Source organism: Lissotriton helveticus, chromosome 7 (genome assembly GCF_964261635.1).
Source record: "Lissotriton helveticus chromosome 7, aLisHel1.1, whole genome shotgun sequence".
NCBI lineage: Eukaryota > Metazoa > Chordata > Amphibia > Caudata > Salamandridae > Lissotriton > Lissotriton helveticus.
In genome coordinates, this window is record NC_136068.1 from 1,602,654,308 (window position 1) to 1,602,798,486 (window position 144,179).

At 45.6% G+C, this 144,179-nt stretch overlaps 1 protein-coding gene across 2 annotated transcripts; it reads right to left on the bottom strand.

The window, feature by feature from the left end:
• Positions 1-35,948: 35,948 nt before the first annotated feature.
• LOC144770577 (uncharacterized) lies at positions 35,949-92,588 on the bottom strand. Of its 2 annotated transcripts, none has more exons than XM_078655224.1 (4): positions 92,323-92,588; positions 71,496-71,600; positions 45,364-45,474; positions 35,949-45,128 (listed from the first exon to the last, which is right to left on the bottom strand). In XM_078655224.1, the coding sequence occupies exons 2-4, from the start codon at positions 71,582-71,584 to the stop codon at positions 44,954-44,956; spliced, it is 375 nt and encodes a 124-aa protein (XP_078511350.1). In that variant the 5' UTR covers positions 71,585-71,600; positions 92,323-92,588; the 3' UTR covers positions 35,949-44,953. The 2 variants fall into 2 exon arrangements, with proteins under 2 accessions (XP_078511350.1, XP_078511349.1); XM_078655223.1 differs by lacking the exon at positions 92,323-92,588 and adding an exon at positions 89,034-89,130.
• Between the last annotated feature and the right edge of the window lie 51,591 nt (positions 92,589-144,179).

Consider the following 144,179-nt stretch of genomic DNA (forward strand, 5'->3'; position numbering starts at 1 on the left):
AGACGCCCTTTAAATGTACAATTGAACTATGAGCACCCGTGCTACGAAGGATACCATTAAAGACCTATGTTCCGTGGTCATAGATGTGGGAATGTATACCTATCTTTCGCACCTCTCTATTCTTACAATACATCGTAATGTTGCGGACGGCCCCAAGGGTTGTAGGCTACGCTATGTGTACTGCTCGGTTGATTACTAATAAACGTCTTACAAAAAAAAATAAAAAATTTAAAGTTATTGGTCTATAGGATGACATTTCCAGTGGAGATTTGTCTTTTTTAGCAAAGATTACAATTTTTGCAAGGGACCATGAAGGGGGGGGCAACAACCAAGATTGAGATGACCACTTTAATTTGTGGTACAAAGGCTTTGTAGACTTCTGCAGGGATGCAGTCCATGCCGGTTGCCTTGCCGTCCGGCAGTCTCTTAAGTGTACTGTCTATCTCTTCCCATGTGGGAAGGTGCTCCATCTGTTCTTGCATTTCTGGGCTGAGCTTAGCCATAGGTATAGGATCTAAATACTCCGCAATGTCTATGCTCCTGGCCTCAAAGGGTCTAACATCTTCCTCGGCATAGAGATCCCTGTAAAACCCTTCGAAGGCTTTATGTATTTTCCCCGGATCATTTGTAACCCCCTCCGAGTTGGTATGAATTGTGGTTATTGTGTTTATTGTGGACTGCTGCCTAATTGTTAACGCTAGGTGATTCCCTATTTGCTCCCCACATTCATAGATTTTCCCTCGGGTCGCAGACCACTTCGCGGCCGTTCTTTCTAAAAAGACCGATCCTATCTCTGCCTTAACCGCCGCTACCACGTGTTGGATTGCCTCTACGTCCCCTCCTGCTTTTATTGTCTGTGCTAGTCTCGTTTCTTCTGCTGTCAATTTATCCTGCAGCTTCTGCACCTGTTCTTTGTCAGTTTTATTTCTCCTTTTTGAAAAGCGAAGGGTCTCGCGCCTAACCCCGGCCTTAAACGTATCCCACACTATCATAAGAGGAGCCGAGACCAGGTTTGCCTTAAAAAATTCCTGAATCCACCCCTGCTTGTATACTTTAAATTTGACATCATACAAAAGGGCTTTTTCAAAAGTCCAGGTTATATTTGGGCTTTCGGCCCTTAAACCATCCAGGGTTAACATCAATGGGTTGTGATCCGACATAAACCGGGGTGATATTTCAATGTGAGAGGAACTGATCAGGGAAGAAGAAATGAAAAATAATCTAGTCTTGTGAGTGACACATGAGGCGCTGAAAAGAAAGTAAAACCTTCTTGATTAGGTCTCAATTCTGCCCAGACGTCGATTAAACCATGTGTCTCAATCAGGTATAGCATGGCTTGAAACACCCTTGGCTTTCTACCAGTGTATCTCCAGTTACTTTCTGACTGCCAACAGCTTGGTAAATTTAAATTCAGATCTCCACATAGTACAATGGTAGTTTGCCAATGTACCAGTTCCTCTGCTACCCAGTTAATTGCTCCTGGATCACTTTGGTTGCTCCCATAAATAGAACATAATGTAAAAGTGCAATTTGGTGTCAGAGAGAAGCTCACAAGACTATCGGACTTGACCCTATCTATTTTTAAAGGAAGCCCGTGATTTGCTAACACCCCTACCCCTTTCACTCTTGCGCCTTGTGTTGTAGTTCCAATTACTTCATACCCTAGTGCGTTAAAAAGATGCTTTTGGGCTCCTTCGACATGTGTCTCTTGGAGACAGATCAAATCCGGACCCAGTGTCCGCAACCCTTGTGCCACTTTCTGTCTTTTTGCCAAATCATTAAGTCCACAGATATTCACAGATACTATTTTAATTTTATTTGTACCACTCATTTTAAGTTAATGAATCTCTCATCTATCCTGCATTCCTGCTTGCTACTCTCCCTATCTCGGCTTTTTCAAAAAAAGTCATCTTGTAGTCTGTAACCTATTTCAAACTGGCCCTCTGTGTCCACCCCCCTACAACCTTTAGGTGTCCCCTCCCCCACGCCCCACCCCCCACCCTTATTGAGCAGTCAAGATGACCTTGTATGATGGATGTCAAGTGTGAGTTCCAGCCACCAAACCACCCTAAAAGAAAAAAAAAACACAACAGAGGTCCGGTTATCTTGATTTCTAAATCATTAGTCTAAATCATTATTCAATTCATCCGCTTCCGTTCCGTGATTTCCTTTAAGTACTCTCCTGCTTTGACTTCTGAGAGGAAGACTCGCATTTTTCCCTCATGCAGAACCTTCAATCTGGCCGGGTTCATTAAATAAACTTGTGCCCCTTGCTGTTGGAATGGGAAAATTAACTGACGCAGCCTCCATCTCTGTTCAACGGTTGCGTGGCAAAAATCCAGTTTTGCAAAAAATGTAACCCCATTCGCCTCTTTCTGTGAGTTTGGTCTTGCCTTATCGTAGATCATCTGCCTCAGTAGGAAGTTCCCGAAAAATACCAAAAAGACCCTGGGCTTTTCACTGGTGTGGTTCTCTCCCCGTCTAGCCTTGATGTTAAAAGGAAATCTGTGGGCCCTTTGTACTTCCAACTCCCAATTCCAATTAGTCTCTGCAGGGAACGCGGCTCGCAAAAGTTTGACTATGTACCCTCTGGGGTCTTCTCCTTCAACCCCCTCTGGGATACCCAGTAGTCACAGATTATTACGGCGATGTCTATTCTCCTGGTCCTCTAGTTTGGTCATTAGGTCCACTAGGCATGCCTCATGCGTGCTCCCCTGTTCTATAGCCTTTGCAGCCTCCTCTTCCAGTATCTCAGTCCTAGCCTCCACCATCGCTACCCGGTCTCCAATATCTGTACAAGCCTTATTAAGCTTCCTCATGCCACTTTGCAATTTCTTAGCGGCAGCTTTGGTGGAGAGGTTATCTGAGCGCACTTCCTCTTGAAACTGCTTAATGGAATTCAGAATTGAAGCCAAAGTAGGCACCTCCACATCGCCCCCATTCCTTTCAGGGACTGATGAGGCTGTCTCAGATTGTGGTGCATGGGAGTGTTTTCGAGTGAAAGTACACTTGGGGAGTCAGAATAGTCCCACTTTAGCTGATTCCAATTCCGCCTGGACTGTCTCTTCCTCAAGACTGTGTCAAACGTTTTTACTTTGAGCTATCTCATCCTCGTTGCGATCCTCCTCTGACAGAGAGTCTTCAGTTGAAGAGGAAGCTTCCTTGCCAGTATCTGATAAGGACCCATCTGACACAGAGTAAAAGTTTTCAGCACTAGGATCTGGTGTCTGAGGCGGCAGTACCCCGGAATTGGTTAAAGCTTTCGGGTTCTCTCCCTGTTCTTCGCTGCCCGCCATGGCCTCCCTAGACGGAGTTATCTGATGCTCATTACCCCCTGCCACATAATTTTGCCATGCCTCTAGGCCCGCTTCTTGTGAGTCGAGCGGTATTTGGGACGCCACATCTGCAGGGGGAACTTGGGGGCTAATATTGGGATGTCTTTTACTGCCCGTACTACCCTCATTAGCTGTTGTTGATACCGATCTTAATACGGGAAAGTTCTTGCTAATTGAGGGGGAGCGACCTGTATTGTCCAAGACAGCCTCCTTTGTAAGGTTAGATTTGGTAACAGTTTTTTAATAGCCCCCAAGTCCCTTTTACCTTTCACTGGCTGATCTGGCTTCTCTCCTTCCATCTGGACCGAGATCAGCTTTATTTTCTGTCCTCTAGTCGTCATCCTCCTCTCCGCAAGCTGCCTGCTCCCGTTTGTCTGCCAAGCTTGCTGCCTCGCGGTCACTGCCCTTTGTATACAGAAAGCCGCAGATATCGCCGCTGTTACCTCGATCTGTTTGTTAGACGCGGTACGGATGACCAGGCTTAGCACGGCACAGAATTCCGCTCGCCTCCGCGAGGTCGCTGCCGCTTTGCTTGTGGACATGGGTCTGGGCCGGTTTAAAAATCACAGCTCCCCGCATCCACGGCTGTCTGGCTGTCAGGCTGTCTGCTCAGTGCGATGATTGCCGAGCCTCAAGATTCTCCCGGCATGCAGCAGTGGCGAGGTGGCTGGATCGAGGCTCCTCCTCACACAGGCTCCATCACTGCTCCCTCCCAGCGTATTCCAATCCTGATGTTGGCATTCTTAGAGCAACCATGGGAGGCTTCAGCTCCCGTTGGCATGGACACCAGCTCTGCACCAGACTTACAGGCATCAAGTGCTTATTCAGCAACAGCTGTCGAACCATTGACCTGATCCAAGAGGTGTGATAGGGATTTCATCTGTAAACGCAGGCAACAGTGATGTTGTGTCTCCCACACAGGACACATAAACATTTGCCTCTCCGTGTGCTGGGAACAATTCAGCCTATTTCAAAAACAACTTAAATTGCAATTCGAAAACATAATTTGTGTTTTATTCTTTTCACTTCTGCTCTCACTGAGCATTATGGCTTTCGGCATGTTCAGTTGGTCTTACAGTATACTGACTTTTTAGAGGACTTATAGAGCTTTTTTTTACGGCTACACATTTTTACATATTCCTTGCTTTTAGATTTTTTTAAACGCATATTTGAGCAATGTTTTTAGGCTTTTTAAACAGGCATATTTTAGCATTTATTGTTATGTCATCCAGTCGGACGAGGAGTGGGTGTTATGAACCCCAATATACCCCCAATAAAGGCCCAGTTAGTTGCCCGACCCTTTACCTACATTGGTCCTACCATTGTTCTACATAACAGGTCAGGCTCTGTCCTTGTCCTAGGTAGGTGCTTCATAAATGTTGTGGTTTTCGCAGAAAACTAGCCGCTTTTTTTATGCATGAGGATTCTCAGTATCACAGCAGGATTACCATCTTCTGCATAATAGCTCTGTATAAGGGTCACCTCTATCGTCATCCTTGCCCAACATGCTCATAGCACACTTCTAGGTAGAATCCTAAGGGTACCTTTCGGGTATATATGCACTACATCTTCGCTGGGAAAACCAGAGAAGAAAAGACTTCCATGCTGACGAATGATGCTGCGGTTCCTGCAAGCAGTCACTTCGGCACGCTGTGGTTAGACATCCATCGCGACATGTCCATCTCGATACCAAGACAGGGTCCTTCACTCTCCGACATCAGGTAATGGGGTTGGCTCTATCCTAAGGGGATTCTTGGCTATACACTTACATACATGCTAGGTACATTTAGGTACATCTAGTTAGGATTTGCATCGTAGGAGTACGCATCATTACTGTTATGTATCTATATGCCTGCATATATTCATTGTTTTAGCACTACAGTAGAATTCTACCTTTTCTTTACTCTGCTAGTGCTTATAACCATATATATCTGTTTCTGTCTCATGGCTGTTGCAGCACATGTATTTTATACTAGAATGACGCTGATTCAATAAATGCTTATTAAAAACGACCCCACCGTTTATTCTGTGTATATCTCTGAGACAAAGTGAGCACGAGTGACTGAGCGAAAAGTACTGTTATGTTTCAACTATCTCTAAGAGGTCAGGGTTGTTATGTTCGATAGATGCCAGAAACTATTCGCTCCTTGGTAATAGAGGCTCATAGTGGCACTGTGAGCTAGCTGGTCTGCAGACTAACATATCCTCTGGGGGTGTCTGGAATCAGTTTGGACACCAATCCCTTAGTTTATGTTACCTAAAACGTGCAGATCCTGTGTAGATTTGTAGGAACTACACAACACCCCTTTGTAGCTTGGCAGAGCAGTGAGGCTTATGTCAGAGGCAATGTGTAAAGCGTTTGTGCAACACACACACACACACCAGTGACACAGTAAATACACCACAAAAGAGATTCCACACAGTAGCATATAAAAATATCTGATATATTGTATATAAAACACATAGACCAGAATCACATCCATCACCATCAGTTTGCCAACTAGGCAATTGTCATAATCATAACAGTTAGAGCATTACTGTTATTACTTTTAGGATGCAAATGTCATAAACAACACCTTCACCGTGCACACCATGCAGTTCTTCAAATTATATTCCCTATCATCCCATTGCAAGGTAAAATTACATTTATCACAATAGCAGGGCATGCATTATGTCACACATAGATCACAAATGTTCACTATACAGGAATCACCATACAAAAAAGTAATTGGTAATGGATAAGTGCAGCAAGTATGTCAATCACTGTAAAACCATGGGGCACAGGGCATCTGCTCTCCTATACTACGTGATGCTGGACTCCAACCGAAACTGTAGGTTGCAGCAGCACCTGCGTAACTATTAAGTGCATTATGGTAACTTACACATGATCCCGGGTGCAGCAGCACCTGCGTGCCTATAATGGAAAATGTGGTAAATCCTCATAGGGAATCAGGGGCTTCTGTCTAGGTTCCACCAGTCTTGACAACCAAGCCACAGTGCCCCAGGTATGCCCAATAATAGGAAGGAGCAGGGGGCATTCACCCCAGGCCCGGTTCTAGTGGGTGGGCCAGGCCCACCCAAACAGGAGCCTTGGCCCTGGCAGTGAGGGCTTGCAGGCAGGAGTGCAAGGCACAGGTCGTGTGTGTCAGCACGGGCCGAGACAGCTTCCCGGGCGCATACACACACACAGACAGGTTTAGAGATTATCGCAGCCGCACCCAAGTACTTCACAGGTCTTTAAAAGACCATATACATGTTAACGACGCTTTGTTTATTTTTCACCCCTTCATCTCTGCATGGCAAAAGGCGACAAATCCTTTCTTTGACAATGGTAACCTCTGCCTACTGTCCTGCTGCATTGATATATCTTTTTCTATGCAGCGCAGGAGAAAATAAGTTTGTTTATTCCTAGTCACCTTTCCTGACCCCTGCAGCGGGCTGTGACACAAAGTTTGACTTATGGAGTAGGTAAGAGAATGTGTTACTACATTTTTTTCTTTTTAAAATCTGCACAGGCCCAGCAGAACACATACTTGGTGAGTGCTTAATTTAAACAGTTTTTTATCATTATCATGGCCGACGCAGGATAACAACACAATACAAAATGCCCACATAACACTGGTGATTAATGATCCTGCTGGACAGCAATCATTTGTCTGTTAGTAGTTTTTAAATGCAGATGAACTGTATTTTATGTGGATAGCTCAGTGGGTCCCTGCCTTTGTCACAGAGATCCTTGTGTTACTTGCAGTTTAGAAGTTACAATCCTAACATAGGACAGTGACCAATGAATTGTCACCAAAGAGCTGCATACGAACATGAATGGTATAATTAGAACTTCGCTTTTTTTGTTTTGTGATATAGTTAGAACTTCCCCAGTCTTTCATTATTCTAATGTTGCTAAAATGAGTATGATTGGGCAGATATACATTTTTATCAGTAAAGCTGACCCCATGGAATACTCTTTAAATCCCAAGGTTGTGTTTCCGCAGACAAAACCCTCTTAAAATATACTGCCTACCAGTATGGATGACATGGGATTCCTAAACCTTGTAATCCTCATTGGCTTATGTGACATTCCCTGTAGACTGATTTACATACTTGTATGATTCACTGTCTCTGTATAATGTGTGCGTGGTATCAAGTACTGACACACACTACACTGATATGAGTAGCACTATACAACAAATGAAATGCATATGAGAGAGGGGCTACGTAAAGAGGAGAGGCGCTGGTGGATGGTGGCAGTGAGAGAATCCAAGGAGGAGATAGTGGTAGGGGCTATGGAGCGATGAGGGGCACTGTTGGAGGGTGCCAGTGAGGGAATCCGAGGAAGAGGTCAAGGGGTGGAGGGAGGAGCTAGGGAGGAGGGGCACTGATGGAGGGGGGTAGTGACGGAGTCTGAGGAGGAGGTCATGAGGGGGAGGGGCTACAGAGAGATGAGGGGCACTGGTGGAGGGTGGAAGTGAGGGAATCCGATGAGGTGGTCAACAGGGGTCTATGGAGAGATGAGGGGCACTGGCGGCGGGTGGTAGTGAGGGAGTCTCATGAAGAGTTCCATTGGGGGGGCTACGGAGAGATAAGGGACACTGTTGGAGGGTGGTAGTGAGGGAGTCTGAGGAGGAGGTCATGAGGGATAGGGGCTACAGAGAGATTAGGGGCACTGGTGGAGGAAGAGGTCAATAGGGGGGCCATGGAGGGATGAGGGGCACTGTTGGAAGGTGGTAGTAAAGGTATTTACGGAGAAAAAGGTTATTGGTGCTGTGCCAAAAAAGACTTTTGCATCAGCGCTGTCATGGCCTTTCTGTTTTGTTCATTTAATGTGTTTATTTAATTAGCAGTCAGGCCATAAGGGCTAATGTGGAACATACTTTAAGGTGAGTGCTAATTATATTTACTGCTATATTCAATGTTTTAAGTATGAAGGTGATTTTACTAATGTATTTACCGGGAAAAATGAAAGTGGAGTCCGATTGTGCCTGATATAGGGCTGGGGCCCAAGGTCACCTGTGAGATAAGGTGCACTGGAGAGGAATAGTGGCTAATCAAGCCTGTAAGGGAGAGCATTGCAGAGTCCGTGGTCAGGTTGAGGTAGTAATGAGAAGTGTCACTTGCCTGATACTCCCATATTAGAAACCTCCTCTTCCCATCAAAGTAACATTACATGGAAAAAACACTTTTTGAGAGTGATAACATTAAAAAGAGATTTGGAAAAGAGTGAGTTTTACTGGGCCTTGTCAGACTAAGAAGAGATAAAGGAGGGCCCTGAAGCAGGCCTGCCTAGACATATATGCGACAAATCGAGCCCGCATTGGCCCACCCAAATGCACGCTTGGCCCACCCAAATAAAAATTCCTGGAGCCGGGCCGGATGCACCACCACAGTCAGTAGGGAGACCTCACAGGGGACCCTCCAGCATTTGGAGAGAAAAAGGCAGCTGCCCGCATTCGTGCAGTGCTGCTGCAAAAACAAGCCCCCTGCTCTGGGTGTGAAAAGGATGCTGCCCACATCACTCACTAGCAGCCCTGACCTTCCCGGCTGCCAGGGAGGGCTGCTGCACTGGATGCAGCCTCACTTTCTGCTTTCTGGACAAGGAGCAATGTCTCCGTTTGTCCTGATTCTTTTACCACGGCCTTCCGCACCTGTTGGGCCCCACCTACTGTGACTCCAGGCCAGGATTCCCTTCTTCTCGGGCAGCTCCCTCAGTAGGTTCGATAATGGCTCTCAGCGCTGCGCTGCCTCGAGGAGAGCCAGAATAGTGTGTGGTGCCTGCAGGGTGACCTACCTTTGGGGCTGTAATCCTCCACAGAAAGGGGTCATTTAAGCAAAGCCCATGCTGTAAATCATCTTGGCAACATGGCACACACACCGGCTACCAGGGAGAGGGAGAGCACTCCCTCCACTACAGGCTCTCCCCTGCCTCTGCTCACCAGGAGGGACAGTGCAGCATTGCACATGCTGTGATAAACAACCACTAGGACCTGAAAACAGGGCTCACCACACACTGATAAGAGGGCAGAAACATAGAGCTCCTCACACGCTTTGCTTTAACCCCTTCCATGCTCATGACGAGCTCAGCTCGTCATGCAGTACACTGCTTGTGTGCTCATCACGAGTTGAGCTCGTCATGAACAATGGAATTCAAGGATCTGCAGCACAGGAGAGGAATCTCTCAAGCAGCGATGGAGTTAAAAAGTGAAGAACCGTCTAGTCTTTCCCCTGCCCCAGACAGGAACAGCAACTGCAGGCCGTCCCACCTCACACACAGTAAGGCAGCACACCTCACACAGCTCTTCAGCTCTCTGTCCAGGATCTTTGAGATCTTTGAGATCCAGCAAGGATCTTTCCTAAAGTATTTGATTTACCTGAGACTTCCAACAGGAGGCAAGTAAGCACAAGTCATTGGAGATTCTTCAGGATCACAATCACAGCAAGGCAAAAAGAGTCAGTCCTTTTCCTCGCCCCAGATGAAAGCAGCAACTGCAGGCCAACCCGCCCTCACACAGAAAAGGCAGCTCTCCTCACACACCTTTTCAGCTCTTCTTCTTGGGAGGGTCTTCTTGTTTTTAAAAGTATTCTAATGTTCCAGGATTTAAGGTCTCACTTATATTCAATTTTGTCATTGTTCTTTTTGTTGCAAGAGTCTCTGAGCCCAGTCCAGACCAGTACTGGCTTCTTTGGTCCAGATTGACCACAGGGGGTGGAGGTAGTATTGTGCAAAGGAGACACAGCCTTTTGAGGTGCCAGCAAAAGTCATCCACCACTCTAAATGCAGACCAGGTCTATTCAGCTTAGCGACGAGTCGCCAGGGCAAGGCAGGACACACCTCAACCCCCGTTGTGACTGCCTAGAGTGTATGCACTTCTCCAGCTTTTGTCACTCCCCCTCACACACAGTCAGCCATACACTAGATGAAATTTTCTCTGGTAACCCTGCATTGGCCTTCTCTGAGTCGTAACCATAAACCTGGTCAGATCACATCGCACTTATGTTCCATCTGAACATCGCCTCAAAGTCTGTCATCAAACTCAACTCCAGCTTGGATAAATCCTATTGCCCCTGGAATAAAATTGAGGCTGCTCAATTGGAAAGTAAACTGAAATCCTCCATCCTGAAGATCTCAAGTAATCTAGACCAGCATATTTCTGACTACAATGATTGGCTTACTTCAGCCACAGATCAATTAGCCTAGATTCGACCCCTCCTTAATAGGACATTAACCCCCTCTCAACCATGGTTCTCCCAGAATCTCAGAGATAATGTGGAAAAGTAAATTTTGCCATGTTCTGTGTCCCTACGCCTCATCCATCATATGTTATGTGTGCATGACCAATATGCATATGTTATTCCCCATGTCTGATTAATGACGCAATTACAGTTGTGTCCACCTCTAGTATGCCAGTTTCCAGTCCTCGTGAATAATACGAATATCAGGCCTATGTAAAGTTACGTTGCCACGTTTCTCAGTGTGCACGTTATTCCATTATAAAGTTCCCGTTTCCAGGCCTCAAAAGGGCCTGGACATCAGATTCAGCTCCTGTCTCCTGAAGCCTCGCTGAGGAGCGATACAGCCCCCACCTGTATCCTCGACCCTTCACTTACTTCCTGCCTCGCAGTGCCCGGTGCAGCTTGGCTCTGCCTCTGAGTCTGCCAAATGTGTGTTATAGTTCCAGTTATCAGTTCAGTCCTCCTTCTCTGCATTCCTAAGCTACTGAACTGCATCAATAGTTTCCGTCATTGTCTAGCCTTCACGTCTCCACGTTAGAGAAATACTGCATTTAATGGTCATTTAATATTCTTCATCACGCACTACATGTAGAATAATGCATGGTCCAGTCTTAGAATCAAGTTAGCCTCTCTCCTCATGACTTCTAGTTTATATCAACATGTTCTCTAAACATCAGATACTAGATAGGGTTTAGGTACATGTCGCTCCGACCCTCCAGACTTTAGTCTCTACTCCTAGCACAGAGTTCATAGCCCCCAGCTTCTCCTAGTGATACGTCATTGCCAGTTTACGCGCACCACCAGGTTAGAGGTCCCGGCTCCTTAGGTAGCCCCCTCCTATGTTTCCGCCCCATTCATGACATATTCTGTTACGTTTGCTCCACATGTCTATGTATACGCCCAGTTACACCTACTTTTACTGTTATCTTTCGCGACTGCTACGCGTCACGCCTTCTGCTCCACCCACTGTTACGCCTACTGCAATGTAATGCTATGTGTTTGCGTTTTGTATATAAGTTCATGTATTGTTATTAAACGTTAGCGCGCTCATCCCAGACCCAGCCCCGGCAGCTGCCGGGCCCTGTCATCCTGTTCCTATGCAGGTCGTCCTGTTCCTGTCCTTATGCTGTATTAAACCTGCAAAAACTCCTACTACCTCGAATCTTGACTCTTATTTATTGAGCTATCTGTTATGATATATGCCTAGTCAAAAATAGGGTATTATTTATTTATTTACCACATAATGGCGCCCGAATAGGGACTTGCCCTTTCCCCACGCGTCGGTGAAGCCACGCCGACCCCCTGACCCTCTGCAGCCGTGACGGAACTCTTCCGTGCACCGGCAGATATTTCTGCTTCAAGTATCCCTCAGGCCCACGGAGGAGACGGAGGAGGCGGTCCAGCATCCAAACGAGACGGTGGAGGAACGCGGCGAGTCCCGACCAGAGCCCAAGCCAAGAGTCCAAGGTCCGAGGTATCCGGAGGCCCACCCGTAACTGAAGTCCGAAGTTCGTCGTCCGTCCAGTCCAGTCCGAGGCCTCCCGTTCTTGCTGCCCGGTGAGTACCATTACTGGGGTAGTATCTAGACAGGGTCAGTCTAAATTGACTCCTGGTCCGTGGGTTGGTGGTACCCAGGCCCACTAACGAAGTGTTCACCTAGGTGGATACGGGTCTTGATGCGTCCCTTTATGGGACCGGTATGTTCCGTACTGTTTCAGCAGTGCATCCAGTAACTCTAGTCTGTTCCGTTCTCGAGAAATTCTGTTCTGTTTCTGTTCTTAGTATTCCAGGTAAATATTCTGCCCGAACTGTTATGTTCTGATGTTGTTCAATGTATTTCCAATGTCGTGGTATGCCTGAATTGTTTTCCCAATTGTTATTGTTTTTCGTGTATTGTATTGTGTTCCGATTCAAGTTTACAATGTCTCTCTTTTCGAGATTACGTCAGTTAAAAACTAGAAAGGGTTTGTTAGAAGAAGCAGTTCCTGTCCCGCCTAGGGACAGTCCAGGTCATTTTATGTATCAGAAACATGGCATAAGCGCCATATTATATCTAGATTTATGGGTAGATTATACCAAACAGTTAGAAGAAAAGTATAGATGGCCCGTATCGGGTACATGGGATCCCGAATGCATCATGCGAGTAGAAGAAGCATTATGGAAAAAGAAAGCCAGACAGTCACAGAAAGATGCCATCGAGTTATGGCGTAAGGAAGCTCATAAAAGAACCGAAAAAGAAATCAGAAAGTCAGAGTTAAGTAGAGAATCCCAAGAACGAGCCCAAGAAAGAGAATTAATCGAGATAGGTGAACGAGTCAAAGCCGAACAGTCAGATAGACAGAGGCATGCCCTCATTAAGGGTATGTATCCTCTTCTTGCCGAAGGCTTGCCAAAAGCGACCCCAGAGGCATCCAGTAATTTCCCGCCACCATTAGTTCCGACCAAGTTACGTCACAAACCGACCGCAGCTGATATTTTTATTTCGTCCTATCTGGACGGCACAGTCCCCGAATATGCAAATCCTGTTCGCGCTCCGCCAGTCCCTGTGAATCAGGTAATTCCTGCTCCTCCAGACACCGGGGTGCCCTTAACAGCTCCCCCGGGTCAGCCCGCCATACAAGTCCAGCCCACGTTACAATTACCGACCCTGCCAGGTCGGAAAGCATCAGTTGATGATTCTAGTTTAGGGGCCGCAGGAGGAGGTCTTCCTCAAACCCCACCGCCACACAAGCGTTTATCAGCACTCGAATTACATGCTCAAGCATCACAGCGTACTCCTAAAAGTAATAAGTCTGTTACAGAAATCAGGCAAACCCTTGGCGAATGTGCCTATGACCCAGTTCCAGGCGAGTTTAATATGGTTTTATATTCCGTACGCATAAGGAGAGTGACCGAGTATCTAGTCACCCTACCAAATATGAAAGAAGATCTAGACAGAATATACCGTTTCATCCGTACAGGGGATGATCCAGAAAGTATTAGTGATGCCATGTCTCAAAGGAAAGCCGAGATTCAGCGTATGATATTAAAGTTCTTAATTAATTGTCTAATAAGAGAACAAGATTACCCGTCTAAAGATCCAGCCGAAATGAAAACTCTGACAAAGTGGAGTGATAATATAGCCGAAGGAAAGCACAATACCATTAGTGCCATGGAAAGTATGTACAAGAAAATCCGTAGAGAAATAATAAAGATACACGAACAGCGTAAAGCAGCACAAGTAAGCGAGAAAGAAAGTATCTCTGATCCTGAAGAGGAAGACGACGAGAATACCGCCAGAATAGCGTATGTAGGAAAACCTAGATTTCCAGATCGCCATTTACGTCTAGAACCCAAGTCTATTTTCCATCATCCAGCACCAGAACAAGGTTCTCTAGAACAAGTATTTCAAGCTACCGATCACATTCTGAAATCACGAATCGGTTATAGTGAATTAAGTACTATGCATGAACAAGAAATAGTCCGATCAGCAGTCCGATGGATTACTGATTCTACCACTTTTCCAGACGAAATAGTGGCACAAATGTTTCTGAAAATGCCCCCAGCCGAGCAGCGACTGGTGGGTATGTATATGATTCAACACCTCATTACTCTGTATGAGGGTCAGCACTCTGATCCAGGTCCGTTACATGATATCCTGAACGAATTACTCCAGTACAAATGGAGAGGTCTAGGTACCGATTTAATTAGTGTCATTCTAGAACAACGTCACAAATATAGAACATTCTTGAACCCGCATTTTGTTCATGTCTCACCCCCAGAAAGTAAATCATTCTACATAGACAGACAGAATCCGTTACGAGAAGTCCACCCAGTTAAAGGAACGGGTGGCGAAATGCAACGAGTGTTTGTATACACTCCAATCACAAAGATGGAACTTCTTGAAATGAAGAAATTAATTCCCTGTCATGACAAGGATCCAGCAGGGTTCCATCGAGAATTAAAAGACATGCTCCGTATGGGAGAATACACTTACCCAGACATCATTAAAATGTTAAAGGTCCTGTTGCCCGCAGGGGTGTATGAAAAGCTAAAGGAAAAAGAATGGGAGGTGGGAGAGAAAAAGATCGATTGGACAGCTCTAGAAGCTGAAGACAAGGCACGAGTACCAGGTACCGGTCTTGGAGATAAATGTAAAGAATTACCAGAATTATTGATTCAAGTTTTACCCAGATTATTGACAACTAGAAAGGAAGACTGGGATGCAATCTCAGCCTGTAAACAGAAACAAGACGAAGATATTAGTGATTTTTATTCTAGATTTGAAAAATGTTTCAGTATCAACAGTGGTCTCAAGACAAGTAGTGAGTCATACCCTCACCTTTTTGTTACTAAATTAGTCGAGAATTCAAGTCCACAAATTAAAAACCGAGTTTTGAAAGTCGAAAGCACCTGGCAAGCTAATACTCCGTCCCAGATGCTCCAGATGCTCCAGTACCACCAGAATAGAATCAGGGAAGAGCAAGAACACGAGAGAAAACGTATGAAAGACACGAAAATGAAAGTGCTAGTTGCACAATCTGTTCCTCAAGACAGTCAGAAGAGGGGTCCGAATCAAGCCAGTCATCCTGCAGCACCCGTTAAAGGGAACTGCAATTATTGTAAACAGCCAGGTCATTTTATAAATGAGTGTGCAGTCCTGAAACACAACATAGCTACTGGTAAGACTAAAGAAAGACCACGTCCGCCTAGACAGGAACAAGTTTCACAGACTTCTCAGCCACAAAATGCACCACAGACAGTTACAGTACCGCAGCCTATCGCTGCAACACAGCACGTTACATCGCAGATGTACCAGTATGCACAGTCTGAGTATCCAGAGTACCAGCCATATTCATGAAACAGCCTAGAGAGGGAGGTAGGCTTGCCTCTCATCGAGATACCTGTAGATCAAGAAGGTCCCTATGTTCACAGTCAAGTATTAGGGAAAGACAGAAAGTTTTTGATTGATACAGGGGCAAGTAGGACCACAATTAGTCATGCCGAAGTTCCAGGGGCTCCGCTCTCAGGCTCAAGAAATGTTTCCCTTGGATTTTCAGGAAAGCCAATAGTTAACGAGATTTCAAAGCCAGTTACTCTAGAAGTAGGTCCATTGTCCCGTACTACTGATCTGTTACTTACTAAGTCATGCCCAGAAAATCTATTAGGCATTAAGACACTGAAAGAATTAGGTGCAGTTATTTGCTGTTCCCGAGAGGGAATACGTCTGTTCCTACGTGACTTTAAGGGTCACTATGTATTACGAGATTTTGATTCAAGACTGTCTCAAGTTCCGCAGCATTTATGGGCGCAAGGTCCAACTGATGTAGGTTACATGCAAATCACACCCTATCGTGTGACTCTCAAGCCAGGTGTAGTGTTACCCCGAATCAGACAGTACAGATTGCCACCCGAGGCTGTAACAGCCTTATCCAAAATTATTGACGAGCTCATCGCTCAAGGAGTAGTTGTAGAAACTGACTCCAATGTATGTAATTCTCCGATCATTCCAGTCATGAAACGTACTGATCCTAATGCACCCCCAGTATATCGATTAGTGATTGATTTACGAGAGCTTAATAAATGTATTATTCCGCAGTACCCAGTTGTCCCAGACATCTCTTCCCTATTGACAGCCATTGATTCCGAAGCCATGTTCTTCACTGTCATAGACCTCAAAAATGCATTTTTTAGTGTTCCAATTCATCCAGACAGCCAGTTTCTTTTCGGATTTTGTTTAAATGGAAGGAGCTATATGTTCACACGCGCTCCTCAAGGTTTCACAGAAAGCCCTAGTATTTACAGTCAAGCCCTTAAGAGACAACTAGACAATATTCACATGCCAACTGACACTGCCCTGCTCCAGTATGTCGATGATCTCCTGATCACAGCCCGTTCTGAACGTGATTGCGAGCGAGCGTCACTTACAGTTCTGTATTTCCTTGCCGAGATGGGGCACAAGGTGTCCCCTTCGAAGCTTCAATTCTGTGTCCAGCAAGTGGTATACTTAGGACACTTGCTGTCCAAGAGGGGTAGGCAGTTGACACCAGACCGTATCCAGTTAATAGCGAGTCTTCCCCAGCCCAGAACCCAGAAGGAGGTACGTGCCTTTATCGGCCTTACTTCTTATTGTAGACAATGGATTCCCCAGTATGCATTTCTAGCCAAGCCACTGATACAGTTAACGACACAGGAGGCAGCCGTATCGACTGTTCTCCCTTGGACATCTGAACATACACTTAGTTTCAACGAGTTAAAGAAAGCCCTATGTCAAGCTCCAGTTCTAGCTACACCGAACTACAGTAAGCCTTTTACTCTTTTCGTTACTGAACGCGAAGGTACAGCATTATCTGTTCTCACACAAGATCAAGCAGGACAATACAAGCCCTGTGCTTATTTTTCGAGCACACTAGATCCAGTCGCCCAGGCGTTGCCTGCGTGCCTCAAGTCAGTTGCAGCCACAGCACTAGCTATCAGACAAAGTGATTCCATAGTCTTAGGACACTCCTTGACAGTACAAGTCCCACATTCAGTAGAAGTTCTCTTAAACCGAACACAAACTCAGCACTTGACAATTGCACGTTTAACAGGTTATGAATTGACACTGTTTCAGCCACACGTAGAAATTAGACGCTGCAACGTCCTGAATCCTGCTACACTGTTACCATCAGTTAGTTCAAATCCTGACCCACATGACTGTGTGGAAGTAGTTAACATTACGACAAAGCCAAGACAAGACCTGACAGACATTCCGTTACCAGATCCCGACCTGACACTTTATGTGGATGGTTCATGTATGAGAACTAGTACAGGAGAACTAGTCGCCGCGTATGCAGTGACTACTGACACCGAAGTTATTGAAACACACCGTATTGATACCCTGTCCGCCCAAGCAGCAGAGCTAGTCGCTCTGACACAAGCCTGTATACACGCCAAGAACCTGAAAGTTAATGTTTACACAGATTCACGTTACGCATTTGGAGTTGTACACGACTTCGGAGTGCTCTGGCAGGAGAGGGGTTTCATGACTTCTCATGGAACCAAGATTCAGCATGGTCTCCTTATTCAAGCTCTGTTAGATGCAATACATTTACCGACATCTATCGCTATCATGAAGTGCAAAGCACATACGAAAGTCACTGACATTATTTCCCAGGGTAACGATCTAGCAGACCGCACAGCCAAGCTTATAGCACAGACTCCAGACATTCCAGTTAACATGACACATACTCCAGATCCGACTACATGCATGACAGTTAAGGACCCTACACAAGATGTCATAGATATCCAGTTACATGCTACTCCCGATGAAATCAAGAAATGGTCTGAACAAGGAGGGGTCCAGACAGATCAAGGATGGTTAACGAAGGGTAGAGCCACATGGTTTCTCCCCGACTCTATGGTTCAAGTCATTATTAATACCGCACATAGTCCAGCACATTTAGGAGAAAAAGCTATGTTAGACAGTATCCAGAACATTTGGTTCAACAAGCATTTACGAACTGCAGCTAAGCAGAAAGTCCGTACCTGTATGATATGTTGTCAGTTTAATCCAGGTAAAAGTGTCCCGGTGGAACAAGGGGGTTTCCAGCCTCCTGACCACCCTTTTGAAGTCCTCCAGATGGATTATATTCAGATGGAGCGATGTCGAGGTTTCAAGTATGTCCTTGTAGTTGTATGCGCTTTGTCCAGATGGACAGAAGCATATCCAGTCCCAGATTACACAGCCGCGACCACTGCCAAGCAGTTGGTTCGTGAATTCTTCCCTCGATATGGACTCCCTAGAGTCGTATATTCTGATAACGGTCAGCCATTCTCATCTGAACTCATGAAGCACGTTTCCCTGTTGTTAGGGTACCAGTGGAAGTTTCATTGTGTACGCCATCCTGAAGCAGCCGGTCTAGTCGAGAGACATAATCAGACTCTGAAAATCCGTATTGCAAAAGTGTGTAAAGATAAGGGTGTGGACTGGCTAGTAGCTCTGCCAGTTGCTTTGTTTTATATGCGCATGGTCGCACATTCCAGATCAGGTCTGTCCCCGTATGAGGTCGTATTCGGCCGCCCCCCTAACATGTGGGGTACTCCTAGACCCCGAAGTATTACCGATGTTTCATGTAATATGCTGACAGATTACCTAGCTTCCTTGATGTCTGCCCTCAACTCATGTCGTTCACAGGTTGCTGCCGCATTTCCAGACAATACCGAGGTGGCACCGCATGAAATCGTTCCAGGTTCCCTGGTGATGGTCCGAAATTTTGACAGATCAAGTCCGCTGGAGCCACGTTGGAAGGAGCCCCGTCAGGTCCTCCTCACCACCCGTACAGCCGTGAAGTTGGAAGGCCGAAAAGGATGGATACACCTTTCTCACGTTAAACTTTTTAAAGGACTGAAACCCGTTTTCAAAAACATTTCCCAGGATTTTAAGGACTGTCCCGCAAAAGACATTGATACAACCCCTCCCTTGGTAGAGAAAACTCCGCAGCAGGAGTATAAGTTAAAACTACGGTCTAGTAAAATAAGTCAGTCAGTTTGATTGTATAAGTCCTCCCCTAGGTGAAACGGTTAGACTGTTTCTGACATGTATAAAATAGACCCCCATAGTGAGAGAGTTAGCAAGAACTCGATCAGATGTATCGTTTTTCTAAGTTTCATATTATTCATCAGCATTATGATTTCCTGCACCAGCTATGCATTTTTCCTATATTTCCCAGTTCTTCATGTAAATAAGTCTGCTAATGCTACAGTAGAGCACACGTTTAGTGATCTGCCTCCTCATGAACTCTCATACCGCCTCGCTATGCGTAATAATTCATTTATCCGTATGTTACATTATTCACACCAGACCAGCAATGCCACTAATTGTTGGGTGTGTGGTCGACTCCCCCCTTTCCAGACACCGAAGGGAGTTCTGCCACTTTTTCCTTATCCATTCTCACATAATGGTTCGTGTGGAGCATGGTCCACGTTAACGTCATCCTCAACAGATATGTCTTTTCTTAACAGTACATGTTTTCCAGACAAGCAAGGTCTTCCCCACAGAACAGGTTTAGATCTAGAAAATGAAGTATATAATTTAGGTAATTATTCGTCGAATTTTATGGTCCTGAATGTTCAGTCTGATACTACTCCAGACTTACCTGCTATTTCAGTACTGCCAGTTAAAGGCGAATTATGTGTCCGAAATTATGGTTCCATACACGTAGGACATAGTGAATGTACTACTGTTGTCAAGTATAGTGACAGTAGGAAATTTATTTTCAAAGCTTCACGTCATTCTTATTTTGTTTGTGGTCAAACCGCATATGTTCGTCTGCCCCTCGATTGGGAGGGAACCTGTTACATTGCCTTCCTACTGCCACCAGTTTTTCTAGCCCCACCTGACTACCATAGGAATTCCTTCCTAGTACATACTAGACACAAGAGAAATCTCCCGATTGTCGATTATACTGAAACCGCCGCAGAGCAATTCATTGATATTGATAAAGGTGTGTTCCCTTATTTAGGCACAGTTGTAAATAGTAAGCTAATCCGTAGATTAACCAGAACCCTTGAAGCAGTAGTAGATGAGACTGCCTTCGCTCTAGGTAACTTAACTGAAGAGCAATCCTTTATGAGAATTGTCGTTTTACAGAATCGTCTCGTCCTTGACGTCATACTGGCCGATAGGGGCGGGGCCTGTAGAGTCATCGGATCTAGTTGCTGCATTTTCATTCCAAATAACGCGCCGTCTGTTTATTCAGCTATAACCAGACTTCATAAAATTGCTCATCTGTTACACCAAGATCCAGGCACCTGGACATGGTCCGGTTGGTTCTGGAATATAATTTCCGCATGGGGATGGAAAGTCCTGTCCTTTCTAGGTATTGCAGTAGCGATCATATTCAGCTGCTGCCTCTGTATACAATGTGGCCCTGCGATTTGCGGCATGTGTGCTACCTCTTGTATTCCTAGTCCCAAGCCCCGTTCTAAATCCCGTTCCAGGATAATTCAAGACGACCAAATGGTACTGTATGAAATGATAGATGGTATCATGAAAATTGATGTTTCCTGATGGACACGTAGTGACAAGGAGGGAATGTGGAAAAGTAAATTTTGCCATGTTCTGTGTCCCTACGCCTCATCCATCATATGTTATGTGTGCATGACCAATATGCATATGTTATTCCCCATGTCTGATTAATGACGCAATTACAGTTGTGTCCACCTCTAGTATGCCAGTTTCCAGTCCTCGTGAATAATACGAATATCAGGCCTATGTAAAGTTACGTTGCCACGTTTCTCAGTGTGCACGTTATTCCATTATAAAGTTCCCGTTTCCAGGCCTCAAAAGGGCCTGGACATCAGATTCAGCTCCTGTCTCCTGAAGCCTCGCTGAGGAGCGATACAGCCCCCACCTGTATCCTCGACCCTTCACTTACTTCCTGCCTCGCAGTGCCCGGTGCAGCTTGGCTCTGCCTCTGAGTCTGCCAAATGTGTGTTATAGTTCCAGTTATCAGTTCAGTCCTCCTTCTCTGCATTCCTAAGCTACTGAACTGCATCAATAGTTTCCGTCATTGTCTAGCCTTCACGTCTCCACGTTAGAGAAATACTGCATTTAATGGTCATTTAATATTCTTCATCACGCACTACATGTAGAATAATGCATGGTCCAGTCTTAGAATCAAGTTAGCCTCTCTCCTCATGACTTCTAGTTTATATCAACATGTTCTCTAAACATCAGATACTAGATAGGGTTTAGGTACATGTCGCTCCGACCCTCCAGACTTTAGTCTCTACTCCTAGCACAGAGTTCATAGCCCCCAGCTTCTCCTAGTGATACGTCATTGCCAGTTTACGCGCACCACCAGGTTAGAGGTCCCGGCTCCTTAGGTAGCCCCCTCCTATGTTTCCGCCCCATTCATGACATATTCTGTTACGTTTGCTCCACATGTCTATGTATACGCCCAGTTACACCTACTTTTACTGTTATCTTTCGCGACTGCTACGCGTCACGCCTTCTGCTCCACCCACTGTTACGCCTACTGCAATGTAATGCTATGTGTTTGCGTTTTGTATATAAGTTCATGTATTGTTATTAAACGTTAGCGCGCTCATCCCAGACCCAGCCCCGGCAGCTGCCGGGCCCTGTCATCCTGTTCCTATGCAGGTCGTCCTGTTCCTGTCCTTATGCTGTATTAAACCTGCAAAAACTCCTACTACCTCGAATCTTGACTCTTATTTATTGAGCTATCTGTTATGATATATGCCTAGTCAAAAATAGGGTATGCCTAGTCAAAAATAGGGTATTATTTATGTAGATGCCAGGAGCATCTCTGTATACTCAATTCTGACCTCTTTGGGAAAAATAAAATATAAACTAAAAAAACTCTGCTTATTTCTCACATAAAATTATTTCAGCAAACAATTCCAACAAAGAATTGTTTGCCAAGATCAAAAAACTGGCTAATTTTAGTGATCTAGAAAAAACTGAAAGGCGTCAGTCCCTTTGCGTCAACATCACATTAGCTTTTCAGGATAAAGTACTTGACATATTCAAAACATTTTCAAGCTCTCTAGGTGAGGCCTCATCTGCCATGCAGGGTACAAGGAGCCTTGACTCTAGGTTGAAGCCCTCTGAGATCTCTTTGAAGAGCCCACCTGCTGCTAATCCACTGTTCTTCTCTTTTTTGTCTTCACTATCGGTGGACCACGTGCAGGACCTAATTCTTGCTACTCGGTCCAGGTCTCTGTTGGACCCCAACTACCCAGCCATTCTTCATATGGAGCCTGCCACTTTAGCCAGTTTATTAACACCAATCTTTAATGACCTGATTCTACCTGATCTCTCTGCCGCTTTTGACCTGGCAAGTGGGTGCACCTGCCACGTCAACATGGCAGTTTAAAACTGCAGATGCAGACACTACAGTGGCAGGCATGAGACACATTTACAGGGCTACTCGTGTGGGTGGCACAACCAGTGCTGCAAGAGCACTAGTAGCATTTGATTTACAGGCCCTGGCACACTCAGTTCACTTCACTAGGGACTTGCCAGTAAATCAAATATTCCCTTTAGCACTGATCAGCAGTGGTAAAGTGCCCAGAATCCTATAGCCAACGAAAACAGGGTCAGAAAAATAGGTGGCAAAAGGCAAAATGTTTGGGGATAAACCTACAAAAAGGGCTAGGTCTTACACTGTAAATCTATATGTTTCAGTTCTGTAGAATAGATTGTAGAGATTTGCTTCCTCCAGAGGGGTATTACTCTCTCACCTCATGCTATTGGCTAGTTGGAAGATAGGAATACTTGCATTGCAAATCATGAGGGCCTATTTTACAACTACCACCCTCTCCTTGTATCAGCTCCTTGGTGCTTGTTCCTACTCTTTCCACTTTTTGCTTGTGTCTGCTCTTTATTCGTCGTGGCTGCCCCTTAATCTGCGCCTTAATCTCTTTACTCACTCCCACTCCCCCACCCAGTGGTCGAAGTGGGGGGAAAAAAGTAGGGTAACTGTGGACGGAGAATCAGAGGGCGGGAATAACCCGTGGATTGGGTCAGTGGGCAGAGTCAGAGGTGTGGCAAAGAGAGCAAAATATCCAAATTTTTAGTATTTGTTTCCCATTTCATTAACTGGTTACAGCTTATTACGTTATTTAATTTAACCAATGGATATACATGTTTATTTAAGGTTTTATATGAGTTATTGACATTAAAATACATCCACAAAGTGGGACATATTTCCAATCACAGAATGTCCCAAATATCCTTTAAAAGTGGAATCACAAGCCATTTGTGTCCCAGCCATGGAGTTTCGGTCATCAGCACTTCGCCCTTTTACCACAAGAGCAGTTTAAACTTGAATGTCAAAATATCCTAGTTTGCAAATATTTTCCACATAATTATGGCTCTGTCATATTTGCCACATAATACATCATCTGCTGCATAATCTGACAATGTTAACTAGTAAATTGTTTATAGCTCAAACGGATCAAAAGTTCCTAAAAAATGTGACTTGTGCTGCTGTGCAGTGGAGGGCCCTTTGCAAAGGTGGAATGGTCACCTTTCTCACTGCTGCAGTAGTATGTTCCACTGGTACTAATAAGGAAAAATCTTTGCAGAGACTGTTAGTATGTGTAAAAATGGCAAAATAATAAAGTATCAGAAAATGTACAGCACCACTAATACCAGTGTCGGGTGTCAGAGCACTTTACATCACACATAATACACAGAGACAGTCAATCCTACACGTGTACATCACTGTATAGGAAATGTTACATACGACAAAGAACTACAAGGTGTAGGAGTAGCATGACAACCATACTAATAGGCAGCATAGTTCAATAGTGATTGGGCTGGAGAGGCACAAACTCAGAATTTAAAATGTAATACCATGGTTGGTGGTTCTCTTTAATGATCAGAATAGATTTCTACTCAAAATAATAAAGTATCAGAAAATGTACGGCACCACTAATACCAGTGTCGGGTGTCAGAGCACTTTACATCACACATAATACACAGAGACAGTCAATCCTACACGTGTATATCACTGTATAGGAAATGTTACATAAGACAAAGGACTACAAGGTGTAGGAGTCGCATGACAACCATACTAATAGGCAGCACAGTTCAATAGTGATTGGGCTGGAGAAACTCAGAATTTAAAATGTAATACCATGGTTGGTGGTTCTCTTTAATAATCAGAATAGATTTCTACCCAAAGTAACCCTTTTTCTACAAATTCTATTTTTTTTTTTAACTTTGTTTATTATGTCTGGTCATCATCTACAAAGCACATGCACAGTAGAGCTAGCTGTTTACAGTGTAAAAATCACATCATCCTTGTACATCAATATACAACAGTGTGTACCTTTTTTTAAAACACAGGGAGGCAAGTATATTGATCATCACATCTCGAAACCTCGACATCCCCCAGGAATTCCAAAAGCCTACAACATAACAAATACTGTTTAATACATATCTAGCCACAAGTTGAGTTTTTTCCATCTCTTTTCTCTCCGCTTGAACAGGAAAAATGACACAAGTATCACATAGTCTTTTGTCCCACCAATTATCATATATTCAGCCGTCCCCCTGCATAGACTGGAGGTATTGCTTCAGGGGTTCCCAGAAATCACGAGGCCTTGATGCCTGCAGTAATTACTCCGCGTAAACCTCCATGGTTTCTCTACAATAGGACATTTCCGTAAGCCAGTCTTTGAACCTAGGGGGGTGTTTGCGGCCCCATCTAATAGCAACACGACGTTTTGCTAACAGATGTTCTACAGTCAGAAATTTCCGTCGTTTTGCAGGATTGAGTTTGCATATTCCCAGTAAACACAATAGGGGAGTATTCGGTATCAGTTCCGATAACATTGTTGTAAGTGCTCTCATGATATTTTGCCAGGACCTATGTATCTGCGGACACGCCCATGCCATGTGGAAGAAGTCTGCATTCAGTGCCTTGCATCTATAACACTTGTCATGTGATCAAAGGCCAAATCTGTATAATTGAATCGAGGTATAGTAAAATTGATGTAGGAATTTCAAATGTATTATTTGCAAATAACAGTTTGATGTCATCAATTGTAGCGGCGTGCAACTATATTCCCAATCCCGTTAATCAATGCTGTCTCCTATTAACGCTTCCCACTTATTGAGTGACCTGTTTGCGATCCCGCTATGTTCTGACTGTGCCTCGTTGTATAAGCGCGTGTATAATTTTTTGCGAGTAGGTGCTATCAGTAGTGTCTGCAATGCCTGCAATGTCAGTGGTTCTTCCGGAAAGGAGGTGTATAGCTCCCTGATCGCTAACCGCAAATGGGCAAACATCTTCATGGGTGTGTTATGTATGCTTAATGACGGGTTCTCCCGTTGGATGAATCTACTGTGTGGGAAGATATCTTTCATTGTGAATAGCTTCATTTCCCCCAACAATTGTAAAAAACAATTCTGACTGATATTTCCGGATGGTTCATGATAGGGAGTGATGGAGCGTAAATGGAGAGTTTTTCGCTCAGTATGCTAGCGTATACCATGCTCTTGAAGTGCAGTGTACAGTTTGAACCGTGTCTCTGTTTGTGAAGGACTTCGGGTCTGACAAATAGGCTATCAGTGGGGTGGGTTGTACGCTATCCCTTTCCACTGCCACGTGTGGTATGTACGCATGCGGTTGTAGCCAATAATGAGCGTGTTGCACCTGTGCACAGATAAAATATAATTATAAATCTGGTGCCCCAAAACCATCCTTGTGGTATGGTTTCGTTAATATTCTGCCCTGTTTACCCGCCCATATTAGACTCTGCATAGCCGATCGTAGTTTAGAGAACATCGCCTGCGTTAGCCAGATAGAAATATTAATAATAGGTATAAAAATTTAGGCAGGACTATCATTTTTTGCAGAGCTATCCTATCTACTAATGAAAGGGGCATCTGTATCCATCTATATGCTCTTGAAGTTTGGTCATCGCCCTTACATAATTTTCTCTTATTACCAGTTCCCAGTTCCTATGTATCCATTTGCCCAGGTATTTTACCGGGTCACTTTGCCATTTCAGGGGATAATTTAAATTCGGGTGGGTTGTTGCCAATGTAAAGTGTGTCTTGTAAAGCGCACTGCTACCCGCACCGCAGGCCTCGTAGCGCTATAGACCGCTGGGGAACCCGTCCTGGCTTTCCCTGTGAGATAGTCCCTCCTGGGGGTCTCCAAGGTGAAACCAGATTATAAGGGGTATAATCACCGACTTGTCCCAATTTATTTGCAAACCCGAATATTGCTCAAAGTGGACATGTTCTCTTATGAGATTATTTAAATGTATGTCGGGGTGGCGAGTGAAGAGCACCATATCGTCATCATATAGTGATATGCTAAGGGGGCAAAGATTAAACTGTAAAGCAGCTTCTGAGTGTCGCTGACAAATTTTACAAGCTAATGGCTCCAAGATCAGCGTGAACAAGATTGGTGAAAGTGGGCAGACCTGTCTTGTCTCTCTACTTAGGCTGATAGGGTCAGATGTTTGCCCGTTTATTCTGATTCTAGCAGTGGGACCATTGTATAGGAGTTCTATCCACCTCAGAAACGGCTCCGGAAGCCCATTCTGCGTAATACTGTGAACATGTATCTCCATTCCACTGAATCAAAAGCTTTTGCAGCGTCCAACAGGGCCGCAGCTGCTGGTAGCTCTGGATCCAGGTGGTGGTACAGTGCAAATACGGTGCAAATGTTTTGGGTGGTAAATCTAGTTGGTATGAATTCAGCTTGATCAGACAATACTAGCTTCTCCTGCAGGAGCTGTATCTTGGTAGCAATGACCTTTCCTAGGATCTTAACATGAATATTGATTAACTATAACGGGCGGTAAGAGTCACATCTGGTTAAGTCCTAGTCTGGTTTGAGGAGCGCCACTGGAAGTACTTCCCATAGTGAGGCAGGAAGTTTACCTTCTTCCTATGCCTCTTCATACATTTTGGCTAGGTGTGGTATCAGCAAGTCCTGATATGCTTTGTAGAACTCGCTGGGGAGCATGTCCAGTCCGGAGCTTTGTTATTTGTCAAGGAATTTATCGCGTCTTTAAGTTCGTCTTTAGTGATGTGCCGCTAATAAGGTGGGATTTTGCGTTTGTGTATGTTCTCCCTCAAATTGGTTAATATCTCTTTCTATCATTTTTAATTTTGGCTGCATGTCCTTCAAAATCCCAGCATGTTTGCTAATGCAGTGGCCCCTAATTGTAACTTTAAATGCCTCCCATAATGTCCCTGCACTATCCACTGGTCCTGAGTTTAAATCAAAATAGTCCCCCATGGCTTGTCTTAGCTTGCTGTCAAACACCTGGTCTAAAAGGGCGCTCCCTTGCATCCTCCACGTGAATTGCCTAGTTCTGTATGTAGGGACCTCTAGTGTGAGGTGGACAGGTGAGTGGTCTGATAGCGTCTTGGGTAGGTGTTTGATTGTTTTTGTCCACGACATGCATCTTGTGTGAGCAACTAATAGTCTATCCTTGACCATGTGTTATGTTTCGTTGATGTGCATGTTCCGTCCTTGCGCCCTCTATATCTCAGCCTCTATATGCCAGTCATCCTCCACGTCTCCATGCATTCTTTTAGTACTTTGGCTGCTTGTTTGCCATACCTTTTGTTACCAGTTGACCTATCAAGGGCCGGGTCCAGGCATGTATTGAAATCTCCACCCCATATTATTGTCGCGCTCGGTAATTCCCTAAGTTTAGACCATATATCTGCATAAAAACAGGGGTCGTCGGTGTTTGGACCGTAGGAAGTGATTATCGTCAGTACGGTACCTCCAAAATTCCCCTGTACTATAACATAACGGCCTTGGTCGGCTTTAATACTGTGAATAAGTTGGATCGGGGTGCTGCACCTAATTAACAGTAGTACACCTCTAGCATTCGTTAAATATGAGGACGCCATGAGGTACGATGCCCATCTTGTGCCCACCCATGTTCTATTGATGGATGTAAGGTGTGTCTTGTATACATGCCACTAAGCATGGGCGGATTTTGCGAATTGGCAATCCGCGAAATTGCGTATTTACGGATTCGCAATCCGCAAAATCCGCGAACTCTCGCGAATTTTGCGGATTCCTTTTTTTTTGTGCTCGCAAGTGTTTCTGCCATTTCGCGAGGGTTTTTTACCAGTTCGCAAACGCGAACTGACTTGTCGGGTAGCAACGGTCGCGACCATGTTGTTTCTACGTCTGGTTCATCACAGCACCCTCTGTTTCACCACTGCCACCCTCTGTTTCACCACTGCCACCCTCTGGCTCACCCATGCCACCCTCTGGCTCACCCATGCCACCCTCTAGTTCATCACTAGATTATGGGGGGAAAAGCACACCTGCCCTGCCTCAACTGACATGAATGAATTAGGGGCTGATGATTAATGTGTCACTGAATTTGAACTTCCAGGCTGGCAGGTGCTTCCTTATCTGTAATTGCTTTCTGTTGCAGTGTAATTTTTTTAACAGGACCTTTGTTGTATACTTGTAGCTATTCTCTGAGCCTGCTGTGAGGGTCAGAGGAGGGTCATAGAATAGTTGCAAGTAGGCAACTGAACTCTGAAGGGGCCCCTCAGGAAGCACTACAGGGAATGGTTACTAATGATAAGATTGAACTTTTGCACCTGCTGAGTGCTTTCAGTTTTGCAAAAATCCAAATATCCAGCAGCATCCACAAAAAGTAATCCTTCCAGGCACTACAGGGAATGGTTACTAATGATAAGATTGAACTTTTGCACCTGCTGAGTGCTTTCAGTTTTGCAAAAATCCAAATATCCAGCAGCATCCACAAAAAGTAATCCTTCCAGGTCAAGATCCAAATCAAAGTAACCAGCAAAGAAAGCACTGGGAGGAACCTGCTGGACAGGAACAGGAAGTTGGAGACTGTGGGGCACTTCCTTCCTCCCACCCCCCCCCAAAATGGACTCCTTGCAAAAAAAAAGTGCAGGCAAATGTCAACCTGAGGAGTTATTCTGATAAAAATCCTAAGTTTCAAGGTTTATGCTGCCTGCTGGTGGATTTCTTGTGCGAAATTGCAAATTTTGCAATCTCGCAATTGCGAGATTGTCGCTGCCCGCCGCATCTACGTGTTCGCAAGTGTTTACTCCCGCGAAATTGTATAGTATTCTAGTTGGCAAGTGCGACCAAGCAAAAAATCCGCTTCGCACGGATTTACGAATTTTCGGTAAGTTCGCGAGAGTTTGCGGATTGCGAATTTGCCGAAAATCCGCAAAATCAGCGAGCGGAACGGATTTTACGCCCATGCTTACATGCCACATTTATGCCATGTCTATCAAAATATGCCAGTACTTAACGTATTTTCTTCAGGTTATAAATGCTAGTTTTCGAGTATTCGAGGCAAGGTCAGCTACACCTATCTTTACTTATATAAAATAACCACCTCCATTGCAAATTCCAAGTATGGAGAAAGATCTGTGTGTACAATTTTCCAATGTTGACCAGACTTTTTCTACCTTCCCTGTCCCATCCCCCCTCCCACTCCGCCCCATCCCGTGTGGCGGAGCCAATCCCAAGTTGTTTCATAATAAAGTCCAACTTCCCGTCCCTCCCTCAAAAAACAAAAACAATAAAAACTCCGAAAAGTAAACTGGTGTGGTGCACAAGGAGGAGCGAGAACTACCAGCCCATTTCCCGTGGATTATCCCCACATGGGCGGATGCCCTGTCAACTTATACACCAAGAAACTCTATATATCGCATATCTACACATTAATACCACTTAGATAATTGCCAATATTTGGTGCATCATAAGAGGCTAGAAACTATAATATGATCTGACATGTTTCTAGTGCAAATATCTGACTTATCTGTTTTTTACATAGCATTCATGTCCCTCGAACAGTCTCAGGTGACGAGCGCAGTTTCTCCATGACCAGAAGAAAAAAGCGCTCCATACTTTAAATGACTGCTGCGTTTGTGTAACTGTTTGTTTTGGGGGAATGAATCCACATGTGCCGTGCAGTCACCCCTCCTTGCTGTCAGTTCCGTGCTTGTACCAGTTAGCCTTGTTCATTCTGGAGGTATCGCCACCACTCACCCCGCAGCTGCTCCACCACAGCCAGGCCACAGTTATCTCATCGCCTCCAGTACCTTCAAGTGTGTCGTTCCGACCGTACCGGACCTCTCGTTGGGGCCGAGCTACGTGCTCTGCGTCTCGGGCGCGCGTCCTACTGCAGGCCACCGCTTTGGTTTCGGTTTCTTCAGACCAGGCCACAAGCGCTTCGTGGCGCGTTTCAGGCTGTAGAGTACCGCAGAGTGAAATTCCCCAGTTTGAGCAGGTACCCGATGTTTCAGTAGTTTCAGGCCTCGCTATTGCTCCGTAGTTAAGTTTCCATCATGGAGGATTTTGAAGGATATTTAAGGCACCTGAGAGGAGCTCACCTAAGTCGCGGCCATCTCGCTTCGTGGTAAGCTCTGCCCTCCCTTTTTTTCCAATTTTAGGATAATCAAAGACTGGGGAAAAAACATAATGCTCTAATGTATACCTTCCAGTTTGCATGCAGCTCTTACATGATAGTTCATAGCTCACGGTTCTATGTTAGAATTTTAACTTATTAACTGCAAGTAACAATAGGGTCTCTCTGACAAAATCAGTAACCCACTGACCTATTTACATTATGTGCGCTTTGTGATCTGCATGGTACATGTTCTTAGCAGCAGGCACATTAATCCTCTGAGCTTCCTTTCCAGGAGTCAAAACGTCCACTAGACAAAACACCATGTCTCTCTACTAAGAACATTAATCACTGGAGTTATCAATTACATTTTTATTGTTGCAGAAAATTGTTGGAAGCCAGGAAGGAGACAGCAAGTGCTTTTAAAACCATATTATAATTGCAAACACAACGATCACAACTGAAGTCAGCGCCAGGCGCGGTCCATGCAGGTAACAGCGGTGGGGCGCTGGCCGCGGGTAAGTGGTGGATTTCGAAGGATGATGCAGAGGGAAAATTAATTATGTATTTAATTTTCCCTCTGTGTCGTCCCTCAAAATCCCCCCTTACCCGGCCCCTCTGTCCCACCGCTGTTTGCTGCCCAGACCGCAGCTGTTCAGCACCTGGTGCGGTCGCAGTGCCCTAGAGCCACCCTTCTCAAGGGTCCTGTGACCTCAGTGACAGAGTCACTGTCACTCTATGGTGTGTTGCTTCATAGGCCTGACTGCAAGACTGGAGGTGAACTTCAGAATGAATTGTGGCGGACAAGCCTTAAAGGTTGACCCACACTTTCCACTGCTAGGGTCCACCTGCTGGTGCTAAGACACCAGGGCTTTTAAGATCTTGCGGGCCTTCTAAAGTCTAGCATGGAAATGTGCTCCCTCAGGTGGAGTGGTTTGGTGGACTGGTCATGAAGGCTAAATCTGATTCCCCAGTTCCAAATTTAGCAGCTTTGACCATAGTGCCACATCCCCTCTCCCCCCCACTGAACACCATACTGCCCCACTGAGAGAAACTTGCACTGCACTGATCCGCTATAAATACCTGGATGTGACTCAATTCAAATTACGCACTAGACAAGAGCAATATGCTGCACAAAAACAAAAAGTACACTCTAGAAAAAGCAAACAGTCATAGGGAATGCAAGATTAAGTAAAGCATGTGAAATGTAAGCAGAAACAACATGGTTACCTTTTCTCTTTTTACACTCATTATTCAGAAATTAGTGAGTGCTTTTGCCTGAAAAGTTACGGCTATGACTACAGGGCCCAGAAGGGACCTGCTTCAATGCCCATTGCTTTTATCCTTACAAAACGTAAGCAGTATGATTTAAAAAGACCACATTTGTGAATACAGAGCCGCGGTAGGCATTTTGTTTTCAAATTCACCCATCAAGCAGGTATTTCAGTACCTCCAGGAATAGTGCACTTTCCCACCCATGGAAAACAATGTTGCCCAACGAGCGACGAGAAAACATAAGTAGCGCTTCACTGGCAAACACTGTAAAGTGGCACTAATGTGTTTAGGTGTGAATAAATCAATCTGGCCACCTTGCAACCACTCTGTCTTGCTTTAGTTAGTTAGTTATTTTTCATATTTTGAATGTTTTATTTCCCTCCACAGCGAGGCTGCATTTAGAATGTGAAAAATTTCAGAAAAAGACGACGTTTCCAGCAAAAGTGCTTTTCTTTTTTGGATCCACATATACTGACTCCGTGTGTCCAGGCCCAGCTGCAGATATTTAGAGTGCCAGCTCACCTGTGCATAGATCGCTGTGCAGACACAACACCGTTCATTCCTCTCATTGCTCCTTCCACCATTCCCACATTCCCCTGGTAAGTTCATTGAAGCTATCTGCAGCTACTCATCTTTGCTGCCCTCAACATAAACCGTCTTTTATTATTGAGAGGTGTGGCGCCGCGTCCAGGGCGACTGACGCTGGAATCTGGGGACCACGGTTCGATCCCCGGCTCCGGCGACAGGTTAGCCCAGCACCATGTGACTCTGGGCAATAGCTCGCTTAATCTTCCCGACAGCGCCTAGAGACCCTTACGGGTGATTGTGCGCTTTACAAATGTGGACTTTTACTTTACTTTATTTCAATGAGAAATTAAAAAGGCATGGCAAGAGCTTTCATTATTTCCACATGTTCCTTTGTTTATTTTTACGTCATCAAAAGAAAAGGAGGGCTATAATGAACACTTGTTTGCCATCCAGCCTTTTTTTTAGACACGTAGACACAAACTAGGCTGTAATAAAGGCAAGGGAGCGTTCAATATAGTTCAAATTCCATTAATTACACGTGTCTGGCTTTATTGTACCAATTCAGTGTTTGCACAAATTAGCCCATCAAACCTAGAAACACTGCCTTTGGCAGTGCTTGTTGTATGGTGTGAATCCATGCATTACATTTTGACAGAGGTTGCATTGCAAAAAGGTGCTGGTTATATTTCAAAGTGTTAATTTTATGCATCTGTAGAGAGTTGGGTTCAAGAACTCTGGATCATGAATTCATTTTGAATTTAGAAAAAAAAATCTGTTTGGCACAATTAGCTGTTTTTCTCATCATACTTAAAATCCTCGAATGGTTTGAAAAAATGCGGCAATCTGATTGCTATCATGGATTGAAAGTTTTTCTAAGGCTATCGTGAATGTTGCTTGGCGTCATGGGAAATAAACATAGGGGGTAAGAGGGAGCAAGGAGGGGGGCATAACTCACACATAGGGGAAATCAGAGACATCACATAAGAATGTGAAATGTCTTTAATTTGTGAAAAAATAGGGCGAGATTAAAGTTTCCGGGGTCATGGAGAAAGCGTGTAGTGTGTAGTAATAGGCCACACACTGCCACAGATCCGGCTGCGCCTAGCCGTATGCCTTTCAAAGAGGATTCTGGGACCACAGAGCTGGGGCACAGTGCGGCCAAAGGCCACGCCTTTTTTTAATCAGACTTGCTGTACAAGCCTAAAGGATAGATTCGGTGGATTCTGGGGCGCGCGAGGATTGGGTAAAGAGAGAGGCTGTAGATTCTGGGTGCACATCATGACCAGGGCAAACTGGGAACACAAACCAGCCCTGGCCATTCACTTGGACCGGCCCTACGGGGGAGGGAGGAGGGGCTGCAAGTGTGAAGCACTGCTGCTGCTTTTGTTACAGTGGGCCGATATCGCAGCACTGCTGCAAAGCCGCCCCCCCAGTTACAGAAACTGCCCAGTGCCCGCTATGGCCAATCCAGCCCTGGTTATGGCCGAAGATGATGTGCGGCATCTAAAGCCTTCTGCATGCAGATGTGAGCAGGATGTTCTGGGCTACTCGAAAATGGTGCAGGGCAATACCAAAGTTCATCCTCTGCTGTGCACGACCCTTGCTTTAGGCTGGGGGAAGACTATAATTAAGAAACCTAAAAAATCACTGATAAAAACACGGTTAAAGGTAAATTATGGCTCTTTACTCAAAAGAGAAATAATGTGTAATACAAAAGTAATTTAGTTTAAGGGATGTTATGGTAAGGTACAAAACCTAAACACCTGTGTTATTCACTGCTTATTGTAAAAAACACAACCCTAAGCCCCCTTGGTGCACTGCTCATGAGCTTACATATGATGTCACATATAACACCAAAAAAAACTAGAATAACATCAATAAAGGTGCTTTGGGGCATAGGATCGAATGTTGGGGCCTCCCCAAAAGCCAGGCTCTGCACCAAGACCAGACTGAGCATGTCCTTCTGCTGGGCATAAGGTTGCAGATTAAAAGGATTGGTTACAATCAGGGCTGGCTCTAGGGCAGTGCGCCCAGTGCCACCGCACCGGTTACTGACTCCAGGGGGCGCCGCGTTTGTAATTTTATTTTGGTTTCAAAAGCACCTGCTGCCATGTTTCTTGCCTCCAGCATTTTACAGGCAACAATAAAATGTCAAGATAATCCCGTGATTATTGTTTTTACTGGAGAGAGATCAGAGTTTTGTCTATTTGAGGTTTTGACTGATCATAAATTAGCACAGAGGATTAATATGCCTGATACAAAGAACGTGTACCATGCAGATCACAAAGTGCATATAATTTAGATGGGTTTGTTGGTTACTGTTTACTGAGACAACCTTCTGTTGCTTGCAGTTTATAAATTAAAATCCTAATATAGAACAGCGAATGCACACTGCCAAGTATAGATTAGAGCACAGATTAATGTTGCATAAAGGGTTAATTTGGGTAGAAATCGATTCTTATTATTAAAGAGAACACTCAACTATGGTGTTTTGTTTTCAATTCTGAGTTTGTGTTTCTCCAGACGAAGTCCACACCAACTATACCGCCTACCAGTATGATGACATGTCATGCCTACATCTTGTTGTCCTCTGGCTTATGTAACATTTCTTATACGCTGATTTAGACACATATGATTGATTGTCTCCATATAATATGTGTGATGCAAAGTGCTCTGACATCCTACACTGGTATGAGTGGCGCTATATAACTAATTAAATGCATTTGAAAGAGAGTGGCTATGGAGCCTTGAGGGGCACTGTCGTAAGGTGGTGTTGAGGAAATCCATAGTGGAGCTGGTCACCACATACACCATGGTCAGGGGGGGCGCAAACAAACATTGTTGCACTGGGTGCCACCAGTGCTAAAGCCAGCCCATATCAGGATCAGTCAGAATTCTGCCTTGACCCAGACCTGGGATAGGGTATGGTCAGGTTGGAAACTCCATATTCCCACTGCTCGTTGCCAATTCTTACTTGTGGCTTCCCACTTCATCCAGCTGGTCTTACTATATTCCCACCAGTGAAGCCTCCTGCACTGGTCCCCGCCTACCCAGAACCAGTGCAAGCATGTACTCAAGGCCAGTATTTCTCTCACTCTCCTCTCTGTCCATCCCTGGGTTGCAACATCGTGTTCACGTTGCCCATTTGTGTAGGGGTTCAGCAACAGTGTGGATTTCAGCAGGAACTTGACAGACACTGAACCCAAAGGGGGATGGAGCACTCAGGTTGGGTGTGAAGGGCCAGCCATGCTCCTCCTCTACACTGGGCATGTGCTTTAGTAACTGAAAGTCATTCATCTTTCTGGGTGGTGGTGTTCAGCCCAAGGGCGAGCCCCGCTCTATGCGAGTTACCATTGACGTGAGCCCTGAAGTCAGCACTCTTCCACACTCGGTTTGAGGTCAAGTCCAGTACATTGAGGGAGTTACGGTTTCCTTGCTCACAATGAGTAGCAAAATACACACACACAACCTAATCTACTATTTAAAATGTAAAATCTAATAAATATTTAAAACGCCTGTACACCCTCTGTTTCTCCATTCCATGGATCGTCACTTCCACCAATTTACATTTAAAGTCAAAAGATTCAAAGGTTCAGAATGATTTGCTCTGATTCTTGTGCATGCAAGCTTGTATGAAGACTGTCTTTTTGAGGAGCCAAAATTCCAAGACAAGAATACCAACAGATTCTGACAGAGCTGAAGAATTGTTTAATTGCTTTAATGACAAGATAGTGTGGTTATTCCATACCGCTCTCGATCTCCGGCATATTCCACGCAATACATCCTAAATAATCTCTGATCCACATAAACCATTCAACGTCGTCAGACTGACAACTTAAACCTTACACAAAAGAACAATAATAATGATAAATAGATATGTACATTACATAAATAAGCATCTATATATATATTTTTAATAGCACATCATATATATATAGATTAATAGTCTTCATATATCCTATACATACAAACTTTATCTTACCATGGCATGGGCCTATGGGTAATTGGTAAGGGGGAACTCACCCAGTGGTTCATAGGTTCAGGGATTCTGGTAGGAGTGAAGTAGAAGGACCCTTGGGTTTTGGAGACTCGCCTATAAAGTTTGGGGCTTACACTGGCCTTGAATGTTGGCTGGGGTTGAAGATGGAAGAAATCCTTTAATAGGAAGAACATCCTTGGCCTGTTTTTGAAGAGTGGCCAATTTTGAAAATTGACTAAAGTGGGGAGAGAATAGGTAATATTGCAAACTTATAAGACAACTGTGGTATTTTGGGGCTTACAGTCTCAAGGGCTAGATAAGAGAGGGGAAGATAGAAGGATAAACGTAATGTGGTGGATCTTAGGGGTACTCTATTCACTGACCTTTGGAATAGATAGATGGTGAGTTGTTAAGCCGAGTGCACTGAAGCTTTTAAAGTGTTCATTGCTAGGGTTATTTCAGGGTTCAGTGGGGTATAGGAATGTTAGAGAGCAGCCACTGTTTCCACTTTCAAAGTTCTCAGGATGGACAAAGGCCAGGGATAGATTCAGTTCAGCTTCTCCAAAAGACTCTCCAGGATTAGGCAGCCATATTGTTTTTTGGGGAAAGGAAGAAGGTCTGTGACTACCCAACCACTGCTATAGCATGAGGCATATGACTGGTCTAGGAACAACCGTAGCAGCCCAGTAGATAGCCTGGTTTAACTCTCTTGAAAAGTGTGGCAGAAAATTAGCAAAGAAAGTAATCCCTACAAAGCGAGACACTGGGTATCCCAATGCAAAGGTGTGCTTAGACGGGAGAGGATGAGTATTTTAGGGGTCGCTATCTTTAAGGTCATCAAGCTCTTTAGTAATGGAACATGTGCCACTTCAATCCTTCAAGGAAGTGCTTCTGACATAACAAGTGCAAAACAACTCAGTCTTTTTGGTCTGCCTGCTGCTGAGCAGCCTGTGTTGCTCAGTGTGCTGGCGCTTCATGTTTTCGCTCCATCCTCTTTCATTATTGAAGGCTGAAGGAGGGACATAGATTTGATTTCGCTGGCTGAACACCGATTCCTTGCTCCCACTGTACTACTCCCTAGGTAACAGCAGAGATAACACTGTACAATAAAACATGTTAAAACCATTACTTCTTCTAAAGACAGCTGCTGTTGATGTTTGAGCTCCCAGAAGCCATGGCACTGCCTGTTCATCATCACCTCCTGGGAGAGGATAAAGGCTAGAGTTATCTCTACGACAACACTGGCGACTTCCTCTTGAAGACACCACCGATGGATGGTTGCTCTCTCTGGAAGGCCATAGTTATACTATATAGTTTCACTTTCTGTTTTCAGCACAGTGAATGTTTTTGCTGCCAACAGTTTTACGTCCAAGCTCAAGACGTCCCACAGTGACCTGGGCTCAGCGCCCATTAGCGAGTGGCCCCCGAGTTCATTGGGGAGGCCTCGCCACCAAAGGCCACATCTGAGCTTGAGTCCCGGGCTTTAAGAGGCCGCCCTTTAAATGGTTTGGCCTTCCCTAGCAGTGCTGCCTGGGGCCTTGTGCTTGATAAATGTCAGAATTGCAGTGCTAGGTAAGGTTGTAAGGTCGCAGGAGCCAGAAGCCCAGCAGGGTGCTCGGTCCAGTAGCGGCTCCTCTGCTAAGGCGGAAGAGCATCGCCCCACTGCTTAAATGATGCTAACTTGGTTATTATCATTTTATTTGCTCCTGGTGCTGCAGCTTTCGCAGGCGTGTAATTAGCGATAAAGGTATTACATTTAAAGAAACATATGTAGAAGCTTTTTGTAAAGCACTTTTCACCAAAAAACAAAGATGAAGTTTGTTCATTTTTGGGTTTAGTAGAGTTCTACTAAAAATATGTGAACAAGTTCTCAGAAAAAACACATGAGATGTGTATGCTGCTGAAGAATAAAATCAAGTGTGAGTGGTCTTCTCAATGGCAGAAGTATTTTATGGAAATAAAACAAACCATTGGCAGTGCACCAACGTTGCAAGGATTCGATTCTAATGCAGACACTTTTGTTACTACAGACACAAGTGGCAAAGGTTTAGGGAGTGTACTTACTCAAAAAATTAGGAATGGGTTTAAAGTAGGTATTGGTTTTTCGTCCTGATCATTGACACCCTCGGAAGAACAGTATTCTGTGACAGAAAGAGATACGTTAGCTTGAGTATGAGCATTGGAACATTTTTGTAAATGATTGTGGGGCAGAAAATTCATTGTCTGTTCTGTTCATAAACCTTCGACAACATTGTTGACAACGAGTGACTTATCCAGAACTTCAGCACGTATTGGTAGGCTTTCCATGAGGTTACAAGACTTTTTATGAAGTACATATTGTTCCGGGAAGGAAAAATATGATGGCAGATTTGTTGAGCATGTTATCCTTACCTCTTAGAACTAGCGACTTTAGGTGGTTGCCGAGAGTCAGGGAAAGCGAATTTTGCACATTTGTTTTAAACTTGTATAAAGCTATTTTAAAATTACATTTGCATTACGAATTTCATGTTTGAAACGAAGGAAGACTGAAACCTCGTTTTTTACTTAGCGCTATTTTAAAATTACATATTTTAAAATTACATTTGCATCACGAATTTCATGTTTGAAACGAAGGAAGACTGAAACCTCGTTTTTTACTTAGCACATATCCTGAACCTTGGCGCACTCCCCACGAGGTCTACACGATCCTAGGTAGCCGATTTGGGGCTCCAGGACCGTCGAAGTAGACACACGTGCTCCTGGTGCATAGGCACCATTTGGGTGAGGAACGCTCGGCGCTCTAGCGTTGCGGGCGATTTGGGCCGGGCACTACATATAGGACAGACCGAGCACCCACTCGGTGATAGAACTAGCGACTTGAGGTGGTTGCCGAGAGTCAGGGAAAGCGAATTTTGCACATTTGTTTTAAACTTGTATAAAGCCATTTTAAAATTACATTTGCATTACGAATTTCATGTTTGAAACGAAGGAAGACTGAAACCTCGTTTTTTACTTAGCGCTATTTTAAAATTACATATTTTAAAATTACATTTGCATCCCGAATTTCATGTTTGAAACGAAGGAAGACTGAAACCTCGTTTTTTAGTTAGCACATATCCTGAACCTTGGCGCACTCCCCAGGAGGTCTACACGATCCTAGGAAGCCGATTTGGGGCTCCAGGACCGTCGAAGTAGACACTCGAGCTCCTGGTGCATAGGCGCCATTTTGGGTGGGGAACGCTCGGCGCTCTAGTGTTGCGGGCGATTTGGGCCGGGCACTATAAAATGTCCCCCCTAAAGCGGACGCGCAGCGGGCACGCCGATGGCGCGCCAGAGGTGCGCCAGAGGTAAGCCCGTCTGCGCCCGTCCGCGCCAGGCTGTGCCTGGGGTCTGGTACTCTGATCTCTGACCCACATAATACTAATACGTATTCCAGGGAGTCCCTACTCCAAATGAACCAACTCTTAACGCCCCAATGTACCCATTCCATTACATTAACAGGTCCAGAATATCATTGTTCACACTGCTCATATAACCTCACAGTCCCCAAGCCCGGTCCTCCTGACAAGAAGGTCCTTAACATGGCCCTATTAAACTGCCGCTCCTTGCCCGGACACGCCCACGAAGTGTACATGCTCTTAGAAGATCGAAAAATGGAGATACTATTTCTTACAGAAACCTGGCTAGCATCGGACTCTGTGTCGGATGTAGTCCAGGCATTGCCCCCGGGCTATCTGATAAAGAATTTGGACCGAGCCAAAGGAAGAGGAGGAGGAATTGCGATAATCCACAGGGATAATCTTAGCTGCCGGTTGCATGGCAGTCCCCTCCTCGACTGTGAAAACGTGCAATTCTCAATCCAAATCTCCCCCTGTAAATCCCTTTCGGGGATTCTCATTTATCGCCCCCCGGGAACAATGGGACAATTTTGTAGCTCTCTAGTGGAAACCTCAATAACCTTGGCAGGAACACTCTCTAACTTCATGATATTAGGAGACTTAAACATACATTTTAAGAAGAGTGGAGACACCCTAGCTTCTGAACTTCTACTGGACTTAGTGGCGCACCAGCTATTCCTAAGGAGTGATCTCCCCACACACGAACAGGGACCCTTGCTTGACCCACTTTTCTCTAACATTGTGGACCTGATAGTGGCACCCCCCGTCCCGATACCATGGTCTGACCATCGGCTTATTCCGTTCAGTTGGTTGATCCCTACGATCCCCCCTCCTAGACGGATAAGCGGGAAGCCAACACGCCCTTGGGCCAAACTTGAGTCAGAAAAATGGGAGCAGAATCTAGAGGATATGATGCCTACCATGAAAACGGATCCCACAGAGGCTGACACTTTGTTCTCCTCATGGATAGAATCCTCCCTGAATACAACTCTACCAAAAAAAACCTCTCTAAAACCAGGGAAAAAAACACCTTACCCTGGTTTACTAAAGAAGTCCGTGAATACAAAACACTCTGTAAAAAGGCGGAAAGATCCTGGAGGAAGGACTACGACCCTGTTAGTAAGACGATGTACAAACTGGCAATCTCAAACTACAAAAAAGCCCTGAAAGTGGCAAAAGTAGTCTTCTTTGAGGAAAAAATAAACACAGCTGCCGACTCCGCTAGAGAAACATACCAAATAGTAAGGTCACTCCTCAAAACCCCCGAGCCTCTCCACCTTGTGGACCCCTCGGATCACCGCTGCAATGAGCTAGCAAAATTCTTTAATCAGAAGATCCAAAACATCGTGAAACAGCTTCCACCTTGCACCCCTAGCGATTCTTCTGACACTGCTCTACCGGATACGCAGGCCCTGGGGAAAGGACTGGAGATGTTTGTCCCTTTCACGGAGGATACGTTGGCACCCATCTTCCAGTCAATAAAGAGCGGCTCCCCGCAGGACCCGGCCCCGATGAAGGCCCTAAAATTGGTGGCCCCCACTATCCTTGCGCCTCTGATGAAGGTGATTAATTCATCCTTGGCACAGGGTATTGTTCCACCAAATTGGAAGAAGGCGGTGGTGAAGGCCTTATTGAAGAAACCGAACCTCGATCCTATGGACTTCAATAATTATAGACCAATTTCTCTTCTCCCAAGCACCAGCAAGGTGACAGAAAAATTCATCAATGGTCAGTTGTCCAACTACCTCGAATCGAAGGGACTACTAAAACCTTCTCAAACAGGTTTCAGGCCGGGCCAGGGTACTGAGACGGCTATGGTCGCGGTTGTTGAAGAGGCCAGGAAGATCATTGATGCAGGAGGATCAGTGGCAGAGGTCCTCCTTGACCTGAGCGCGGCCTTCGACACCGTGAACCATAGTACGCTGGTCCAACGGCTTAATGATGTGGGAATCTCTGGATCGGCACTTGCATGGCTGAAATCCTTTCTGCACAGCCGATCATATCAGGTGGCGGAAGGCAATTACATTTCTGAGGTTACCCCAATACGTTTCGGAGTGCCGCAGGGCTCATCATTGAGCCCTACGCTATTCAACGTATACATGTCCCCACTGGAGAAAATTGTAACCCCTTATGGGATTAAATTACTGACATACGCTGATGACACTCAGCTCGTTGTGTCTCTCAGCCAACAGAATAATGTGGTCACTGATCTGTACTCGTGTCTGGGTCAGATAACCAGCTGGATGAATCAATCCTAGTTAAAACTTAATGGGGAAAAAACTGAAATAATGGTCATGGGTAATCAGTCCCTTTTCCATCCAGAGACTTTGTGGCCCCCATGCATGGGTCCCCCTCCAACTCCAAAGTCAGACATTAAAAGCCTAGGGATATGGCTGGATCAAGGGCTCACACTTGAAACTCAAGTAAGGAAGACGGCAGGAGTCTGCTTTGGACTTCTCCGTACCTCCCGAAAAATCCTTCCCCTGCTTCCGGTTCAGTCCAGGAAGCTTCTAGTTCAGGGATTAATATTGGCAAGACTTGACTATGGAAATGCCCTTTACTTGGGTGTGCCCAAGAAAGTGACGACTAGACTACAAGTGGTGCAGAACGCAGCTGCCCGGATTCTAACGGGCACCAACAACCGATGCTCTGCTAAACCGGCTCTTCGGGCTCTCCATTGGCTGCCAATATGTGAAAGAGTGCAGTTTAAGGCCCTTTGTTTGACCCACAAAATCCTGAATGGCAAAGCCCCACCCATCCTCAAAGATCTCATCGTCCCCTACATCACCAATAGGACACTTCGTTCCACGAATGCACACCTGACTCTGATACCCAAGATCAAGAGGGCGAGATCAGGGGGACGTTTGTTTTCATACAACGCCTCCAAATTATGGAACTCGCTCCCTCCACAGATGCGGGCACAATCCAATCTTACTGCTTTTCGTAAAGAGCTTAAGACCTGGCTGTTCCCATAAGACTCTCACCACCAGTCGTTTATATCTATCTCTAGCGCTGGGACGCTCACGGGCAGCCACGCGCTCTATAATTTTTTTAATAAATTTTTTAAATAAATTAGGGAAGTGGATAACAGCCCTTGCAATGATGTGTGTGTGGCATGGGTTTTCAATAATGGAGAATCCAAAAGTTTGAAAGAAGATGAATGGATAGCGGCGTTCAGGGAGGTTGGTGTATTAAATTTGGTCAGGAGTAAAATTGTAAATAGTTGGGAAGATTGTATGAAGATAGACCTTGGTGAAATGAAAGCTTTTTGGGAGATGATAGATAGATTAGGATTGGAAGGCATGTTTGAGGTAAGGGCTCACAAAATTGTACCTCCATGCAATATTAGAAACAGGATCATATTATTGTGGCATGAGGAACATGAGGGTATTATACGGACCAAATGTAACATTAAAGATTTGTATCGGTGGCCTAAAGTTGATGCTGAAATAGTGAGATTTGCTTTGTCATGCATAGATTGTGATGGAGCTGACAAGCCACTTAAGACAGTCAACCCTCTTTTGAGTTCATTGAGGTGTCCCAATTTGCCCTGGGAGGAAGTTGCTCTGGATATCATGGTCCAGTAGTATAGAGTGATGGGTCTAGCAAATATATTTTGGTATTAGTGGATTTATTCTCTAAATTGCTTAAATCAGAAGTGGTTGACACTAGATCATTCTTGAATGACATATTTTTGAGGGAAGGTTTTCCTTATCGTACTTACAGACAATAGTTTAAATCGGAGGAAATTAAGATGTTCATGGAAATTGCTGGTTTTGCACAGAAAATCACTGCACTATGTCATCCAGGGGGAATGCTGTTGTGGAAAGGGCTTACAGAAACATAAAATGGGAAATTTCAGTTAGCTTGTCAAAGAAGAAAGAATTGGGAGAATACATTGAAGAAAATGGTATGGACACAGAGTAACAGTTCATGATTCAGTTGGATAAATGCTATTTAGCATTGAGAGGACGTAATCCCCATTCTAAAGCTAATCCGGGGTGGATGAGAAGAGGTAACAAAGTGCCATGGAGTACTGAGAAAGTTAGAAAGTGGGTAATGTGTACCCGAAGGTGGGTCAATGGGTACGAGTGAAATCTGCTAGGAAGGTGCCTAAAAGGCAAAGCAAATTTAACCAACCTGTTAGGGTTGTGGAAGTAATGAAAAACACAGTGTAGTTGGAGGATGGCCGTATTTGTCACATGAGTAGGTTGGCTAGGGTTAGAGAAAGTGACCATGGTGTGTTTGAATTGAACCTAGATGTAAAAATACTTTGTTGTAATATGTACTGGTGGATTGATAGTTTTGCTGATGCTGAAGAGATTGTTTTGAATCAAGAATTGCAAGAAGAAGGGGATGTGGTTGTGAGCAGGAATAAGAGGAGGCAGAAAGTATCAAGAGACTATGGAGATGGAAAAATAGACTCTGGGGATGGAACAGAGGTGAATAGTGAAGTCATGAATGGTGGTGAAGTTGTGAATGGTGGTAATCAGAGTGATTGTTCAGTAGGTGGAAAGACCAGTGCTTTTGGCAGAAGTATAAAGAAACCAAAGAAGTTAGACGATTTCGTCTGTAGAGTATAAAATGTTATTGTTAGCTTATTGTTAAAAAAAATGCCTTATCTGGTTGTAAGAATTTGTAAATGTATCCATTAGGTGTATATAGTTGTATGTGTTTATTATTATTTTTCAATTGTGTAAAGAAAAGGTTTTTATCTTAGTTTGTGCTGGTAGAATGTGAGGTTAGAATTAGAATGTTGTTTCCCTTCCATGTACTGAAGAGGGGGATTAGAATGTTTTGTATTCACATGGTGCTGCGCTCTCCGTTTGCTAGGACAGGGTCAAGAAGCTGTATGAGATAGCTCAATAAAATACCTTCCAAGTATAAGTGGTGTTCGAGAGGATTACTACAGGCTGCTCTGCTCAGAGAGCAGGGCAGGGGAGCAGTGGTGAGTACACTGTAAGTGCGCATGACTGTTTGGCCAGCCGTCTCGGGCAGGCCAAACCATGAGCACTTTGCATGTTCTCCGTCCAGGCTGCATTACAGCCTGGATGGAGAACATACCCATGCTCCCCATGCCTGTCTGAGTGCCGAAACACGGCACTCAGACCAACCACAATGCTGCATTGCAGAGTTGTGATTGGCATAGGGGAGCCTGGATGTGCTTCCTGTTCTGGTGGTGCAGCGGGACGAGAAGGAGAGACGGAGGAGAGACGACGCGGTATATTTTTTAAAAGTTTTTTTTTAGATCCCATTACCCCCTCATGCCCTCTGCCCACCAACCCCGATTTGTGCTGGTCGCCCCTGGCTGGGTCCAGACTAAGGGCCACCTGGCGGGCAAGTAGGAAGTGTCAGCGCCGACCATAGCCGTTCGGGTCCCCTGGGCTTGTATTGGAGTTTTCCTTGCCGGGGTATGGGACTAGGTCTTTAAGCTTATTGGCAAGGTGATGCGTCCGGCAGGTGCCCAGCGGGCAGCCACGCCTGGGAACTGAGACACGGCGATTTTCTCTCTGGTGAGTCATGGCCCTGTAAGAGGAAAACATTCACAAGATTTAGAACACGCCCTGGGGATTAAATGCGAGTCATGCAGCAGCGCCATGTTTGTACACCTCAGCAGGGCCAGTGTGCTCACGCTCGCCCGAGAGAGACGAAGAGGGAGAAGCAACAAAAGAAAAGGAGGGGGATAAACACAGATGGGATGAACGGGGTGAAAGCAGGAGAGAGATGGAGGACAAACAGCGAGTGAGAGACGCATCCTTACCCGTGGTGAGAGCTGAGGATACCGCCTGGCTCACCCTCTGACTTCCGTGTCTGTAGAGCATTCAGACTTTTCAGGAAGGACGCCACTGGGGGTGGATGGCGCCTGGAAGGTCTGCAGAGGATACAGTGAGGGAAATGAACATCAGTACCAGAATACTGCTATAATTTGTTCACCGAATAGCTTAAATGTATAAGAAGTGAGGGCCAAATACTTCTATTGCTGTTTTACTGGAGGCTAAGTACGTTTTCTGCACTGATAAAATCAAACGCATGAAACATCTCAGTTAGAATGAATTTGTAAGTAGATTCTTCAAGTTTGTTGTAGAGCATTAAGTAAGGCGACAGGCTAAACAACCGAAAACCAGCAACTGTCAACCCTCTTCCCAACATTCCTATTCCACCTTAGCAATGGTTGCACAAGTGGATCATGCGCCAACAGTTCTAAACACAGAACCCAACACATATTTCCCTTTATAATAAAACTAAAACAACAAAACTACAAACCAATAATATACAAAATGATAATAAAATCATGCATATCATACATACTGTAACATACAGGGATCAAGGAGAAAAAAAATAATAACATTTTAGTGAAGAGTAAAAACATATTGTGTGAAAGTGGCTCTATAGATACAGGACTAGAAGGAAGTACAGTGTGTATAGAGTCCACCAACCCCAGAGGTGTAACAGAGGTTGAAGTCAGAACTGACCTTACTCAAGCAAAAGAAGTAAACCTCAGTTTGGACCTATATTTCTTTTTACATAGACTAAATCCAAACTATTTAAGAAAAAGATGCCAGAAAGAAACAAATTTTTAGATTATTTTTCAAACATGTGAGTTTATTTAAATATTTTTATCGTTTTTTCTAAGAGTTTTTTAAGATACATTTGTACAATTATACATAGCATTGTCCATGTTTCAAGGAATGCCCTCTATTGGCAGTGAGTAACAGTTAGTCCTGCTAGTCTAACATACAACCTTTCATACTTCCTTTCATACTCATCTTACTAATTTTTTTTTTTTTAAAAAGGGAGGAAAACATGCTAGACAATATAAACACAACAACAAAATTTTCACAAAACATCAATCTAGTGCAAGCGGCGACTTAGACGTGTACTTATTGGGATACTTGTAGTGATGTAGATGGTAACATTCAGCTAGTTAAGATGGAGATAACCAGTTCGTATCCAAGACTGTGGATGTTAGGCCGACGTACGTTTCGGTGAGTGTCACCTTCCTCAGGGCCAGAGACAAATATATATACAAACAAAATGGTGGATACTATTAAAAATTTTCGAGGGCATGAAACAATGTTCTATAATGCGGACAGTCTGGGCGTAATTTTATTAAAAATGACCGGTGTTTGTAGCTTTTACTGGATCGCAAGCTTGGGGTACAGTACTGGTGCTCTTTGTTTTTCAAGTACGTGGAGCCATCGAGAGGAAAGATGGTCGGGGGTCTATGTCTGTCAAAAATAGGTTTCTGTGTGGATCTAATCTGCTGTGGTGTTCCGTGTCTATGATGCACGGAAGGAGCAGTAGGTTTCTGGAGTATGTTCGTAGCATAGTTATGCTACGAACATACTCCAGAAACCCCGGTCGCGGTAACAGCACATTAAATACAAGCTCCAAGCACGTCTCCGAACAAACACCGGCACTTGCCAAAGTCCTTGGACTGCCGTCTATAATCTTGCAAATGTAACAAACAAGCAAATAGACAGAGGCTTGATGTACTGCTCCTTCCGTTTTCCTCCCTTTTTAAAAAAAAAATTTGTAAGATGAGTATGAAAGGAAGTATGAAAGGTTGTATGTTAGACTAGCAGGACTAACTGTTACTCACTGCCAATAGAGGGCATTCCTTGAAACATGGACAATGCTATGTATAATTGTACAAATGTATCTTAAAAAACTCTTAGAAAAAACGATAAAAATATTTAAATAAACTCACATGTTTGAAAAATAATCTAAAAATGTGTTTCTTTCTGGCATCTTTTTCTTAAATAGTTTGGATTTAGTCTATGTAAAAAGAAATATAGGTCCAAACTGAGGTTTACTTCTTTTGCTTGGTTTGTTGTCTCCCCCCTCTGGACCTAAAAATATCTGGGAGAACTCTTTCTCTGTAGAACTGACCTTACTCTCCAAAGTGGTAGCTTGGTCGAGCAGTAAGGCAGTACCAGAGGACAGTATAAAGCATTTGTTGTACACACTCAGTCAGCAAAAGGTTTCACACACTCAAAAACTGAACTCCAGGCCAATTGTTGTTATATCCTCAGCTATTGTTGTTTTATTTTTAGAACCAACAGTTATAACAAGCATTTACAGTGCAATAGGTCTCGCAGCATTAACGTTTGAGTTACTGGCATTGTAAATGACAATGCTTTGAATTATTTTTTTTTTTTTATTTGCAATTGGTATGTAAACGTTGTTTGTGAATGGTTAGCTGATGTGGTGGTGTCCCCGAGTGATGTGGTGGTGTCCCCGAGTGATGTTGTGGTGTCCCCGAGTGATGTGGTGGTGTCTGAGTGATGTGGTGGTGTTCCTGAGTGATGTGATGGTGTTCCTGAGTGATGTGGTGGTGTCCCTGAGTGACGTGGTGGTACCCCTGAGTGGTGTCTCTGAGTGATGTGGTGGTGTCCCTGAGTGATGCGGTGGTGTTTCTGAGTGTTGTGGTGTGTGAGGGTGAGGGTGTGAGGGTAAGATGGTTGTGAGGGTGAGGAGTGTGAGGCTGTAAGGGCGAGTGAGGGTGTATGAGGGTGAGTGAGCTGCAGACTCAAAGGCTTTTCTTTTTATTCTTTAAGCATGCTGCACAGCATCTGGGGTCCCAGAGGCGAGACCTATTGGCTTTGCCAATGAGGGTTGTCATCATGCTTTTGCTGCAGCTCTAAGTAAAACTACAGAGTTAATACCCAGGTATTAACGAGAAGGTAGTAATGTGGGGCGGTCAAAGCATGTATTCCTTTCACAAGCAATGACTTCCAAGGCAGGGCCACGATTGGGCCAACAGGAGATCTCTGCAAAGGCACAGGTTTTCAGTGCATGATCACCGGCGTTAACAAAACAAAGAAAACAAATCCCCCAGCAGATGTGGGCTGCCCGGAATAAAGAGCATGTATAGGCATTTCAGTGCCTCCGTCTGATTTTACGAGCCAATTGCGAATTTTCTGTCTTTTTTTGGCACTAGTAATTAGAGTGTGGAACAGACGGCATAGCTGAAAGTGATGTGGCCACAAAAATTACCTACATTGGCAAATTGAGGGGGACGCTTGCTGGGGAGAGGGTTTTGCCCCATGGAAATGCGCTGATTGGGGGGAAACATGCATTGTGACAGGGGCACCGACGCTGTGTAAAGGAAGCATCTGCCGAGCAAGAACAGCGTCAGCGACTTCATGGTGCCAACCTCACTGCAGTGGAAAAGTGGCGGTGGCGGACACTGTCAGAAAAACAAGAAAGTAAGCGGGAGTGCGGTATTTCGCGAAACAATCATTTAACACTCTACCTTTCTAACAAGCCTTGGGTGGGGTGTGTGCATATACTGTTCAGCTTCGTACTCCGCCCTCCTTTTTGTACGAGTGAAAGTTACAAACAGCATCCGCAGAGGGATTTGTGTTTCTCCCCTTCCACCACCTACATTTATTTTATCATGCCAACTTAGCGCGAGCCTTCCCCTGGTGTCTGTATCAAAGCAGTGGAAATTTCCACAGTGCTGATAACTTGCGGCGGCGGGCGGGAGGGCCGCACTGGATGAGGAAGCGGAGATGCCACCGCATATCTGGACTGGTGCTCGCTTCTGAAAAAGTGTACCACTGTTTCATACCTGCAAACACAGAACCAGTGGAAATTCAATAATTGGGCACCCTCACATAAAGCTACCGCGTGTCACCTTTTCATACCTGCAAACACACGGACCCAGCAGAATCAGCACCTTCGCATAAAGCTAACATGTGTCACCTTTTATTACCAGCAAACACACAGAATTCGTTAATTCTACACCCTCACATAAAGCTTGCACACTGAGGGGAAGCAAAAGACGTGGATGCGATGCTTAGAAACACCAGTAACGGAAGGCTCATTTAAACGACGTTTACATTTTACAGTAAATGGGTACAAAAAGAAACAAGGAGATCCGAGAACCTTCCTCCACAAAATATATTAACAGCGTGCATCTCCCTTCCCTGCGCGACAAGCAGGACGGATAACTATTGGGGCCAGGAACGTTATCTGCACATTGCACATCAGAAGCCATAAATAACACTGCTGCAGACTACCCCTGCATTCCAAACCCAGTCACGGGTTGGACCTCTTCCCGAGGCGCGCAACACGATCCGATTCTTTCAGCATTGCTGAAAACAGCAGAAGTTCACATGCTTAACGTTATCCTATGGAAAAGTGCTGCGTGTGGCCGGCTCTTGTCTCCACTTCCCTCTCGTTGTCGGCTGAGCCGACAGCTATAGTTCTCTGGCGAGAACGCAGGTTACTAGTAAACCCGCTAGGGATTACTTTTGCGGTTCAGTACTGGGCTGAAAGGTACAGAACTGGCTTCTCTCCTGATCACAGGTGAGTATTTTCGAATTCGGACTTTGGCTGATTTTATAGGAATATTTTCAGTTTTCAAAACTTCACACTTAGAAAATTTTCAAATCAAGATGGGTCAATGTTATCCCATGGCAGGTAAGTGACTTACCGGTTTCCAGGTGAGTACTTTGTTGGTGAAGTTAGGGTTCTGGGCTTAGACTCAGGGGTCCCCCAGGGTCAGGTGAGTACAGTTAGTTCAGTCCCAGCGGTGCAGGGGAGGCCAGGTGCAGAGGTAGGTAGGCCCAATGTTATCCAATGAGGGAAGGGGGGCCTTCGGTTGGTGGCGGCTGGCTAGCAGGCCACGCGGCTCTGGGAGCTGGGCTCCTGGTCACTTGCTCAGGGCAAGGGGGAAAGTAAGATAGGACAGAGAGGTCACAGCCAGCGGCATTCGGGTGGCTCGGTGCAGGGTGCTTTTGAGCAGTCGGGCGCTCAATCTTATCCAATGAGGACATTGAAAAAGGAACAAAGACTGCAGGCTCGGGGACGGTGACTCTCCAGGGGCGACCAGCACTTCGAGAGGTAAGTTGGGATCTTGGAGCACAGGTAAGTATCCCCAAAGGGAGGCACAGGGGGCCGCGGGGCGCCGGGTGCAGGGGTGTCTTTGGGGGTCGGAAAAGCTTAACCTCGGCTAGTCGCGGTTGGGGTGGCCCCTGGTTGTGAGCCTGCAGGCGTCGGCTGGTTCGTCAAGGAGGGTCTTTGGGCACTGGACTTTGGGTCCCAGTCGCCGGGGGGACGTCCTTGTGGTCTTGGTTCGGGTTGGACCGGCCCTGGCTCGACTGGTGCAGAGTGGGCTGGTCCGGAGCTTCCTAGTGGGCACCAGGTGGGTTGTTGCAGCAGAGCCTCTGCTGATGGGAGTCCCAATCTTCGAGAGGGTCAAGGCAGGCAGGTCCTCTGGGTGTCCCAAGGATGCTGTCCGCAGAGGTCACCGGGATTAGGCAGGAGCAGGTTCCAGGATCAACAGGCCGGTAGGGCTGGGGCCAAGTCAGTTGTTGTTGTCCTGTTGTTAGCAGCTGTGCGGCGGGTCTTCTTCTTCTTGATCTTCTTTTGATATCGGGATCACAGGAAGGAAGGTTCAGGGAGCTCCTAAATACTAAATTTAGGGGCGTTACACCCCCTAGCCTGCTTCTCTCCTGTGGGAGGGGGGCAGGAGCCTAGCTGGGATTGGGCAGGACTCCCCATCTACAAGATGGCCGGAGCCCGGGGTCGTGCTTCACCTCGCCTCCTCCTCCTGAGGGGTGGAGTTGGCACAGGTTGGCACCCCCCCTTCCTGACGTAGTTTTTCCTGCCAGTCTTCCCGCCAGAGTGGGGTAGAACTGGTGGGGGGCTGGTTGCTGGGTACAGCAAATGGTCTGGAGAAGCTCTCAGAGGCGGTATGCCTTTGAAGCTTCCCCCTGTCCATTCTGGGGGAGGAGACATAGCACTTCCCCCAGGATGTCCATTGTTGCAGGCCCAGGAGAGTGGGGGCTCTCCTACCCAGGGCTCCAGCAACATGTCTGCTGTGTGGCAGCCTCTGCAGCCACTCAGCCCAGACGTTGATTGTAGGTTCGGGTTTTGGAGGGCATCTCTAAGATGCCCTCTCGGTCATGTTACATTAAATCCCACACTGGCATCAGTGCAGGTTTCATGTGCTGAGAAGTTTGGTACCAAACTTGTCAGTCTTCAGTGTAGCCATTATAGTGCTGTGGAGTTCGTAATGACAACCTCCCAGCACCATATACTCTTAAATGGCATCACTGCACTTACAGTGCCCAGGAATGGCCCTGGGTACTGTAGAGGCACAGGGCTCATGCACCGGTGCCCTCACCTCTGGCATAGGGCACCCAGCTAGAGGGGTGACTGAAGTATGTCAGGGCAGTGGGCTCTGTGTGCATGGCACACAGGGATGTGTGCCATGTCGACTCTTGTTTTAGTTCTGTACTTAGGCACTCAGCCTGCAAAGGCAGTGTGTGGGTGCCAAGGTACAGGGCCCCTGAGGGTGGCACAACCAGTACTGCAGCCCTCAGGGGTCTTCTCTGGTCACCATGCCCTGAGTACCTAGGGTACCATTTACTAGGGGCTGACAGGTGGCCAGAGGTGCCAATTGGGGTTTAGTTTCAACACAGTTTTAGGGAAGGAACACAGGCCCTGGGTACCTGGTTGGCAGGAACCCAGGGAACACTCAGTCAAAGCACATCAGCAGTTCAGAAAAAAGTGGGGGCATACCAATGCAAGAAAGATGGCACTTTCTCACACATATATAAACATACAATGGCTTAAAATGGGAACTGTCCAATCAATATAGAGAACAATCGCACTCCTGGTATAAATAGTGAAAAACAAGGTGTTAAGGTGAGTAGGTGCAATTTGGTAATCCCTTCTGAGTACGAGGAAATCAAATATGCTCGATAGCGCTATCCCGAAGCAGTGGAAAACGTCACCAAATGCACTCTGAAAATTATTTCAATTATATTAATCACAAGTTTCTTTATACGTTCATGAAAGGTTTATTCAAATGTCTTTTCTCTTCCAAATATTTTTCATTCTTTTCATACAAAAATTATGTTCATCAATGGCTTCAGAATGATGCCCAATGCATTTCGGGCTTAGCCCTTCCTCAGATGATGTTTTTCTGTAAACCATCAAATACACAGCATTATAGAAACCTGAATCCAAGACAAGTAAACCGTTGTCAAATTATACTTCTGCGAAAGTGTATCATTGGTGGTATACCTTATATCCCCATGGTGCACGTCTCATCTGAAAGTGAACTACTGTGTTTCTCAAGAAAGTTTTCATGGTAAAAAACTCTTTTTCACGAAAAAACACTTAGAATTCAAAGAGGACCGTTAGTCAACCAGTAAATTGGTTCACTTCATCGCAAACGACTCTTTACAATGGCATAGTCACCCGGTACCAAACCTTAGGATTAAAAAAACGTACTTTCATCACTAAGTTCATGCTGCAGTATGCTTTAATTTTGCAAAGCCTGTAAATTAATAAAAAAGTGGTGTGACAACTCGTACGATCAGTGTTGTCGAGAAAACTAAACATTCAACACGGTAAAAGAACTCATGGGTTTACTCTCCATGTTTATACGGAGTGTAATGTCCCATGTCTAACGCGTCTTTTGGCGAACTACAAAAATGTAAAAGAAAGTACCGGTTAATCCTCTAAGTCACTCACGGAGTGATTTTAGTGAAGCGTGATTCAAAAAGCGTCTTACACAGAGTATGTAAAATCGCAAGCCTCCTCAAGCGCTCTCGATCCCCTTCCGCATTTGGTCTCCATACGTCACGGTAAATGAACGCTGGATAATCTCACATGACCTCACTGGAAGAAGTCAACGAAATACTATATTGTTATGCATTTCACATTAATACCTGGTGTCTCCTATTTCAATGGCATAATGTAAATTAACAACATACAAAGTATCATCACATGTCCTCAATTTCTTGAAAGATCGTGTATGTTTAAAGAAAACAGTTAAAATCTACCCGATCATTTAGTCCTTTCGGATATGCTGTATTGAGAAAGTTAATCCAAAATATCTCCCTACGCAACAAATATTGTGTGTTATCTCTTCCTGGAAGTGTCTGAGTTTACACCAATACCAAGAATCGTTACCGACTAGGATTGTGGTTATGGGTATTACAATGTATGGCCAATGGTGATTTGGAACTTTTAGTACGGGTGTTACTTTTATGTTCAGTAAACCGTGTTTTCATTTTGCGTTCGGTTTTTCCCACGTAGGCCAATCCACATGGGCACTTAATCGTATAAATTAAGTTGCTACTGTCACACGTGGCTGTGACCCTCATTTTTTTTTTGGCCCCTGGGTTGGATGTTGAATTTCTTTTCCTTTTATTATGGCATTGCAATTGCCACAATTGTGGCAAGGTAAGGTACCTTTGTATGTTAGATTTTTTCGATATTCTTTTTGGTTTAATAACTCTTTAATATTTCTGGTGCGTTGATACGTAAATCTTGGTGGATTGGAAAAAATTCCATTAAAATCCTCTTCCAAGGTTAATAATGGCCAATGTTTGAATATGATTCTCTTGTGTGTTGACTTTCGGTTGAGAACTTAGAAACAAAAACGATTCTATTTTCATCTTTTGGTTTAACTTGTTGTTTTAACAGATTTTATCTTTCCATTTTTCAACTTTTGATACAACTTCCTCTAGGATATTTGTGGGGTAGTTCGCTCTCTGAATTTTATGACAGTGTTCTTTATGCTTTCTTTGAGAGATTCCTCAGTTGAGGAGATTCTTTTTAACCTTAATAGTTGAGAATATGGTAGGTGTCTTTTTAGAGAATGTTGGTGAAAACTGTTGAAATGCAAACAATTGTTCCTGTCCGTAGTTTTGGTGTATACCGTGGTTTCCAAGACTCCATCTGAATTATGTATCATGACATCCAGAAATGTGATTTGTTCCTTGTGTATAGTGTGAGTAAAGCTAATTGAGTCATTTACTTGATTTAAATTATCAATAGCTTGTAGTAGAGCTTGTTCTGATCCTTTCCACAAAGATGAATATATCGTCGATATATCTTTTACATAAGATCAGATTTTCTGACCATTCTTGTTGATTTAAAACATTATCCAATTCGAAACGATACATGAAGATATTTGCATATGCAGGAGCTGCACAGTTTCCCATGGAAGTTCCAAAGGATTGAATAAAGTATTCATTCTGCCACTTGAAGTAACTGCGATAAAGAGTAAAATGGAGGAGATCCATTAGAAATACTTTCAACGCTTGATCCTTTCCTGACAACATTAAAAACGATGCAACTGCTTCTAACCCGAGGTCATGAGGGATTAAAGTGTATATAGATTTGACATCAATCGTACATAAAATCATATCCTTGGTGTACCAAATTTTATGTTCTTCCAAAATATTTAAAAAATCTGTTGTATCCTTTATATATGTTGTCATGGTTTGAACAATTGGCTGTAAATGTTTGTCCAGATACTACCCGATGGGCTCGTGAATCAAATTGATTGTTGACACTATAGGTCTACATGGTGGTTGTGTAAGATGCCTGTGTACTTTTGGGATCACATAAATATATGCAATGCTGGATTTTTTTTTATCAAAAATTATTTTTCTCTGGTTCCAATGATGCCCTTACCTATGGCTTGATTTTATGATGGTGGACAGAATTTTAATGAATTCCTTTGTAGGGTCTATGTCAATTTTGGTATAAGTGTTGGTGTCATTAACATGTTCATTTACATTCTTCAGGTAGAAATCTGTATCCATGACAACCATGGCGCCACCCTTATCTGCTTGACGAATGGTTATTTTTGGATTGTTAGCCAACTGTTTTAAAGCTTGTTGTTCCTTTTGGGTGAGATTCGTGATTTTAGATTTAGGTTGTTTGTAAATCCATTCTATGTCTTTTGAGACCACTTTTTTAAAGGCATCAAGTACCTTGTGACTGATAGGTGGTAGAAACGTACTCTTATTCCGTAATCCCATTATAGTATCCTTGGGTGGCTCGTCTGTGCAACATTAGAAAAGAAGTGTTTCAACCTTAATGTTCTTAAAAATGTGTAGGTACATACTTGGGTTTCTAATAGGTTTAAATGGTATGTAGATACGCATGATGTGCCTTTTTGTACCACCTTGGATTGAAATTTAGTGATCTTCTGTTCGGAAATGTTGATGACTAAGGTTTTTGGCTCCTTGTGTTCTTCGCCACTGCGTCCTCCTGGTTCTTCTGATGGAGTTGAAACTGTTCCTAAAAAAGCCCCGTTAGAAGAGGTTGATTGAGGTACTACACTTGGTGTGGATGATGTTTCACCTTCTCCTCTGTGTTCCTGTTTCCCAAAGGGAGCTCGTCTTCTGAACGGTATTCATCTGATGACGAAGTGTCATCTGTCGATCTTCCGGTGTTAGGTTTTTGCTGTCAAAATGGGAACCCCACATATTCCTTGAAACAAGAAGGTACCTTCTTCATTCTCACGGCCTTTCGTGAGGCCATACCATCCTGATTCTGTAAGTCTTCAGGGGTATTTTTAGACTTCTAATACACTTCACTGCACTTCCCTTTTTGCTTGGACAACTTCTCTTTGTTCCGCCATTCCCCATCACTTAGCTTCACCATCCTATCCTTGACCACGTCAATTTCAATCGGCTGGTAGAACCTGGAATGGCCTTCTTCACAAGACCTGATAGTCTTACTAGTACCCAATCCCCTTTGTTAAAAAGAGATTTCAGTCTTCCTTTTATCAAATCTGTGCTAGCATACTTCTCCTGAGTCTTCCTACAACTGTCCTTCCCATGCTTGAATTTAACACTTGACAATTTCAAATCATTCATTCAGGTCTTACAAATTTGGTGGCTGCCATCCTTCCCTTCAACAAAACAAAAGGTGAGACATTGGAGGAAGCACAGAGAGTGGTGCGCTATGCGCACAACAAATCCATTACCTCTCTCCCAATTCAACCCATTACCCACTGACAGTTCAATGCTATCTTTGATGATCCTGTTCTAGCGTTCCACTAAACCATTACAGTGAGGATGGTAAAGAGAAAAATGTAATGTGCTTTATCCCCTAGTGAGACAAAAATATCTGAAACTCCTTTGAAGTAAATTGCACCGCATGGTCTGTGATAAGTTCAACTGGTGCACCTTCCCTAAAGAACAAGGACTGCAAAAACTCCAATACCTCTTCAATGCTGGCTGATTTAATAAACTGTACCTCTGGCCCCCTTGTGCCATAATCCACAAGTACCAACCCATACTTACTACGTAGGTTCAAAACATACATGGGCCAATGATATCCAAACCCGACTTAAACCATGGTTTATTTGGAACAGGAATCGCTTAAAACAGGCTGGGAAAAGTCACTTTGGACTTCTCACTCACAGCGCATGCCATGCATGGTATGCCAGGTAGGAGCGGTGGAGCAGGTGGGGTGGGGGGGGGGTCAGTCAACAAACGAGAGGATAGGTAAAATGAAATATTTTTTTTATTTTTAAAAACACTTACCTTGCGCTCGCTGGGTACAAAGTAAGTGTTTTTTTATATTTCGATTTATCTATCCCGTCGTCTGTTGGCTTGCCCCGCCCCGCCCCCACAACTCTCACCTGTACTGGCCACGCCTGGTGCAGTGTTGACTCAGAAAACCCCGGCTTCTGGGTTGCTAAGCAACCTTGAAGGAATGTGACCGCCTTGAAATTGTATATTCCGTGTCGGCTGCACAGGCCTGTTGCTAAGCAACATACAGCTTTGTGCAACTACTCATAGCTCATCGTTGCGACGGTGACGTCACTCCTCCTTGACTTCACAAAATCTGAAAATCCAAAACAAATCAAGCACTTCACGCGTCATCTGTTCTATCCGAGACCTGATCCGAGAAGGACAGCTACTGTAAAGCTTCTCGCTCTCAGCTACTGTAAAGTTTTAGCTTGCTTCTGCCGTAAATCAGGTTCAGAGGAAAAATCGCCTGCTTTGCCGGTCTATGGTTTGCTTCCAGCCGTCGCCAGTGAAACGTCCCAGTAAGACAGGACTGATAAGTAGATACTTCAAGTTTATTGTAGAGCATTAAGTATTGTGACCGGCAAAGCAAACAACGACCAGGAACTGCCAACCCTCTTTCCAACATTCCTATTCCACCTCAGCATTGGTTGCCAAGCTGGCTCATGCGTCAAAAGTTCTAAAGACAGAACCCAACAGTGCGGTAATGCAGCAGCTACCCCTGTGGTCGAGGCAGACCCACAAACCGTCCCAAAGACCTCAGTTAATGCCACACTCTGACCAGCTGCTCGACTTCGCTGCTGCCTTATACAAAAAGGAGCTATAGGGGTAGAAAACAGGTCATCCCCACTCACCTAGCCGTGAGAGCGTGATTAAGAACATAAAACATATTGTGTTAGTAGTACAAACACTGTTTGATATCACAGAGTTTGGCACATCAGTTGGCACGTTTTTACTAATTCAGGGCCCATGTGGCCTTGTTCCACGGGTGTCATAACTACCGGAGTATGGTTAAATTTTGTCTAGCCTTCACTGATGACCATATAGCATCTATACTGTCTGGCCCTTCACTTTTGCCTAACGCTCCTCTAAGTGGGACGTCATCAGCACGTGACGAATGGAAAAAATTATCCAATACTAGGAAGAGACAAGTCAGGATCCTGCTTCATGGAGCGCTTATGACTTGAGAGCAGGAGCAGCACCACCCAGCCTCTTGGCCCGCATTGAGCCGAAGATCTTCTTAGAGGACAGAAAATTCCGGGTGGACTGGAGCTACATAGCTAATAAGTGTACCCGGGAATGGCTCGTCCTCATTATTAGCACGGCCAAGCGACTAAAGTGAAGATCTCTTAAAAGAGATCCTAGAAATAAAGGAAGGAATAAAAGCTGACACTACAATCGTGGACACCAAAGAACAATTGGCCAAGATCCAACATGATTTAGGAGAGTACCAGACGTATATGGTCAACCAAAAAAATAAAGGATTGAGAAGGAATTTGGATAGATTTAGCCACGAGTGGGCTTTTCCCTACACAGAAGACCAGTATTACCAATAAGCCCCAGAGCAGACAGTACAACCACAGGGTCAGCGAGGAGGGCGACGACAGGGGAGGAAGACTCCCAACAACTGGATATTTGAGAATACAAGTAGTGAGGACGAGGGCTATAACGCCCAACCACATACTTCCAATCAAAAGGTAACAAGGACCTTGGGGCCCTTTTCAGGGTTTTTTAGTGCAACAGCCCCCACATCCTACAGATCAAAGAGGAGCCAGTGGGCGAGGTCGCGCATGCCAGAATTTGAACTCAACATGGCAGATGTATTCCCCGAGAATAACACGCAGTCGGGGCAGAACTCCCCTGTAAGTAGTAGTGATAGGAACATTGTGGTTAACCTTTCTGAACATCAACTGACTGAGGACGAGTTGAGAGTCCTCAATAAAGGTCTTGGGTATGTCCCCACCCCAAAACATGATGGATTCAAACTACGGAGTGAAATATTCGGCCTTATGAGAAAAATAAAACCCCCCAAAAAATTTGAAGGGGAAGAACAAGATAATCCGCCAATCTTCCCTACTAATTTAAGATGCCCGTCTACTTTTTGTCCACCGAATAACATAGTGGGCTCAGAGGTGCAAGTCTTTGAACAGAAAGTATTACAAGACATAGCAAACCTGGAGCAAAACATGAGGGGTACGTCTCATACCAACATGAGTGGCAGGGATTGGCAGGCCTTAAGGGCCTTACAAACCAACTCGGCCATCACCATCAAACCGGCCAATAAGGGCGGGGCGGTGGTGGTGATGGACACCAAAAATTTTGAAGCCGAAGTTGCTAGATTACTGGATAACTGCCAGAATTATAGACCACTGGTTAGGGATCCCACCAAAGAACTACAGGCGACCATCATTGAGTTAGTTACACAAGCTAAAGAGAAGAAATGGGTCACGTACAAGGAGGCAGAATTTTTGATTAACCTCAAACCCAGTATGCCGGCATTCTACATAATGCCCAAAATTCATAAAGCCCAGCGACCACCGCCTGGGCGCCCGATAGTGGCGGGCATCCAATCACTGTTAGAACCTTTATCACAATTTTCAGGCAACTTTCTGAGAGAATGTGTGACTACACAACCTTCATATGTTCAAGATACCACCGATGTGCTGAGAATAGTGGAAACTGTGACCTATGACCATCATAACCAATTTTTTGTTACCATTGGCACTGATTCGTTGCATACAAGCATCCTCCAGGAAGCGACGCTGGTGGCAGCAGCGCGCGCCCTGGGGGAAAGCGAGTGGTTTTACCATACACCACAAACATTTGTCTTGCAATGCATAGAACTAGCCTTGACAAAAAACTTTTTTGCCTTCAAGGACCAGATGTACCTGCTCTGGTGAATCTCTCTCTTGCTGAGGGTCAGGTACCACAGGAATGGAAGAAAGCTCTTGTAAATCCCACCCGTAAGAATTCTGCTCTTCCCTGGACGGACTTATCCAACCTTCGCCCCATATCTCTTCTCCCATACCTGAGCAAGATGACAGAAAAGCATATCAACATCCATCTGTCGAATTTCATCGAGCTGATTGGAGGTTTAGATCAACCCCAGGCCGGATTCAGGCCCAAGTATAGCACGGAATCGGCGCTCCTCTCTGTGACTGATACCATCAAAATGTCACAGGATAAGGGGAGCTCTGTGATTTTGGTGCTGTTGGACCTGTCCGCAGCCTTCAACACAATATCGCATGAAATCTTGCTCAGTCGCTTGCAGGAGGTTGGGGTCAGGGGTTTGGCTCTGTCCTGGCTGAAGAGTCTTCTATTGGGCCGCTCGCAGAGTGTCAGTTTGGGTTCTTTCCGCTCCGCACCTGTGGAGCTCACCAATGGGGTGCCAGAGGGCTCATGTCTGAGTCCTACACTTTTTAATGTGTATGTGGCCCCCCTGGCTGATCTTATGAGATCGTATGGATTTATTCCTGTGTTGTACGCTGATGACACTCAGCTGCTCTTTCCTTTTCAGACTCTGACTGCTGCAGTTAAGCACTCCTTTTCTGAAGGTATGAGGGCTGTGTCTCGATGGATGGCCTCGAATTTCCTGCAATGTAATGTAGGGAAAATCGAGGTCATGCTGTTTGGGGCGGCCCCACTATTGTGGTCGCCGGACTGGTGGCCATTAGATCTGGGCCCCGTCCCTAGTCCTAAGCAGACAGTAAAGAACCTGGGTGTTCGGTTGGACCAAGGGCTGTCTTTAAAGGAGCATGTCAATCAAACAACTGGGTCCTGCCTTCATGTTATTGGACTCCTTAGACGTGTGTTTCCTCTACTGCCAGACGCTTCTAGACAGACCCTTGTCCAGGCTTTAGTGCTTAGCCGCCTGGACTACTGTAATGGACTACTAATATCAGCAAACGACAACTTGCTAAGTAGGCTCCAGGTGGCTCAGAACACCGCTGCAAGGTTAGTTCTCAATGCTCCGCCCAGAACCCCCTCCCGTCCTCTTTTGGAAAAGCTTCATTGGCTACCAATCCGACAACGGGTTAAATTCAAAACCTGCTGTATTATCCATAAGAGTATTTATGCCTCAGGCCCTTTGTACCTGGCTGAGAAGTTTGTCCCTTACAATCCTGTACGTACCCTCCGCTCCAGCAACCAATATCTTCTACAGGTTCCATCTATTAGAAGGGCGAGACTGGGCGGAAGAGCTCTCTCATTTCTGGGCCCCAGTCTCTGGAACAAACTGCCTGCTACTCTTAGGTTATGCACTAATCATCTAGCCTTTAGGAAATTGCTGAAGACCTTTCTGTTTTAACCCCTTCCCTGCTGCGGACATTCCCCTGCTGTGCTGGGGGGAGGAGGGGCGCGCGCAGCGCCCCGGTGCTCATGACGAGCTCAGCTCGTCATGCAGTACAGTGCTCGTGAGCTCATGACGAGCTGAGCTCGTCATGACCACACCCGTTTCTTTAGAACACTCAGCACAGCAGGGGAATTAGCCCAGTGTGCGAGCGTTCTAAAGGCCATGACGAGCTCACCTCGTCATGAGCACAGGAGCACTGTAGCTCATGACGAGCTGAGCTCGTCATGAGCATGCAAGGGGTTAAATATAGCGTCTCCCTCTTTGTTGGATCCTGAGAGCACTGTCCCTTCAGTCTGCTGGGTGAACTAAGCGCAGAGATACTCCTTCGGGAGTCAAGTCTAGCACTATACAAGCCAATAAATAAAATAAATAAAAGTCTCTGGTACCTCGATGGGGGCTACATTCGCTCCCAGTCTGGCCTGCATTTATATAGGCCAGTTTGAGGCACACTACATCAATCATGACACCAATCTCTTCAAGAGGTAAAGTGTCCTCTGGAAGAGATATATTGATGATTTGCTATGCATATGGACAGGCACGGAAACTAGAATAAATGAGTTCTTAGAGTGGCTCAATAATCTAGATGAATGTCTGAGGTTCACATGGACGATCAGTAGATCTACAGTAACTTATCTGGATCTTGATATCCGAGCTGTGAACAATAAGCTGGTAACTAATTTGCACCAAAAACCCACCGACAAAAACTCACTCCTCCACTACAGATCCTACTACCCCAGAGCTCTTCGTGACAATTTGCCGGTTGGCCAATTTCTGGGGTACCGCCGGGATTGTTAATCGGTAGAAGAGTTCACCGAACAAGCTCAGGACCTCTCTATGAAATTGGAAGAACGTGCTAATCCCAGGAAGGTGATCAAACAAGCAAGAAAACGAGCGTTTAACACCCTAAGCGCTGCCCTGCTAGAGAGGGCACCCAAAACAAGTGGAGAATGTATCCCAGTGGTTACCACTTTTGGACCACTGTCTACCAAAATCATACAGATTATCAGAAGGCATTGGCATTTACTAAGTACAAAAAACATGAAAATGCCTCAACCATGCTTTGTCTTCAAGCGATCAGCTAACCTGTGTGACCGATTAGTCCACTCACGGCCGAAACTAGAATCACGAGAGACCAATGTGCCACGGGGACATTTCCCATGTGGGAGCTGCTCGGTCTGTGAGTTCACAGCACCGGCTAAAAGCGGTACTCTTGCAGGGAATAAGACCTGGTTTCTGAACAAGTTCAGCAACTGCAAAACCACCAAAGTTATCTACAGACTGACGTGTCCGTGCGACCTAGATTAAATAGGTCTCATGAAACGAAAAGTCAAAATAAAAATACAGGAACATCTGAGCACTTTACGCATTGGGAAACTCACAACGAAACTGGTGCAGCACTTCCAGGCATTAAAACACAGACCGAGAGACATCCGGTGGGTAGTGCTCAAGAGGGTAGTGGGTGACCGTTACAACATAGAAAGCAGATTGAGCACAAGGGAAGCACGTTGGATCTACCAAGAGGGGGGACACCAACGGGGGATGAATGACCTCATTGAATGGGGCAAAGTCACTGCTTAAATTAGTACACCTGATCTTTAAGTAGCCCATATTTCATACTAGTGCATAAGTTACAGCAGTACCAGCAGCTGTGATTGAGCGGTCTCCCTACACCTATAGTGACCTACAATAGGGTGGCAAGGGGGTTTGATTAGCTTCAACAGCACTAGATATTGTATTTTGCCTGCATGTCTACATTAAATGAGTCCTACAAACTAGTATGTCTAAATCCAAGGTGTCAAACATCTTTATTAACCTTTAGAAGACAGGTTCTTCAATATAGGTGGAATTAGACCTCACTATGGTACTTTGTTCATTGTAAGACTCAATAAAGTTGCAGATACTAAATAAAGCGGCAGTTTGTCAACTGTTGGCCCTCCATTGTAAATAGGAATTTCTGGGTGCCTATTATCGAGCGGCCCCACACTAGCAAGCACTGTGGTAGGAAGATATTTCATCAGAAACTACTAGTTTTGGACACCCCCCAAATGGTGTTTCATTCGTACTTTTGAGACAGAACACTAATCCTTAGATTTTGTATGTTCGTTGTCAATTTATTCCAACCAACAACAGTGGTATAGCTATAGAGCTCTTGCTCCAGGTTTGCGTGCCAATAAATGGGAGAATTTCCATATAATACAACTAAGACGGCACTCATTATAAAATTAGAGATGGCACCCGGGATATCACAGAGAGATCATAATGACAGAGGGAAACACGTGACCCACGTGATGACGCGGCACGTACGCACCCATACAAGCTTCCACCGCTTGCCGAGTCCGGTAGGTGCTGAGTTGACGCGACACACCGGCTGGGACACGGCAAGCGTGTTATGCTTGTTGAAAGCTTGAACTTGAGCCAGATTAAGATCCAACTTTTAATGTAGGTGGGCCGAGCCACTAGTCACACTCCTGGCATTGAAGGGGTAATCAGTAGCGGAAAAACGAGAAATGTAATTTTTGATGGAACTTGAGTTGGCTATCCAATGCTATGTGTAAGCGTGATTGCACCACTAAGGGAATAATGCACAACAAGCCGATGATTCAAGTAGAAATATGGAGGTAGTGTGAGGTATGATTTTAACTCTGAGAACATAGCTGTATAAGATCCCTAACACATAAAGAATGTAGGAATAGGAGACAGAGCATAACCTGACCTTTAAAGAGTGATACATGTAACATAATGTATATGGTTTTTAACGTTGTGATTAATCTTAACACATTATGTTTTACAGACTGACGGTGGCAGTTTACGTGATAACAAGTGAGACAGTGACTTAGCACAGACTCACATATGGGTACAGGTATGCCCAGAATGGGCTTTATCCCGGTAAATATTTATGACATCCACTGGTTTTTAACGAACATTTGAGATTTAGTGAGTAGGTGCCAACTAAATATGTTGCATGGTTTTTCACTTTTGTCCCCTTTAGGAACACTAATACAAAAGCTAAATTGGTGCAGGGTGGAGTGACAGAACCCATGCTCTGAAGAAATTACCATGTGTTTTTCCTTGGGCAATGAAACATGTCGGCTTTTAAGAGGGCGGACACACAGCACCAGGGGCGGCTGGTGACATTTGAAAGTGGTGAGGCGTAAAAGTACAAAGTGTCCTGTGGGGGAGCGAGCGCAGCGAGCAAACTCGACAGTCAGAAGGGGAGTTATTTCTGAGCCAGAAGGATGCGCATTCCAGAGACACTTCCTGCCATGTTTTTAGCTATATTTCAGGGAAGCATTGCTGAAAGTTAAAACATAAAAAAAACACTATGACGCAGTAACCGCTGGCCACATCAAATACCTTTTTTTGATTGATGGTCAGGTATCTACACATTCCCTTCTTTCAAGATGCCTCCGGCTAGCAGTTCTTTAATTTAAAAAAGCGCTAAGACGCGGTGTTGACACGCTCTGTGATGCAAGGCAGGTCGCGTCTCCTGCGTGTTCTCTGCCAGGGCTGAGCCCCTGTAAACGATTCAGCAAAGATCCGATCCATCCTCTCAAACTTACCGATGGTCACACAGCGCGTCAGTCCTGCCATGCAGCCGTTCCACCTGAAGATCGTGGGGCTGTAACATACTGACGTTATGCCCCCCACCCCCGTTGTAAGGCCAAGCTTTGAAGGTGGGATATGTCAGAATTTGAAATGACACCTTGTGTCAGTAGATGAGCCAAAACCAGCGCTGAATGTGTCTAGTCCAAAAGCCAAGAATGTAAACACAGAGAAGGAACGGTGTCCGCTCTATCGAAAACCGCACTCAGTAAAATACAGGCGCAGGGCCTCACGATATGAGCTCAAAGAGCTTGAGCGCCCTGCAACATACACATTAACCCTCGGGGCTATCTCATATGAGTACATTCCTCATACCCGCACTCACGCTCCTTCAATAACAGATCTGAAACAATCGGAACGAGTAACCTGTAAACATACTCCGGCCTCAGCAGCAGGTGCATGAACCGATCGAGCCACCAAACTAACTAAAGTTCTCTTTATGAGTCGGCTTCTCGGCATGCACAGACGAGAGTCTGGTTCTTGAGACCCACGCACGCCACCCGCCCGCCCCAGGGTACAGGGGGTGCTCACAGTTGCGGCTCATGGGGTAGGGGGGGGGGGGGTTTGCGCGGGAGGGGGTGGCACGTGGCAGGGAATGAAATATAATAGAACATTTAGAAATATAAAAGAAAAACTTACCTCAGCCGGTCCGCGCCACCTCTGCTGCTCCCCTCTTGGCGCCTACACGAACGGCCCTGGAGTAGACTGGCAGCCCCTCTCAACCAATCCTGGCGCTGCCAGCAGCGCTAGGATGGGCTTAAGGCATGGCTAATCTTCGCCCGCAGGACGCCCACTAGAAAGCCGAGGGGCTCCTAATGGGCATGCGCAAAAAAGGGAAAACACAAGTGCGCATGAGTTGGCACGGTGCGAAAATTCGCCCTCCGTCCCTACTCATGCGCACTTGTTTTGCTGCCTGCTGCCCCTGGTGACAATCATGTCAGTCAACATGATGCCAGACCGCCCTCCCCTTTCAGTCTCTGAAGGGGGTGGGCAGTCCGACATCATGCTGACTGACATGATTGTCAGTTCTCCCTCGGCGTCTTTGAACTTAAGTAAACTGATTCAGTTTACTTAAGTTCAAAGACGCCGAGGGAGCTGCGGGCGGAGGGCTACGCCCCCACGCCCCAATGGACGCACCGCGCCTGCACAGCACTGAATAAAAGTCCAAAAGCCAGTGTGACCTAGCCTGGTTTTAATATTATGGGGTTGATCCTGCGGTGCATTGGATTTTCTACTGATGTACAGGCAGTATTAGACATCCTATCACCAGTGTTCACCCTTTTTTCCTTTTCACATCCACAATTTATGTTGAGGTTGGTGGTTGCTGATGATGAGAACCTGAGGTAGCAGGCGAGTTACTTCCTGCTTACCCCCATGGTGTTACTTCCGTGAGGCACCACCAGCCCTTTCACACATTTTTTCTTTCTATATCTCCTTTCACTCACTAGAAGTATTTTCTTCACACTAGGGGAGGGAGAGTGTGGGGGTGACATCAGTTGGAATCAACGCAACAGTTTGAATTTTAGATTGTGTTTTAACGTGATGACCCACATCCAGAAAGCATAGACGGTATAATCTTAACCGCTGCCCCTATAGATATTATAGAATCTAGGTGAGGAGACTCACCGTGTGAACAGGACGACTTTGCTGCTGCCCCGGCATATGTCACCTCACAGATCTCAGTCAATGCAATGCTCTGAATGACCATTGGCCAATGACTATGCAAATGTATCCATTTCAAATTAATTTTAGAGTGATTGTATATTAATTGACCTCGTATATACATCCTGTCAATGCGGCATCAGCTGTTACCCTCGTGGACCCACACTGGACCCCTGGACCACAATCGAAGCGTCATTCTGACTTGCAAATCACTGGTCCACAGCCAATATGAAGCGAATAACCCCTACCCTACCCGAGCCATTGCTGTACTCTGCTAGACCCCTGGATGTTGCTGCTGCACCAGTCTCTGACTCCCACCCTCTAGCCCAGAGGTCTTCAAACTTTTGAAGGTTGAGCACCCCAGCTGAATTTTTTTAAATGTCGAGCCCCCCCACCACCTGACATAATCGACCACCACCCGCATATCCAGGGCCATATCGGGCAAATAATGTTCAAAACAATGAGTGTTTCCTCCTTCTCCATGAATTCCCTCACTACCACTCACCAACAATGCACCTTATCTCTCTATAGCACCTTTCTGGCAAACATATAATTTTTTTATAGTGCTACTCATAGTTTCATCATACTCAGGGGCATATGTACAAGCCCCTATAGACACCACACCATCACTTTTTACGACATTGTGGTGGCGATAGGGGCATTGCCGTATTTACAAGGCAGATTTAAGCCACTTAACTTGGCTTAACGCTGCCTTGTAAATAAGGCCCCCTTTCATGCTATACTTAGCGTGAAAGGGTGGGCAGTGGGTGTTGTGGTGGGCGTTCCACTGCAACAGGCACTGATTTTGATGTTGCGCCCTGTTAGAAGGGGCGATCTCAGAGGGCCAGGTTGTGCTCACCTGACCACCCCAGGACCCACCTCTCCCACAGATCTTGCCGAGTCTTATCGTGAGGTCCTCTTTGGGGAGGACTTCGGGTCTAGGATCGTACACACTGAGCTCACACCACACTTACGAACGGACACCACAACTTTGGATTTCAGTAACAAGTTCTTTATAAGCAGCAGAAATGAAAGTAGCACTCTTATGTACAAATGATCGAGGGATCACAAAAGTCTTTGAGGATTCGGGGAGAGGGAAGCGGGACAGTCTTTAGCCTTGGGGCCAGTACGGGGCGTACCCTGCGCACAGCTCTCAATCCTCGAGCCGGGGGGTACGGAAGATGATGGGCGTACTGGCGGCTTCACTCACGTCGAGTCCGCTCGGTCGTGATGGTGATCTCGATGGTCCAGCCGGACCAGAGTACTCCTCGAGCGGCGACGAGGTCAGCAGGGTTCGATCTGGAGAGTTCCTGAGGAGCCGCGACAGCGTCAGCAGGGCTCCGATGGTTATAGTTCAGCTTGAGCCGCGACAGCGTCAGCAGGGCTCCGATGGTCATAGTTCAGCTTGAGCCGCGACAGCGTCAGCAGGGCTCCGATGGTGATAGTTCAGCTTGAGCCGCGACAGCGTCAGCAGGGCTCCGGTGGTTCAGTTCCTTGTTGTGAAGAGGGAGCCGCGACAGCGTCAGCAGGGCTCAGCGATTCAAGATGAGTTCTTTCTCAGGGTCAGCCGCGATCAGATCAGCAGGCATCAGGTCCAAGATACAACTGCCCGCTAGTTGTCGGGCGGGCCCAGATATAGTTCAGCGGCCCTTTGATGTCCGGACCCTCGCAGGCGGAGGTCTCAAGCCCTGGGGGCTGGTCGTTGGCGAGGTCCGGCGGTGGGGTCTTTGATCCTTTGAGAAATGGGTCCGGGAATTCCCAGACACCCAGCAGGTCTGGAGCCAGCCCTCAGGGAGGCCAAAAGGTGCGATCGAAACTGGCCCACAGGGGAGGGCCAGGGTGTGACAGATACCAGACTCTCAGGGGAGGCCAAAGGGGCCATCGAAACTGCCGGGCCTATCACCCTCGGGGAGCCCTTTACCCCCCCCAGCCGGGATGGGCGCGCCTTCGGAGTCTGGGTTTCGCTGGGGCCGGGGTCACGCTGGGCCCAGGGAGACAGGGATCTCGGGAAGGGAAAATGGCTGTCGGGCCTTGTGGGGCATTCAGGGCTAGGCGCTCGGAGCCGGGAGCGGGATGGGGACACGCGGGCCCGGTCGTGGATTACGGGGGTTCGGGCTTATCGGGGGTGAGACCACCAGGCTTCGGGGTGCAGGCTACTCTTACGGGGATGCTGCGCAGGGGCTCAGGGTGCAGGCCTACGCTCGCAGGGGGTGGAGGGACAGACGCGCACCACGCCACGCGGCCGGGTCCAACACGCCCTATTTACAAGGGCAGCCTAAAAGTGAAGCAGCGTTAAAATTAAAGAACAGGGAAAACCTGGTCTTAAGCTGGCGAAACTAGGAGAAATGCATTATTTCTCCTTATTTTTGCTTCTTCCATGTGTGCTCTCTTGTGCAAAATGCCTTGTATTTGTAATCTTTAAAAAATAATCCATTTTGTGACTTCTGTGTGTGCTGCATTAAGCAGCACACATAGAAGTGAGATAAATGGCATTTAAAGATTGTTTATGTACAGGAAGGTCCCTCTCCTGTACATAAACAATCTTTTCCCTGCACCCAGACACCCTTGCACTATGGCGCAATGGTGTCAATGGTGTCTGCGTTGGCGCTACACTGCTAAGTGCAACGTCAGCGCAGGGGAAACGCAAGACTGCAATACAACCATATTGTTGTAAATATGGTGCAGCCTTCCATTTCTGAAGTGGCGGAGAGAGGCCTTAACCCATGACTGCTAACGCCTCACTCCGCAACTTCCTTGAACATATGCCCCTCGGTTCTTTGATCTGCATTGGTACACCTTCTTTGTAGCAGGCATATTAACCCTCTGTGCTGTGAGGGTGGCAGGAGTGCTCATGTGAGTGCACAGTGAGGTATGCGACAGTGTGAGAGTAGGGTAAGTGGAGTGACTGCAGGGTGAGTGGGATGACCATATGAATTTGGGTGTGCATGTTAGTGCAGAGTGGGACTAATGAATGCATGGGTAGTGATGGGCTTGTTTAAGTGAGATTGCAGATTGAGCAGTGAGGGGGACAGGTGAGCGAAGTGTCACATGAGTGCAGGGTGGGTAGTGTGCTTGTGTGGCTGCAGGTTGAGGTACAAGGAAATCCGCGGAAGTGCATTGTGAGAGCAGAGTGATCACTGAGTGCAGGGTGAATGGTGTGAGTGCCTGGGGGTCAGTATGATGGAATTGTGATCGCTGTGAGTGCAGGGTGAGCATGAAAGTGAAGGGCGAGAATGAGGAGCAATTTGTCTGAATGCAGGGTTCATTGCCAGACACTTGCAGTAACTCAGCATGCTATTGACGGCAGCGCAGGGTTTCCAGACATGCCAACACCCCCGATTCAGGCGTGAGACTACCAATTTCAAGGCTAGTCTCCCGCCTCCCGATTCCTGCAAGCAAAAACCCGATTCCTCAGGGGTTTCAGCTGACAGGGCTTTGTATTTATTGTGTAACGTGTTAATTCTTCCAGCACTAGATGCAGGGGCTCTAAAAGGTGTGAAAAACCAACAAGGCGTCATTAACAAGGGAATGGTCTTTTAAAGACCTGTGAAGTACTGGGGGGGGCTGTGGTGTGCCCGGGAAGCAGTTTCAGCTGGGGCTGCCACACAGGGGTGGGGGGTGGGAGGGGCTGCATGCACTGCCAGCAACCTGCCAGGCCAGTGCACAGCACTTGCATAACCCTCTCTCTGCCTGCCGTTGCGCCCTATGCTTCTGAGAGGTAAGAAAAAAAGTGCATTTGCGTTTCAAATGTCCGATCCTGCAGCAGCACACTTCCAAAGCACATACATGCCAGTAACCCGATTCAAGGCCCCATTCTCCTGATTTATTTTCTTAATCTCCCACTTTGCTCTTCTGAAATGTTGGCATGTATGGGTTTCAGATATGTTAAACTAGTGCTATTGCAATTATGGCATTAACCAGGGATCGAGGGTGGAGGAAATAAATACTGGGCTGATCTTGCAACAAACTTCCAGTTTTATGATTAGGGTTGCCAGCTCAATATTTTGATGTCCCAGGTGGTACAAAAATAAGCAGTCACCTAAAGCTCTATTTTCAGCACTTATCTGTGCATACTCTGACCAGCAAATATAAATAGAAAACACTTTAAATAGTGTTTTAGGGCTGCCTGAATGATATGACAGATAATAAAAGGGAATAAAGACAGAAAAGTCACATCATAAATGAATACAAACTTCTTTATAACCCATATTTAGTGTCAAGATAAGCAATTTGCAGGCCGTTTAAACACCTGACTGGGATTTGTCTTTTGGCAACTTATAACCCTTTTAGCCCTGTGATTATTGTGCTCCTGCCAGTGTAATTTAAAAAGCAACATTGTTGCCTTTCTGGGAAGAGCTGTCCCTCCCTGGACGGGGTTAAATTCCTAGAGCTGAAATGCTTCAGCTGCAGTGGGAGGCAGGAAGCCTTCTCTGCTAAAACTGAAAGCAAAAACAGACATTCATTTCATCTACAGTGTGAGGCAAGGAGTCTCTGCTATGAAATAGTCGCTTTCAGTTTTAGCAAAGGGGGCTCCTTGCCTCCCACTGCAGCTAAAGTATTTCAGCTGTAGCAATTAACAAGGATAGCCCCCCCCCACAAACCCGTGTGTGGCAGCCTGGATGAGACAGCTTCCTGTGCACACAGCCGCACCAGAGTATTTCGGGAAGACTAAGCGAGCTATTACCCAGAGTCACTTGGTGCTGGGCTGATCTGCCGCCGGCACAGGGGATCGAACCGTGAGCCCCCGGGTTCCGGAGTCAGTCGCCCTGGCCGCTGCCCAACACCGTTTCCACAGATAAACATATACTGTGACTGTAGCACCAACGTTTGGCTGCACCCGCCATGAGTCACAGACTATGCAATACTGTAACTAGCCACTAGAAGCCACTACTTCACCATGACAGCTGCCACCCTTCAAACCCCCAAAACTCCCACGTCCCATCAGCCACCGTGTGTCAGCTGTCCCAAACTTACCGGTCATTGCCTCCGTCCCCCTCGGTGTCGCTGATTGATGATGCCACCGTTCCACATACAAGGACTAGGAGCAGGCAGAGCGGAGCCATGTTCTCTCTCACTGACCTACAAGGGAAAAGAAGGGCCATTATTCTCACTGTCCTTATCACCGTCTGAGGTTTACATGAAACTGTCTCGCACCCGAGAGGTCATAGACAAACAGGCCTACAGAGCAGCAGCACCAGGTCAGTGAAGACATCCCGCCAGAATCCACAGAGCCCAGAAGGAGCCTTATCAGACTTGGGCCTCGCCCGCCCTGCTCTGCCTATCACTGATACCGTGAACTGGGTATCTGGCCGCTTCCGTGTCTAGACGTGTCAGGCAGTGCTTGTCATTGATGTATCGAAGCTCTGTGCCGACATACGGTGAAGCACTGGACATATATATTAATCGATGAGACTTGACCTCTCTCCCCATCCCCTCTCTTGGGATTGACAGTTTCAGCCCTCAAACTATACAAAGACATCTCATCTCAAAACCATGAGGCAGAATCGGGCGAGTGTGACTCAGCTTTGAGCCGTCAATAAGAAAAGGTCAAAGTCAGTCACTTAACAGGCTCGTCTCTGAATGGCTAGTGAGGTTGCTGAGGGCAGAACAGTGTTAAGGCTCCCAGAGTAGTGGCAGCTTCAGTCAGAAGTGTGAGCTCAGAATCCATACACATACGGGCCTTGGCCCCTCTGCTCACACAGTGCACAGTTAGTTGTAGTGTTGTTTGGGGGAGAATAGAATTAAAGAGGGGGCACTTCTAGTACTGTGAATAGCGACACTGATATCGGGTGTAGGGGGTAGAGTGGGCACCAGATATCGGGTGTAGGGGGTAGAGTGGGCACCAGCCCGACTCGCTACCTCGAGACCCAGAATTGCGCCCAAAGACCAACTTCACATCTCGTTTTGCGCTCTCACAGGGAGGAGTCCGCGCTCAGATTCCGCAGTCTAGGGTGGCTGGGCCGGTGCTTTCTTTGGTCGGTGGGGGGTATGCCTTGTGTATTTAGAGCTGAGGCTATAAAGCTGGGTTGGAGCAGACAGGGACAGTCTGTCGATCGCTGTCTCCTGTAGTGCATTTATACACCAGGTGCCCCACCCAGGGGAGGTTGTTTGATACGTTTGCAGTTTTTAGTGCTCCTGGCTTGGTGAAGGGACCCCCCCCCCCCCGAGTCCAGACATGTCCCCATGTCAGATATGACACAGCTCGCATTACTGTGATAAAGGCACAGTGATTGTGTGAGGGAGCTGGACCCACCTGACCCGGGAAAGCACGGGATGCCCGCCATCTCAAATGGCGGAAGGGAAGGGCCTGGGGGATGAAACATTGCATCAGCTCACGTGCGCACCTGCTGCACTCTGCAGCCCGGGCAGGCACTGCGGGAAGGCATCTCAAGGCGCAGTCAGAGGGTGCTTTGCGAGCAGGCAGGCGTGGTGCATGGTGCAGGGGTGAGCTGGACAGGATAGGCAGAGGCATTCTGGTGCAAGCATGGTCTATTTGCAATTGATATGTGCGTACAAGCGGGTGTTGCGTAGATCTGTGAGAAGATGTGTGCAAGCGGCTAATGGCGCAGGCAGCTGTGGTGTAGCAAGGTTTCAGATAGCTATGTGTGACATTTTCATAATTTCAGTGTAATTATGAGTGACATTTCAACGATATGAGTGACACTTTCTCGGGAGCAAAATCAAGCAATGAAGAAGAGGGAAACATATAAATAGCAGAAATTACACCCACTTGAGCAATGAGAAACTCGAAGAATAGATTAAAACTGCTACAAAGCACCAGAAATGGAAGGGCACTAACTGGAGACAGACTGTGCAACACTTTAGCAAAAGTAAAACCAAGCATTGACTTTCATGCAAAGAAAAAACCATCTTAAACATGCCTCTTTGCTGAAAAACTTCTGGAATGAAAAGGTCACTAACCTAATTTATTATCAAGGACGCTTCTGATTCTCTGCAACACCACAAGGCTGGGCCTAGTGCCAATTGGCACCAGCTCCTTTACCAAAGAGTATTCCAAGATGGCTTGCACTATTAAAGCTCTACTACCTGAAACCGTATGCACAGCCCAAGGCACTGAGACCAACCACCATGAGGCAGCTCAACATCATGGCTCATTGGGTGGGAAATCTCTGCATTTCTGCCAATGTCAAGCACTGGTTTAGCTTGATGAGGGCCTTCTGTTTGTAAAGTATTCTACGTGTATTAATTACATTTCACCAATTGGAATTGGCCGTTGCCTCATTTACATTGTTCTTAGTTCACTACTACTATTTTATCTTAATCTTAAACATGTCCCATATAAATCTCAGTGAGATGAGTGATATCCTGTGGCAAGTTTCCAGGTGAGGAGTTGGTAACATAGATGGCTTGCTAAATAAGGCCAGCAAATCCTTTTAATGTTGTCCTTCTACAGGACCAAGCAGATTCAGATAGAAGCTCAGTCAGGACAATCTGACATGTTATGTTATAGAGAATTTGTATCGTGCACTAATACTCTAGAACTGGGGTCTTCAATCTGTGGGGCGCGACCCCCAGGGGGGCCGTGGTGTCATAGATAGGGGGTCGCGCATTCCCAGTGCACTTCTGCCTGGAACTGGAATCCAAAACACTTCTTTATATTCACGCCCGCGCCTTTCCCCAATGCTGTCTTTGAAAGTCCTCTGCTGTGCCCTCGCTGTAATCTGTTGCCGAACTCTGACCTCCGTTTTGGCTTGAGGACAGCTGACATATGTTGTCCCGGGGTCTGGGGTGGGGTGGAGTTGCAGGGGGAGGAAGGGGGGAGGCAGTCAGACTCGCACCTGCGCCACCAGAAAGACCAATCTTTTGAAACAAAAAGGTTTTTTCGAAGACAAAATGTGCTAATCTTAACAAAAGCGAAGGACCAGACCCCAGAGGTAAATGCACTATGTGCGAACGGAAACACTTCTCTGTGTACTTGCTTCCCTGTTAGTGTGCATGCACGGCCAGAGACGCAACTAGAGTCAAGTTTCAGGAGGGGGGGCTAATAAAACCTTCGAGGGGGTAATTATTTTAGCAATTGGTAGATTGAAGATGCAGGGGCTCTAGAAGGGGTGAAAGAAGTGAACAACAAAGCCTTGTTAACATGTAAATGGTCTTTTAAAGACCTGTGAAGTACTCGGGTGAGGCTGCAGTGAGACGGCAAAAACTGTCTGTGTGTGTGTCTGGGAAGCTGTCCCAGTCGGGGCTGACACACACGAGGGGGAGGGCGAGCTGAAGCCCTTTGAGCCAAATGGGCGTTGCGCACCTGTGCAGGGAACTTACTGTTATCAATTACCATAATCAGCTCAGTTCTCCCCGACAACTGCCTACACACCTTAAAACCCCACTGTGCACTGTCACTGTTGAAAGTTAGGCTGAAACCGTCAACATTATCGGCGCCCTCTTGCTCCCCTTGAACCTTTTTTGTGCGCGTAAACAGCCGCCATTTTGAACACCATGGCTTCCCTGCCCTTTTCTGATAACCAGCGCGTCTCTCTCCCTCTCCTAGCCTCGCTGGCATCCCCCGCACGCTGACCAACCCCCTGCTTGCACCTGCCTGGAATCATAAACCCCTCTTCAGCGCTGCTCTGCCTCAGGCCCTCATCCTGTTCCCGGTGTAACACCTCCCTTCTTCCCTTTCATGATCCCCGGCCCTTTGATGCAAACCCCCTTTTCCCCGTGTACCCGTTTGTCTTCCTCGTTCCCAGGCCACCATATGGCTCTGCGGATACTGTTTATTGCCCTCAGTACAGTAGGAAGTTTCCCCCATTAAAGGACCCTCGGGTCGATCAAAGCCCCCCGCCCTACGAGATTCGATCGAACCCCACACACTCCGTGAATCGGCGGAATATCCAGCTGCGCGATGATCATCACCTGTTGTGAACGGGGCGGGGACGTCAACTGTAACCTTGTGTGGGAACGGGCCTGAAAGGGGGGATTCTGAGGATGTCTTTCCGTACATCAAAGTATCGACGAGAATGTGTTACATGCAAGAAAGAGATAAACTTGTGTATAAGAGGCCAGGCCTCAGGGATGCAGTTAGAGCACCTCAGAACGATACCTGCTGTCTGTTTTGCCGTGTTCTCCTCCGGAGAGAATAAAAACCTTGTTTCCTGCCTTCCAGTCTCCAGCGCCTGCCTCTCCAGTAGTTTAACTTCCTTGTGGGTTCAAGAGGCGACACCGCCGGGCAATACTTAAGGATCTTATATTCTGGTTGGTAGTGTCACCCTTTTACAATTGGCGCCCAATGTGGGGCCCATCAGCGACCCGTGGATCCAGTGGGAGAGGTCCTGACGACAGAGTGAACGACTGCAACGATCGGGAACGCGTCTGTCCGATAGACCCTCGTCTGACAGCCGATCATCCGAACTTCACTGGTTCCGAACAGACCTCTCTCGAGCGATCTACGGTCCTGACTGGGAACCATCAGGAGTGCCGCGAGGATAACGGAGAAGAGAGGACGATCGGGCGCTGGATTCGGAAGACAAGAAACTGTCCATGCGGTCCGGGTAAGGTCGTGTAAACACGACAAGTTGCGAAATGATTGCTTGATTGCTTGATTGTTTTAAAAAAAAATACTAGTATTGCTCTTTTTATTTATTTGGAGATTCGCTGCCTGCAAACGGAGAAACAACGGGCTCTCTCTTTGCAAGCAGTGGAGGATAGGTAGGGCAGCAGCCGTGCTTATTTTTTCTCCCCCACTCAATAATTACTTGAAACTGAACTGTTGTTCGCAAAACTATTGTTCCCTGGAGATTCTCTGTCTGCAAACAGGGAAGAGACCACCCTTTTTGCAGATAGTGAAAAGGGTAGGTAACGCAGATCTTTGCGGACCTACTCATTCTCCCCATTGAATATTTATTGGTCTTTTTTTTGTTATTTTGATCCATGAGGTATTCACTGCCTGCAAACAACGTAGAATAGAAATATTCTGTCCGGTCTTTGCACCTAGTGATAAGATAGGCAGTGCTGACTTTTTAGTCCCTCGTTACGAGCCGTCATGTCTGTCTTCTCCCCACTGATTAGTAGCCTGTTTAGCCCGGACCGCTTATTAGAGATGGACCATCCAGCCCCACTGGAAGGCACCCCTAATAAGGACATGTTCATGAAGCATGGATTGACCGCTATAGCCTATAGTAAACTGTGGCATAAATATACGAAAAAGGGTCAAGAAAGTCAGTGGCCCCTGATAGGATCCTTCGATGATGATAAAATAAAAACGCTAGAAACTGCCCTGGGTAAAAACAAGACAACACCCACTATGCTTGACAGTTTCGGCATGTGGCGAAAAGAAACTGAACAACGTAAAAAGAAAACTGAGAGTAGGTTGGAAAAAGAGCTGCGAAAAGCAGCCCACCTAGCTGCCCAGAAACTAGAAAAAGAGATAAAGGAAAGAGAGAAAGCTAAACAGAAACTAGAAATGGAAACACCAAGCCAGTGTCCGGTTAGAACTCCCTCCATGCTCTACCCTGATTTACCCTCGAAACAACGAGCCAACGAGGATCTGCTGTTAGGTCCTCCTATCATCTACATGCCCCCTCCATATGCCCCTTCCCAACCCTTAGCGCAACACGCGCCACCCCCAGGTACAAACGAAGGTACCGCCACAGCTTCGGCCCCAATGGCCTCTGTGCTAGCCGAACCCCTTGTATTAAAAACCGCATCAACAACAACGTTAGACGACCATGAGACTCGAGGGGCTGGCCCTGCAAGAACAAGCAGACTAAACAAAGATGAGCGAGCGGGGATCGACAAAATAGCAAGGACACTGGTAGAAAGGAAGGATGATGAAGAGTACATGACGGATATGTTCAGCTCGTATACAGGGAGTCACAGACGACATTTTACCGTACGACTGTGTTATCATGTCTTGAATGCATACGAGGATCGATATCGAGACAAAGGTCCTGAGAGCCTAACGACTCTGTACCGGAAGGTCGATATCGGGGATGAGGGCGAGTGTGATGTGTCGGACCTCCTTACGCGTACGCTTGAGGTTTTCCGCCACCTCACTGAACGAGAGCCGGGAGCTAAATCCGCAACCTCCGTAGTGACCAAACCACCAACCGAGCAATCTAACACCATGATGCCGATACGAGAGGCTGCCCCTTACTGGGTCCCTCCCCGAGGTACAGGGACTCACGATGACGCAAACAACCAAGATGCGAAGGGAAGGGTAGTGTACAACTGGGTCTACCAGCCATGGGACCGGCAAGAGATACTGACATTCCGGAAATCTCTACCCGACCTACGTAAAAACCCCACTGCCTTCTATACTGAATTGGGTACAGCCCTGGGCTCAACGATTATGACCCTGGCTGACATCGACTTGTTCTTCGGGTTATGTCTACCAGCTGATGTGTGGAAGCAAATCCGGAAAGTCGACCACCTTGAGCTGTTTGGACAAACCTGGACACAACTCAATGACCTGGACAAACAACGGGGACCAGGACAAAAGCCTTTGAAATCCATTCTAGACCTTCCAGATAAAATCGTAGAGAAATTAAAAACCCTGATCCCAGAAAAGAAAGTGGACTGGTCGATAGTAACAGCCTGTCGCCAGAAACCCCAGGAGGATGTATCGGAATACTTCTCCCGGTTTGAAACGGTGTTCTCCGATTACAGCGGCCAGGACATGACCACTGCAACCGGACACCATCTGTTTGTCCAGAATTATGTTAAGGGCCTGTCATCGGAGATCTCCCAGAAACTACAGGCCAGCGAGAGTAGTTGGGCGGCCTCCAAACCTACAGCGATTCTCCAAATGGCCCAATATTACGAGCATCAGAAAAATGAAAACGATAGGGCGACAGAGAAAAAGAAGAAGGACTTAAAAGAGAGGGTGATGATTGCCAAACTGCAAGGGGTGACTATAGGACGAGACCAATATCGGGGAAACTACCAGACGAACGTCCCTAAGACTACATTCCCCCAGGACCGCACTCTGACTTCCTACAGTGGACGCACTGACCTTAGAGAGAACCAGTGCGCTTTCTGCAAAGGGACTGGCCATTGGAAATCCCAGTGCCCAGTTCTTCTGGAAATGATCAGAAACAAAGACCCCAGGGACGTAGCAAACGGACCGAGACCTAAGGGGCAACAGCGAGGGCCCCCAAATGACGCGACTAACGACAGATCAGGCAGACCAAATACGTTCGATCGACCCAGGCAGAACCAATATCAACAATCTGACTATGAAGACACCCACAACTTCGCATAGGACAGCCAAGGGCAAGGGAGGGATCCAGTCGAGCTCTATGTTGACCAGCAGGGCCCTTACGTCACTGCTAAGGTCCTGGGTACCAAGTCTCCATTTCTGGTAGACACTGGCGCAACACGTAGTGCGTTATCTAAACGACTGATTCCAAGGGCACCCTTGTCTGGCTCACTCATAACATCGACAGGTTTCGATGGAACGCCCTCCACCAACCCTTTGTCTGCACCGATTCTCTTTGACGTAGAAAACAACACCACCGACACCACGTTTTTGCTCTCCTCCAATAGCCCTGACGCCATTATGGGACTTGACTTACTGAAACACTTCCGAGCGACGATCAGGTGTTCTCAAGATGGAGTTCGAGTGTTTCTTTACGACAACCCCGTTCTGCTTAGACATTGCTCTCCCCAACACATGTTTTCCATCACCGACGCTGACGCATCCCTGCTTGACACTCTACCTCCGTATCTGTGGGCCAAAGCGGATTCGGACGTAGGGCGTATGCTAATTGACCCAGTGCACATTACTGTCCGACCAGACGCAACACTCCCAAAACTCCCACAATATCGGATATCGCCAGAGGGCGAGAAGGCATTGGTAATGATTATCCAGTCACTGATAGACGCAGGAGTGGTAGAGGAAGTGGTTAGTAACATTTGCAACAGCCCTATCTTGCCCATCATCAAGAAACAGGGAGAGGGAGATGAGAAAGCATACCGTTTTATCATCGACCTCCGAGAAATCAACAAAGTAGTGGTGCCCCAGTACCCTGTGGTCTCAGACATCACCACCATCCTGACCTTGATTCCATCTACTGCCACCACCTTTACCGTCATCGACCTCAAGAACGCATTCTTCTCCATCCCCATCCACCCAGACAGCCGATATCTCTTCGGCTTTACCCTAAAAGCCCGCTCGTATAGGTTTTGCCGAGCGCCCCAAGGCTACACGGAAAGCCCTAGCATCTACAGCCAGGCCCTCAAAAGACAACTAGACCAAGTCCAGTTACCCGACGGAGTGGTGTTGGTACAATATGTCGATGACATCCTTTTGGCAGCCGACACCACCCCTCTAGCGGTTACCGCCACCATTCAACTCTTGCACTTCCTTGCGGAAAATGGCCACAAGGTCTCCAAGAAGAAGTTGCAATTCTGCCTACCCCAGGTCACTTACCTAGGCCACCTTTTGTCCAAAGATGGAAGAAAACTCACTCCTGATCGAATCCAAACCATTCTAGATACCCCTGTCCCCAAGACCCAGAAGCAGGTTCGCTCCCTATTAGGCCTCACCTCCTTCTGCCGACAATGGTTACCAAACTTCAGCCTCGTTGTAAAACCACTGCTTTCTCTACTAAACAAAGACGTCCCTTTCCCACTCCCGTGGACCCCTGAGTGTCAAACTTCCTTCACGGAACTACGAGATGCCCTTTGTTCGGCCCCCGTCCTAGGTACCCCTGATTACAAAAAGCCCTTCTCTCTTTACACTCACGAAAGGGAGGGGTGCGCTTTATCTGTCCTGACCCAGGCCATCGGCCCTAAGCAACGACCATGCGCTTACTTCTCTGCCACTCTTGACCCTGTCGCCAGAGCCTTGCCTGCCTGCCTTCGAGCTGTAGCTGCTGCTGCAATCTCTATCCGTCAGAGTGAGGGGATTGTACTCTCGAATTCCCTCACGGTACTGGTACCCCATGCAGTCGACACCCTCCTGAACCAAACCAAGACGCAACATCTGACGAGTGCACGACTGACTTGATACGAACTGACTTTGCTTGCTCCCCATATCACCCTGAAAAGATGCACCACACTGAACCCGGCAACTCTGCTACCCTTGCCAGAGAACGATCCCAATGTGCACCCCGTGCATGACTGCGTGACTCTTACGGACGAACAAACCAGGAGTAGGGTTGATCTCAGAGACACGGCTTTCCCTGACCCCGACGGGGAGCTGTGGGTGGACGGTTCTTGCATCAAACTCTCCGACGGTACCACTTCCGCTGCCTATGCAGTCACCACGGCTCGAACCGTAGTAGAAACAGCCCGCATCACCCAGCGATCTGCCCAGGCAGCGGAACTGATTGCTTTGACACGAGCCTGCATCCTGGCGACAGGAACCACGGCGAACATTTACACCGACAGCCAGTATGCCTTCGGGGTGGTTCACCATTTTGGGCTCCTTTGGAGGGAAAGGGGATTCTTGACCTCACACGGCACACCCATTTTGCACGGGGATCTAGTCTCCGCCTTAATCGAAGCTGTCCTCCTCCCCGACAAGCTTGCCGTCATCAAATGCCAGGCACACAAGAAGGTGACAGACATTATTGGACAGGGAAATGCACTAGCCGACATCACCGCCCGAACGACAGCTGAAAATAGGACGACAACACATATGTACGTGACCAGATCACAAGCGGAAAAATGGACTGACGTTGGAAACACTATCAGGGACATTCAAACGGCTAGCACACAACATGAGTTGACTGAATGGACACGGGTGGGATTGAAAGACGATGAAGGCTGCTGGCGGACAAAAGACACGAACAAATGGTTGCTACCTGATTCATACTTAATCCCCATACTGACCATGGCACACTCCCCTGCCCACATAGGATCAGCCCCCATGATCGAACTTGTCTCCAGGGTTTGGCACAATGATAAGATCCCAGATTCCGCCAAACGCCTGGTCCAACAATGCTTAATATGCCTGCAACACAACCCCGGGAAGGGAACTGTAGTACCCCGGGGGGGGATTTGGGGTCCCAAACCACCCATTTGAAGTCCTGCAGATGGACTACATCCAGCTAGACAGATGCCAAGGCCTGAAATATGTACTTGTTGTGGTATGCGCATTTAGCAAGTGGGTGGAAGCATATCCAACCCGTGACAACACTGCTACGGCCACCGCAAAGGTTCTGTTAAAGGAGTTTTTCCCCCGTTATGGCCTCTGTCGTGTTTTATGGAGTGATAATGGCCCCCACTTCATAGCCAAAGTTATCCAGCTCATCCTAAATGGGTTGGGTATTAAACAGAAATTCCACGCAGTCTTCCACCCCCAATCTGCTGGGCTTGTCGAACGACACAATGCCACACTAAAGCTTAAACTGGCAAAAATAGTGGCTACCACGGGCCTGAAATGGCCAGACGCCCTCCCACTGGCATTGCTATCGATGCGCTCTACCCCCACCCGACATCACTTAACTCCTTATGAAGTTGTCTTCGGTCGACCCATGAGCGTCTGGTCTGCCCCGAAACCAACTTCCATTCATGACGTTCCGGACGTCCTAATGTCTGATTATCTGTACAAATTGACTGAAACTCTGTCTGTCATTCATCAGCAGGTGCAGCAGGCCATCCCCGATGCTTCCAGGGGTCCGGGTCACGCCATCCAGCCGGGGGACTTCGTGCTGATCCGGAATTTTCAGCGATCAAAGAGTTTGGAACCCCGGTGGACGGGCCCCTGGCAAGTGCTGATCACCACTCGGACCGCACTTCGAGTGGAGGGGAAGAAGCACTGGCTGCACGCCCATCACTGCAAAAAGGTCTCCCCAGCCCTGGCCACGACAGACACCGTCAACACCCAAGAAGAACTCCTGAACCAGGACCGACCATCGTTGAACTGCTATCCTGACACAGAGACACTTGAACTTTCAAAACATCCTGACCCCACTGTACCATCTCGAGAAGGGTATTTCCTGCGTCGAAAGGAGGGAGCTTCGGCTAAGTAGGCCACGGACTAGGTTAAAGGATCTCAGAACGGTGACCCAAACTACCAAGGGTTACCTGGAGAGAAACTAAACTAAGTCTGTGGTCCTGCCCACTACCGAGCACCTTGAAAACGAAGATGATGGAAGCGCCAGATAAGAAGATGATGGAAGCGCCAAATAAGAAGCCGACGGAGACAGCAGGAAATACCCACTACAGAAATCCGAGAACAGACAGACTCCATAGCTCAAAGACAATTGCACTCTTCATCGTAATCCTCCTCTGCTTTCTCCTCATGACTACACTCTGGATTATGGAAGAACACGCACCTGCTCACGAAACATTCCTAACCACTGCTCAGCCTACCACCATGAAGGAACATTATCTGATTTCGCTCTCCCCTCAACTAAGAGAGAGGCGAAAGGAGTTTTGGAATAACTCTTTCGTGCAGCTGCTCCACCAACACAATCTTGCCACCAATGCCACCAACTGCTGGATCTGTGGGTTGCTACCCCATGCCACTGGACATTCAATACCATTCATTCCTTCACCCTTCTCTGTTCACGGTTCCTGCCTTGCTTGGCTGATCCTCCTGCAAGAAAGCTATAAGGACAATACCACCTCCGGCAGAACCGTAACGCATTTCTCCCACGGGGTCCGGCGAAACAAAACGAAGATACACTTCTGCCCGCAGACCTCCAACGATTCAATCCAAATGGACATCCCGGCTAAAGAACGGATCGAAATGCAGGTGTTCAACAATCCAACCAGACCCACCTTCTCCTATCTGCGGAAACGAACGGCTGCCACTCTGACTGTGGCCTTGTCGGTCATCAACGTCACAGGCCACATGTGTGTAGAAGGACTTGGGACACAGCGCTTGCCGCTTTATCAGAACTTTGGATTCCACGGATCCACCTTCCTTTGTGTCATCCCCAAACATGTATTTCGTCTGCGGCACGAAGGCCTACACCTGGCTCCCCAAAGGCTGGGGGGGCACTTGCTACATCTCCTTCGTCCTTCCTCCGACTTATGTGGCCCCAGCGAATCACCACAGGCAAAAACGAGCCAAAGACGTTGAGCAAGCCGACTCAACCGGAGCGCAGTTCCTCGATGCCATGAAAGGACTCGTCCCCCTCTGGGGCCCGATGGCAAACAGCCGTGCCATCCGACATTTGACTCAGGCAGTCGAGACAACCATGAACATCACAGCGGGTATCTTTGCTAACAACACTGCCGAGCTCCAAGCGGTCCGTCTGGTGGCTCTTCAGAACCGCCTTGTTCTAGATGTGGTTCTGGCGGACCGTGGAGGAGCATGCCGCATTATTGGGTCCAGCTGTTGTACATGCATACCGGACAACTCACCCTCAGTGTACAAAGCCATCGAACATCTTCACAGACTCTCTTCAGAAGTCCACCAGGAACAAGAAGAATGGTCGCTTGGTGGTTGGTTCTGGGACACCGTCAAGAGCTGGGGCTGGAGACTGCTCACCATTATCCTGATTCCCGTAATTGTAATATGTGGCCTATGCTTAGGAATCCAATGTCTGCCACCTCTGTGTTCTTTATGTGCGAGTTGTATTTTTCCCAAAACTGTGGACTTTGGAAGCGAACACATGAGAGCATTGTATGATACCGAAGTTAGGAATTTGATGAAAATTGACATTGAGTAAGCAAGTTGGCTAGATATGTTGAAAAGGGAGGACTGTTGAAAGTTAGGCTGAAACCGTCAACATTATCGGCGCCCTCTTGCTCCCCTTGAACCTTTTTTGTGCGCGTAAACAGCCGCCATTTTGAACACCATGGCTTCCCTGCCCTTTTCTGATAACCAGCGCGTCTCTCTCCCTCTCCTAGCCTCGCTGGCATCCCCCGCACGCTGACCAACCCCCTGCTTGCACCTGCCTGGAATCATAAACCCCTCTTCAGCGCTGCTCTGCCCCAGGCCCTCATCCTGTTCCCGGCGTAACACCTCCCTTCTTCCCTTTCATGATCCCCGGCCCTTTGATGCAAACCCCCTTTTCCCCGTGTACCCGTTTGTCTTCCTCGTTCCCAGGCCACCATCTGGCTCTGCGGATACTGTTTATTGCCCTCAGTACAGTAGGAAGTTTCCCCCATTAAAGGACCCTCGGGTCGATCAAAGCCCCCCGCCCTACGAGATTCGATCGAACCCCACACACTCCGTGAATCGGCGGAATATCCAGCTGCGCGATGATCATCACCTGTTGTGAACGGGGCGGGGACTTCAACTGTAACCTTGTGTGGGAACGGGCCTGAAAGGGGGGAATCTGAGGATGTCTTTCCGTACATCAAAGTATCGACGAGAATGTGTTACATGCAATAAAGAGATAAACTTGTGTATAAGAGGCCAGGCCTCAGGGATGCAGTTAGAGCACCTCAGAACGATACCTGCTGTCTGTTTTGCCGTGTTCTCCTCCGGAGAGAATAAAAACCTTGTTTCCTGCCTTCCAGTCTCCAGCGCCTGCCTCTCCAGTAGTTTAACTTCCTTGTGGGTTCAAGAGGCGACACCGCCGGGCAATACTTAAGGATCTTATATTCTGGTTGGTAGTGTCACCCTTTTACATCGTGGCATCTACCAAGCCAGTTACATTTGGTAAATAGCACGAGTTTCATTTACTGATGTCTGTTATTCAACTTATATTGCAATGTTATCCCACATGCTTCTCAATCTGACACTTCAATCTGAGCTTTATAGTTCACTGGGGTAGGCAATCACATTCCCACCTGCGCCACCGGAAAGAACAATCTTTTAAAACAAAAAAGTTTTTTGAACACAAAACTAGCCATTCTTAACAAAACTCAGTCATGTGTTATCATTGAGTATTCAACATATGAAGAAGCGGGGAATCCAACCAGAGGCGTCACATGTTGTGTGCTATGGGTGTGCCTTTTATTTTCTTCCCGAGGCAGGGTTGGGCCAGTGCGGCTGTGGTGAAGGCTGCAGGTGCTCTTCCCCCTTTAGAAACGGCACTGCCATCATGCAGCTGACAGAAGGGAAGTGTGCTTGGTTGGGCCAGAGGAGGGTTTGAAGGGGGGATAACACTGTAGGGATGAAGGAGAGGGGCTGTGTGATTATTAGGTATTGAAAAACAGGGCCAGACATACTTTAACCCATTGGCTGCTGCCGTCAGCCATTGACCGACGGCAGCACTACCTCGCTGGTGCTGCCGTCGGCCAATGGCCGACGCGACCGCGCCCGTTTTTTAAAACGGCCGCACTGCCGCAAAAAAGCGAAAGCAGCCAACGGGTTAACTGACGGGAGATGGGGGTATGTGAGGTCGATTGGGAGCCAAGGAGAGAGGTGTGGCGCTAGAGGTGAGAGGCATGATGCAGGTGTGAGCGGGGACTGGAGAGAAGGGGTGGATGATGTCAGAGAAGTGAGGAGAGGCAAGGTGAGAGACGTGGGTGGGGTGAGAGGGGAAGAGGTGAGAGGTGAGGAGAGATGAGGGTGAGAGGAGACGGGATGGGAGAAGACAGATGAGAGAAGACAGAGGAGAGACGTGAGGAGGGCAGCAAGGGAGTCAGAGAATTCAATTTGAGAGGTCAGGGATGAAGAGAAATATGAAGTGGCAAAGGAATTGCGGAAACACAAGAGGAGAGGTAAGTGTCAGAGAAAAGTGAAGGCAGAGGGGAGAGCTACCATTAAAGGGTGAGAGAAGATAGCTGAGAGGTGATCCATGAGGTATAAAGAGAATTTGTTGTGACGTGGGTGAGGGAGAGCAGCGAAAGGGGAATAGGGGGAGTACTGGGGTGGGTGCTGAGGTAACAGGAGAGAAGAACGTCAGTTCAAGAAGGTGTGGAAGAACAAAGGAGAGATGGAAACGATGAATGGCAGGACTGGAGAAGTGTAAGATACAAATAGATAGGACACAAATTCGAAGGGAGGGACTTGAGGTGAATGAGAAGTGATAAGGGTTGAGAGAGGAGACGGGCCAGGGAGGCCATGAGATAAATAGGTGAGACTGTTAGAGAAGAGAGATGATTAAAGGTGCAGTGAGAGGTTGAATGGGGAGAGTTCAGAAGTTGTAAAAAGGGGTGAAAGAAAATGGCTTGCAAAGGGAGAGAGGGATAAAGGGGACGGGGTGGGAGGAAAGATGTGTGTGTGACTGCTTAACTCTGCACAAGACCGCCAGGGTGTTAAGGGACCTGTGCTGCTCCCAGCCAGGGCCAGGTGAGCTTCTAATGTGGCAACACTGTAGAGTGGAAAGCCCTTCACAAAGGATGACTAGACATCTTTCTGTTGTTTATTGCTGTACTATGGTTATAAACTGGTACTGATGAGGTGAAATCTTTGCTTAGTGTTACCCTTTAAAAAAAATGTCAAAATAATGAAGCAATACTATCCCAAAATATGCTGCATCACATAGCATTATTTAAATTTTCTTACCACACAACTCAATCAACCCTCCTGCATAATTTAGCTCTCCCCTGTCTCATAATTCCAGTAGCCCTGCCTTTAGGGCAGGCTGGCAGTACCCAAAGGGATGGCCAATCAGGTCAGTGTGTGGACGTTTTTATTTTTTTGCTGCTTAGTCGCCTGTTGATTGGTCTGGTGAACTTTTTTACTGTTAATTTCTGTGCTATGACCACAAATATTGTCTGCAGCAAGCACAAATGCATGCAGTTTCCCATTCCTTGCAAAACACTTATAGAGCTCGCCCTATACAAGTTTAAAACTGCCACATAATTCGGTCCTCCCTTGCCTTATAATTCCAGTAGCCCTGCCTACAGGACAGTCTGGCAGTGCCCAAGGGGGCGGCCAGGCAGGTCAGTGTGTGGGCTTTTTGTGGTTGCTTGCTGGCCTGGTTTATGGTCTGGTGGACTCCTTTTTACTGTTGATTTGTCACCCACAAACCTTTGACATGCTAATCACTGTTAAATAATATTTCCCCACTGTAAAAATGATTTTCTGTGAGAACTGGGGGCGTGTATAGTTATCGATAATGAGGAGTACCAAGATCTAGAAATGTTTGTCAGGATGGGGTCCTTACGTTTAAAAATGTTGACGGGGGTCTCGTCATCCAAAAGTTTGAAGACCTCTGCTCTAGAGTGTCCTGGCGCAGGAGTGAGCTGGGGTAGAGGAAGGAGTCAATTAGACGGTCTGGCTAAACAGATGTGTTTTTAAGTGTTTTTAAAAAGTTGAAAATCTTGAATAAGCTGAAGGTCGGTAGGGAGCGACTTCCAGGCCGCTGCAGCTTAGACAGAAAGTGACTGGCCACCCATACGAGCTCTGCGGAATGAGAATAGAAAGCATTTACTGGTGAGGCAAGAGAAAGCTGGATGTTCTGCACGAAAGCACTTCTAAAGTCTTGGACCGCCACACTCATGAGGTTATTATTAAAAATCTTGACCCTAGAATAAGCCATGATCTCGACGTCAAGCGTTGTTCCCAGTTATCACAGTATTTATTTATTTATTTATAAAGTTTTATATAGCGCAAACAAGATCCCGAAGGATATACAGACATTTTACAGATACTATAGAATATAAGAGTCAGCAAGGATACTTACGATTTACATTAGAACACAGGGTATGATGCTGTATCACTCTAATGAGGTTAGGGATTTTACCATTAAAAATTCTTACCAAGAACTGGAACAATTCCAACAATATCACAGGTTTATGTGTTATCTATAATGGAGGTGTGCAAGATATATCTCATGTATTGTTAGCTTGCCCAAAAATAACCTTTGTAGAGGTCAGATGTTGCAGTTTAAACCTATTTGTCTCAAATATATAGATATATATCTACTGTACAAGGCTTAATAACATTTTTTAGATCGCCACCAAATAGGTCTGCCATAATTTGTTTACATTATAAAGTCTTTTTTTTAAATATTTGAAATAAGATAAGTTGTAATTGGCTTTATAAAGGAAATGTAAAATTTATTTTTATTCTTTTGTTGACCTCAGTAGAAGTTTAAATCAAATAAAATCAAACTTGAACTTGGACGTTCTGATACCTAACCCACGTACAGTTCAATTCTTTTTTTAAATAGCTACGCAAAATGTATTGATGCACCAGGGCCAACCGAAAATTAGCTTGAGCACTTTTTTGCTTTTTACATTTCTTTTTATATAACTTGAACTCGATACTAAGGTATTGGAGCGCTTTACACGAGCACCAGTTACATTACACAAGGAAACATTCATTTGTGTGTTTTTCTTCCAAGCCACTTTATATTGGAATCCAACGTTCTCATAAAGGGGATTGATATCTGACGCATCTTGTAAGTGTAAAAGAGGACTTAGCATAGTCTTCATAAATGTGTACTTTCACATATCCCCTTTAAAAGAACAAGTATGGAAAACAGACAAAAATGACTCCCACGTTTTCCAGGACCTGCCACGCATGAGATTATCACCTAATTCATGCAGTTTACTTTGCTGTCTGCAGTTCTTTTTTCTAATGGATTGGAAAACGGAACTACAAGTCTTGCATGCAAAGAAAAGATGGTTGGAACTGTGAAATTTGAAAGTTCCAACATCCGCAGCTGATTACTATCTAGACGTGAAGTGAGGCGGAAAAGCGCACGTATCCCCAGCACCCGCGCACCAACTACCAACTGATTCAACTACCTTTAAACCCTTCAATTTGTTGTTTACAGAAGCCAGACTCCCTGTTCCTGCCACACTGTCTTGAATGTGACTAGCCTCCATGATCATCTGAATACTGGGCTGCACGTGGAGGCCGCGCCTTGGCACCGAACCTGACAGCTTCCTGCTTCTGTCTGTCAGTCTGCCTCTGGCCAATCAGGGCACCGCACGCATCGGTCACGGTGGGTCAAACGCCTTTCCAGAACAACAGACAAGAGGCTAGGCGCCGCCTCCCGGAACCACGAGGGGCTGCTCGCACGCACTGTCTGCTGGATCAGATTCATTTGTTTGACAAGAACAGAACATTGTGACACGTCACGTGCTCGGTTCCTTATCATTGGGTGATGATATTCGCCAATCGGGCACCAGCGCAGAGTTCGTTTGATCTGTAAGTGTATCTTAGCAAGTACAGTAACACTCTACAAGCAGACAGGCGTACATCAGCGCGCTGCTTGACGCTGTGCCGCTAAGCTCCTAGAGCACGTCTCAGGTGGTCTATAATTGCGTTACTAATGCATTTTAGTGTGGTGAAGCGGACACCTGCACCAGATGCGTTAGTCTAACGCCTGATGCGTGGTGGCACAGTCAGCCTTGGTTTTCAACAGGCAGTAATTATGCAAGAGTCTGTGGCCTAGCCATGCAGTGGATGCAGACCGATTTGAAACAAGCGGTCAATGTACAGAAATTCACGTGGTGGCAAATATCCTAATTGCTCTGTGCAATCAGTCATGGCTCAGTATTTTGCAAACAAGTGCCCTATTTGCATTTATGGCACAGGCACATACCAGCAGGCAGCAATTTTGAATCAGGAATGCATATGATGAGTGCAGACACGTGTGATGAAGCTACTAGCATTCCCAGTGCCCTGAAACCCTCACGGGTGATTTGTTGGGCTTTACAAATCTTAGTTGATTGATTGAAAGATGCAGTGCAGGCTTACCGCATGAAACAGGCAGCAGATCTGTGTGCTGTGTGTTTACTCTGTTGTGCAACCTACAGGTGTGCACCGGTACACGCAGCTGTGGTGCAGACAGCCGTGGGCAGGGCGCGGTGCAGGAGTGAATAACATTTCTGTATGTCACTACTTTAAAGGGTAGTCCAGCGCTGATGCCCCTCCTGACAGGGTGAGGGGTGGATATCTGCAGGGTCACCAGTTACGGCAGAGAGGGGCAGGGCAGAGCATGGCACCATGTAAAGTTTTCTGGTGGATCTGCTGTTAGGGGGGCTGGGCTAGGATCTTCTTTAAACAGCATTTGTCAGTACTCACCGATACTGAGTATCAGCACTTCTTAGATTTATCACTCTGAGTACCTGCACTTCTCTAGTGCCGAGAAGAGTACTGGTACTCATGAAAAGGTAGGCTTATTGGCTCTGAGTGCTGGTGAGCAGGAGTCGAACGTGTCTCTGGCAGCCAAGGTGCTGCTTCTGTAGCCCCGATCTGAGCCCAAGCTGAGCTATTCTGCAGGGCTCATTTGAATAATGTCCGGGTGCTCACCATCACGCTGCATTTGACAGAGCAGGGTCCATTCAGGGCCTGTGCTGTTAATCACATTCAGGCTATCCTGTGCATTTGTGCAAACACAGGATTCATGGCAGTCCCCTGGCAGTGGCAATCAGGCTATAGCCAGTCCGCCCCTGGTTGCAATTAAAAAAAGCCATGGTGGGTGAAGAGTATAACATGGCTTTTATCATACCCGAGTCATTTGTGTGTCTGCTTATGTTTGTATGTTTGTCTGCATTTGTATGCCTGTTTTTTGTAAGAAAAAAAGTGAGAGAAAGAGAGAGAGAATTAAAACACCCTCAGGAGGTATTTTAAAGAAAATGGGTGGCCCTTTGTATGTACATGTCTGCTTGGTGATAAAGATTCATAAATAACGTAGTAGGGAGGATGGGTGGGTGAGTGAGTGAGTGGATAGAGGAGTGAGCAAGGGTGGATGTATAGATGGATGGATGAGTGAAAGCATGGATTGATGGGTGAAAGAAAGAGGGTGGATGATTGGATGAAAGGGCGGATGATGGGTGGATAAGTGAAATATTGGATGAAGGAATGATAGGGAGGGAGGGAGAATGGATGAAAGGGTAGATGATGGATGAGTGAAAGGAGAGGTTGAGTGAAGGGTGGATGAAATGAAAAAGTGGATGGGATGAAGGAGTAAAGGGTTGATGGATAGATGAGTGAAAGGATTGAGGGATGAGCAAGAGGGTGGATAAAGAGATGAGTGAAAGGATGAATGGATAGGATTGGAGATGGATGGATAGATAGGTTTGGATATGAAGGGCGGATTGACGAAAAACTGAATGATGGATGAAAGACTGAATAGAGGACAGAATGTAACGGTTAAATGGTGGACATCAGCAGGTAAATAGTAGGATGAATGGATAGATTGATGGCAGAGACAAGAGATGCCTTCTGGGGAGGTTCATGATGATTTGCTTCGTGCCATAACAACGTTGGTTCGAAGTGGGGGTATTTTCAGTTTCTTCCAACTCACATGCTCAAAAATGTATAGTATTGTGCCAAACAACAGCCATTAACAGTATGGCATTACGAAGGTGCAACCATTGCAAAAAAAGGAAATGTTAACATATTATCACATTTCGCTTTCATTTTTGTAATAAGTTAACCTGGTTTGTTAATATAAACACATTTCTCATGTGTTTTGGTATGTGCTGCAACTAATATAGAAGTCATTAAGTATCATCACCTTGCCCGTAGCCCCACCCCTAGCCCCGCCCCCTCACTGCACCTCTAGCTCATTTTAATGAGTACCTGCACTTATTTTTTCCCATTTAAAGCACTGCCTAACAGTGAAGGAAAAGCAGGGCTGCACGGAGATGCCCCTTTAGGGTGGTGTGTGAAAGGGGGGCACAGTTAAAGATGATGTTGCACGACAATCTCTCACATACAGGTATTTCAGACCCCCAGCAGCAAACTGAGACCATAGTTGAGACAATAAACTGCCCAAGATCACACAGCGAGATAGTACTGGAATACACATTTTCCATCTGTGCCTGTCTAACGTCTCTATCAGCCCATTTCGAGTTGTGTCATTACAACACTCTCCCTTTCCGCGAACGAGTACACTATGCCCTCCCAAAAGCTCTGTCTGTAACCTTCCCTGCATTGACACCCCATCCCCCAAAACATGGCTGAAATACAGGGTTTCTCCAACGTACGTGCCTGCCAGTGGGCCCCAAGTACAGTGTGTGCCCTGTGAGGGCAGAGCTGGCACAGAGCGGTGGGCAGGCATGTAGGCAGTGCCTCACTCACCTGTGTGTGCCAAGCACCGGTCACCACCTCTTAGAACTCTCCTCTGCCGTTCTGCTGGGGTCTCTCTGTTGCGGCTGAGTTCCTGGACTTTCTCTGACCTCCTTTGGCCTCCTAGGGTTTGTAGGAGTCTCCTGTGGGGTCTGTGCCGCTGCCAGGAGACCTGTGTCACTCTCCGGGTATTATGCGACTCTCAGGGGTCGGTGCCACTTTTTGCTGCTCTGCCCTCTCTCTGTCCGGTGCCACTCTCAGGTGATGCTGTCTGCCCTGTGCACTGAGATCTGTGGGTGTCTGGTTCATCTGTGGTTGCCCGGCTCCTTTTATGGGTCATCAGCAGGGAGGTGCGAGTAGGGGCGTGTGATGACGTCTGCCAGAGGATCTCAAACACTCACACACAAGCAAAGAAAGGGCAGACTCACTCGAACGAGTGGGCATCCGCTTGTGTAGACCACCTGACCCCGGCTGCAGGACACCCGAAGACCCTACCGTCTGGAAACACCTCCTGGCCCTGACTGGTAGCGCCGAGAGCTGAAGAGTGCTGCTAGCACACGTGCAACTCTGCATGCCTCCTGTCTCAGAGAACAGCAGACTCCAGGTCACATGCACGTGTGCCTTACCCTCTATTATATGTCTTCTGCAAGTCTTTCATAATTTTAGATACCACAGTTTCTCCATATAGGACATAAATCTTAAAATAAGCATAGGAAATGCATTCAGTCTCGCATTTGCTTGAGTTAGAGCTATTGGCATTTTTTTGCAGTTTTATATAGCACAAACTCAACCTGAAGGTATCAGAGCGCTTTACATGAGCACCAGCTGTATTTCAGACACATTCATTTTCAGGCATGGGGAGATTAAGTGATTTGCCCAGAATCACAGGATGTTTGAGCCTCTGGCCAGACTGGAACCATCCCCAGCTTCAAAGTCAGCGGCCCTAGCCGTTAAGCCACACCCTCTCCCCTGATGGCAATGTTTTTTACTTATGTGTTAAGGAGTGTATGTATGTGTTGTGTAGTGGAAGTATGTGGGCTGGATTGGATTAGTTGTGTAATTGTGTGGCGTGGAATTGTGTGGAGTGGAGTGGATTTGTGTTGTGGAATTATGTGTCATGGTGTGCTATGGAATTATGTGGATAGTAATTTTGTGGTATTAAGTGCACTGGAATTATGTGGAGTGGGATTCTGTGTTATAGAGTGTAATCATGTGGAATGGTATTTTGTGTTTTGGAGTGGTAGGTAGTGGAGTTTAATTATATGGTGAGCAGTTGAATTTCGTGGGGTGGATTTGATGTATGTGTTGTGTAATTGTGTTGTTGAGTTGTATTATGTGGTTTGGTGTCAAATTGTTTGGAATTGGAAATGTGTTGAGTTGAATTATGTAGCATTGTACTGTGTGGACTGCTATGCCTTTTTGGTGATGAAAAAAACCAAATAGGTTGGAGCTAAGCTCCAGATCTGTGTGTTTGGTTGTTTAAAACAAGTGGATGTATGTGGTGTGTATTGGATTTATGTGGGTTGGGTTGGAATTGTTAATTGTGGCATGGTGTGCCATGGAATTGTGTGGGGTGGAGTCAGTGGCGTAATGAAACTTGAGAGGGCCCCCCATCAAACTACATGGAGGGGGCCCCCTCCCATTCTCCGTGCCAGTCTAGAGCTCTCAGGCCAGCGACCCGCCATACTGCAGGGGATGCGGGGCTATTGTTACGCCACTGTCACCAATCCAGCCGTTATTAGTAACACTGGATGGTGGAGTTAAAGGTTGGGCTTAGTCTGCCCGCAGGTTATCATAGGTGGTGGTCCATTCATTACAGGGTCCCTGCCATCAGTAGACGGGGTAGTTTGCCCAATTTTAGGTGGGTTTCCTGATGCAGACTCCTGTCATGATATACAACATCTGACCCACTCATCGTTCAGTTTTGACAAAAGTGCATCCACTGCTCCTTCTCGTTTCCTTTTCAAAACATTAGACAAAGCGACAATGCAGTATTTCAAAAGCAGATGTAACTACAAAGAGCACATTTTGATAATACATTTTTATTAGTAGACAATAGCAATCATAAGAGGCATTGCATAGCTTCATACACACTGTGACCCCAATTCCATCACAGTCTCTCTCTCTCTCTCTCTCTCTCTCTCTCTCTCTCTCTCTCTCTCTCTCTCTCTCTCTCAGTGAGTCAGTCTCTCATTGAGTCAGTCTCTCTCTCTCCACTCTCTCTCCACTCTCTCTCTCTCCACTCTCTCTCCACTCTCTCTCCACTCTCTCTCTTTCCACTCTCTCTCCACTCACTCTCCCTCCACTCTCTCTCCACTCTCTCTACACTCCACTCTCTCTCTCTCTCTACTCTCTCTCCACTCTCTCTCTCTCCAATCTCTCCACTCTCCACTCTTTTTCTCCACTCTCTCTCTCCACTCTCTCTCCACTCTCTCTCTCCACTCTCTCTCTCCACTCTCTCTCTCCACTGTCTCTCTCCACTCTCTCTCTCTCCCTCTCTCTCCACTCTCTCTCTCCACTGTCTCTCCATGCTCTCTCCACTGTCTATCTCCACTCTCTCTCCACTCTCTCTCTCTCTACTCTCTCTCCACTCCCACTCTCTCTCCACTCTCTCTACTATCTCTCTACTCTCTCTCTACTCTCTCCCCACTCTCTCTCCACTCTCTCTCCACTCTCTCTCCACTCTCTCTCTCCATTCTCTCTCCACTCTCTCTCCACTCTCTATCTCTACCCTCTCCCCACTCTCTCTCTGCTCTCTCCCTCCACTCTCTCTCTGCTCTCGCTCCACTCTCTCTCCACTCTCTCTACTCTCTCTCGCTCCACTCTCTTTCTCCACTCTCTCCACTGTCTCCCTCCACTCTCTCTCCAGTCTCTCTCCACCCTCTCTCTACTCTCTCTCTCTCCACTGTCTCGCTCCACTCTCGCTCCACTCTCTCTCTCTCTCCACTCTCTCTCCACTCTCTCTACTCTCTCTCTACTCTCTCTCTACTCTCTCCCCACTCTCTCTCCACTCTCTCTCCACTCTCTCTCTCCACTCTCTCTCTCCATTCTCTCTCCACTCTCTATCTCTACCCTCTCCCCACTCTCTCTTTGCTCTCTCCCTCCACTCTCTCTCTGCTCTCGCTCCACTCTCTCTCCACTCTCTCTACTCTCTCTCGCTCCACTCTCTTTCTCCACTCTCTCCACTGTCTCCCTCCACTCTCTCTCCAGTCTCTCTCCACCCTCTCTCTACTCTCTCTCTCTCCACTGTCTCGCTCCACTCTCGCTCCACTCTCTCTCACGCTCCTCTCTCACTCTACACTCGTCCCCCTCTCTCCACTCTCTCTCTCACTCCACTCTCTCTCTCACTCCACTCTCGCCCACTCTCTCTCACAAAGCAGTGTGCGTTGCCATGGGCGTCTGCAGAAATGTTTCCGGGGGGTGGGGGGGCAAATTTTTAACTTCATCTCCATCCCCCTTGCACTCTTCTCCCCTCTGCCTTACACCCTTCTCGCCCTCCCCCTTGCACCCTTCTCCCCCCCCATTGCACCCTTCTCCCCCTCCGCCTTGCACCCTTTTCTACCTTGCATCATTCTCCCCTCTGCCTTGCACCTTTCTCCCCTCTGCTTTGCACCCTTCTCCCCTCTGCCTTGCACCCTTCTCCTCTCTGCCTTGCACCCTTCTCCCCTCTGCCTTGCACCATCTCCTCTCTGCCTTGCACCCTTCTCCTCTCTGCCTTGCACCCTTCTCCTCCCTGCCTTGCACCCTTCTCCCATCCGCCTTGCACCCATCTCCTCTCTACCTTGCACCATTCTCCCCTCTGCCTTGCACCCTTCTCGGCCCCCCCTTCATCACCATCCCCCTTGCACCCTTCTCCCCTCTGCCTTACACCCTTCTCGCCCTCCCCCTTGCACCCTTCTCCCCCTCCCCCTTGCACCCTTCTCCCTCTCCGCCTTGCACCCTTTTCTACCTTGCATCATTCTCCCCTCTGCCTTGCACCATTCTCCCCTCTGCCTTGCACCCTTCTACCCTCTGCCTTGCACCCTTCTCCCCTCTGCCTTGCACCCTTCTCCCCTCTGCCTTGCACTCTTCTCCCCTTTGCCTTGCACCCTTCTCCTCTCTGCCTTGCACCCTTCCCCCCTCTGCCTTGCACCCTTCTCCTCTCTGCCTTTCACCCTTCTCCCATCCGCCTTGCACCCATCTCCTCTCTACCTTGCACCCTTCTCCTCTCTACCTTGCACCATTCTCCCCTCTGCCTTGCACCATTCTTGGCCCCTCCTTCCCCCCACCTCCCCTGCGGACGCCCACATGCTGTGTTCTAACAAGAGTGCTTACCTGAGGGCACCATTTTGCTGCCTCATCCCTTCTCATATGAGCTTTGCCCTGGAGAATGCTGTCTCTGGGGCCTCCACCCCCATCCTTTGGGCGGGCTCTGACATAAGAGAAACAATATAAGTTGATACATTGTTTCTCTTCAGTCAGCGGGAGGGGTTCAGAGCAGGCTGCAGCCTGCACCTGCTTTAGAGGGGGAGAGCCTTGTTTTAGAGCAAAGCAAGCCTCTCTCACAGCGCTCACCGAAGAGCTGAGGGGGCCGGAGCCCCCTTCATTTACTGAAGAGAGTGGGGCCGCCCGTACCACGGGGGCTCCCAGGGCGTTTGTTATGCCCCCGCTCCTACGGTACTCCTGTAGTATTCTTGTAGTACTCCTGTATTACTCCTGTAATACTCCTGTAGAACTCTGGTGGAACTCCGATAGTACACCTGTAGTACTCCTATAGAACTCCTGCGCTACTCCTGTAGTATGCCTGTAGAACTCCTGTAGTATGCCGTAGTATTCCTGTAGAACTCCAGTGGTACTCCGGTAGTACACCTGTAGTACTCCTATAGAACTCCTGTAGAACTCCTGTAATTCCCCTATAGTACTCCTGTAGTATTGCGGTAGTACTCCTGTATTACTCCTGTAGGACTCCTGGGGTATTCCTGTAGTACTCCTGTATTACTCCTGTAGTACTCCTGTAATATTCCTGTAGAACTCCGGTTGTACTCTGGTAGTACACCTTTAGTACTCCTGTAGTATGCCTGTAGAACTCCTGTAATTCTCATGTAGTACTCCTGTAGTATTGCTGTAGTACTCCTGTAGTACTCCTGAAGGGCTCCTGAGGTACTCCTGTAGAACTCCAGTAGTGCTCCTGTGGTACTCCTGTAGAACTCCGGTGGTACTCCTGTAGTACACATGTAGTACTCCTATAGAACTCCTGCGCTACTCCTGTAGTATGCCTGTAGAACTCCTGTAGTATTGCTGTAGTATTCCTGTAGAACTCCAGTGGTACTCTGGTAGTAGACTTTTAGTACTCCTGTAGTACACCTGTAGAACTCCTGTAATTCTCATGTAGTACTCCTGTAGTATTGCTGTAGTACTCGTGTAGTACTCCTGTATTACACCTTTAGGGCGCCTGGGGTACTCCTGTAGAACTCCGGTGGTACCCCTGTAGTACTCCTGTATTACTCCTGTAGAACTCCGGTGGTACTCCGGTAGTACACCTCTAGTACTACTATAGACCTCTGGTGGTATTCCGGTATTACTTCTGTAGTACGCCTGTAGAACTCCTGTATTTCTCATGTAGTTCTCCTGTAGTACTGCTGTAGTACTCTTGTATTACTCCTGTAATACGCCTGTATTACTCCTGTAGGACTCCTCGGGTACTCCTTTAGTACTCCTGTAGTACTCCTGTAGAACTCCAGTGGTACTCCGGTAGTACACCTGTAGTACTCCTGTAGTACGCCTGTGGAACTCCAGTAATTCTCATGTAGTACTGCTGTAGTACTCCTGTATTACTCCTGTAGGACTCCTGGGGTACTCCTGTAGTACGCCTGTAAAATCCTGTGGTACTCCTGAAGAACTCAGAAAGGCGTTTATGGAGGGCCCTATGAGCTCAGTGTGTTGTCAGTCTGTAATAGACACAACTGGGGCAGTTATGAGGGTGATGATTGCGAGGGCCCGCGCTTCTGAGGAGGGGCCCCTGGATTCGCCAGAGTCAATCCAGACTAAGGCTTGACTTGTGGATTCACTGAAGAGTAAAGTCCAGTCAGGTCTTCAGGATATCCACAATTACTACATATAAAATGAATTCACATATGATTAATTTTAAATGAGATTATTTGCATATTTGATAGCCATCCTGAAAGTTTGACTGAAATATACTCAATGTCCATTTGACCCCCGGAGCACGTTGACGTTTTGACTGCACAGGCCATGTCACATGAGGGGCAGCACAAGTCTCTGTGGCCCCTCCTGTAGTTACCCGGGACCCTTTTAATATGGCCCCCAGCGCCCTCGTAAAAACTGCCCTTTTATTGGCGCAATGGTCTGCCTCATATGCACATTTTAGGATTCCACAGCTTAACTAAAACAGAGGCCCCCCTGATCCACTCCTGTACCCGCATAGAGCAGAGTACAACATTTTCTAGCTATCGCAACAAGAATTTTAGATTCTATTAAGGACACGCAAGCGAGGATTATGCTTTCTCATTTCTTTACTGCAACAACAGCAGCCAATGAAAATGAAACTACAAATGTAAAAAACAACATTTCCCATGAGGCTTTGAACCACGCCTCCAATACAACAACCAATCACAGTGGTAATAAGCATATAAAGTATAGAGACACTAATCTGGCCTCCTCGTTCTTTGCACGAACAGTCACGTAAAAACAATCAAGTCTTGATCTCTCAACGGAGAGAAAAACAGTTCCTTAGGAATTCTCAACGGAGAACACTCCATAACACCAAGGAATCATCTTCCGCAGGAAGGTACAGCCATATAATCCAAAGAAGTCCTTCAACTCTTGTCGGAGTCATTTCCTGAAACAGAAAAGAAGTTTGAGAAAGGAGTCCACCACTACATTTCTCACTGAGTGGGTATAAAAAATGTTAAACAACATAACGTCAATGACTCAACAGTTACCTCACTGTCCCAACGGGTGGGATAATCCTCGCCTCCGTGTCCTTAATAGAATCTAAAATTCTTGTTGCGATAGCTAGAAAATGTTGTATTCTATGGCAGGACCGGAGGCTTCTGATTATGCTGGTTCAAAGCTCACCAAACACAGCATCAGAAACATGAGGAATAGGTTTATAATAAAAAAACTTTAAACATTGAGTCCGAAGACCAATCAGCCGCCTTGAGAATATCCTCCAAACGGGAACCCAACAAATAGGCTTTAGAAGCCATCGCACCTCTAGCTGAATGAGCACCATAAGCAGAAATATCAATGCCAGCCTCTGACATAATCCAACGAACCCATCTGGCTAAAGTAGCCGCAGCGACTGGTTTGAAGGGTTTTTTAACAGAGATCAGCAACTGGCCTAATGGATCAGCCCTATGTGCAATAGTACGCTCCAAATAGCATTTCAGACACTGCAGCACACATAATTTGCTATTATGTGGAAAAGCGGGATACTCCACAGAGCGTGACATGGTCTTAGTTCGTCGTGTAATAACGAAGGAGACACCCTGCGGAGAAAACATCCTACCAGCCAAATCTAACGCTCTAACATCTGAAACTCTGCCACATGAAATGAGACACAATAGCATAGTAAGCTTGGCAGAAAGCTGTTTTAAAGATAAATCACAATTATCAGGCCAGGATTCCAGCAAGTTAAGAACTTTAGTAACATCCCACAGCGTAGAATACCTGGGCTTGGGAGGATTAGCCACACGCACTCCTTTAAGCAACTTACAAACCAAGGGATGCATCCCCACCGGCTTACCATCGATGTGATCATGTCCAGCAGAAATAGCAGATCTGAAGTTATTAACCGACCTGTAAGCCAGGCCGGAAGCCGCACATTCAGAGAGAAAATTCAGCACCTCAGTTACATTCGATCCTACGGGATCCACCTGTTTTGAAAGGCACCAACACATCCACTTCTTCCAAGATGCAGAGTATCGTTTCCGGGTGGAAGGAGCCCAAGCTTGTTGCATGAAGTTGGAAGCCTCTTGTGAAAGGCCTGCAAGGCATTCATGTCTCCGGAGAGCGTCCACACCATCAACGTCAACTGATTCTGCAGGATTTAGGGGTGGCAAGCTCCCACTGGATCCTGCAGAAGTGTCGGGAAAACTGGGATTCGGAATGGAAGGTCCACAGACAACTCCAACAGTGTGGGAAACCACGACTGAGTCGACCAAAACGGAGTCACCAACACTATTGATGTTCTCTGACGGCGCACAAATGCCGCCACCCTCAGAATCAGAGCAAACGGGGGAAAGGCATAATTCCTCCGTTGCCCCCAATGGTGAAGGAACGCATCCATCCCCAGCGCCTTCGGATCCGGTCTCCAACTGTAAAACAGGGGAAGATGGGCGTTGAGGCGAGAGGCAAACAGGTCCATCTGGCAGGGGCCTCGCATAGTCATGATCTGACCAAACAGCGATGGATGGAGTCTCCAATCGCTGAAATCTCGAAGAAACTGGGAATTCCAATCCGCCACCTGATTGAATTTCCCCGGAAGGTACTCCGCCACAACCGAGATCTTGCGATCCAGGCAAAAGTGCCAAAATTCCTTCGCAATGTGTGCTAGCATGCAAGATCACGTCCCTCCTAACCGATTGATGTATCTCACTGCTGAGACATTGTCCATTCGAAGGAGAATACAACAATTGCTCTTCTGCGGTGAGATAGACCTGATGGCGAAGGACCCCGCCAACAACTCTAGACAATTTATGTGTAGTGTGAGTTCGTCTGTGGACCACCGTCCAACTGTGGTGAATTCTCCACAGCGAGCGCCCCAGCCCCATTGGCTGGCGTCGGACTCTATTACCACATCTGGGGCTGCGCCGAAGATGGCTCGGCCGTTCCAAGCTGACATGTGCTCCAACCACCACTGAAGTTCCTCTCGGGCTTCGAGGGAGAGAGGGATGAGGTGGTCGTAATGAAATTTCCTCTGCAAATAAAAGATTTTCAGTCTCTGAAGGGCTCTGTAGTGCAAGGGACCTGGAAAAATGGCCTGAATCGATGACGCCAGAAGGCCCACAATCCTTGCCAGAACACGCAAGGAAATCACCTCCTTGGATAAGGTGGATGTTATCTCCCTCCTGATGGATCTGATCTTGTGAAGAGGGAGGAGGAGCTGAGCTGCTACAGAATCTATCAGGAACCTAGAAACTCCATCTGCTGGTTCGGTATCATGTCCGACTTCTTGACATTGATAACGAACCCCAGATTTTGCAGCAGAGAGGTCGTCCACTCCAGGTGTGTGAGAAGAAGGGATCGATCTTGGGCTAGAAGAAGCATGTCGTCCAGGTAGACGATGAGACGCATCCCCATCTATCGGAGGCGAGAGATCACCGGCTTGAGAAGCTTGGTGAACACCCAAGGGGCTGAGGACAGACCAAAGGGGAGCACTTTGTATCGATACCACTGCCCTTTCCAAGGGAATTGCAAGAACTTGTGATGAGAGGGGCAAATGGGGATCGTCAGATAGGCATCTTTTAGATCCAACCGGACCATCCAGTCGTTTTCCAACAGTAGGTCTCGTAAAAGATGGATACCCTCCATCTTGAAGTGGCGATATGTGACATAGGGATTGAAGTCTCTCAAATTTAAAACTAGGCGTTGACCGCCTCCTTTCTTCTGAACTAGGAAGACATTGCTGCTGAAACCTCCGGGGAGGAAGGGTCCTACAGCAATGGCCTCCTTGGCTAACAATTCTGCTAGTTCTGAGTCGATAAAACTCTGTTCTAGAAAGGAAAAAGGAGAGGGGGAGGAGGGTAGGCCTGGAGGGGACATTCCAACATCTCTATCCGATAACGGCCATCTTATGGGCCAAGTCGGGGCGGGGACATTCGGACTTTAGGCGGGCTCTCACCTCTTTGTCAAAACCTTTGCGGAGGTGGGTTTCCAGATATTCTGCTACAGCCGGGGGAGGGACCCAGTCAGAAGACCTGGGATGTACAATGTCCGAAGGGTCAAAAGAGAAGGGAGAAGGAGTAACAGGAGGGGAAGCATGCTGGCGTTTCTTAGTGCGCTTGCGTGGGGCAGCGTCAGAGGAGTCAGTATCGGTGTCAGTGCCAGTGGTGGTAGTATCTGGAGGGGGAGAAGGGGGGACGAGACGGCAAGGATTTGTCACCAGTAGAAGATTCCTTTGATTTATATAGCTTATCATAGGATTGGACGTGGGGCCATGCCGAGTCAACAGCAACCTTTTTAGGGGCCGGGGGCGGGACTGGTCCTGCTTAGGCAGAGGAAGAGGCTTACCAGGGACCAAAAGCTCCAGTTTTTTGGCTAGAGGAAAGAGCTCTATCAAGTTGAGCGTCCAGTTTCTTATCAATCATATCCTCCATGGACTCCTCCTCGTAGTACTCATCTTGGCCCTGGTAGTCACACGCAGCACCCTCCTCATCGCAGTACTCTGCCATATTCACAAGGAATTGAAATCCCACTCAAAGTCCCCAGAGGGAAGCACAATTTCCAGCCCAGGCAAGGGCGTCAAGTAGGGGAAGTGCCAGGCACAGGAGCCGGAAATACCAAGGATAAATCAATTCAGGCGTAAAAGTCCAATTCTAGGACTAATGGAGGGAAAAAACAGCCTTTATCTGGTGTAGAAAAAGGTTGCCAAAAATTGTCCCACTTCCCAAATCACAGGGAAGTCAGGGGTTAATGCTGCCAAGCTCCGATTCAACTTGCGAGGACAACGCTGCTTAATTGATGCAAAAACGGGCCCTCGGCTCCTGGCCAACTGCGTGGAACCCCACTTCAGCCGGGGGCAGAGCGTCTTGCAGGCACAATGGGCGAGGCGCGCGCACGCTGATGCGCGCGAATCACCGCCGGTGCACGCCGGGCGTCAGGCGAGCTCCGACGTGCGCCTCCTTCCCCGAGGGGGGGCCAAGTCCCTCCGTGCCGCGGACCGCGAGAGAACGCGGCCGCGTGTGAAGCAGCGATCGGGGGAAAAGGGGGGCCTACCAGTGCAACACGCGCTCAAATAAAACTAATTAACCGACGCGGAGCGGGCCAGAGAAGCGCCGCTCCGAAGTCGGGAGAGAGAGGGAAGCCGCAGCGGTGGACAAGCAAACCAGAGCAAAAGACGATAACCTGCAAACAAGGTTAGACTATGCAATACAAACCAAGAATAAATGGCAATAATCAGTAAAAAACGCTCTGGCGCTAATCACAACATGGGGCCTGCCTAGAAGCAGAATAAGCATATAATGTAAAGAGCACTTATCTGGGCTGCGGAGCAGCAAAGAAAGAGGAGGCCAGATTAGTGTCTCTATACTTTATATGCTTATTACCACTGTGATTGGTTGTTGTATTGGAGGCGTGGTTCAAAGCCTCATGGGAAATGTTGTTTTTTACATTTGTAGTTTCATTTTCATTGGCTGCTGTTGCAGTAAAGAAATGAGAAAGCATAATCAGAAGCCTCCTGTCGTGCCATAGAATTCACCTGCTTTAAGGCCTTGCTTGCTCTGACTGAAGAGAAACAATGTATGTTGAAACATTGTTTCTCTTCAGTCAGCGGGAGGGGGCGAGGGGCTCCGAGCAGGCTGCAGCCTGCACCTGCTTCAGACGCAGAGGAGAGAGGCTTGCTTTAGAGCAACGCAAGCCTCTCTCAGAGCTCCCAGAAGAGCTGAGGGGGGCCGGAGCCCCCTTCATTTACTTAGAGGAGCGCCCCCCCCCCCCCACACCGAGGGGTCTGCGGGGGCGTTTGTTACGCCCCTGGGTGGAGTGGATTTGTATAGTGGAATTCTGTGGCATAGTGTGCAGTTATATCATGTGGATAGTAATTATGTGTTTTTGAGTGTATTGGAATTATGTGGAGTGGGATTGTGTGTAAATGAGTGTAATTATGTTAAATGGTATTTGTGTTGTGGAGGATAATATGCTGCATGTTTAAACACTTTTAAGGTCCTAAAGTTATTAAACTACTAAAGTAAACTCGAGGTAGTAACAACACAGCGCTTCCTTAGCACACATTTTTACAGTTTAGTAGAGCTGCAAAAACAGTCTCACTAAAGCTAGCTTAACATTAACATTGCATTAATTATGTCCAGATTAAATGTGAGTTGCCTCTACCAGGATTTCTGACTTTTAAGTTGTAAAAAAGACACACACAGTTGTTTGGTTGTACCATGTTGGATGGCTCTCAGGCTTCCAAACCTGGGCAATCATTTAACAAACTAGTGCATTGCGGGGTTTCGAGCGTGTCTGCTTCCACTATGGACCTGGTCAAAAGCACCAGATAGTGATGATTTTTGAAGGGAAGACTCAGGAGTGGAAAGATTGTGTCCTGTTGACATGGAGCAATCTGGCACATTTTTTAACACAAAGATGTCGGAGGCGAACCCTTAACTTACTGAGTTACCATTTCTAAACCCAAACTGATTACACATGAGCTCAGTAGCCCAGTGGTGCTGGAAGTTGAGGTGTAGCAGTTGCTTCCGCACCCCCAGACTTGGAGGAGTCACGTGGTTAATTTGTAAAATAATAAGTGCCGGGGCTCTTGTCAGGAGGCAGCTTGCACCAGCCCATTTCTCCTCTTAGCACCACCTAAAAAGAACTAAATATTAAGACCGTTATCTCCCAGAGCAATATTTAGTAGCTAAAGATGATCTGAAAAGACAATTGCGAGATCAGTGTTGTATTTGATGAAACACCTCATGTCAAAGGACGATGTGTGTTAAATGTTTTATTTGTAATGATTTCTTCACAGAGCTGCCGTCAAATCCAAACCCACCTTGCAGATTCAGTGTTCCTTTCACACTGCTACCATGGAACTGTAGCGCAAGCAGTTGCAAGAGTGCTCACAGATTAAAGCTAGCTTAACATTAACATTGCATTAATTATGTCCAGATTAAATGTGAGTTGCCTCTACCAGGATTTCTGACTTTTAAGTTGTAAAAAAGACACACACAGTTGTTTGGTTGTACCATGTTGGATGGCTCTCAGGCTTCCAAACCTGGGCTATCATTTAACAAACTAGTGCATTGCGGGGTTTCGAGCGTGTCTGCTTCCACTATGGACCTGGTCAAAAGCACCAGATAGTGATGATTTTTAAAGGGAAGACTCAGGAGTGGAAAGATTGTTTCCTGTTGATATGGAGCATTCTGGCAAATTTTATAACACAAAGATGTCAGAGGCGAACCCTTAATTTACTGAGTTACCATTTCTAAACCCAAACTGATTACACATGAACTCAGTAGCCCAGTGGTGCTGGAAGTTGAGGTGTAGCAGTTGCTTCCGCACCCCCAGACTTGGAGGAGTCACGTGGTTAATTTGTAAAAAAAATAAGTGCCGGGGCTCTTGTCAGGAGGCAGCTTGCACCAGCCCATGTCTCCTCTTAGCACCACCTAAAAAGAACTAAATATTAACCACGAAAGAGGTTAGCATAATGGCCAGAGCTGCTGACTTCGGAGCTGGGTAACCAGGTTTGAGTCTTGGTATTGGCTCAACATCCTGTGATTATGGGCAAATCACTTACTCTCCCCACACATGAATGTGTTGTTAACTGGTGCTGATGAAAAGGGTTGGTGTTGATGATTAAGTGCCGTTGCTGAGCACCGGAAACCACAGGCTCTAATTAAGCACTGGAGGGGCCACAGAGGAACAATCGATTATAATGAAACCGTCTGAACAGTATCTTTCATGCCGGACCCACTTTTCATGTGATTGCAATCGTACTTAAGCATGACACAGAGATAAAATGCCTGACAAACCACAGCATGGTATGTTATTCTGTAGGTTGATATCTACAGCCTCCGACAGGCTCAGGTTGGTTGTGACCATTAGTGAATTGTTGCACACCTCTTGGCCTCCGTCCAGGAAGACATCCGAGGAACACTGCACAGCCTAACTCTCAATCACACAAGAGTGGGCGGCCTCACTTCATAGGGCCTGGGCTTCATGTTAATGAGGTATAGAACACTGAGCAGTGGAGTGGGTGTGAGTAGAACAAATAAGTAGTGTAACGGGGCAGGGCTGATGCCGGGGTGTACAGGTCTGCGTGTTTGGTAAGAGGAGGAGATGGGTCAACATACGCTATACTTTAGAAGCCTCGAAGATCAACAGCAGCTTTAATGAAACAATTGGCTTGAACGGCAATATCAGATTCAGAACTACATTAAAGAATTGTACTTTAACTGCAGAAGGAGAAATGCCAAAACTGTTAAGATGTGTATAAACAGTATTAGCAGTAAGTAGCATAAAGTAGTGTAATTGGAGCAATGGGGCGTTCAGATGTGAGAGCCATCTGGCTGGATTGGGAAGGGGCGCGTGGAAGGGAGGGGTAAAAGAGGCTAGTTGAGACAGAGGGCGTGAAGAGCCATATATTTTAAACATTGGCCACCGCATGAACCGAGGCTTTACAGACATATTAATCAGTTTAACAAACAGATCTCTGACAGGGCGTTCTTTGCTCTGCATACCAAACATACTCAAAAACAGAATTCAATGCTAATCCGGGTTGGTTCAGTAATGTTTACAGCTCACTTGTGCGTCAAAGGAATGGTGGTTAATGGAAAAGGCGTGTCAGAGTGAGAAGGGCATCTTGTGAGCTTGCACCATGCGTCTAACAAGGCTCAGGGGAACTTACCAGCCTGCCGTGTGTATGCAGTACAGTTAACTACAGCAGAGCCTTTCACTTGTCCACTGTAGCATCCGTCGATGTGCAGGATAAGGTGTTGTGCAGTGTTAATCTGAAGCAAGCAACTTTGAGTAAATGAGGTGCCCTCTGAAATCAGCAGATCTTGGTCTTAGAATGCTCAACAAATGTGAGGAGATAAGAACATGATTAACAGCCCTGTTTACTGAAACCATTAAGAAAATGGGGTAACCCACAAGGTATGGACCTGGGTATATTGCGATATAAATAAACAAAGGTCCTAGACCTATTGATCAAAACACTTGACCCAATCAATCTCCGTTCGTTAATTTTCACAATCAGGAGCACTTCAACTGAATCTGCTCTAACATAGGTAATAGTGTTAAGGAGAAAGCACAACAAAACCAGCCACTACAACGAAAACAGAGATACAATGTATTTAATTCATGGTCTCTTATTTTAAATTCATTTCGCACAACATTATTGTGTTATCTCATCAGTAAAACCAACAAAGAGGTTGCCCAAACAGAGCGCGCAAAAGAGAGTGATCAGAGTGTGTAGTGAATGAAGAGAAGAAAGGAATTCACAGTAATAAACAAAAACGGTTTCACATTACTTATCGGTCAATAACGGTATTGTATTTTATCCGTATTGAGAACCTGGCCAGACAAAAAATTATTTTTAAGAACCATTGAACTCAAGATTTTAAAGAGACATTTATGTCCTCAGTATGCACTATATAGTGTCGAAGTGCTGGTCCAGGGTAGGGGTAATAGCGTCGACGTTTCAACTCTATTTAAGGCCAACCGGTAATTTGAACCTGGGGCATGCGAGTCCTCATCAGGACAGAAATAGGGAAGGGCAACCCAGGGGTGTCGATGACCCTATAAAAAATAATAAAGGGGACATTTACCCAGTTGTAGTGGCGACAACAATTTATTGTTGTGAGGAAGTTGGTGAAAAGTGAGTGAAACACAGAGGGGAGTGAGAGAGTCGGAGTAGGAGAAAATTAGTGGGACTAAGGGATAATGAGATTGTGATGGTGCAAATGAGCGTGAGTGTGAGTGAGAGCATGTGAGGGAGTGTGAATTAGTGAGAATGGCTTTTTAAGTGAGAATTCATTGAGTGTGTAAATGTAAGTGAGCACAGCTGAGTGAGAGTGTGCATGTGAGTATGTTACACTTGCGAGTCTGCTGCTTGCCCGGCATACTGAAGTTAATTGTTATGTATGTGTTGCAGGAGCTGGCATCTTGGAGGCAATTCTTGAAAAATGTGCACCCAGAGCAGAATTCATGTCCAGGCACACAGATGTAATTGTTGGTATAATGGCCACCCAGAGCAAAATGCTGATCCTGGGACAATGGATGTAATTGTTAACATAAGAGCAACCCACTGCAACATTCTGGTACTGGTATACTAGAGGTAATTCTTTGTATATGGTGCACCCATGTCAAAATGCTGTCTATCTCACAAGAGGTAATTTTTGGCATATGGGACAGATAGCAAATTGTGGGCCTACTGGATATAATTTTGGCATAAAGAATAACCGTGCCACAAAGGATGGGCAGGGGCTGGTAACGCTACCAAAAAAGGACCCTCAGTGTCACAAAGAGGGTTTCCTTTGAACTAATAGCTACAAGTCTCTTATAACTAACGTTAATATACCAGGTGGTTGCCCTCCCCGTGCATACCAGCAACCCCCTTCTCCCTGGGAATGTGTACACGTCCGCACCACCTAAACGTATTACCATGGTTGCTTTATGTCAACCAATATATTTCCTGCGTCTGGCCTCGGACTCCACACACGCAGGAGAAGGGGATTGCCGGTATGCACGGTGGGGGCAACCACCAGGACAGTGTGGCGAGTTTGAATGGCAATGAAACATGTGGGCCTTCCATAAAAACTAATGGTTTGCGACAGTATGTCTTGGTTTTTAAATTGAGCGGACACACGGCAGTGATTAAAATTAATGGTTTTGCCAGTGGTTGTTTAGCTCGCTTTTAGCTTGGAGAAGTGAAAGTCAGTGGGAATTTTGCTTCTACAGAAGGGGGTCAGAATAGGGTCAGAATAGGGTAGCACACTGAATTTTTTTCCAAGTGCTTGGTTTACCTTTTTCACACTATTCTTTGGTGGTTTTGGGAGTTGCCATTGATGAGAACCGGAGAACACTGGTGAGAACCTACCAGCAGCTCCCATGGTGGTGTTTCCGTGAGGCACTACCAAACCTTTGCACAATTTTTCTTCTTGTGTGATTTGCACGTTAGTGGTTATATGCTGGGGAATGACACTGAACAACTTTTAAATAAATGGACTGGAGCTCCTAGGATTGGACAGCATTGTGGAAGCTGTTGTTAAACATTAAAGCCAAGATATGGCATGGGGTATGCTCACAAGGATTGTCCTATATTAGATCAGGTTCTTTTTTGGTTGATCATTGTACAATGTACCGATGTCTTAAAGAAACCACCTAATCAATGGAAACTTCAACCAGCCCATGCTTGCTCCTTACACCAGCAACCTCCTGTATCTCAAATACTGGAAAATCACTCATGACCCAAATCTTTGGCCTGTTAGCATTATTCTACACTCTAAACCGTATCATTTTAAATCTTTTTTTCTTGGGGAATTTTGATAAACTGAACCTAAACTGAACCTAAATGAAACTTAATCTCCAGAGAAAATTAATCTTGCCAATGAAAATAGTTTGCCTCGTTAGGCCAGTCCCAACACAAATAGGTATTATACTAGTCCACCACCAGCGTGGGATTGGTAACGCGGGCATTCGGGCAATGCCCGAGGGGCCGGTGTCCGAGTGCTGCTGTGGGCCTCTTTTTTGAGCAGTCTGGGGGGCCATTTGGGCGCTGTCTCTATTGTTCGAATACAGCCAGCGGCCCAGCAGGTGTCTGAGTGGCCTTTCTATAGGCAGGTGGGCGCTCATTACCTCCGTTTAGCAAGAGGTGTCTCTCCCTTTGTCACGCTGGCCGGCCCATTAATGTGTGCACTCCTAAAGTTTTTTTTATAAGATTAGCCAAGCAGTGATTTGAGGAGTGATTATGCAAATGTGGGCCGATTTTGTTTTTTGCGTGCCCGGGCCGATTTTCAATCCCAATCCAACCCTGTCCACCACCCAATAAAGAGCTTAAAACGCAGTCTAGTTAGGCACCTATTTTATTTGCCTCTATACCTTCTTTCTGGAGCTATGCAGTGCTCTATGACATCAAATAATGTCAAATAAAAGCATCAATGCAAGTTTCTTTTTACTTTGAAGAAGGCTTTGAGCAGTGTGCCAGAAGTGAAAACTGAATAATAATGGAGTGATAAGATTAGATTTGCCGTGCGAAAGCAGAGAGATTTCATCATTGGATTCTTAATTCCAATTAGCTGCTTTTTTTAGGTTTTGCAAGAGGCATTCCTTCTTTGATAAATACCGCACATCACCTGTAGGGGGAGCCTTTCGTTCTTGAGCTCTCCCAGTCGTAATCTCAGTTTCGAACAATTCAGAAGTGGTGTTGAGAAACAAATATTTGTGGCACTTTATTTTGCTATTCTTTCAGCAACAAACCCAGGGATCTTATTTTTGTAAGGTATATTAGAACATGAAAGTTTACACCAAGATATCGTGTGAAGTATTCATGCTGCCAAGTCTATATACTTTGTATATCATCTAGCTTATATGTTCACATTACTTTCACTTTGAACACTGTGCCCTCGTCAGATATGGATTTGTATTCACTTTGTGGAGAATACTAATGTAATTCTTTCGAATGAGAAGGCATGTTTGTATTTGGTTAATTTATAATTGAGACAATTTGCTTTTGGTTAAGGTCTACATATATGACATAAACCTGTTAATGAATAAGGCCCATAGAAACTGTGCGCTTGTTTCTTTATATTTTTATCTATGCCATGTATTGGAAATTCTTCTGAGTGGTCCAAATCAAGCCTAATATGCTGCTGCTGATTGTAATGTGAAAATAATAATGCCCTGATGGATTGTTCTGAGAGGGACCGACGTCTGGCTGACAAAATAATTTTGTAAATTCTGTTTCAGCATCTACAGAACTGGTCACACAGTCTTTGTATTGAGTTGCCAGCTGTGAAAGGACTGGAATGCCGTCAGCCATTTCACACCAAAAGAGGTCAGTGTCAATCACCCCTCAAACTGCTTCTGGGCGTATATGTTAAAAGTAGAGGCAAAGCTCCTGATCAGGAAAGTCGCTCAAACTAGGAATGGCCAAATAAACACTATTGTCCTGGGGTAGGATTCAGCGTCGTGTAGGATTGAAAAGGCGTACTTATATTGATAATTCAGTGCCTGGTTGGGCCTCCCCCATATACTTGCCCACCTTTTCAAGGGCATTTTGAAAGATGAGCTGTTTTCTGAGCTAGAGTCAATTTAGCCCCTGCAGTAATCTCTAGGAATGGTCACAGTGACTCCAGAGTGAGGACTGAATTGTTTGTGAGGATCAAGTAGAGGCACTTCAGATAATCATGCACCTTTATTGTCACTGGTGTCTGACTCTGGAATTTGTCCATCAGACTTAAAATGTTTTGACATTTTTTTGCCGCAAAGTCCAATTTAAATTTAATAACGTTTTTGTTTTCATGGTTCAGAATCCTCTGTAGAATTCCAAAGGTATCTGGTGGAGACTTGCTGGGTTGCATCTTAGACTCAACACACCCTGCATAGGCATGAAAGTGCTTGCAGTGGTACTGGACAGCAGAAAACCAAGAATTCCAGCATGTTTTGCAAGGGTCAGGTGACATCTGTGATTTCATCCCATATTTCTCAGCAGAGTGTTTTAAGTAACTTTGTTTTCTACTTCCAGCCATTTAGAAGATTAGTGAGAAGTACAGCAGGAAAGAATTTAGCTCCACAATAGGCCTCCGAAAAGACTCCCCAACAAGGTTCATGATGTGTACCAAGCAGGTGATATGTACTGAGTTTGTATGTAGATTTCTCAACACAGTGATGTATGACTTAGCGTGTATGCCGCATTGTCTGTTTTAAAAGAAATAATGTTCTGAAAATTATATTGTAATCTGTGAGCACTCTTACAACTGCTTGCGCTACAGTTCCATGGTAGCAGTTTGAAAGGAACACTGAATCTGCAAGGTGGGTTTGGATTTGACGGCAGCACTGTGAAGAAATCATTACAAATAAAACATTTAACACACAACGTCCTTTGACATGAGGTGTTTCATAAAATACAACACTGATCTCGCAATTGTCTTTTCAGATCATCTTTAGCTACTAAATATTGCTCTGGGAGATAACGGTCTTAATGTTGATGACTTCCAGGTATCACACCACCATTCTGTACTTGCTGATGGAGAAACTTGCCCAACACAGGGTGGTCAGTTTAGCTCAGTGGAATGTTCAGTACTGTGCAGACATTGACACACTCACTTATTGTTTCCTGGTTTGAGGCACTTGCACCTGTAAATTTTGTAAAAAAATGATTTCACAGTCATCTGACGGGCACGACTCAGGGTCTGAAGCATCAGCCAAGAGCTTCAAGGGTTTTGGAATCACACATGCATATCCACTGTGTACTTTCAGACATGGTCCAGCACTCTACCGTCAGTATACATCATGTCACTGCGCTCTCTTGGCTGATCTGCTGCTGTTATTTGGGTAGCAAGTTTAAGTCGTCTGTGGAGGACAGCAGAAAAGGAGGACGGAGGTTGTGGCAACATAAAAAATATATGGCAAAAGTTATTTTAAAAAGTGGCCAAGTCTGCTCTTAAGTGTCTGGCACAAATAATGACAAAGGCAACTGAAAGGGAACCATAACGGAAAGCGTTAAATTTTTTCAAATGAAGTTGCATGGATGCTGAAAAATTACAACAAAAAGGCAGGATGAGCCACCTGAAAAGAAAGGGAAATCTAAACCTTTTTGAATCAATTTTATACAAGATGAGTTTGAATATAGGCTTTTGCAGTCAGGAGGGGAAAAAAGGAATAATATTAGACAACAATGCTTAAGGGGAAGATGCATTTCTGTACAGCGATTCAATGTAATTAGAGAAAAGGCAGAGTAAAAGTGTGTATAGAAAATCCAAAAGATGCTCCAAACCACCCCCCCCCCCAAAAAAAAAAAAAAACACTGAAAAACCAGGTGCTATGCAAAGCCGATGGCTCCATGGAATGAAAAACATGGAACAGTTCAGAACAGACCCACCTATTCACATTTCTAACAAAACAATCCACTTAAAAGCAGAAAACATACCATGTCAATTTCAGTTCTTGATTCTTATTCTTATTTAAACCAAAAAATAAAGAAATAATGCAGTTTAAACATGAATGCAGTGGACACATAAGAACTCAAGATGTAAAAATTATGAAACATAAATTAATTGGCTCAAAATCGCATCCCACCCCCCGTCCCCCAACAAAACAAGTTTTATTTGGAATGCCTTTTGGCCGGTAACTAGCACAATATCGAAAAAAATATAGAATGGACAGAATATCGTTCCAAAATATAGAATGGACATAATATCGAATGGGCATAATATAGTGGTTAATAATATCGAAATGCAGGTAAGTAATATTGACAGTCAAAATATCGAAGTACATAAAATAGGCATTAAAATATATTGACTTTTTAGTAATATCGAATTTTTTAAAGTGTTTTTTATGTTAGTATAAAAGTGCATATTATTTTGTAATGTATGTTTAATTATTTTTTAAAGTTAAGAAATTTATGTAAAATAATTTTTGCTTATTTTACTTCCATAGCGGGTTGTGGGTTTATAGGGGATTACGGTGGGAAGTAGTTTAAATATAACAAATTAAATATACATTTTTAGGAATTATTAATTATTTTTAATTCAATGTTACGTTTTAGTTCTGTAGCAGTTTGTGGGTTTGTAGGGGAATAGGGTGGGAAGTAATTTAATTGTAATTAAGTAAATACTGATTTTTATTTCTTGGTATTGATAATTAATTGATTTCTAATGAATTATTACTTGATAATTAATTTTAGTAATTGGTAATTCATTGTTATTAATTGATAAATATGTTAATTGTATTAATTTATTATTCTGAGCGGGTTGTGGGTTTATAGGGGAATAGGATGGGAAGTAATTTAATTGTAATTACATAAATATTTATTCATATTTATTGGTATTGATAATTAATTTATTCTTAATGAATTATTAATTGGTAATTAATTTGTCTTAATTGGTAATTAATTTTTATTAATTGATTAATTGATAATTATATTAATTGTATTAATGTATTATTTGGAATGAGTTGTGGGTTTATAGGGGAATAGGGTGGGAAGTAATTTAATTGTAATTAAGTAATTATTGAAATTATTTTTGTGTATTGATAATTAATTTATTGTTAAGTAATCATCAATTGGTAATTTTTGTATTACTTATTACATTTTTGGTATTGAAAATTAATTGGTTGTTAATAATTATTAGGTAATTATTTTTTAATAAATGCTATTTTTAGGTATTTGTAATTAATTAATAATAAAATAATTTGCAATTGGAAATTCATTTAAAACATTTTTTTTATTGGTATTGATAATTAATTAATTTTTATTTAAATATTAAATCATTACTGTTCCTATTATTGCACTCACTGGCGTGGGAATAGTAATTATTACCCCTACGCTATCCAACGCTTTCCCTACTATTGCACTCACTGGAGTGGGAATAGTAGTTTTAACCCCTACGCTATCCAACGCTTTCCCTACTGTGGCATTCTCTGGAGTGGAAATATTCATTTTTACCCTTATGTTATCCAACGCTTTCCCTACTGTTGCACTCACTGGAGTGGGAATAGTAATTTATACCCTCCCGCTATCCAACGCCTTCCCTACTGTTGCACTCAGTGGAGTGGGAATAGTAATTTATACCCCTATGCTATCCAACGCTTTCCCTACTATTGCACTCACTGGAGTGGGAATACTTATTTTTATCCCTACGCTATCCAACGCTTTCCCTACTGTTGCACTCTCTGGAGTGGGAATAGTAATTTTTACCCCTACGCCATCCAATGCTTTCCCTACTTTTGCACTCTCTGGAGTGGGAATAGTAATTGTTACCCTCCCGCTATTCAACGCAATCCCTACTGTACCACTCACTGGAGTGGGAAAAGTAAACTTAACCCTGCCGCTATCCAACAGTGATGTACATTTTTTTTGAGATTACATATATTATTTATTAAATTTAAATTTTTGAAAATAATTTTAAGTATGTTTTACTTAATTATATTTATTATTTAATTAAGTTAACGTTACTTTAAACATATTTTACAAATTCGATATTTTTACATTCTATAATTTAACCAACGATAATTTGTCTTCGATATTTTTGTACTTACCTGTTTGTAGATAGGGAGACTATATTTAGTACTTCGATATTTTGAGGTTGATATTATGTCCATTCTATATTTTGCTGGTCGATATTATGTCAGTGATCCGGCCAAATGGCCTAATACTATCAATCATATTTACTCAAAAACTCCAAAGAGTGTAATAATTTGTGGAAAAAACCCAAAAGAAAATGCAGAACTCCATCGCAAAACCATTAGTTGATGTTGGACTGCTCCTGCAAAAAGAGGCCCATCCCCACATTAGCAAGTATTGTCTAAGATAGATAGGAATGACATGATGGAAACTGTGTGGCTGCACCCACGTTCCTCCCATCCATGAAAGTAGGACTTCAAAAATATGGATCAAGGTTCTGTGCTTTAGCAAATTCTTCCCTCTGAGAATCAACAAAAGAACAAAACAGAGTTAGAACAGGCAAGCCCTTTTCCATGTCAGCGTGCCCCACAACACTGCCACCAACCCCACCATGCTACTCTTAAAAACCACAGACCCCCCCCATACTGAGACCTCTCCCGAAACAAAACCCCAATAGTCTATCTGCTTCTGTCAAAACGCTGTCCTGTCCCCTGCCACCCCACCCTAACAAACTGATACTATTCTTACCACACTATCCCTACTACCAAACGCCAGCCTTTACCCTCACCACTGTATCCTTAAACAACTGGAGCCTACTCCCTTGCACTGGCACTTGGACAGTGGCTTCAAAATTAACATATCAGCCTCTGGGCCAGGCATAAGATTGTGGGTGGCAGGCCTATGCATTAATTATTGGCTCCCAAGGCTCACCGCGTGCCCCGTGGGTGGCATGCCCCTTTAAAAAATATTGATTGCTGCGTGCCTGGGGTTGGAGGGCCAGTGCAATGATTACTGCCCTCTTGGGCCCGAAATTTAATAAAACAAGATATGCCCCTAGTGGCAGGCATTAGATTTAATAATATTAATTGTCCCCCATGGGCGGCGGGCCTGAAATGTAATAAACAAATATTTGCCCAGTGGGTCCTAAATGAAATACGATTAATTGTCCACCTGGGCCCGGCGTGTGCCCCGTGGGTGGCGGACCTCGATTTATTAAAATGAAGTGCTCCCTGGGACTGCCTGCGCCATGAAGGTGGCATGCCTGAAATATAATTAAAAAAAGTCTCCCCCCTGGTCCTGCCACGTGGCCCATGGACAGGGTGCCCTAGATTTTTTAAAATTATGTTGCCCTCTGTGTGCCCCGTGTTCAGCGGGTCTGCAATGTTATTGGAAAACGGCACCCTGGGTGGTGGGCCATAAATGTCATTTTAAAAGTGTCCCCTTGGGCCCTAGATTTATTAAAATGAATTATCCTCTGGGCAGACCTTCCTCCCAGGATATTGTGGTATTGATTTCAAAATTTTGCAGCATAAAAATGGAAATTTTACGCCGCATAATTGCACTTATTGTTCCATTTTTGCAGCTAATACAGTGATTAGAATGTACCATTTTTAATCTTCATTATTCTTTTTGGGATAGCTTAGTGGGCTACTCTGCCCAAAAGACCATTCCATGTATCCTGCTGCCCACAAGCCATCACTAAAGAGCCATATACTTGGCATCCTGCCTCTCTTCCCTCCGACCCCAAAAGAAGGTTAATTTGCAAAATAAAGGCGCTTGGATAGATTCTATGGCACAGTTCAAAAAAGTTGTGCATTCCTGCTGTGGCCATTTGTTTCTAGCTATCCCTTTGTTTTCGAATAGTGAACTTAACAATCATGTATATCCATTCGGAGAGCGCCATCTTTTTGTTGCTGTTAAGCATCCATGCAATGCTTGAGGGGCCAGAGTCACTGTATGTGCTCTCCCCCATCCAGCTGCTACTGCCTCTTCAACCCAGACTATGCTGTAACTGGAAGTGTTGGCAGTGGTATAGTAGTAGAGGGTCATAGGTTTTTGTTTCTATACCTGTAGGTGGAGGAAACTCACTGACATTCCACACTTAAAGATCCATGTAGTCCACATAAATTGGTTTTGCTTGCTTAAGTCATGTGTGGGCATATGTGAAAGTTGTGTGCTGATGTGTATGTGGTTTACACAAGAAAGAGTAAGTTGTGGTTCCATTTCGACTCCATGTGCATAAGATGGTGACAGTGAATAAAATTCTAATTTATAATTTTAGCTAATTAAACTATTGATGAGGTACAGAGTCAATATGTTTTTTCCAACGCACACGTAGTGCAAAGTAAAGAACACATATCTTAAATTATAAATATGCAGTAGCATGGGGCATCCCTGTGGGAAGGATGTCATAGGCACGCACAACAGAGGGACTAAAGTCAGGTGATGTGGATGGCCAGCCCCCCCGACCCCCTCTTGACCGAAAGCGCCACTGGCAACAGGCAAAGAGTTCCGAGCTCTGAGGAACCATAGAGGGAAACAAGCATTTGCAATGCAACATGCCTCACATTTACCCGAGCTTGAGCTATTGGCATTGTAAATAACAAGGCCTTTTATTTATGTTTTGGTTTTTGAAATATAAATAAAATGCATCGTCATTTACATTGCCAATGGCATAAACTTGCGTAAATGTGAGACCTATTGCATTGCAAATGCTGGTTGTTACCAGTCATTGGCACATGCATTTTCACCCTTGCCTTATCTGTCGACGTTCCATTTATAACCAAAAAATATTCCACCAGTTTATCTGCTCATGTTCTGTATTTTCTGTTGACTGAGCTATCTGACACATGCGGGTGATCCAACATCCTTAAAATTATTAGCTGATTACGCTTTAACCACAACCATAAATGTTTTCTAATTGAGCATTACTAACCCTAATGCTGCATAGGCGAGACCAAAAGAAATATGTTTAGTGGCGTTAAGAAAGCAGTTTCTTTTCACTTTATGCTGTGTGAAAAGCATATTTGAGGAAGATTCTTAGCAATGTATGGTTTACCACATTTTGGAAATCAAGCATTGGTTTTGTACCCATGAATACAAATTAGATTTTTTTACATTTTGCATTTTTCCCGTCAGGGAGAAATCACAAGGAGGCAGTGCCACCTATCGCACCACCTTAAGTTTCAGATGTGGTTATAGATATATGGATCGGGGGAAAAAGAGTGTGTGTGTGTGAGAGAGTGAAAGAGAGAGAGAAAGAGAGGGGGAGAGTGTAGTGTGTTGATCCCACAGGTTCTGGTGTAGATATGAAGACACCGTAGACCAAATCAGGTACATGTTGATCCCACAGGTTCTGGTGTAGATATGAAGACACCGTAGACCAAATCAGGTACATGTAGAAGATGTTTATTAGTTCTTCAGATGCAGATATCATGGTCAAGATAACAGCCCCATCAGGAGCAGCCTACTAGCCGCTCAGCCTATCCTTAACTGCCACTATCATGCATCCATCATTCCACCCACACTAAGATTCCAATGAGAACACTCACACTGGGCTGAGCAGCTAGATGCAAGAACATACATACAACATGAGGATACCACAGAGACCAAAAGAGAGAGGGAAAGAAAGAGAGAGAGGGAGGGAGAGAAAGAAAGAGGGAGGGAAAAAAGAGAGAGGGAAAGAAATAGAGAGAGAGGGAAAGAGAGAGAGGGAAAGAAATAGAGAGGGAGAGAAAGAAAGAGAGAGGGAGATGGAGAGAGGGTTAGAAGAGAAAGAGGAGAGGGCGAGGGAGAGAGAAAGAGAAAGAGAGAGAGTGAAAGAAAGAGAGGGGAGGAGATAGAATACAGTGGGACGGCAAGAAAGATGGAGAAAAGTCATTATAGAAGAAGTGAGTGGGAGAGAGAAAGAGAGAGAGGGAGAAAGAGAAACAGAGAATGGGAGAGAGAGAGAGGGAAAGAAAGAGAGGGGAGAGAGATGGAGAGAAAGAGCGAGGGAGATAGAAAGAGAGGGAGAGAGAGAGAGGGACAGAGAAAGAGAAAAAGAGGGAAAAAGAGAGAGAGAGTGAAAGAAAGAGAGAGGGAGGGAGAGGGGAGGAGAGAGAGAGAGTGCAGTTGGACGGCAAGAAAGATGGAGAAAAGTCATCATCGAAGAAGCGAGAGGGAGAGAAAGAAAGAGAGAGAGAGATGGGTAGAGAGAAAGAGAGAGAGGTGGGGAGAGAGAAAGAGTGGGAGAGAGAAGGAGAGAGAGAGGGAAGGAAAGAGAGAGAGGGGGAGAGAGGGAGAGAGAGAGGGGGACAGAAAGAGAGAGAGGGAGAGAAACAGAGGGAAAGAAGAGGGGGAGAGAGAGGGAAAGAGGGAGAGAAAGAGTGGGAGAGAGAGAAAGAGAAACAGAGAAAGAGAGAAAGAGGGAAAGGAAGAGAGAGGAAGAGAGAAAGAGAGAGGGAGAGAGAGATAAAGAGAGAGAGAGAGAGAGAGCGCACGGTGGGACGGCAAGAAAGAAGGAGAAAAGTTGTCATGGAAGAAGAGGCTGAGGTAGGCAAAGAAAATGAAAGATAATACCAGTGGAGAGAGAGAACGGCGGGAAATCTAGTACTAATAATGATAATAAGTATAAGAAGGATTTAATGTTGATACACTATACGTAAAGCTATTTTATCTTTCTATTTATTATTTTACTGTTTTTGTGAAATGTTCTAATTCTTAAATATGAATGGGTTCAGGTGTGATCAAATTATTGAACGGGAGGGGCACCTTAAACTATTGTGAAATCAAGCCGGTTATCAAAACAAGTGTTTTTTTCTTCATCAGTGTCACAGTAGGGTCGATATTCTATTTGTCTTGGAGTCGGTGTGCCAATGTTTACCACTGGCACTGCCCACTGTGTAAGCAGTAGTGCCATATGTGGTATCCATGGCTTTAAGTCACCGCGTCAATGTGAAATTCATATATCAAAGCAAGTAAGAGGCTGGCACATACATCACTGCACACGCATAATCCCTTCCAGAAGCTATCCTTGCTAGGAAAGCGGAATTTTTTGAAACTCGGATTGCCTCGGCCCAGGATATCCAAAAGGAAACCTTTCGGGTACTTTCCGAATTGAGGCAAACAGAGACGGTGAGGCCAGTGCATAGTTTAGAGGACTGCAACCAGTTGCAGTCCTTCCTTCTTGACAAAGTCAAGGACCTACTAGAGGTAAGGGCCACCACCCCCATTGTACCCTGTTCTTTGTCGCCTATCCCCTTGGTACCCTTGTCTGTACCGCCGCTCATAGTCTTTCCGACTCTGACGGGAGATTCCTTGTTTCACCTAGTGGAACGGACCAAGTCTGGCTCCCCGGCAGATCTGTGTCCACCCTCCATTTTTAAGATGGCGTTTCCCGGGTTGGAGGAAGAGGTGTTGTCGCTCCAGAACCAATCCCTGACTTTTGGCATGGTCCCGACGAACTTCAAGGAAGCCCGGGTTAGGCTGCTTTTGAAGAAGCCGGGTGCAGATGCGAAAAATCTACAAAACTTTAGACCAATCTCCCAGCTGCCTTTTTTGTCAAAGGTGCTGGAGCTCCATGTGTTGAAATCTCTTTCGCATTTCTTTGAAAGTAATAACATCTTAAGGTACAATCAGGCAGGCTTCAGGGCCCACCATAGTACTGAAACGGTGATGCTGGCAGTGCTTGATGATCTGAGGCTTCAAGCGGACAAGAAGAGGCCGTGTGCCCTGGTTCTACTAGATTTATCCGTGGCATTTGATACGGTCAACCATAAGCTTCTTTTGTCGCGGATATATGATCTTGGAGTCCAGGGCACGGCACTCAAATGGCTTAAATCCTTCCTTAGCGGTAGGACTCAGAGAGTGCAGTTGGCATCCCATAGATCGACCTCGGGTAGCCTCTCTTGTGGTGTCCCGCAGGGATCAGCCTTGTCCCCTTGTAGTGTAGCTCCTATTTTCCCAATAGGCTCTGCGCATTGGAATAGTACCTACAGCAGTAAAGGCCTAGGCCAGACGTTAACTAGGTCTACTACTGTCGATACTAGACTTAATTTTTGGGTTTGCCAGCTAAGCTCAGAGTTCGCTAGAAACTTTCTCGAATGTTCAAGGAAGGAATTAACTCCCCTGATTAGACAAGAAGGGATTTAGTTTCTGACAACCATAGAACATGACAACTTTGCTCTCCCCTAATCAAGAGTCAATCTCGAGAGTCGTGTGAGCACAAGGCAATTATTTTACTCAGTCAGTACGTGCATTCTTAGTCTCATCAGAATGTAGAGAAAAAGGAAGAGACGGGCGTGTTCAATAAAAAGGTGTTATTTATTGATCAGTCTCTTTTCTCATACATGAGAAATGGATCGATATTATTGCAATACTTATAGTTAAGTAAAGTGCATACATTAAAAGCAATAGTATAAAATAATACTGTAAAAACATTGATATGGTTTCTGAGCCATATGATGTTTAAAATGATTAAAATATATTTACATACACATATACATTTGACTAAACGTACTCAACTGGTGTTTCTAAATACGCCTACCCCGTGTACCTGACCTAAGTCTAATGCGTGGGCGGGAATAGAAAGTTACAGTTTAAGTTAAGTTTGTTTTTGCCAAGTGAATAACTAAAGAATTCTCTGTGAGGGGTTATTCAGTTCTGTACCTGGAATTTAGGATGAATGAGGAATGGTATCTCTTTCTCTGCTCTCGATATTCCAGGCTGCCTGCGAGGGCTACCCGGAAGCGCCGGTGCTGGGTCTCTCGGCTTGAGATAGCGGCGCATCTCTCAGCGCGTCAGGAAGGCGGGGCTGCTGCCAGCGGGGTCTGCTTCTGCTCTCGGCTTCGGCAAGTATGGCTGCTCCGTCTTGTCACCACGCGTGTGTTTGCATAGGGCAAGGTCGGCAATATTTATACCTTAAAGGTGCCGAGATTGACGTAAGGATGGACATAGATACGTCAATAAAGATGTCATACGACTTGCTCGTTAGCACATTCTTTACTAAAGTTCTCTGTGAAATCAAAACAATGGCCGCACGGATTATCCAGGTTGTCATAGGTTTGATTTGTTATGAGAACGTCGTATGCCTTATCAGGGGCTGGAGGAATGTCGCTTGTCTAATTAGATCTCAAGCGTTATGACCTAATCAGATAACACGTTCCTGTGCCGTAGTGTGACTGCGTCAGATAACGGTATCTGCATCATGGGGGTTTTCTTGCCTCATGGGCTGACTGTTAGTTAACTTGATAGTTAGTTTAACCAGAATAGGGTCAGGAATAGGGGGACTGATTCAGAACCTATAGAAATACACGACACCCACTCCACGCTAACTATGGTCATATCTACCAATCTATGCATAGTATAACATAGTACAACATACTATAGAGTATAGTGTATACCTTACCACCCCAAAATACATAAATGCATTTCGAAATTTTCAAATATACTGAAAAATTGCAGTCATATATATTGTATGCACTTAAGCTATGAATTAAATGCAAAAGTAAACACGCATTTTTATGCATTATTGCTTATTGGTATATGAGAAATACACATGAAATGGCTCTTAATATGGCTATACAGAAAGGAAGTTCGAGACCATTTCATCACATAATAAAATATTTGTGAACATACCAGCGAGCAGCTAAAGTCTATAAAGTATCTAAAAATAGAAATTTTAGTTCTCTAGGAATAGTTTCTTACTTTAAGCAGAAGATCAGTGTCCCGGGAAAAAATATGTAGAAAAATATTTTAAGGGGCTTGCTGAAAAATATTGCTGTCCGTGAGCTGGAGTGAAATTGTTCATGTGACTTTATTTTTAAAGTTGAAGGCCGAATTCAGGGAACGCCGTGTGCGAGTTTACTCAAAAGTCTCTATTTCTGTTCTGGAGAGAACATCATATCATTCAGGCTTTCGAAAAAACTGTCAACAGCTTCATGGGAAAGTTCCACTAAGCCGGAAATAGGGGTAACCATGCATTCGTGCGCATGATTGTCTGCATTGACATTCTGATTCGCATTGCTGACAGAAGGTCGTACCTGTTCGATGCTGCTTTCATCTTGAACTTCACTACTCTTCAATCGTAGTGGTGAAGATTCCAGGAATGCCGTCATCAGGATTGGCAGCCTTTGAGGGCAGCACAAAGCGTGAACCTTGGTAGGAACCAACAGTGTATCTGCATCCACTGGCGCATCCGATTGTAGCGTCAGACAGGTGTCTAACACGCATTCTTCTCCGCATAGCCTTAGTACAGGTAAAACACACCTTTGCCACATTGGTCGAAATGATAGAAACCAAGTCATGTTCAGGTCTCTAAGCCGGGAGAGTCCCAGGATTTTTGATATCCGGTCCCGGTATCCAATGGCTAGGATCGTATCTTCCATTGTCGCGAGAGTTTGATCTGTGACATGGGTTGCCATAACGAAAAATAAGGACTAGGAATAGGATTCCTGCAATTAGTCCCAGGATCAGGGGAAGTCCGCCAAAAATCGAATGGACGAAATCTGGAAAAATACCCAGTATGGCTTTGAATGGTGTTAATGCCATCGAAAATACTGTCTTAAATACCTTTGAGACCCCAGTGGTATCAGAAATATTTAAGATTTTGCTTAGGATTTCCGCGAAATGTACGGGGGAATTAGTTGATAATAATGTATGTATCTCTGCAGTCGTCCTTGCGACTTGTAGATCATACGTTTCTTTTGATGACGTGAGCCTTGTAGGCGTCTGAAGAAGCACTGTTTTCATTCTGCTTAAAGTATCTATTCGAATAGAAGTAATTTTCAAACTGGGCCATGCCCTTGCCTCCCTGTCTGGAAAGGAGCTGGGGAACAAAGAACGTCCACAGCACTTGACCTTCGCCGTTGTAGTTACTAGATAAGGAGTCCCGGGCATAAGACTGCAACATCTGCGGTCTACAATAAGAATGTAACTCCCATTATAGAGTCTTTGAAAGAATGGTTCTATTTCAGTTGCAGGTGCGCCTTGCTGGTGACATGAAAGGTTGTATGAATTCCCTTCACAGGCTCCATGCAAACTAATTCCGTTACACAGAAGCGTGCCGCTTAGTGACATAGCACAATTGTTGCCACTAAGAAACACTTTCTGTCCTTTATTACTGACACATGCATGTGAATAGGGCAGGTTCCAAGTTGTTTTAAGGTACCCCTTTCCCAATTTCTCGTACATGCCAGCCTGTATATATTTTTGGCAGTATTGAAACCTGAAGGTTGAGATTGGAATATTTATTATTCCGTGGATTATCCATTCACTGACAGGTCGTTCTGACATTGTCAATGGTAATCTTTCTAGTTTTTCAATGCTCAAGATTGTATAATCAGCACCCTTTTGCGCCATACCGATTTGTCTATCAGTAAGGTTAAAGATTTGGAATAGTGACGTTGTGTTGATTAAACGCCAAGGCACATAGCCTGAACGCAGATTTTGTAACGTCCAGCCAAGCTGTACAATGGAACGCAATTGTGACTGACCATGTTGTAATAACAGTAAGTCTTGCGATAATATATCGATTGCTGAAGACACAATGCTGTCCAATGAAAAAATTCTGGAGGACAGAGTCATTAACCCATTGTCCACTACAGAAAGTGATTTTTCCAAATTGATACGGTCAATTTCCCGTATTCTTTCTGCTGTCTCAATTTGAGTTAATTTCCAGGCCTCATTGTATGCTGCATATACAGAGGCTGCTATGAAACGCTTTTGACGCTGTTTGCGTGGTCCCAGTATGAAATCACGCAAGTCAGCACCATCAGTAAGTAAAGTTAGGTGTTGCTTAATTTCAGGCAGTGTGGAAGTCTGTAGCCATTGAAGGCATAATTTGCCCACACTGTAGGTTGTTATTATCCCTGGGTGATGTCTTTGGGGATATCTAGGGTCTGGCCTGGTCATTTTGAAACCCTGTGTTTTATTCAGGAATCTATCTTGACAGTGATTTGTATCTGTGGGCCAGATCAACCATTGTTTCCAATCAGGATGTGTTCTGTTTTGGTTTAATATATGGTTTACGTCTATCTCTTCATCTTTAGAAGTGTTGCTAAACCGTGTTGGCTTTGGAATAGACGGGTTATTTAAATCTTTGATTTTGGCTAAGCCAAGACAGGTGGTTTGTTGAACAGTGTCATTCAAAAATATCATTTGTTCTGGGATCATGCAGGCTCTAAACAAAGCTTCTAAACCCTGTACTTGCCATTCTTTTGTACCCCAAACACTTTTCAAATCAACATTTTTGTCCCAATAATCAAATCCAAAAGTATTCATTTTTTCAAAGAATGAATCTGAATATATCAATTTTGTGTTGGTTATCATGGTTTTCATCCCTGTCTTGTTTGACAATTTAAAATAAAATGTTTCAGCATTACTTATGTTAAAACCTGAAAAATATGAATATTTGTCATAAACGGTTCTAGAGCTCCCTTTTGGAGGTGTAGCACAATGTTCCCATTGATTATAATTTAAAACATTTCTAGTTTGTGCAGATTTATGCAAAAAATGGTTACCATAATGGTTATAGCAATACATACTATCATAATTTGTAGAACCTTGCAAATAATCATGTTTTGTAAATTTAGCAGACATTACTAAGTCAGACATCATGTTGTTAATGCTTTCGAAGTCCCAATCATCAGCAAATGAGTTTGGTTTTGCAAAGTCACTCAAGGAGATCTTGATTTGGTGTGGATATTTGAGGATCTCGACCGGACCATAAATTTCATAGTCAGTGTTGTCCCAGGCTACCCCACCAGGTATCGGATTGGCTGTGAAGTTGGCTGAAGAAAGTTCTCTTTTCTCGACGTGTGAAGATGTGTGTGGTTTGAGGACCAAGTTGATGTTCTGACTTGCTGTGTCCATTTTAGCATATTTTCCCTCAATGAAGCGTCCCAAAGTAAATACCATGATGAGCCAAAGTATGAGGATAAATGCACCAAAACCCACCCAAAATTCAATCCATGGAGAAACCAGATATGTTTCTTTCAGTTGTTTCAAAAGTTCCTTAGCTTTGTCTTTAAAGGATTTTGATGATGGCTGTGTCTTTGATTCACTGAGGCTTTCAGAGGAATCATCGAAGTTGATGAAGTACCCGGATGCAGTTCTGTCAATTGTTCCAATTGCTTCAGGATTTTTGTTTCTTGCATTGTCACTCGGCACTTCATTGTAGATTGGTGTGTCTCTGCTAAATGTTTTTATTTGGGTTTTCAGAGGTCTTAGTTCTATTGCATTGTTGCATAGTCCTTGTCGTTCTTCTGTAGGCGATTCGAAAGTGATGAGCCTCTTCGTTAGGACCTCTGTACTGGTAGCAAACCTTGGTGTTCTGCTACTTATTGGGAGTCCACTTGGCCTACTGTTTGTTATCGGCCACATGTTGTGGTTTTACCAGGTCGATGGATACAACTCGGTTCTCCTTTTTTCCAGCAAGTGGCGGTAGTACAACTGATCTTGTCCCGTTGACAGACAAGACAGGAACTTCTTTTCTGTAAGAAGGCCCAAATTCCTTCTTTACCGCGATCTTCTCCCTGACTAGATCCCCGACTTTTGGAATCCAGACAGGTCTTGCTGGGACAGGTGGTGATTCTTCAGTGGTTGTTGGCTGTTGTTTCAACTGTATGTTGCTCAGGTCTTTTCTTGTTTTGTTTAAGTCCTGCAAAATAGCCAAACGGTCTTTGACATCAAAGGTTTTTTCTATTACCACTGAAGTCTGACTATCAAGGTCAGAGATCAACATCCTAGTTCCGAATAATAATTCGTACGGACTGAATCCCTTCAGAGAATTTCTTGGCAAGTTATTTAGACTACGTTGGACACTTATTAGATGTTTGACCCACCCAGCTCCCGAACCTAATATCCTTTCTATTATAGATTGCTTTCTGCCTTGGTTTTTTCTTTACACCATCCCGTACCCTCAGGAAGGAAGTGAGAAGATTCCCGCTGGGCTGTGCTCATTTGGCCATGTTTCCCCCCCAGGCTGGATTGCCTGAGTGAAAACAATGGTCGAACGTAGCATGCTCTTAGCGTATATGCCATTTAGACTCGCAAATCTTTGTATAACAGTCCGGACGTCAGCCGAGTGCTGAGGATCTACATTATAAGTGGAAACTAGCCTGTATATGTTAATCGCAAGCCATTCTTTTTACTGGTGATGTTATCTGCAGTCAGATTCCACCGTATTTTATTTTTTCTCTCCCCACTGCGATTTCTGTTGCAGTTTGGGCAGTTTTTTACAAACATGGTATGGTGTAGGCTCATGCCTGGCCACCAGTACCGTGATTGTAAATCTTCCAGAGAATCTTTTAGTTTGAGGTGTCCAAGACCCTCACCCATATGTGCGTCTGCGATTAACAAGCTTCTCCTGTCCATGTTTGGAATCACTCTATCCCCCACTCCAGGAATTCGAGCAAAAGGGACGGAGTTTGCATCGATTATGTATGTATAATTGAGTGGATAGTTGATCGGTAACGCTGAGCAGTCGCCTTTTGATGACGTTTTCACCGCCAGCAATGTTTCACCGTCAATGTATTTTAATGTACGCTTTTTTCGAACTACGGGAGCCGATTTAGTGGCTGCCGCTGCGGCTGTTTCAGCCAATGAATTCCCTACAACGTGAACGCCATCACGTTGATGACTCAGTGAGTGAGTCACGTGAGTCTTTGGTAGTTCTTTTTGTAAAAGAGCTATTTGTTCCCAGAGCAGTCTCTGCTTTATTGGTGCATCTGTGTCATCTTTGTAACCGTTCTGAATCCATGTCTGCAAATCGCTGTTATATGATTTGACGCAGTAATATGAATCTGACACTATAAGTGTCGGGAATTCGCGATCCGCATTATCTAGCGCCATTTTCAATGCGATTATTTCAGTTTGTTGTTCTGAATTAGTTTCTACTGAGTGTGATTTTGTTAATAGAGGTTTTAATATACCTCCGCGCCACACTTCTTTTGTAATCTCACATGTGGGGTTGTATGCTTGTTCTCCCCAAACGGAGGGTTGAGCATGTCCGTCTGTATAGATTACACAGGCGTAATGTCGTAGAGGCAGAATGTCGATTGGCAGAGGATACGTCTTTTCATATTTTAGATTTTTAGAAAATTGTCAACAATGCTATGCTTGACAATTCATATCCTACGTACAAGACTGTCAGATGGGCAATTCTGGATTTTTTAAAGTTGAATTTGTAACCCTCTGCAGCGAACCCAAGAATTATGGTGTTCACTCTTTTCAAGTGAGTCTCCAAGTCATCATCTGTTAAGTAAATGTCATCGACATAAGATAATGCTTCATCATCATATAGTTGTAGTAATTCTGTTACTCTAGCTGAGAATCCACCCGGGCTGTTCTTGTACCCCTGGGCTAACCGACAGAATTGTTTTTGAGTGCCATTTACTGAGAATGCAGTTAAATATCTGCTCTCTGGTGCTATGTTTTGACAAAAGAATCCATTGGAGATGTCCAAGGTTGTTTTGTATTTTTTGCGCACTATGTTGTTCATTAGTGCAGCACTGTGTGAGTTTTGCACTGCAAAGGTTTTGCAACATGTGTTAAGGTGTCGGTAATCCAAAACTAGACGATATGAATTGTCTGGTTTGGAGACCGGAAACAAAGGATTGTTCATTTGTGAGGTGCAAGTTTCAATCACCCCCTGGTATTCTAGCTGATCTAGTATCTCATTTACTTGTTTTTTAGCTTCTTGCTTAATTGGGTACTGCCTTTGTGCAGTAGGTTGTGATTTTAACTGGATTTTGTGAGGAGGAGAATCCTCATCCCATCCTACATGATTTTTATATAAAGCAGGTGCTAAGGCCACTGCCCACTTTCTAGCAAGTGTATATTTTTTATGAATCGGGATCTGATTCGAGAAGGCAGGCATAATTACTTCTTCGCCATGAGGGCACTCCCTGACAAACTCTGGTGGCCAGTCTTTTTCAGCTAGAAGGATGTCATAGCCTTTGGAGAGGTTATCCCAAAATAGTCCCCTTATTTTCCTAGTCTTATCTCCCTCTATACGTAATGTTATCTCGTATATCTTGTGGGGCTTGCTAACTCTGGTGTCTGCAGTTTCCACTTGAAGGTATTCATTCGTGTCCACTGTCTCCAGATGATTCATAAGGACTTTGCGAGCTATGCTCACCTCTGCTGAGCTGTCTAGCATTGTCTGAGCCCACTCTCCGTTTTTCAGTTGTGTCCTCAGTATTCTCGGCATTGTTAACTACCTTGATACTGGCTACCTTCTTTTTTGGAAATTGTAATTTCTTTTTTAGTTGAGCAGGTTCCTTGTCTTTGGACTTGGCGTGCTCTTCTCTTTGTTCTGATCGTCCTCTTCTTTCCGATTTCTGCGAGGAATTCTGAAAAGATTGAGAGGGACGTGTATCAATGTCTTGATATCTATCAGGTTTTTTAATATTATCCCTATTTCTAAGGTTATATCTATTCCCCGAGGGGTCACTCTGCGGTGACCTCTGTCTTTGGTTTGGAGATTTCTCTCTTCGCCTAGGAGACCTTCCTCGGGACTGGAATTTCTTTTCTTTAGGATTGAATTGTTTGTTTCCATCCCAGTTCTTTTTTGGTGAATTATTATCATTAAAAAATATTTTTTCTGGACTTGTAGTCAGTTGCGGTTTTACTGGTATTCCACCTAGACTATCTCTGCCTAGTTCTTCATAGGATTTTTCTATGATTCTGGCAATTTCAGCTGGTTGGTCTGCTATATCTGTCTCTTTTAACCTCTGGCGGATCGCCACGTTTGCTGCTTCACCTTTTATGTTGGCTAGTAATATAGCCGAGACCTGCTTGAAGTCTTTCAGTAATTTCATACCAAGAGTTAAAGCAGGTTCTGGACCGTATTCATCTTGAATTTGTTTTAGCACATCTGGTATTACCGAAATGGATGGAACACCGTGCGTTTTTGTATAGATGGAAGCAAAGACTGTACCCCAAGTGTCACAGTCCTCAATGTGTGGTGCGATTCCCATTGGGAGACATATAGTCAGAATCCTGTGTTTTTCCAGCGGGGTGGTGTCAGGAAACACCGCCTCTATTTGGGTGATTTTCTGTGCCAACCAGAATGGTATTTGTTCCCGTTTAGCTGGAACTTTACCTAGGCAGGATTGGATGTTCTGTGGTGTGATTTTATTTGTGTTCCCCTGGTGAGGGGTCAGCTGTGGAAGTTTAATCGCTGGCTGAATTGTTGAAGTCCGCATTACATACTGAACTAATTGTCTATGAATTTTTAGTAGTTGTTTTAGCTGTATTAACAGCTCTGCTGCAGGCATTCTATCGATGTCTGGATGTGGTGTGTATCCGGCTAAGACCGGCCACGTTGCTCCTGGTCTTCCTAAAGGACCGAGCCTTGTAATGTGATTGTTATGTATTAGGGCGCCATCAAATAAGAGCAAATGCTCTTGGAATTTGAGTGGTACTTCCACCTCCTCGAAAGGAGTGTATGTTTCAGGAGGTTCCTCTACTTTGTAATAGTGGAAGTACTTTGTTACAGCATTTGCTGCTGGAAAATGTATCCATGAATAGTATACCTCTGTCTGCCGATATTCGTGTGCCTCAATTACGAATATGACTGTGCCACCTCTAGGTGTCAGTCCATTTTCTATAAGTTTTAAGGTTATAGATCTCCTTTTAATGACCGGAATGAGTGTTATATTCGGGTCTGCTGCTTGCATGGTAGCATCAGCATCTGCGAGTTCAGTAGCTAATCTAACTGCCTCTCTTTCTTCATCACTGTCTCCCATTTTACAGACAGGATGGTATTATGTCTATTTGCAGATCAGGTTTCTTTATGGAACAAAGATTAGATGCACAATATTTTGGAACTGTTTATCCTTCAACGTTGACTTGACCAAGAACCATACATAGGAGTTCCCTCCTGCGAGGTTTTGGAGGATATAACCTTTCACCCACTCCAGACGTCTTTGGAGTATTTGGGAAAAGGGGTCTGAGTGAGAAAGCACGACTGAGTTACTCTAAATGTCTTACGTTAGTTTTATCGCCCTTTCCAAACGCGTTGGGCGCCATGTAGTGTAGCTCCTATTTTCCCAATAGGCTCTGCGCATTGGAATAGTACCTACAACAGTAAAGGCCTAGGCCAGACGTTAACTAGGTCTACTACTGTCGATACTAGACTTAAATTTTGGGTTTGCCAGCTAAGCTCAGAGTTCGCTAGAAACTTTCTCGAATGTTCAAGGAAGGAATTAACTCCCCTGATTAGACAAGAAGGGATTTAGTTTCTGACAACCATAGAACATGACAACTTTGCTCTCCCCTAATCAAGAGTCAATCTCGAGAGTCGTGTGAGCACAAGGCAATTATTTTACTCAGTCAGTACGTGCATTCTTAGTCTCATCAGAATGTAGAGAAAAAGGAAGAGACGGGCGTGTTCAATAAAAAGGTGTTATTTATTGATCAGTCTCTTTTCTCATACATGAGAAATGGATCGATATTATTGCAATACTTATAGTTAAGTAAAGTGCATACATTAAAAGCAATAGTATAAAATAATACTGTAAAAACATTGATATGGTTTCTGAGCCATATGATGTTTAAAATGATTAAAATATATTTACATACACATATACATTTGACTAAACGTACTCAACTGGTGTTTCTAAATACGCCTACCCCATGTACCTGACCTAAGTCTAATGCGTGGGCGGGAATAGAAAGTTACAGTTTAAGTTAAGTTTGTTTTTGCCAAGTGAATAACTAAAGAATTCTCTGTGAGGGGTTATTCAGTTCTGTACCTGGAATTTAGGATGGATGAGGAATGGTATCTCTTTCTCTGCTCTCGATATTCCAGGCTGCCTGCGAGGGCTACCCGGAAGCGCCGGTGCTGGGTCTCTCGGCTTGAGATAGCGGCGCGTCTCTCAGCGCGTCAGGAAGGCGGGGCTGCTGCCAGCGGGGTCTGCTTCTGCTCTCGGCTTCGGCAAGTATGGCTGCTCCGTCTTGTCACCACGCGTGTGTTTGCATAGGGCAAGGTCGGCAATATTTATACCTTAAAGGTGCCGAGATTGACGTAAGGATGGACATAGATACGTCAATAAAGATGTCATACGACTTGCTCGTTAGCACATTCTTTACTAAAGTTCTCTGTGAAATCAAAACAATGGCCGCACGGATTATCCAGGTTGTCATAGGTTTGATTTGTTATGAGAACGTCGTATGCCTTATCAGGGGCTGGAGGAATGTCGCTTGTCTAATTAGATCTCAAGCGTTATGACCTAATCAGATAACACGTTCCTGTGCCGTAGTGTGACTGCGTCAGATAACGGTATCTGCATCATGGGGGTTTTCTTGCCTCATGGGCTGACTGTTAGTTAACTTGATAGTTAGTTTAACCAGAATAGGGTCAGGAATAGGGGGACTGATTCAGAACCTATAGAAATACACGACACCCTCTTCTTTTTAATGCCTGTCTGCAGCCACTGATAGGTGCTCTCAACTCCATGGATTGCCAGATCTACAACTACGCGGATGATACACAGCTTATCATTCAGATTGATAATTCATCTGCTGCCCAAGTGAAGACCCAAAATATCCTCAAATTAATTACCAATTGGATGACGTCTAACTTTCTGAAAATCAATCTGGATAAGACTGAGGTCTTGGCCATTGCCACCGCGCTCAATCCGTGGAGTAACCTTTTCTGGCCGCAGGAGCTGGGCATTAGCCCAGTCCCAGCCTTGGTCGTGAAGAGCCTTGGAATTAAAATAGATGCTGATCTGTCTATGTCCCAGCAGGTGTCTGCAGTAGTGGGAGCCTGCACAGGCCTGATGAGACAGTGCCGCAAGCTGGCCCCCTTTTGAGTTTCTCCACTCTTAGACTGATCGTGTCAGCGATGATAATTTCTCGCCTGGACTATGGTAACACCCTTTACATCGGCCTCCCGGAGAAATTACTGAGTCGGCTCCAGGTTACCATGAACGACGCGGCCAGGCTGATTTTTAAATTGCCCAGGAAAGCACATGCCACCCCTCTCTTGCAGCACCTGCACTGGCTTCGGGTAAGGCAGAGAGCCAAGTTTAAGGGCCTTTGTATTGCCCATAAGGCCATTCATGGCCAAGCCCCACAGTATGTAAAAGATCGTCTAGCTCTCTACACTCCCATTCGGACTCTTCGGTCCTCAGAGGCTTGCCTGCTGAAGTGTCAGCGTTTTAGGCTGGCTACCAAAGGGGGCAGAGCGTTTTCAACTGCCATTGCCCCTTTATGGAACAAACTACCAGAGATCGTGCGTAAAGAACTCGCTCTTCTTCCATTCAGGAAGAAGTTGAAAACGGTTCTTTGCCAAGAGGCGTGGGGGTCGGATTAATCTCTGTCCCTGTGCTGGGAGGCTAGGTTCCGTTTTTTTTCTCCTTCTACAGCGCTTAGAGACCTGCAGGTGATAATTGCGCTCTATAAATATAAATACCAATACCAATACCAAGCTGTGTGCCCTGCTCAGTGGGTGCGACCACCGTACGCAAAAGCCGTAGATGTCCCTCGGGCTGGGGGATGCCACGTAGGGTTGGCACAGCGCACTCTGGGCTTTGATCTTGTGCTCGCCAGCCCCCTCACATGCCAGACCTGCCCTGCGGGGGTGAGCCAGCTGCACAGGTCCTGGGGTGTGGGCAAACATATGCTCCATTTGGGAAGGCGAGGCCCCGTCCTGGGGTAGCTGGCTCTGCAAAGGGGGCTGGACTCTTAATTACAGGCAAATATGTTTACATTTATTTCTCGCAGACAGGAACGTACACTCGTCCGTCTTTAATGCCCACTGCCAGTGACAGCGCTGTGCTATGTCCTGTTTTACTAGGAAACATTTGCATTTTACAGCTCGAGGAGGGGCATCTAAGGATACGTGAGTGGTTCTGGAGCGAAGATAACAAGCATTGGCAAGTCAAGTTTCAGATTGCTGATGTTCGTAATTTGTGTCTGCCAATGTGCAGTACGCCTCGGCGGGCTTCTCCCGACCTGAGCAGGGAGATGGTGGAAGCCTGCTCGTAGAATGAGCGGACCACCGGAGGACTGCTTCTGCTGTGTTTGTGTTCGGAGGGTGGAGGGTGGCTGAATATGGAACGGAAAGCAATTGATTAAAACAGCGCGTGTGCGCTTGAAGTCAAAGCAGCGCACTTCATAAATATAGAAAACGGCATTAGACATGCTGCATGTGGTGGGGGAGGGATAGAGACGGGCACCGAAGCTTCAAACCACTGACAGAGCATGAAGCAAAGCAACTTAAAACAAGGCGTTGGGTGAGGGCAGGAACCTGCCAGATGTGGAAATGCGAGAAGCAAAGAAAAAAAGTAGTCCCTACATAAAAAGATAACAGCCAGCAGCGTACATTAACTGTAGTTGGTCGATGCTGCTTCCTCCAGAAAGGGAAGAAAACGGAAGTGCGGTATCGGACCTCAAGCCAACAATAAGCAAGTTAACAACAGCAATGCCAGATTTCATCAATGGCAAGCGACAAAACAAAGAGAAATGCAATGGGTGGAGTTTGACTAGTAATACTGATTACTTGATGCCTCGTAGAGGCAGCATGCGCTGCCTATGCGAGACCTAAAAAACTGCAAAGGTGGGGGATGGGAAACTGTGAACAAACTAGCGACAAGCGAAGAGACAATTTTATTTAATTTATTTATTTTATTGTTTTATAGTGCGCGAACTTGACCCTTAGGGTATCAAAGCCCTTTACAGGGGAACATAGCAATGTACAATAGGCAAGGAATCACAATAGTTTAGCGGACACGTAGGAAACAGTTTACATATAAGTAACTCCAGATAAGGCCCCAAATTTCTTGAAGAGGTAGATCGGTAATTAGAAGGGAGGCGCTAGCCCGTATTTGGTCAAGGTCTGTGTATCGGCAGGAGGCAGCATTTAGGTGAGGAATTTACCAATAAGGAAGGATTTGGCCTCCTTTTTGAAACGTGCCAGAGAAGGGATTCTTCTGATGGCTGGTGGGAGAGAGTTCCATATTCTTGGAGCGGATCCAGAGAAAGCCCGGTTATAAGTTTTCTTTTTCTGGAACCGTGCAGGTCTCTGGTGGAACGGGAGTTTCTGCTTCCGCCGGATACCACAAGTTTCTGTGCAAGGTAGGCAGGAGAGTTAGAGTATAAAGGTTTGTGTGTGATGCAAGAAAGTTTGAGTTGAATTCTGGCCTCGAAAGGGAGCCAGTTCAAAGCTTTCAGGTGTGGAGAGATATGGTCACATTTTTTTGAGCTTGTAAGAAGTCTGGCGGCAGCATTAAGGCAGGCTTTTAGGGGTGCCAGGGAGAACTTGGGTAAGCCTGAGAGAGTGAAACAGCCATATTCCCGTCTAGAGATTACTTGCGCTTGGACTGCGCTTTTTAGGTCGGTAGTGCCAAGGAAGGGTTCAGTTTCCAGAGGTAGCTCAGGTGGAATCTGGCTGATTTGGCCATCGAGTTGATGTGGTCTCTCATGTTCAAATTGCAGTCAAGGGTTTTCCCCAGAGATTTTTCTGAGTCCACAATGGTCAGTGGGCAATCCAAGGCTGTGTACCCTTGATCCATAACTGCATATCGGGATTGGTTTTCAGAGGGGAAATTTGGAGAAATTCTGTTTTCTTGGCGTTAAGTTTAAGTTGATTGGAGGTGAGCCAATGGACGGTTGATTTCAGGGCCTCATTCAGGGAGAGAATATCCTCGAGAGAGGAGGCTTTGATGTAGAGCTGAGTGTAATCAGCATACATATGGTAGGAGATATTCGCTGTGCGTAGTCCTTCAGCAAGTGGTTCAAGTTGAAGGTTGAAGAGGGTAGGGGACAGGGTTGATCATTGAGGGACTCCAACCTTGACCGGAGAGGGAGCATATAAGTTGCCGTTGATTAGGAATCGATGTGATCGGTTTGAAGGAAGGATCTAAACCATTCTAGAACAGAGCCGTCCAAACCCATCCTCAGTTTGAAGCATTCGATTAGTTTTACGTGGTTGACCGTGTCGAAGGCCGAGGATAGATCTAAGAGGATTTAAAAGGCACGTTTTACCTTGGTCCAGGGATTGGAGGGCATCTTCAACGATGTGGAGCATGGTCGTTGCAGTGCTGTGCCCAGGTCTGAAACCAGATTGGAAGTCATTGAGAAGGTGGAAGTTGTTAATGTGCTGACTTAGTTGCTGTTGTACACACTTCACCAACACTTTGGCTAGGAGGGAGATGTTGGAGATAGGTCTGAAATTTTCGGGGATGGCTGGATCCGGCGATGGTGTTTTTTTGAAATGGGGAGGACTTGGCAGGCTTTCAGGGAGTCAGGAATGGAACCCTGCTGGAGCGAGGCGTTAATTATTGCGGTCCAGCTAGGAATACTGTATTGGGCGACAGCCGCTAGGCAGTTGGAGGGGAGCGGGTCGTTGAAATGGTTATTCGGTTTTAGGGACGATAAGATTTTAGAAACTGAGTCTTCGTCATAGAGCTTGAAGTCAGTCCAAGGTGCTTGATTTTTTGGTAAAGACTGTGAGGGCAACAAAGGAGGAGGGGTCGGCAGACCAGGAAGGGATAGAGAGTATGTGGCGGCACTAAGTTCATTTTCTAAGGCTGTGACTTTGTACGCGAAGAAGGAGGAGAATTCCTCAGATGATATTACCACCTTGGGGGTTTCTTTCGAGGTTTTCACCAGTTTATTGGATTGGTGTTTGACCAGATTGAAGAGCTTACAAGGTTTGTTCTTGGCGTTCTCAAGTTTGGATCTGAAAAATTATTTTTTGGGGTTCAGGATGTTCTTGTTGTAGGCATTTCTGGCCTGACGGAGAAGTTTTAGATATGCGGCGGAGGGGTGCTGTCTCCAGATTCTTTCGGATTGCGGGAGGCATCTCCTCTCATTGTTGAGAGGTCCAGTGAACCAGGGGTTCCTATCTTTGGTTTGGGTTCGTTTTAGCTTTAGTGGGGCTAGGTCATCCATAATGTTCGAGATAGTTGCAGAGTAGTGGTTATTGAGGTAATTGACCGTTGAGCAATGCGAGAGGAGGGAGGTCAGACTTGCAGCGAGTCTCCAGTTCATTGTGGTCCAGGTTTCTAGTATCTCTAATCCAGCGTTTGGGAATCACTAGTTGAGGAGCCCTTTTCTTGTGGGTGCCAGGTAGTAGGAATGCGATGGCGTGGTGGTCAGACCAGTCGCACGGGTCTATGGAGATAAGCTTGACTGTTGATTCCTTGGAAATGATTCAGTCAAGGATGGCCCCTTTTAAGTGTGTTGGGAGAGAGCAGGCTTGGGTCAGTGCTTCATCGGACAGGAGGTCTTTAATGGCGTTGACATGAGGGTACTTGGGGTCATTCCAATACAATGCAAACGTTGCCAGAGAGCTTTCCTAAGGCCTTCATGATGTTCAAATACTGCCTCTGCCTGTCATGTTGTTATGTTATCTAGTTTCATGAAGCGTACATTCACCGAAAGGTCTCTTGGCTCTAAAACTACAGAAGCAAAGCTACAGTTAGATGCTCTTAATGGTCATGACCCAGAAGTCCCACCTTTGTCCGAGGCTTGCTTGCTCCCCACAGTGCCCCAGCTGCCACAGGCCTGTTCACCGCAGCCTTAAAGGAATACACCTCAGAGGTGCCCTTGTAGTCACCTCATACCCCGAATACCTTGCTGATTCCTGACAGGGCCGATCTAAAGAAATCAGCGCTTGACTGAGCTGACCCACAGCCCACTCTGTTTATTAGACACTAAAGCTCAAGCCGACAGCTAAGGCTCTCACGCGATACCTTGACTGCCTGCCTATCAAGAACAGGAAGGGTCTCTTTCAATTCAAAATAATTCTGAAATTATAGGAGCTTTACACTGGCATTGAATGTTCCTTTAATGAGGAAATATTGACCATAAATGTGGGTGTACCAGTGAGACAAAGCATGAAGGATCCAAAACTAAGATGCAAGTCGGTGGTGTGTCAGTAGTGAAGTTACAAATATTAATTTACAACCTCATTTCCACTAAAGTGATTGAAAACATTTTGAAGTTGGTAAAAAAAGCAAAAAATGTATTCCCCAATTTGTATTCCTCCCTGCTTTTCAAACCATGAATTAATTCTTACAACATGTCCAGCAGATACAATTTGGGAAGAGATGAGCAATTGCTAAAGGAGGGAGTGATGTCCGCAAAAGTGATATCAGTCTCTTTATCCCTTTGTAGAAAAGACAGGTTCACATACAGACGACCTACCTAAGTACAGACAAGTAATAAATGTGACAAAAGCTCTTGTGGCAAAATGTAGTGGGTCATCTGATTCCATTTGTTGAGGGAAGTGGTTCAAGTCTGCGTATAGACTAGCACATAGAACTGAGTAAGTAACTACCTCTAACCTGGACGATCTGCGTGGGGAGTGAAATGTTACCATGTTGGGCCCTCATCTTGTAAGATCTGTTGGCAGCTTTTGACACATTATGCGACTCAGTTATCCATTCTACACTGGTTGATATCACCACTGGGGACAGGCCCTAAAAGTCGGCACTTTTGCAGAAATCAGTACACTTTGTTAGTTGTCCATCGTATCTCTCACCACCCTCGCCAATGAAATCCCTAGCATCTTAGAATGTCCACCGCCTAGGGCTCCCTGACAGATGAAGGTATTATTACCCAAGGGTAAAGGACTACTGCTCGTACTCACATGTACGCCACTCCTGCTCTTGCATTGACTTGATGTTCATTTCCCTCTTGCTCCTGGACTCCATCGCCAATCACTGCTACCTTCATGTCAGATCATGCACGTGTAGAATTGACATGTGGGGCAGGGGACACCAAGAGGAGATAGATGGTGGCGGGTAGACTATGGGCTGCTAAGAACCTTAGGAAATAATTGGCTTAGAAGATCAATAAAAACTAGATGTCTCCCGGCAGTAGTGTGGGATGCCTTTAAAACAACAATTAAGGGTTGTAGCTGGTGGCAGGAAGAGCATGGGAGAGACGTTTGATAGAGATAGGCCTTTTCTACAGTATACTGTGTTGGTTGGTTATAGGTGTCCGAGTAAGTATAAGCTTATAACATAAACATAACATGTGTATTTGTAAGGTGCACGTTCACCACTACGGGTATCTTGGCGCTGAATAACAGATGTTTGTTGTTACCCAACTCAATGGTAGTCATTTTATCGATCTCAGTTGGATGAAAGGCTGAGTGGACCTGCTGGGATTTGAACCTGTGACCAGAAGGCCGAGCACAGGCCCCTGGAGTAGACGCATTAGTCCACTGAGCCACCAGACCCGGCTATGGCTTATGGGTGAGTGCTTATTATAAGACATGATAGAGCACTGTGTAGCTGAGGCAGTGCTTGTCAGTGGGTCAAAAAAAGGTTTTCAGACCATCCAAACCTTGTCCTCTCTGCAGAGAGACGTTCACATATATACCAATTGTGATTTCTATTTTTTAATAAAGTGTGTGAAGGAGTAATACGCAGATGTCGTAATATGGATTGCATAAAAAGAAAATGGTGTGTTTAAAGGTGAGGAAAGGGAGAGTGGATGTGTATGTAGTGATTGGGCCACAAAAGTAGTGTATGCAGGAAGCAGTGAAAAACAAGTGTGGATGAGCAAAGAGATGATGCAAGATATACAGATTAAGGATTTCAAAAAGATGCAGAGAAAAAGCAGGCAACAAGTGGCTAACTGTGAAAGACTGCAGATGGAAGGAGTGTGAAGAGAGAACATGAGCGATCAGAAACTCCGAAGACCAGAAGCCCTTTCACAGCTATCTTCATGTCAGATCATGCACGTGTAGTATTGACATGTGGGGCAGCGGACACCAAGAGGAGATAGATGGTGGAGGGTAGACTGGGGGCTTCTAAGAACCGTAGGAAAGAATTGGCTTAGTTAGAGGCATACTCCATGATCTTTAAAAACTAGATGTTTCCCAGCAGTAGTTTGGGATGCCTTTAAAGAATAATTAAGGGTTGTAGCTGGTGGTAGGAAAAGCATGGAAGAGACATTTGAAAGAGGATGGATTAACAATTGAAATAAAAGCGCTTAAGGAAGTTGATAATCAACAGCCGGCACACAACAACGAAAGGACACTCAGCAATAGCTATAAGCCAACTGAGCCTTCTTAGAAGAAATGGGGCAGAAGCCACCCTCTTGCACTCAGGGAGAAACGTCTGTTCTTTTTTTGTGTGACTTATGTCAACTAGTATGCTGCAATAATAAGCAGCTCTTGGACTCTCTGTTAGTCATCCTTTCAAGTCTATAATGCTAATTTGCTAAATCCTAACGTTTGCACATACACAATCCAAAGAGTTAATGTGTCTCATGTTTGACATACCTTTTTGTAAAATTTCCAGTATTTGAATACTGAGCAACATAAGGATGCAAAGAGACTCCAAGATTGGACAGCCCCGAGAACATTACATTCCACCGTATAATGTGGGGTGCGGGGAGTCTGTGGCAAAGGTTCCAGAGAGACAGAGGGTTGGGGACCGAGAGTCAGTCCTCGGGCTGCCAACCTCAAAGACTATGGGCCTAATTCACAAAGCGAATTGCACTTGCAGCTGCCGCTTATGCATGCAAATGACTGGACATTCGCGGTCATAAATGTATTTATTCATATGTGATATTTAGGCTGTGTAAATCCGACATCAGGGAAAGGGAGTAAATACCCAGCAAAGTTTTGGAATAGCAATAAACACAAGAGTGTCTACGGGTTATTCAGCCCTGCCAAGGAGCATGTATCGGGCATAAGACTAACGCATTTTGGTGCTGGTGGCCGCATCACTGCACCGCACTAAAATGCATTAGTCACTCATTTTCATAGCTCCCCGACACACTGGGGGATTATGAGAGGTGCTCCCATAGTTAAATAAAAGCAGCCTGTATGGACAATTCCTGCCCTATTTACAGCTTAATATAGATGAGGCACTCACACATTGCCACAGTGACCCCAGCGAAGACCAAGACTTTAATAAGAAACATTGTTTCGACGATGTGCAGTAAAACAAAATGTTTGTGGCGCCCTGCCCCTGAGATATGCACGTGTACCACTGTCTAATTTATCCGGCTGCAGGAGGCTTTATTGTGCCAGAGCCTCAGTGGGGTCTTCCTAAATCATAAATAGGGTGTCCAGAAGTCGGTTAAACTGACTGTGCCCGACAGTACCCTACTAGATGAAAATCAGCTGACCCGGTTTAAACCAAGTCTCACAGATTTTCATAGTTGTTGCACCACTTTGCCACTCGGAACGTGAGTCACAGCAAGGGTACCATAGGCACTAATGCAAGCTAAGCAAATTCCCTCAGTAGCACCTACTTTGGAAGTAAAAGCAACTATAATTTCAACACAGTAGGCCTCGGCGCCACTGCTCTTCTGCACTACTACCAGCTACGCCCCGCAGCTACCTACCGGTGCGTCAGATTAAAAATACATTCAATTCTAAGGAGGGAATACTCAATAGTTTTCAACAATTAAAGAGATTCCTATCATTTGTATGCTTTCTTGTTCTTTTATTCCTGAGCACGAGGTCTCCTGCTTGAAGTATTATGCGTCACAGTTCTTTAGTAATTAGTGGGTTTTTATCTGACATATGTTTAGCTGATGACCACTTTTTCTATGCTTAAAATCTTTGTGTGAAATGTTTTGAAATCAAGGTCCAGCTCTGTATCTTATTTCTCAATGATGTAAATGAAACCTTCAAGAATATCAGGGCGCTGCTCCTCTGTAATTGTATATTATGCAGGCTTTCCTGTTCATTCTCTAAACTTCATAATGGTGCTCGCTGTTATGAAAACGAGCAAGTTCTGAATATATTATGGGTTTGGAGCCCTCTGTGAGAGTCTGCAGAGTGAATTAACACTCCAAAGGATTAACGGCTCCTCGCGGCACCAGATCCCCATTGTGGAAGTGACCGGCTTATATCTCCGGGGTTACTATTACGTCCCCGTACCAAACTGAACTGCTTTTACGGTCTTCCTTTATTACTCTGGAAATTGATTCCATCTTCCGAAATTAACACCTCATAACTTGAGGCATGGATTTTAAATGTCCTGATGATGATCCCGCTATGCCTTAAAGGGGATCGAAACGCTGTCGACGATTTACACTTGATGATTTGATTGTATTATGAGTTAAAATCACAAAAGTGTTCTTCTCGTGATTGTCTGCGAAACTTGGATTGTATGCAGACCGCCCGTTCTTGCCTCATTGTTTGTATATGTCACTATTGTCTCTATACAGTAGTAGGACACAGGCTGTGGCCCACCTTGATATTGTACGAGATTGACTGACTATACCTCTAATTGTGTTATTAAACCCTGTCCGGCTGGACAGATCATATAGAATTAAATTTTGATCTATATTCATTTTTGTCATTATCCATTTACTGTTAGGGACCACTGTTCCTTCAAATTGTTTAGTTTTGAAGCATTGATCAGCTGCCGTGTCGTTAGTTTTGCAGTGTTTCCTACTGTTAAGTGCTCTTAGGAGTTTCATGGTCCCATCCGCGTGGCCCATGCCATCATGGTATGCTGACAGTGGATTGGTGTATCATTATGTCTCGGTTATGTCTGGCCCGGTACAGCACATGGGGAGCCGAGGTGTGAATGGCGCAAGGGCGAGAGCAACACCAGCCCCCTGCCTGGCCCACGTGGATGGAGAGGAGCTGTTGTGGTCTGCTATCTGTCTTACTGTGGCCGAACCCAAATACTTTAAAGGTCTTTAAAAAGACCATTTACTTAATGAGGCTTTGTTGTTCTTTCACCCCTTCTTGGAGCCCCTGCAGCTACACTCGATTTTGACTCTAGTTGCGCCTCCGGGAGCTTTGTATTTGCTGGTGGGGCTCTGTCTGTGAGGGAGTGCTTGGTGGTAAGAGTGAGAGGATGGTCGAGCTGGGCCCGTAGATGAAAGGGGTGTCTCTTTTACTAGGAATTCATCCTTATCAGTTGTAGTTCTGAAGAAATGACTAATGTTATTTCAAGGTCTTGGCATTTCTAACTTTCATATCTGTTTCGTTAACACATTACGTGGGACCAGCATAATTACACACCACTGAGAGTTTAATCATCTAAGGCGTCTCACCGCATTATTTTTGAGAACTACTTTTGCCTACATTCCTGACCGTGTGTAAACATTTCTTTAGAAATGCTAAAGATTGTACAGATTACAGGAAGCAACAATGCAAAAAATCAACACATCTCCTGGGAGATGGAGCACATCTGAATAATTGCAGAAATAACTGGCGTTTTCTTAATGGTATTATAGTGAACACCCCAATCAAGCAGCTTAAGCGAGGGCTGCCACTGGGACTGGTGTACTTCTGAACTGGGTCATAATATCACTTTAATTATTCACGTGGAGGCTAATTAATGACAAGGAATACCATGGGAGCGGGGCGTGGGTCGTTGGCTGACCTGCAGAGCAAAGGAGGAAATAGAGAGAGAGATATGATGGATTGATGAACATGTGAGACAACCCGGAGAGAGGGGGGAAATGAAAAAATGTGCATGAGAGAAATGTAAGAAAGGATGATAGACAAAGATGCCTATTAATATTAAAGAAAGAACTGGAGGAAAATTAAGGATGAACAGTGAAATAAAATGAAAACGAAAAGGGGAGGGTGTTGAGGGTGGCTTCGATGTACCGGAGAGGTTGTCAGAAGCAGGCTAGGAATAGCCGGCGAATGACACTTGGTGCTCCAAAGACTTCTGCTCCTCGACTTGAACGTGTCTGGCCAGGGACGTGTCTCCTCTGACTCTCCGGGGTAGACACCTGTCTTGAAGTCATGCGAGCCTTGCGAGGACAGGTCTCAGATGCACCAACATTACTCCGAAATCCAAAGGGACATTTGTGGACGTAGTTCCATTTCTCTGCAGCCTCCTGCAGAGTCCATTGAGAGGTAAGTGTTGTTTTGTGTATCATTTTTACCAGGCTCCGGAAAGCCCCAGCCCTTTAGGCTTTCAGGACGCCTCCTTTTAGGCAAATGGCATTTAATATTTGTGAAATTTGGGAGACTAGGGGATGTGGGTTATTTTATGCAAGGAGACCCATCGGTTTTGTGTTACCCCACTGGCCTGTCACACCCTGGGGAAGGAGCTGGTGTTCTAATTGTTCAAGACCCCATGGATATCTGTGTCTCCTGGAAATAACCGTATTTGCTTGCTTCCTGTCAGTAGTGGAAGCGAGGCATAGAAAT

Bases quoted from the DNA above. Each gene is read 5' to 3' on its own strand.
- LOC144770577 (XM_078655224.1), bottom strand. From the start codon at position 71,584: ATGGCTCCGCTCTGCCTGCTCCTAGTCCTTGTATGTGGAACGGTGGCA. The intron at 45,475-71,495 runs GTAAGTTTGGGA...TATCCTCTGCAG, and splicing joins GGGGACGGAGGCAATGACCG to ACCTTCCAGGCGCCATCCAC. The intron at 45,129-45,363 runs GTAAGGATGCGT...TTCCTCTTACAG, and splicing joins ATCCTCAGCTCTCACCACGG to GGCCATGACTCACCAGAGAG.